This window comes from Nicotiana tabacum, chromosome 6 (genome assembly GCF_000715075.1).
Source record: "Nicotiana tabacum cultivar K326 chromosome 6, ASM71507v2, whole genome shotgun sequence".
In the NCBI taxonomy this organism is placed as follows: domain Eukaryota; kingdom Viridiplantae; phylum Streptophyta; class Magnoliopsida; order Solanales; family Solanaceae; genus Nicotiana; species Nicotiana tabacum.
In genome coordinates, this window is record NC_134085.1 from 182,291,166 (window position 1) to 182,435,344 (window position 144,179).

The following is a 144,179-nucleotide window of genomic DNA, read 5'->3' on the forward strand; positions in this document are numbered from 1 at the left end:
AGAGAAGTTTTTAAATCAGTCCCAAAATTGAGAATCAATCAAAGAAGGGGCCTCATCATATAAATAGAGTGCACAAACGATGGACATGCGAGGCCAAACTATTGGCAAAAGAAACAGCATGCAATAGTAGCACAAAGTTAGTAGACAACAAACATTCGAAGCATGATAGTCACGTAGGTCAAGTTTCATTGAATCAGTAGTAAAAAGAAAAAAAAATAGAGTATCAGAAGCATGCAAAGGGTCAAGTGAGAAAACCCTTCTGAAAAGCATAGTCGAGTTTCAAAGATAGTAAGAATCCAAAATCAAAAGAATCACATAAAGAAAAGAGATGCTGAAATAAAGGAACTTCAAATCAAGTCAGGTATTCCAACGAACAATTTCAAACCCAAAGACATAGATTTTTCCTTAATAACATTCAAGATTAAAAGATGATAAACAAATAAATTGCACAAGCAATGCAATTTAACTTTAAAAGTACTAAATAAATTTGTAAAAATGTACAAAAAATTATTTTAGCTAGATTTTGGCATAAATATGAGAATCTAATAAATGAATTACCAAAATGATAATTTTGGAAATATTATTGGTTTTTTATGAATAAAATAAGGGAATAAATTGGTTTATAAAATCTTTAAAAATTAAGATAAAATAATAAAATAATTGGACATACTTATATATGCATACATATGCTATTTTGAAAGTATTTTTCATATTAAAATATATAGGGAAAAATTGGGTATCAACACTATCTTCTTTGGATCAACCTGAATACCCTCAATGGACACCTCGTGTCCCAACAATGCCATTGAACCGAGCAAAAACTCACACTTGGAGAACTTTGCATAAAGCTTCTCCTCCCTCATCTCTGCAACACAACCCCTTAAATGCTCCGCGTGCTCCTCCTGACTACTCAATAATACCAGAATATCATCAATGAAGACTATGACAAATGAGTCAAGATAAGGCCGGAACACATTGTTCATCAAATGCATGAATACTGTTGGGGCATTAGTAAGCCCAAAAGACATCACCAAGAACTCATAATGACCATATCTGGTCCTGAAAGCTGTCTTGATAATATCCGAGTCCCTGATCTTCAACTGGTGATATCCTGAATGGAGATTAATCTTGAAGAACACTCTCGCTCCCTGAAGTTGGTCGAATAAATCATCAATGCGAGGCAAAGGGTACTTGTTCTTAACTGTTACCTTGTTCAATTGCCTATAATTAATGCACATCCTTATTGTGCCATCCTTCTTCTTCACGAACAGAACCGGCGCACCCCAAGGTGATACACTAGGCCGAATGAACCCCTTATTAAGGAGTTCCTAAAGCTGCTCCTTTAACTCCTTCAACTCCGCTGGTGCCATACGATACGGTGAAATAGAAATGGGCTAAGTGTCTGGCACCAGGTCAATACCAAAATCAATATCCCTATCCGGTGGCATGCCTGGAAAGTCTGCAGAAAATACATCGGGGAAATCCCTCACAACTGGAACAGAATCAATACTGGGAGTCTCAGCTCCAACATCCCTCACAAAGCTAAATACGAAACACAACCCTTCCCAACCATACGCTGGGCCTTCAAGAAAGAGATCACTCTACTAGGAACACAATCAGTCACACCTCGCCACTCGATCCGTGGAACACCCGGTATAGCCAATGTGACTGTCTTAGCATGATAGTCTAGAATAGCACGACACGGAGATAGCTAATCAATGCCCAAAATGACATCGAAATCCACCATACTCAATAATAATAGATCCACTCGGGTCTCCATACCCCCAATAGTCACCACACATGACCGGTACACACGGTCTACAATAATAGTATCGCCCATCGGGGTAGATACATGAATAGGTAAAGCAAAAAACTCACGGGACGTACCTAAATAATGAGCAAAGTATGATGACACATAAGAAAAGGTGGGACCAGGATAAAACAATACAGAGGCATCTCTATGGCAGACTGAAACACTACCTGTGATGACAGCATCTGCCTGGAAGTGCATAGACTCGGGCCTAACTGCCCCATTATCGACCTCCCCCTCTGGGGCGACCCCTAGCTGACTGACCTCCACCCCTAGCTGGTTGGGCGGGTGGTGGTGAAGTAACTGGCATTGACGCCGATGATTGACCCCTCTGCTGAGATGAACTAGCAAAACGACGAGGACACTACCTCCACATGTGACCCATCTCACCACACTCATAACAACTCCTAGGTGTTGGAGAAGGGGATTGAAGGGAACCTCTCACATCGAAGTGACTAGCAGATGCACCTGGCATAGAAGAGCCCTGAACTGATGGAGCACGGGATGAACTCTGAGCTGGAAGGGCACTAAGTGATGACTGGATCTGGTGAGAACTGTGATAACCATGACCCGACGACGCCCCACGATAACCTAGGCGAGCTGGCTGAGCCTGCCTGAATGGACGGCCTCTGCCGTGCTGAAACTGGCCCCTCGATGGAGCACCACTATAACTACCAGACCCTCGATGCCTCTTGGCCTCCCTTTCCTCTCGCTCCTGGCGACGAACAGACTCAATCTCACGGGCGATATCCACAACCTCCTAGAAAGTAGCACCAGTCACCCTCTCCCTGGTCATGAGAATACGGAGCTGATAAGTGAGGCCATCAACAAACCTCCTGATCCTTTCTCTATCTGTCGGAACCAACCAAATGGCATGACGAGCCAACTCAGAGAACCTCAACTCATACTGCGACACAGTCATCTCCCCCTGACGCAACCACTCAAACTGTCTGCGACGCTCCTCTCTACGAGACTACGGTACATACTTTTCCAGAAAGAGAACGGAGAACTGCTGCCAGGTAAGGGGTGCTGCACCAACAGGCTTATGCCTCTCAAATGCCTCCCACCAAGTGAAGGCAGCTCCAGAAAACTGATAAGTAGTGAAAGCGACCCCGCTGGTCTCCAGAATACCTGTTGTACGAATCATCCTCTGACACTTATCTAAGAAACCTTGGGCATCCTCGCCCTCTGCACCACTGAAGGTCGGAGGCTGAAGTTTACCAAACCTCTCTAACCTGCGCTACTCGTCCTCTGGCATAGCAGGAACTACATAATCTTGAGCAGCTGCAACCGGATGGGCTGGATGTTCCTCCGGTGTCTGCACTCCCTGAACCACCAGATCGGGTGTGCGGGCGACGGGAGTCTGAGAGCCTCCCCCTGCCTGAGAAGTGGTTGTGGCAGTAGAAACAGCGGTCGCCTGAGCAAGACTCGTACATACGGTCAATATCTAAGCTGAAGTCTCCTAAAGACACGAAATTACAATGGACACTGCTGGTACCTGAGCGGGTGCTGCTGGAGCGTCTATAGCCGGGACCTGATCCTAAACTGGGGCGGCTGGTGGATCTGCAGGTGCTGCCCCAGCTGCTGTATGGGCTACACCTCTGCCCCTACCACGGCCTCGACCGTATCCTCGGCCTCTAGTGGCTCCAGCTGGTGGTATTGGTGGTCGTCTATCCTGATCGGTAGCGCGTGTCCTCACCATATGTGAGAGAATAGAATAACAAAAGTTTAGTTCTCGGATCAACAAATTCGCACGACAAGAAATTCAAGAATATAAAATTTTTCCTAAAGGTTCTACAGCCTCTCGAGGATAAATACAGACGTCTCCGTACCGATCCGAGAGACTCTACTAAACCTGCTCATGACTCGTGAGACCTATGTAACTTAGGCTCTGATACCAACTTGTCACAACCCTAAACCCAACCCGGTCATGATGGTGCCTCTCGTGAAGACAAAGCCAGCCGACTCACTTCCAATTCTCTTTAAGCAATTAAAATAATAACTACTAAGTCTTTAATCAGAAATAAAATCCCAAAATAAGCATTTAACAGTATAATTTGCGAAAATAAAAGCCAACACAGCCTGACATCAGGATGTCACCAGTCATGAGCATCTAAAACAATACTATCAGTCTGAAAGTCTACTCCACTACTAAATAACTGAATCAGAAAAGAAATAATATAGAGGGAGGTTGCACTGGGTCGCGATTGCATAGAGGTGAGGAAGTTGTTGATCACGAACGCGTAGTGAAGGTTGCGTTCACGTAGAGTTAAGTGGAACAGGGGTCTTGGATGAAAGTTGTTCATCGCAAACGCGGTGGCTAGTACGCGATCGCGTAGGGTCAGACGCTTGAGCATCACGTTCGCATGGGATGGTACGCGTTCGCATAGAGTAAATTTTTGGAACTGAGGATTTGTGCTTCGCGATCGCGAAGGATGTTTCGTGATCACGATGAAAGAAATTAGGCCTGGGCAGAAGGTTTAAAAGGTCGTCTTGTCCGCGAAGGTTGGGTTTATTTCTTCCATTGTTGGTCATTTTTGGAGCTTTTTGAAGGAGATTGAAGAGGGATTCAAGGGGAATCACTTGGAGGTAAGATTCTTGGACTAAAAACTCGATTATTATGTGAATTCCACCTAGTAAATCATGGAAATTAAGCCAAAAATTGAAGAACTAGGGCTTGAAAATTTAGACCTTTGATTGAGGATTTGAAGGACCATTTGAGGTCGGATTTCAGAACTTTTGATATGTATGAACTCGTGGGGAGATATTGATGTAAAAATTATCGAATTCCGAGTCGTGGGCCAGGGGCTCGGGTTTTGACTGATTTCGGGTTTTGTGCTTAAAATCGATATTTTTCAATTAGAATTCATTCGTTTAGCATAATTTGATGATAAAAATCTGAACTTGGTAGATTGTGAGCACTCGGAAGTTGGTTCGAGAAGCAAGTGTGTTGCAGAGTAGCTTTTCGGGTTAGTTCGAGGTGAGTAATGATTTTAAATGTTGTTCTAAGGGTATGAAACCCCGGATTACACAACGTTCGGCTGTGTTGAGGTGACACACACGCTAGATGACGAGCGTGAGGTCGTGCTCCGTTGAAGATTGTGACTTAGTCCATCCCGAATGACTATTTTTCTGTATATTTGGTAGCTAATTGTTTGATATTATTATACTTTGGGCTAAATGTCATATTTGGGCTTCGTGCCAACTGTTTGAACCCTTAGGGGATCATTAATGATATTTTCCTCACTGTTCGATTTCATACTTGTGCTCAGTCATGTTAGATCTTTCAATGTTTTCAAAACTCAGCTATGTTAATCTGTTTTAGAAACATTAAATGATGTTTTAAAGGTATTTTGAGCTGAGCTGCATATTTTTACTCTTGCCTGAAGGGCTTATGAGATTCTAACTGAGTAAGGCCGAGGTCCTGTATTGTGAGGATATTTTTGGGTCGGGCTGCACGCCGCAGCAGTGATACATTAATTATGATAATGAGGCCGAGGGCCTGAGATTGTACGCCACGAGGTGGCTTGATATTGATATGAGGCTGAGAGCCTGTTTATGATTCCACGAGATGGCTTGATATTGCGCTTGGGCCGTAAGGGACCCCTCCAGGAGTCTGCACACCTCCAATGAGCGCCGGTACCCATTGTGACATGAGATATAGCCCGAGGGGCTAGTATTGTTCTGTGATATTGCCCGAGGGGCTGATTTGATGTTATTGTGCCCGAGGGGCAGTTCTTATGTGTTTACCATTCCTAGTTGTTTTTCCTATCTATTGTTGACTGCTTAAAAAGGTATTTTTATGAGATTTCATTGTTAAATTGTGTTACTGATTTTGTCATGCCTCTGATAGCTAAATGTTGTGTTTAACGTGATTTTATATCGTTCAGTCTTCATTTATTCTTATTACTCACTGAGTTGGAAGTACTCGCTTTACTCCATGCACCTCTGTGTGCAGATTCGGGCGCTACAGGTCCTACTACTGAGGGTTGACAGTTCCAGCAGATCTTCAGAGGTTTACTACGCAGCTGCTTGGCGACTCGCAGCCCAGTGCAACCTCCCTCTATCTTATTTCTTTTTTGATTCAGTTATTTAGTAGTGGAGTAGACTTTCAGACTGGTAGTATTATTTTAGATGCTCATGACTTATGACACCTCGATGTCGGACTGTGTTGGCTTTTATTTCCGCAAATTATACTGTTAAATGCTTATTTTGGAATTTTATTTCTGATTAAAGACTTAGTAGTTATTATTTTAATTGCTTAAAGTGAATTGGAAGTGAGTTGGTTGGCCTTGTCTTCATGAGAGGCACCAACACAACTGAGTTAGTTTAGGATCGTGACACATGCAAAAAACATGAAAGAGAAAATGGGGAACGTTGTTTTGGCAGAATAGTACTGAAGAGAAGAAAACAGTATAGTAGAAAGTGGGTTAATATAAGTGGAACAGATAATAGGGTGATTTGTTACTATATTTGTTATCATAAATATAAAAATCAAAAAAGGAAGAGAATAATCTTCTTTGAGTCCCAACGATGGCAACAATAATTGCCAGTTTGCCACCTAATCTGAAAATGTAATTATCATGGTAATACCAACTCTTTTATCTCCTCCTTTAGTGAATTTGAGTCCGCCTTCATATAAATGCCACAAAGCCATTTAACCCAAAAAGAATCCTTCTTCAAAACCGGTTGCCATAATAGTTTTCTGCAACGCTATTCATTGATGGCTAAAACCGCCTAAAAATACTATTAATATAGTGTAATATATCCGTTTTGAGTCAAATTCGCACGGTTTACTTCAAAAAGACCTCACACTATTAAGAGTATCCAACTCCTTATAAGTAATTTATTTTCTTTTCTATTTTTTATGCGAGACTTTATACATATATACCCAACAATATTTCCCTTGAACAAAGTTTCACACGATCCATCACTATTTATGAGCTAATTTAAAGATTAATTGCGTACCACCCACTTGATCTTGAGTATTTACAGTCACCGAAATCCAAAGGCTGGGTATGCATCTTCAAAGCTACGGGTTGGCAAAGGTACTTAGCTGGACCCCACGCCACATGCTGCCATATCTGTGGTTTCGCCAAACCGTTGGGTTTAACTGCAGATATTCTTGTTATTGTGTTCATACTTCCCGGTGAAATACTCACTTAATTCGAGGGCAGTCTAGCTCAAGGATTAAAGCTATACATTTTATTTAGTTTGCTCCATTGATATTTGCAGTTAATTCCATTGTCAATTTACGTTTTCTCTCAATTTATACTAAGTGAATCACGTGTCCTTAAAATCATAATATAAATTCAATTGTTATCCGTTTTTACGATAAACAGAGTGAAACCTTATACATGTATTTGAATGAGGGGTTTAAATATTATCTATTTGGGTCAAGAACCCTAGCTTGACTTTGTAGTGATCGTGAAGATTTGGGTGAAATCATAAGGATTTGATCCATGGATGATATCAGAACTAACCCCAAATTTCAACAAAATGCAACTCTCTTCAAATTGCCAATAAATAGCTGCCAGGGTTTGCCAATAATGTGACATGATCTGCCAATGGTGCCTCCAGCCCTCACTTTCCCAACCCCATTGAAATTGGCCAATTGGCCAGATAGACTGCTCCGCATTCACACAACCATCACTTCAATCGCAGCTCAACTAATGTGGACGGTACTCAGCCGATAAACTACATTGAACTAGCAAGAAATTTCATACCGACAATCATTTTCTGCATATCAACTGCCAAAAGCTACACAAGTTTCATTTAATGTTGCCGAATAACAGATTCGAACAAATATCTAATAAATTGAATTATCGTGGTTGTGTTGTTACTTGCGGGTGTTGGGTATGAAATCTCAAAATATAGAAATGAAAGAATTCTGTATCAAATAAACAATAGAGTTAGTAGAATTTTGTTAACGGGTGTGCCTTTAAGGAATGGAATTCTTAGACTAATTGAACAGTCATGAACAAAAAATATACAGAAAATGGACAGAGCAGATTATGTACATAATGTACAATGTACATATAGCAAAATACTTGGATCCTTTACATCGTTCTATATTTTCCTGATATTATTTTGATGAAGCAGATGAACAGAGCTCCGACCTCGCTCTTTAGCCTTGTCAATCGTAGATAGAAGTACTGCCAAAAAGTCTTCTGCTTGGTCATTTGATGCGAAAACCAAATTGGTCTGGAAAAGCGGAAGCGAAGTTCGAGGATTGTTGTTCCATCTCTTTCCCCTAGTTGCCCAGCTTCTTTTTTGCGAAATGTGATTCTGCATTAGCAATGCATCAGAGCTACTTCCCACAATATGTACTTCATCATCGTCGTTATCAGCATGGATTACACTATCTATCCCGATTTCAGTTTCTACCAACCACTCTGGGTTAGCAGGCACTCCTTAAAACTCGGGCTTCCCATAATTTACTATACTGGAGCAGGAGACAATTAATATAAGCCGCTCAGTGAGGACAACAAACTTCCCATCATGCCTAAGAGCTTTACAAATTACCAACATTTCGTCTTTGAGCATAATATGGTCGTCAGCCTCTCTAAGAATAGATACTCCAATTGCTTCTTCCCAAGAGTAAGGCCGCAAAGGAAGTTCTCTAGTTAAATGCCTTGGCAATCGGACCCTAAAGCGATGAGATCCCCGATTATGGAGTTTGCTCCGATTTCTGATGCTTTGTGCAGTTTTGCCGGTGATATCAAGGATACTGGCTGCTGGTCTTGCCACAAGTCCCGTCACTCCAACAGCTATGCCTGCAAGAAGAAATATGTTTTGAAGGCTTGAAGCTACAATAGTCTAAATTAGCAGACAGAATTCACTTCCCTGGAGGTTCAACTTCGCTGCAATAGAGACCAGAAAAATAGCATGGATAAACTTGATACCTGAGAGGACTCCTGGAAGGCCATGTCTCTCTGCCCCTTTAATAGGTGATTGTAATAGACCTGTCAGACCCTGCAAATCAAAAATTGTCACATGAGAAATAACGAGACTCGAAGAAGCTATTCTAAAGCCATGAAGAGTCAAAATGGAGCTAAAAGAGGAAGTGAAACAGGCTGCTACCATGGGAGCTAAGAAACGAAAATAACATACCTCTAAAAATTCATTTATCACCCCTTTGCTATGGGAGGATATTCCCTTTTGCTGCCTTTCCATACTTCTAACAGCCTGGTCATCAAAAGTAAATGCCACAATACCCTACAAGATCAAATGAATGAACATGTGGTCAGATAATATAATATATAGAGCATGAAAATGATGTTTGATACAAAAGTACCTTGTGTGCAGCTTTGCTGAATTGGGTGGCAGCATCACTTAAGGCATACACGGTGTTACTCAAAAGACTAGAGGTTCCTTCTGCCATGCCTTTAATAAATCCTGCACGAGTCTACAGAAAGAACTGGGCTTTATATCTAGTGGGAAGGCTCTGCAGAAAGAACTAAGCTTTATATCTAGTGGGAAGGATAAAAGATCAGGTAATGCATAAAGTACCTGGAAAACACTTTGAACAGGAGCAGACAAGAAATCTTTAAGGCCAAGACCCATGCTCCTCGCAAACCCCATAGGATTACCAATAACTCCTGCTGAACCAAATACCTGTAGCGAACAACACTATTTCAATGCCCATGACCACTAAGAAGACTGAAGAAATGTACTTTGGACCTAATTCAACCCCAAAAGCTTGCTAATGAGGGTGAGGATTGCCCAGGACCATATAAGAAGACAAAGTCCACCTCCCACAACCGATGTGGGACAAATTAACACTCCCTCACAAGCCCCAGCGTGGACAACATAATATGGGGCCCCAACATCGGGTAAACCAAGAATCATGGGTCTAACTCTAATGCCATGAGAAGAAATACTGGATCATCAGGCGCTGGGATTTCCCAGGACGATACAAGGAACCCAAGTCCACATCCCACAACTGATGTGGGATAACTCACTATTGCAAGAAACAAGTCATTCAGTTTACAAATGAATAACTATCAGATTTGCTAATAATTCATTGTTTGGCTCTTCAAATCATTTACCAATATAAAGCAAATGGACACTTCCATGAGATCAACACCAAGAAACATATAACAGGGAAGGTTATTTCATGAACCATAACAAAAAGTATGACATTACTACACTTTGTTTTTAAAAAAAGCAGCATCGGATTGTTTCCTGGTCTAAGAGCAAGTACAATTTCATCCTCCCTCGGTCCCATTTTAGGTGATGGTGTTTGATTGGGCACGGAATTTAAGAAAGAAAGTAGGAACTTATGGTCTATAACAAACCATAGACATTTGTGAGGTATATATCATCTCAGTAAGGGTAAAACTGAAAGTTTAAAGTTAAAATGCTTCCAAATAAAGAAATATGTCATTCTGATAGGGATAGACTTGAAAGGAAAGTGTGCCACATAAAATGGGACAAAGCGAATACTATATTAAGCAGAGAAATGGATTGAAGCTCAGAAGCATTTTCACAAAGACTTATTACTGTTGAGCTTGAGCTATAGCCAAAGGCATTTTGGATAGTTGATTGTAATAAAATTACTATGATGTGAGGGTCTGGGATGCCGAAATATAGTGAAAAATTTGCTAAAAGCCAGATGCCATCATTGGGTGTTACAACGATGAAGATGAAAAATGGGGACCAACAATGAGGTACTGGTACAATTTTCTTGACTAAAACATCATAGAGTTCTGTAAACAACTGTGCAAAAAGATAATCAGCACACAGAGTATGCAATCTAGGTGGTACCTTGAAATCAGTTATTTTAAAGTTGGATCGCTAATCGATCAGTCTATGCACAACATTCCAAGTTTCTTTTGATCTACCCAATTCAAAATGTTTTTTTCGTTTGATACATAAGATAAGCCCTTCGCCCTTTCTCTTTACCCTCCATTCCACACAGCTAACGGAATCCTAAAGCAGACCGGAAAATCTCTGGAATGCCAGCAAAGACAGAAAGCGTCAGCAACTTTTCCACCTCAAACCAGAAAACCAGTTGAAAATGGGTGGCAATATTTAGAATCTCTACTGAGCAACTTTGACTAATATTGGAACTACCTCTCTTTACTCTCCCCTTCACATTAAACTACAAACTGAATATAATGAGACTTCTTGAAGCTTGTGTAATTTCTTTGAAGCTCACATTGATGCATGATCAGATATATAGTGTAAGCAAAGCCTACATTCAGCTCCTCAACATTGTACTGGGATCTGAAATTCTGGTAGATTTTGATACAGAAGTCAGAACTGGGATGTTCTAGCCTCTGATTATTTGGAGATAAATTCATTCTCCATCTCCCCATCTACTGAAGGAGGACCAGAGTTTTTTAGTGGTTAACTACGGGAAGATAGTCAAGGTGTGTAGACATTTACCTTGTACATCTCATGAAGAAATTGTTGTGTGTAATGCTCGATTAGTATCTCTTGAACAGATTCCCAGCTAGCAAGCTGATGTGAAAGGATTACTTGTTTAAGGTGAATTTGTGCTCCCTCGATATCAGCAAGTGCCATAAGACCCCTCTGCAAAAGTGAGTGTCATATGACTTGAGAAGCACATATATAAATGAAGTTGCTGAGCGAAATTATAAAACAGTATTGTTCTATGATGGTTTCTCAAGCTGACTGTTAGAATTAAAAATACGTTAAACATCTATGAAACCATCAAATGTTCCAGCATCCATCATATAGCCTTACATGTATAAGAGATTCTCCAGATGTAAGCACACCATATCGAAGCAACCAGGGACTGCTTGAGAAACTATAGAAGAAGTTCAACGTTATAAACATACAGTAAAGTCACATGAAAACACAATATGAATTTCAATTACCTTAAAGTCAACTTCAGCGGAGCCACATCAAACAACTCAACATAAATCTTCTTCTGCCTTTTGGCAAGAAGGTGAATCTGTTGCCACGGGGCTCCAATTGGAACTATTATAGGTAGCAGAGAGGTCCTATCACTGCTTCCATGAAACACAGGAATCTTAACTGAGTAGCATTCATTTACATTTGATTTCTTCGGTGCCTGATCTATGGAGTTAGAGATGTTCATAGTAAAAACACCATCAAAAAGAGGATGCTCCGTTGAATTAGAGTGCTGTAACGCTCTGCTCTGCAACCTTGACGATAAAGTTTTAATGAAATCAAACAAACTCAAGATCACATACTGATCAAGTTCAAGATGAAAATCTGCTACTCTGCAAGAAAATAGACTTGTCAGGCAGTGATACAACAGAATAAATGTCGATAGAGTTTGGATTTTACAATACATTTGAAAGGAAGCAGTTACAGACCTTAGACTTATGTACTCGAAGGAGACTAGTGACAGATATCTATTATTCCACTTCGTCACCACCAATGAAAGTACCGGTTCCCGTGAGCTCTCCAGATCTGTCCTTACTCCACTAGTAATCGTCTTACTAACATCAAATGATAAGATAACAGGGTAAGGTGTACACGTTAACTGGTTATCAATTTGCAAAGAGGTGATTTGAAAAGAGAATCTCTGTTGATCTACACTCTGCGTGAAATCAACTGTAATGTCTCTTGCACAAGTGAAAATCAGTTCCTGCAAAAGAAATGTTGTAGTATGACAACTCAAAAGAATTTTGCATTGAAGCTTGCAATTTAATAATCTTTGATTACAACAATTGAAGGTACCTCTGGCATAGAGCTTATTAGAGAGATACCAACATAGGGAATGTCCACCAATATTCTCTCTTTGCAGTCAGAAGAATTTTCATGCTTCAATACATGTTTATTTCTATCTTTGGACTGAGAGATGTGTGGAGTCTTCATACCACTCAATACATGGCAATTGGAATCAATGATGCTTAGAATCTGTATTTGGAAAATATAAACTGTCACTACAAAAGAGAAAGCAAAACAAAGATGGTATCTGACTTTTGAAGCATCATCAATGCACCTTGACTGCTCCTTCAGAATGGACAGAAACAATAAGAGTTCTTTGAGGTTTCTGAAAAAGGTAAGCAGAAGTCATGTGTAAGCAAGGTAACAAGATTATCATATAAATGAGTGGAGAAATGTTACTTACGGTATCATATACAATATAATAAAGAGCAAATTGTGATTAAAATAAAGAGAATGATAAGTTTACTTTCTTTTGGAAAAAAAGGAATGGTTAGGTTATTAAACTTAAGGAAAGCACTAATAGATGAAAGCAACATAAACCCACAAAGCAGTATCTGTTCTAGATCAATACAAGATTGTAGGTCTTTCAAGACAACCTCCTTTCATGTAATTTTAGGTCTAAATCGTCTCCTTGTAACACCTTCACTTACTATGGTTCCAAACCTAAGAACTGTGCATCTGGAGGTCTACGCAGGATGCGACCAAACCATTTCATACGACCTTCTCTTATATTATCTTTAACTAGTGATATTTGCACCATCTGCTGAACTTGGTCCTTTTAATCTTTTCTAATTTTCTAAGATCAATCATCAATCTTAGCATCTATATCTCTAGTTGACACTCATATTGTGGATATGGTGGACTTTGGTGCCTAGATTACCTTTTGCTGCAACGACTTTGATGCAGCTCCCATCATTTTTTGTTTTTAAGAATGTATCCTAATTTATTTTCCAGAATTGAATGGTTTGGACATTCTTTTAGCAGAAGAAATAGTTTACTAAAAGACAACAAGGAGGTTAGAAATAAGGAAGGGATCTGTTTAATAGGCAACACGAATTGCACTCTAGTCCCTTTGCAGTTCAGTGTTAGGGTTTTAAAACAACCTGGAAAATGCAGTTCAATGGCTATAAACAGCTTGAATTTTGAAAAGTAGGTATCAGTAACCAACACTTCTGTGTACTGATCAATATTTCAAAGCAAAGCTTCAAAATTGAAAAAGAACATCAGCTTAGTAATTTGCACAAAAGCTAGATTTTGTCAAGTACAAATTGACTTAAAACCACATATTTATACCTTTATATAAACAGATTATCCAAAATTGATTTTTATTATTTTGTTATATGCGTATAAAATGTGTATTGGACGATATTTAATCTCATTGTCTCTTACTTAAAATTGGGTAGCTCTAGCAAAATGAATTGAGAATTTTCTTTGTATATTCTAGTTATGGATCACAAACTATTTGATTTTCTCGGGATAAGTAAAAAAATGAATTCATCAATCGGTAACAAGATGATGCAAAAAAATTATAATCATGTATAGAGCATTAAGTTTTCAGAGGATTTCCAACAATCTTAAATCATACACCATTTTTAAGGTCAAGAATTCATTCTCCAACTTTTTAAAACTGATAAATGGTCCACATATGTGAAACCAAATACCCCCTAAATCATTTTCTTTTAATAAGACATTTAAATGAATAAAAGTATATGTCCTCTAACATCTCAAGTTTTCAGATGAAGCGTGTACACTCAATTTAACATAGTATCAGAACAAGCAGATATCCAGGGTTCAAGTGCCATCAATTATTAAAAGAGGATTTCACATCCATAGCCAAAGAAAAAGAATGCCCCCTAAATTATTCTTTTCCATTTTCAAAGAGAGTAGAATATACTCCCTCTGTTTCAATTTATGTGAACTCATTTGACTAGGCACGAAGTTTAAGAAAAGATAAGACTTTTGAACTTGTGGTATAAAATGAGGCACATATATTTTGTGTAGGTATAAATCATTGCATAAAGGTAAATTGTTTCCAAATAGGAAAATAGGTCATTCTTTTTGGCACGGACTCCAGGGGAATATATTTGTGCGGCTATAAATCATTGCATAAAGGTAAATTGTTTCCAAATAGGGAAATGGGTCATTATTTTTGGCACGGACTACAAGGAAATAGGTTCACATAAATTGAAACGGAGGGAATAATATATTTTGAAGAGCTCTCTCATCTTTGTACTTTTCCTTTTCAACTAATCGATAAACTGGTTGTAGCTCTATGTCAATGCCTTTAAGGCATCCATAATAATATACATAGCAAAAATTTGATGGCCTTTTGTACAACAACAACAACAACAACAACCAAGTGGAAACCCACAAGTGGATATGAGGAGGGTAGTGTGAACGTAGACCTTACCCCTACTCTGGGAAGATAGAGAGGTTGTTTTCGATAGACCATCAGCTCAATAAATATAAAAAGAAACAGTAAAAACAAGAAATATCAACAAAAATGGCCAGAAAGATAATAACAACAAAAGGCAACAATAGCAACAAGTTGTAACAACAGAATACCAAGAAACCGAGGCGAAAGATAATAGAAAAACAACATGAATTACTAGCAATCTACGGCAGAAACTACCAGAATAATCCTAAAACCATCGGTTCGGAACAGAAATACGCTCGACTAACTACTAACCTTCTACCCTAATTCTCGACCTCCACAACCTCCTATCAAGGGTCATGTCCTCAATAAGCTAAAGTTGCGCCACATCATGCCTAATCACATTCCCGATACTTCTTAGGTCTCCCTCCAACTCTACTCCTACCTATCAAAACCAATCGCTCGCATCTGAAGCATCTGAGCTTCTCATCTTCACATGCCCGAACCATCTCACTCTCGCTTTCCGCATCTTGTCCTCCACGAGGGCCACTCCCACCTCTGGATATTTTCATTCCTGATCTTATCCAACCTGGTATGCCCGCACATTCATCTCAACAACCTCATTTCTGCTACTTTCATCTTCTAGATACAAGAATTCTTTACTGGCCAACACTCTGTCCCATACAACATAGTCGGTCTAACCATCATTGCGTACATTTGAGCTTCGGTGGCACATTTTTATCACACAAGACACCGGAGCTTCCACTTCATCCACCCTGCTCCAATGCGATTTGTGACATCCTTGTCAACCTCCACATTCCCTAGGATTATAGACGCAAGATGCTTAAACTTTCCTGACTTGGGATGACTTGCGAATCAAGCCTCACGTCAATGTCCGTTTCCTCCGTCGGGTCGATGAACCTGCACTCCAAGTATTCTGTCTTAGTCCTACTCAAATTGAAACCTTTAGACTCTCGAGTGGGTAACCAAACCCCCAACTTCTCGTTAACACCACCTCTCGTCTCGTCAATCAGTACAATGTCATCTGCAAATAACATACACCATGGCACCTCTATTTGATAGACTTTCTTGACGAGCAAATATTTCTGACTGAATTAGGTTATTGGTGTATATTCGTCTAACTAGTTCTGAGAGTAGGAAGTGAAATTTAAGGTAACATTATTTTAGAATTATTAACTCCAGTATAAGGGTGGGAAGTGGCCGGGACCGCGAGCTAAGTGTGTTAAATGGGCTGGGACTGTTATGCCCGCTAGAGGTGGGCTCGTGCCGATCTCATGGGCCGGTTCTTAGATAGGAACCGTTAGGACCGGGCCCGTTTGGCCCGCCAAAAGACCGTGACTAGACCGGTCCCTTGGCAGGCCAAACGGGCCCAACGGATATTATTTTTTTTAAAAAGAGTTGTTTGGCTTTTGAAAAAAGGAGCCATTGGGGGTTAAAAAATAGTCATTTAACCCCACCCCAAACTAATTTTTAACCCCAAACTTTTTATTATTACACTTTTTTCCTATTTTCTACTATAAATACCCCTCATTCTTTCATTTTTCTTACAAAATCATTATCAATCTATCAAAATCTCTCTCTAATTTTTTTCAATACTTGCTACAATTGTTTATCAGCATCAGTGGCGTGGAAATGACTCTTTGACTTCCAGTGTACAAAGTGTTAAGAAAGATTGGATGTTGCTTAGTCGCTGCTCGCGCACGGAGCTCGCCCCCTCACTTCCCACTTCCAAGAGAGGACCAAATCGAGGACTCGAAGACTTAGACGGAAACCCCTTTATATCGCTCCTACAACAGAAAGACTCAATCAATAGCCGTATAATCAAGCTAAAAACAAATATAAATATTCGAGGGAGGAAGATGCTCTCCCTTACGGTCGAGTTACCGAAAGTACGGTGGAGGTTGGTTGAAGATGATGTTACGCGGCGTTCAGAACCAGTCTTGAAGTGAATGAATTAGAAAGAAGTAAGGAAATGAGACGACTCTTTCTTGAACTATATCATAAACAGATCTTCCCTGTATACATTATTATGCACATATGCATTCGGGGTCGTTTGGTTGCCGGCTAGAGTTATGTATGTATTAGTTATGTAGGAATAAGTAATGCAGAGATTAGTTATGCATGTATTAGTTATGCAAAGTTGAATTATATTGGGAATACCCCCTCATTCTTTCATTTTCTTACATAATCAATATCAATCTATCAAAATCTCTCTCTAATTTTTTTCTGTACTTGCTACAATTGTTTATTTTATCAAAAAAAAAATGAAAAAATTGTGAGGTTGCTACTATTGCTTACTTTATTCCAAAAAATAGTCAAAAAATATTGAGGTTATTACAATTTGTGAAAAAATTGTGAAGTTGGTGAATTGAAGTCTTCAATGATAATCAATTTTCAACAAGTTGTTCGTCAATTCGGTAAACTCGTTCTAACTCTTAAGTGTTAATATTATAGTTTTGTTTGTTTTATTTATTTGCTATTACTTGATTAATTAAGATGTCTTCCTTAAGAAATATTTTTGGTAAAAATAAGAATAAGGGAAAATCCAAAATTGGCGAATCTAGTGGTATTGTTGTTCCTCCTCCCCTGCCCCCGGCTCCCCGAACCATACCACATACCCGTCCTACAACTTCTATTCTTGATACCGATAATAGTTTATTACAATTTGGCGAGACTGAATCTTGTCATATTATTGCACCCGGTGAACATTTAGACCATGAATTAATGAATTCTGTCTATTCTAATAATTATAATACTATTGATGAAAATGATTATGAGAAAATCAATTTTGATAAAACTCAACCGGACGATGATACACCTACTAGTCCTACTCCTGTTGTTGATCCAACTAGTGATAACGCCGCTAATCCAAATGATGACCCATCTGATACTCCCGTTGTTGCCCCTACTTTTTCTAGAGAACCTACCAAACGGCAGGAAACATCTCTTGTTTGGCCATTTTTTACTCAACTAGTTCCCAAAAATAAGGCTAAGTGCAAAACTTGTGGTATGCAGTTAGCTTTTAAATATATTGGATCGCGGTCGGGGACATGATCTTTGGCTAGACACATAAAAAACACCCTAAAGATAACGTTAGATATCAACGTCTGAAAGCTCTGGCCGAGGGGAAAAGTGTACCTAGTCCTAGTCAGGCTGACCCTAGTACCGGTCCAAATCAATTTCAACCAGAAAATAACATTGTTTGGTATTTTATATTGTGATAAAAAAAATAACGGAAGAATTGGCAAAATTAGTAACTGTTATCTCTAATTTCAATTTAACTTTTTTTAAAAAAAAATTACTGCTTAGCCGTTGGGACCGCGAACCCGGCACGTTTAGCCCGGCAATGAGTTCATGGGCCCGGTCTTGGGCCGGTTCCTACAAAAAGCACATTTAGCCTGTTTATCTAAGTACTGGGACCGCGGCCCCGAGACCGGCCCGTTTAGGGCCCGACCGGCCCAATTGCCACCCCTACCCCAATACGGACATTAGATATTTTCTGTTTTGCATTACAAATCAAAAATATCAACAGCTAGCACCAAGCTATACCAATAACAAGAACATGATTCTTGTCAAGTACGAAAAGAACTATAATGAATACAAGCTATACTTAAACATTACAAACTGAATTAGAGAAAGCGAAGTACCTCGGGAGTCATGGATAGGTATACAGGTGCATAGTCTTTCACGTCATCCAGAGCATATGATCCTATAACACGTTCACCCGGAACCTGCAAAATCCAAAGAGAAACCTTACTAACAAAAAAACGTGAAATAATCATTCGGCTTTAAATATAGCAAAACATACCTCAATAGTGAGACGATGAGGATAGCAGGGTTCATCCCATGCATAAGGGCAAGAAGTGTAGGAATGGACCATAGTTTCAAAAGTTTCGCACCTTTGTTGGTAAACACGTAGCCTCTTGAATAGACAACGAAGGGAAAGGGTGAATTAGCCAAAGATCATAACTAAATTGAAAATCAAAAATTTGTTATGCTAGTCGAAATTCTGTGGAATGAGCAAGGCTCGTAACATTAGTGTTGATTAGCATGATATAAGAGATTTAATTATATTTAGGAGATTGTTGGTTAGCATGATTTCAGGAGATTTGGTTATATTTAGGGAATCTGATTTTTATTTGATTTGATTTGATAGCAGGACTGATTGTATAGATTTATTTTATTTCCTTAATTAGCATTAAGAGCTTTGTATAAATTTTCTTGCTCATGGGATGTAAACACACAGAAATACAAGAAGCCTTTTCTTTTTCTCAAAATCCACATGATATCGGAGTCATTATTGCCTTTTTGAGAAACACTAGGGTTCTGTTTTTTATCAAAGAGGTACACACATAAGGTGACTTTTTCAGATGTGGGAAACCATGTTGAAAACCCAATTAAATAAATAGTGTATTTACTTGTCTCCTCAACAGCTTGAACTTTTAGAATCATTACATAATTAGAATCACATTTCTACTAACTTAATGTGAATATGTATGTTAAAATTTTCTAATTAAGGAAAACATGGACAGTAATGCGGGTTGCAAATTGGAGATGAAAATCACTCAGAAATGAAGTCTATACCTGCATCACAATCAAATTATGTCACATAAATAGGGTGGCAGCGGCGAAAAAATTGGAGATGACTTTAAAGCAAGACTTTTACGGTAACCAAAATCCTAGAGAATATTTTACCCATCTAGTTGTGGCTAATACAAGGTCAAAAACTACTGTGTTGCACAGAAGGAATATACCTCCTGGGAGAAATTGTCAATACGGTATGGCATAAAGCCAGTATCATCTTCTGACACAAGAATCAAGTTTGTCCCCGACTGACCATGAGAGCTCCCAACAATTTTATCATCTTTAATTGAGACATCAGCAGTCTGAACTTCCACACGTATCATGTTCACGGCACCAGAGAGAAAATTTCGCATTTTCACCTGAATATCACCTAGATGTTCTGGCAAGAAGCAACCGGACCATTGCCATCCAGGTTCAGCAAATTTAATAGAGACTAGCAACTCCCTGAAAAATATTGACACATAATAAATAACAAGAATAAGGAGCAGAAGTAAGGAAAAAATAGGCAGAAAATCACAGCTCTGCTTCTCATTCGTTCAACACGTATTGCCTCCCAGACTTATCTAAACACTTGCATCATCAGAATTGTTTATCAGATATGACATCTTACCAATGATCGTTCCTACAACATTTCCTCCCTAAGATCTTAACAATAACTACTCCCACGAAAAGGTGCTCTCTCGTCATCTACCCTTTATAGATTCAAGTGTTTCAACTACTACCTTGTAAATGATGACGGCAATTAAAAAGTTGATGGCATGGATGGGGTGACTACAAAATATTTTGTTACCGTGTCATGCAAGGAGAACATAGAGGATGTAAAAATGTATGGGAGAAATCTATTATTGATCTTCTATTAAGTGTTTTACAATAGCCCTATTTATAACTATACACAATACATGTTCTACTCCTATTCCATGTGGGACTTCGGTTATTTACATAACTATCTAACACTACTCGTCAAGCTGGTGCATACAAATCATATGTACCGAGCTTGTTACCTATGTAACTAATACGAGGACCAGTGAGGGACTTGGTGAAAATATCGGCAAGCTGATCATTCGACTTCACAAACTTTGTAGCAATATATCCAGAGAGTATCTTTTTTCTGACGAAGTGACAGTCAATCTCAATGTGTTTAATTCTCTCGTGGAAAACCGGGATTTGATGCAATATGAAAGGCAGCTTGATTATCTCACACAAGTTCCATCTTGCTGGTTTCACCAAGTTTCAACTCCTTAAGAAAATGTTTGATTCAAACTAGCTCACATGTTGCCACGGCCATTGCTCGATATTCTGCTTCTGCACTAGACCGAGCAACCACATTCTGTTTCTTGCTCTTCCAAGACACCAAATTTCCTCCCTCTAGATCATAATATCCAAACGTAGAACATCTATCAGAAGGTGATCCTGCCTAGTCAGCATCTGAGTATCTGTTGATTAGCATGATTCAAGGAGACTTGATTTAGGAGTGTTGATTAGCATGATTTCAGGAGATTTGATTATATTTAGGAGATCCGTTTGATATGATTTGATAGCTGGATTGATTGTATAGATTTAATTTATTTCTTTAATTAGCATTAGGAGTTTCGTATAAATTCCCTTGCTCATGGGATGTAAACACAGAAATACAAGAAGCATTTTCTTCTTCTCAAAATCTACATGGTATCAGAGCCCTTACTACCTTTTTGAGGCGAGTTATCTCCCTCGCAGCACTAGGATTCTGTTTTTATTGAAGAGGTCGAGTTTTCTCTTTCTTGGTGGCTGTCTGCAACACAAACCCCTTCTCGTTCCGTCAAGACAGATTTGGTTCCAGCGAGGCAAATTACTTTTGAACAATTTTCTTGAGATTTCCTTCTGATTAGGCAGAAAATATGGAGACACTCAAGACGATTTCTAGAAAAATCTTACCTTCGGATGAAATTCAACTACTCCGTCGCCTCCTAGCCAAACTTGACTCCGCTAATGTTGCCACATCCAATCATGTGCAATCAGGTACTGCCTTTGATGCTCACTATAATTCTTGGATTGTTGATTCTAGTGCAAATAGACACATGCAGAATCTTCTAAAGGCATTCGAAACTATTCTCTGTGTCCAAAAGGAGATAATGTTAAAATAGTCAATGGTTCTTTAACACATATCTCTGGAACAGGTTCTATCATTTGTACACCTAATATTAAATTATCATTCGTGCTCCATGTCCCTGAGTTCCCTGTCAATCTTTTATCTGTTAGTGCCATCACTAAAGCTCTAAACTACAAAATCGAGTTCTTTCCCGATCATTGTATTTTTCAGGATCTTCAAATAAGGAAAAGGATTGGCAGTGGTAGATTCCGTGAAGACTTGTATATGTTAGATAGAATTCAAAACTCTAGTCAAGCCTTTTTAAGGAAAGTAAGGATGTCAACCGAGAAATAATACAGCGGCATAGACGGTTAGGACACCCATCATTCTTCGTTTTGAAGAAATTATATCCCGATTTGTTTTCAAGAACTCGATTTGAATCTTTATTCTGTGATGCGTGTGAATATGCCAAGCATACTAGAAACTCTTATCTTGTGAGTGATAATAGAAGCACAACTCCGTTTATGATTATTCATTTTGACGTATAGGGTCCTACCCAAACTGTTTCTTTGTCTGGTAGTCAATGGTTTGTTACATTCATTAATTGTTGCACTAGGATGACTTGGGTATATTTGTTAAAAGCCAAAAGTGAAGTTTTCTCTTATTTTCAGCTATTTCATAAGATGATTTGTACTCAGCTTGATGCCAAAATAAAAATCTTGAGAACTGACAATAGCGGCGAATACATGGATAAAAGACTTGCTGCTTATTTGGAGTCCAATGGGATAGTCCATCAAACAAATTCTCCTTACACTAGAGCACAAAATGGGGTTGCTGAATGAGAAAATAGGCATTCGTTAGAAATAGCAAAATCTCTTATGTTCACCATGCATCTACCAAAACCTTACTAGGGGATGCTATTCTAGCATCTGCCTATCTTATCAACAGAATGCCACTTAAACTCCTCAATTTTCAAAGTCCTCTGGAAACTTTAAAGGGTAAGAATGAATATATTGTTTTTCCAAAGGTGTTTGGGTGTATTTGTCTTGTCCACACTAGAAATTCTGAGAAACTTGATCCTAGAGCTATAAAGTGTGTTTCCATTGGGTACTCTCCAACACATAAAGGTTACAAATGTTATCATCCTCCCTCTAGGAGATCTTTTGATAGCATGGATTAAACCTTTCGAGAATCTGAGCCCTATTTCAATATTACCTCATCACCTCTTAGGGGAAGAGCAATAAGGAGGAAGAGGTGATCCTACCTAATTCCATTATTGGACCTCTTGATGACACTGTCATAGGAGAAAGTGAAATTGGAGAATAAATTCAGGGGGGAGACTATTGGGCATTTGGATAGGCCTAATTTGAAAACTTACTCAAGGAGTAATAGAGCAGAAGAAGCCATCATGCAATCTACCGAAGCTGAACCTTCTTCTACCGGTGAATTATCAACATTTCCTAATGAGTTAGATGTGCCTATTGCTCACTGAAAAGAAGTAAGATCTTGCACCACCAAACACCCTTTATCTAACTATATCAACTATAATTCTTAATCTCCCTCCTAAAAAGCCTTTGCCTTGTCTATTTCCAGAATTGGAGGGAAGCTTTTGCAGATCTTAAATTGAAGCAACCTATGATTGAAGAAATGAAGGCCTTGTCAAAAAAAAGAAACTTGGGAACTTGTCACTTCACCACCAGACAAGAAGTTGGTTGACTGCAAATGGGTCTTCACTGTGAAGCACAAAGCTGATGGTTTAATTGAAAAGATTCAAAGCAAGATTGGTGACTAAGGGATTCACTCAGACTTATAGAGTGGATTATCAAGAGACATTTGCCCATGTTGCAAAGACGAACACCATTAGGATTCTTTTGTCTTGTGCAGCTAATATTGATTGGGACTTGCAACAGTTTGATGTGAAGAATGCATTTCCTCACGAAGACTTAGAAGAAGAGGCGTATGGAGATTCCTCCTGGATTTGATATTGCATAGAGTCAAGGAAAGGTATGCAGATTGAAGAAAGCCTTATACGAACTGAAGCAATCCCCTAAAGCTTGGTTTTACAGATTCAGCAAAGCAATGATCTCCTTCGGTTACCAACAAAGCAATGTTGATCACACCCTCTTCATAAGACATCAAACGGGTAAACACACTCTTCTCATAGTTTATGTTGATGATATAGTAATGACAAGAGATGACAAAGAAGAGATGTCCCAATTGAAGCAGCTGGTAGCACATGAATTTGAGATAAAGGATCTAAGAAAATTGCAGTACTTCTTGGGAATTGAGCTTGCTAGATCCAAAAGAGGAATTTTTATTTCTCAAAGGAAGTATATTCTGGATCTCTTGAAAGAAACCGGTATGACAAGTTGCAGACCCAGAGAATCGCCCATTAAAAGCAATCACATGTTACAAAGCGGAGTTGGAGAATCAGTTGATAAAGAGAGAGATCAGGAAGACTCATTTATCTCTACCACACTAGACCAGACATAGCCTATTCAGTTAGCATGGTGAGTCAATTCATGCATGATCCCCGAGAACCTCATATGCAAGATGTCTTTCACATTTTGCAGTATCTGAAGTCTGCTCCAGGGAAAGGTCTACTTTTCTCCAAACATGATCACCTCCAAATAGAAGCCTTTACAGACGCGGACTGGGCTGGATCTCTAGATGACAGAAGATCAACATCCGGTTATTGTACGCTCGTAGGAGGAAACTTGGTTGCTTGGAGAAGCAAGAAGCAAAGTGTAGTTGTTAAATCAAGTACGGAGGTAGAATATGGAGTTATGGCCCAAGGTATTTGCGAACTGCTTTGGCTACAAAAGCTACTACAGGAATTGAGACTGTCTGAAAAGGGAAAACTTTCCATGTACTGCAGTAATAAGGCTGCCATCAGTATAGCTCATAATCAAGTCTAGCATGACCGAACAAAGCATGTGGAAATTGATCGACACTTCATCAAAGAAAAAGTTACAACTGGTGCCTTGAGTTTGTTTCATGTGCCATTGGGAAAACAGCTAGCTGATGTGTTTACCAAAGGTCTCAACAAGCGAACTTTCCATACTTTGAGTTGCAAGTTGGCATGTGCAACATCTTTGCACCAACTTGAGGGGGAGTGTTGATTAACATGATTCAAGGAGACTTGATTTAGGAGTGTTGATTAGCATGATTTCAGGAGATTTGATTATATTTAGGAGATCTGATTTTATTCTGATTGATACCTGAATTGATTGTATAGATTTATTTTATTTTCTTAATTAGCATTAGAAGCTTTGTATAAATTCCCTTGCTCATGGGATGTAAACACAAAAATACAAGAAGCCGCCTTCTTCTCAAATCTACAGTATCCAATAATTTGTTCATGGCCTCGATCTTCAAACAATAATCCTTTGTTTGGGGCTGATTTTATATATCGAAGAATGTGGACAACTGCATTCCAATGACTATCACATGGAGAATTCATAAACTGACTCACCACACTCACTGGAAAGGAAATGTCAGGTCTAGTCACTGTGAGGTAATTTAATTTACCAACCAGCCGCCTATATACGAAATTTAAAATTCGGAAATCCATAGGAGTGTCAACAGGTCTACAACCTATCATTCCTGTCTCCTCAAGAATGTCTAAGGCATACTTCCGTTGTGAGATCAAAATACATGAGCTAGACTGACGACCTCAATGCCCTCAAAAAAAACTTTAATCTGCCCAGATCCTTAATCTGAAAGTGCTGAAAGAGATGTTTCAACATAGTAATACCATCCTAATCATTGTCGGTAATAACAATATCATCAACATCAACATATTGTAGGCGCGTGTCAGCCTTTGTACCGGAGAAATTTTCTGGGGTTGGTCACCGGAAGGTGATCTACCTCGTGGTGGTGTTGGTTTTTTGCACAACATCGACAGAAAGCAACTTTCACGTAGACAGCCCTTAGGTCACAGGAAAAATTGCACGATGACTAAATTTTTTCTTCCCGGTTACGCTGGAATGACACACAACGATCTTTTCACACTAATGCTCTGATACCATGTGAGAATGCACGAGAGAAAAATCTATCATTGATCTGCTACTAAGTATTTTATAATAGCTCTATTTATAACTATACACAATACATATTCTTCTCATATTCCATGTCGGACTAGGGTTATTTACATAACTATGTAACAGAGGATTAGTTTGAAATGTCCCGAATGGAAATTTCAGACGGGGGGCTTTGCATGCATTGGGGTAGCATACTCCTCCCATGCTTCTAGGAGTATTATAGTCCTCCACTGTTTCAACCAAAACTAAATCACAATAACTAGGTGCCGGAGTTCTATATGTGCAAATGCACGTGCACTTAGTTTAGAAGTATTTAACATTTATGAGGGGAATTCGTAATATGTGCAAACTTAGAAGTAACTTGAGATATCAATGAGCAATGATAATGCCAACCACCGTCACAATATACCTCATTGTATTCGTCCACTGAATATGAGAATGCCTTCCAGATTCCAATGTGAAAACATCATCTGTTCCTTTCTGCTTGTAACACAATTCCTTGTTGCATGCATTACTGATTACGTATCTGTAGAATTATGAGTGCTTAGTTATAGATACATTCCCGGCAGGAAGATGTTAAATAAACCCTTTGAATATGGTAGTAGAATGACATAATTATGATATTGCAGAGTACCTTGGCTGAAAGGTAATAATTCTTGTCCTACCCAAAAATGGTGCTGCAACAGCACTAACAGAAGTTACATAGCCGGATTTCCAGGATGGTTGTGGGACCGTTACACTGGTCGAACCAGTAGGTGGCACAAGAGAAAAAGCGATAGACCAAGAATCGTTAGGAATGTCATCCATCAGACAATTAGGTAGATATCTACACAGTCGGACCATAATTTCACTTGAAGACAAACTTGGGTTAGGTGAATACATCCGGCAATTAACCTTCCAAGCATCACCTTCTGTTAAGCTACAAGATTTTAAGCTGGACTGACTGCTTGTATAAGACCTACTCCAGTGAAGCGATGCTTTTGAAGCATATATATCATGCTTCTGTGAACCCCGGTGAAGAACTGTTGAATTATCAAACTCGATCGATTGTGTCTCAGAGAATTTACGGTCATGTGACTTTGTGACGAGGTAATTGCTCAAGGGAGCTACAGGCAGAATGTTGCTATTCGCAGCTGTATCCATATCTTGATTAGAAGTAAAAATGCCAAGACCATCTTTCTTGCGGAGAATTAGGTCCTGCTCGTCCACATCATAGCAAGAAGTAATAACACTAAAATGGCCTTTTGTCCAGTTGACAGATTCAGATACAACAAGGGGGAAACCAGTGCAATTGTATAGCAAAAATGGAACCGAAATGCATATTTCACGAGCTCCACAAAATGCATCCATCACCTTCTCAATTGCAACACACAGAGGACCTAATAAAGTGGAGATTATAGAATAAAAAATAATAAGAGACAGAACTAATAATGCTGGTATGATGACAAAGAACAGGCATGCAAAATTCAACAGGTACCATCTGATGACTGAGGGTCAAAAGTAATAGTCTCCGACAAAGAGAACCTTGTTCCGCTGAACTTCGCTATTTCACCAAATGTTTCAGCACGTGGAAATTTCACAGCTGAAGGTTTATATCCAGGCATGTCAAAAGTTATTGTGAGGTCATGTGAAGAATCAACATGGAAGAAAGAAGTTTCAACCTGGGAGAAACGGAAAATTATGCTGGTAAAGAAACACAAATTAAAACAAATTTATTCATGAAATATTAGTAACTATAACATAGTGCAAACCTCTGACACATCTGCAGAACGACAAACACCAGCATTTTCTATTGTCACGGACACCATCTCCGGAAGATAGTTCTTCAACACCAATGGACTGCTTAAAGTCAACTGATGTACATTCCTCTTCTCAGACTTAAGCATGTAAGTTACATTGCTATGAGCTTTAAGGGGTTGTGTTAGAATATTGTTGGACAAAGAAAACCCTTTTTCTGGTGACACAGCTGACGCTAAGCACCAATCATGCACAGATATGCAGCAGCGGAAAGGGTCACTGCTTGGATGAGATGGATAGCAGACAAAAGAGCGCAAAAGGCTGATTCTATTTTCATTTGAAAGAATATTTGGAATACTGTGGGCTTCACTCCACAAGTAAGAATTACCAAGAGGACGCCATCTCATTCGTCCTGCTTCAGCCAAATGTAATGGAAGAGGAAACTGTTGACCAGGATATATGGGGTCCAGAATCTGACATGACAAACAAGGGAAATGACAGAAGTTACGAAAAAGTGTAGGGACAGAAATCCAGCCAAAACTAAACAGATACTGGTATTCTTTTTCCTGAACCAATAGAATTACGTCTGCCTATATACCTTTGGAGAAACACCAAATGGAATGTCAAACCGTACTTCAAGAGGCACAGAAGTTCCATTTGATACTACTACCTGAAATCAAACCGAAATATGTAAAGCAGTATAGATAATCAACACTGCACAAAATATGACCAGCATTGCCACTTACAGTTGAGTACAACCGCACCATCTTCGTGTAACTCTGTATGGACACATCAATCACTACAGGAACGATAAAGCCACTTTTTTCTTCTATTCTACCGTTCCTTCCATCATTTATACTACTGTTTGGAACATTCTTAGTTGTATCAATATCAAACTTCCTTGATGATTTGGAAAAATCGACCTCAAAGTATCTAATACCAACAAGATCCATTGAAATAGGAGCAGAAGGAAATGATGTTCCCTCAAGTTGAACAATGATATAATGATGTGATGGCTCCACCGATTTTTTGTCACCAAATTGGTCACAGGATTGGGCGGGCCTATAGCGTAAAATTTGATCCTCAAGACTTTCACTAACATAAACTGGAATAGAAGATCCTGGTTGTAAATACTTTCCACCTTTCACGGAGGGTACTTCTAAGCCATAACCACTCTGCTGCTGTTGATAGACATGAAACTCTAAAGGCAACGAAGTCAGATTTTGCAGTATATAAGGAGGAGAACTCCGGGTGTCCAGATTTTCACTTATCTGAGACTTTAAGAATGATGGGATCTCAGAATTAGCAGTCAACTGTACCACATCCCATGCATTTTTAGTCATCTCAATTGCCCTAGAAACAACCTTCACCAAAGGAAAGCAAAAGGAAAGAGACATATATCAGCTATCTCGTTTGAATTGTATTTAAAAGAGATGACCAATCAGCAAGTCTGTAGTAAAATTTTACATTGTGCAATTTGCTATATTTCTGTCAATATTCTGCAAGCATACTGCAAGAATTCCTCTACGCCGATCGGATGAAAGGAAACTAAGGATGAGAACTTCTTTAAACAAAAAAACTAGATAAGAGTAGTGTACAAAAAACAAATGAACTCATATTTAATCCTAAATCAGGGATAATTTTTTTTAAAAAAGAAAAAATCTGCATATTCATTTCGGACAAGGAACTCCATCAATGTTAGCTTTGTAAAACATATCGAGTCCCAAGATTATGTAAAGGAGAGTTGCTTTAGCTTAACAACTGTGAGAATGCATGGGAGAAAAATCTATTTTTTGATATTCTATTCAATTATAATACAATGGGCCCAATTTATACAATACATATCCTACTCCTATTCTGCGGGAACTCACTAGGTTGTTGTTGTTGTATATCTTACTCCTACTCTATGTGGGACTAGGACTAATTCACGTTATTTCAATAACTATCTAACAACAACCAGCATAAAAATAGTCAAACTATGTTGAATCCTTTGAATATGGATAGAGATGATTCATATTACTAACCTAAATCTGCTTAGGATGACCTATGATGCTTAGTCATATCATTTTCAAGGATGCAGCAAAAAATAATCTAGTATTTTATGACACAAGGTTGATCTCATTAAAGCTCAGAAAGACGAGGATAACAGTGGTGATGTTTTGTTATTAGGCGCCAACTGACGTCCACTTATAATATACTATGATGCCATTCATAGGTGAGACCATTGTCAAGACAATAGAAGTGTGTAAAATTTTATTCGATGATGAATAAAGGCAAATATAAGCAGCAACAACAAAAACAAACTCAGTGTAATCCCACAAAGTGGGGTCTGGGAGGGGTAGAGTGTACACAGACCTTACCCCTACTTTGTGAAGGTAGAGAGGTTGTTTCCATTAGAACCCTGGCTCAAAATAAAAGTAAAAGAAACAGACACAAAACGTAGAAACACCAACAAGATAATGATATAAGAATAAAGGCAAATACAAGCAGTTTTTGAATTTATGGAGAAGACTTCTGTGACTTTTGAGTTGCAATAGGTTTGACTCTCTCAATGATTAAGACTAAATAGACCTTAGTAGTATTTAGTGTCTTGGAAAAGTGAGAAGTAAAATGTAGTTGCAAGATCGAGTGCAGAAGCTGAATAAAGAGCAATGGAAGTGGCGCCTACAAATTCATCTAGATCAAGCAAACTACTAAAAGGATTGAAATTTAGAAAGATTGGCCAAATGAACTTGTGTGTGATAATCAAGTTGCACTTCATATCACATCAAATACGGTGTTTCATGAGAGGACTACACATATAGAAATTGAGTGTCATTTTATCAGAGAAAAGATGATCTCAAGAGATACTTTCACAAAGTTCGTAAACTGGAATGATCAGCTAGAAGATATATTCACCATGTATGCGCCAACAAGCTTGGCGCATACGATTTATATGCACCAGCTTGAGGGGAGTTAAGGATATTGTAAATACACAGCATAACAACTAGGATCACAAACAAATTAGGATGACTAGTTTTCAGTAAAAAAAAAAAAAAATTGATAAGGTGTTTCCTGTAATTATGTACATGTTGATTTGCTTTCCTAGTTTAGAACATGTATGCCTTACTATCTAAATACCCAATAGCTTGAGGGAATAATCGAGTAGAGTTTCTCACAATTCTTTCTTCCTTGTTCTATTTTCTCACAATTTCCACCAGAAAATGCCAAGAGGGATTCCTTTTTCTCAATAAATAATTTTATCAACAAATGCAACAGAGAGTTTTCTTGCAAAACAGTTAAAACTAAATTACCTCAATAAGTGACTCGGTAAGATTCAAGTTAAGTTGAGTTGTCGACTCGATATGAAGATTGCTAGTAACGTCACTACTCAAAAGGGAATGGTCGTCATGCCTTCGTATGCTTAGTTGGACTTTCCATGGCTCTAGGAAAGGCTCCCACAACGCCTATTGTCCCAGATAGAAAATAAAATTAGTGAACCAGAAGTCCAATAGAAGATAAACCATGATTTGTTATCTCTACCTTGTCAATGTTATTGTAGTTCACTTGGACTTCACACTTCACTAAACCCTCCATTTCATTTCCAGCTATATTTGAGCGAAGAAGCAAGTTTGTCATGAGCAACTCCAGCAAAGGTCCACTTGAACTCCACTAGAGAAAAATACACAGGTATTAGCAAAACGTTTGTAGCTGAAGAATTTATGAGATATAATTAGCAGAAATGATCAAAGGACAATAACTCATTGTAGTCAAAAGATAAAAAAGACAATACTGGCATGAAACAAACAAGAATCGCCCCACTCATCAGCAGTAAAAAAGCAAAGACCACACAATTAACCAGATGAAAGACCAGAAAAGTAAAGATTAAATATGACGGAACATCAGGGATAAAATTGCAGCCTAGAACCTCACGCCACCACACCCCACGCCACCCCCATAAACAAAAGTTAGAAAACAACCCAAAAAAGAATAGGAAAAAAGAAAAAGAAAAAAAGAGGTGATGCTTGCCCAGGACAACATAAGGAGACAATAACGAGATAAAGAAAAGGAGAAAAAGAAACTCTTCCCAATTCAGTGCAGAGGGGTTTTGACAGCGATGATAAAAGAAAAAAAAACAACTTTTTCGTGAAAATATGAGCATAATTGTAAAGAAGATGGACATAAGGCTTAACAATCAAAAAACTAGCACATGGGATGAGGATTGCACTGGGCCGCGTAAGGAGGCAATAAGCCCTTCTCTCAACCAATGTGGGACATTCTTAGAACTCCGTGAAGGCTGGACTTTTTCGAGTGTGGATAATATAACATAGGGGTGCAACATGGCAGGGGTAAGGTATGCGTACACTCTACCCTCCCCAAAACCTACTTGTGAGACTACACTGGGTTTGTTGTTGTGTAACATGGGGTTAACCAAGAATAGGAATGTGTGTGGCACTTATACCATGTAAAGACAATGAAAATTGGGCCTAAACTCAATCTCAAACGTTCGAGGTGAGGATTGCCCAAAATCATATTAGGTGACAATAGCCCATTTCCGCAAGTAATGTGGGAGATCTTAACAATAATAATACTGAAGAAGAAGAAATTATAGCACACTCCGAAAACCTAGAGACCAAATCCTAATTACTAACAGCATTCCTATATCTTTGTGAGCTTCCAGGAACTAGACTTCTCTGAAACAAGATATATTTCAAAGTGCTCCTACAACTTCTAACTGACATGATGGACCAAAGGTGAAAATGGATACCAGCAGCATGCATGTTCATAACTTTACCCCCGCACTCAATATCAATGAGAAAATTCATGTAGAGTACACAAGACCTTGCAAGAAAAGTTTCGTGCCAGACAAAAGAATGCCAGGAAACAGATGTCAGTCACCAGTGAGGAATAATTCCTACCCTGAACTGTCAATTTACTGTTCAAACAAAAGGGAGGAACCATTAAAGGAACTACGGTGATGGTCTACAGCTTCCCAATGGTACCCTTAAGAGCATAAATCAATTAAATACTTCTAAAAGATAGTAATGGATTTAAGACAGTTGAATAGTGTTAGTTAGTTAGCTGTTATGTAAATAAGCATAGTCCTACATGGAATAGGAGTAGGGAAGGTATTGCGTATTGTTATAAATTGGGGTACTTATATTATGGTTAATATACATGAAAAATATATTTTCTCGTGCTTTTTCACATGGAATCAGAGCAACTCGTGAGAAATCCCAGATATGCAGTAACCAGCGAGTCCTAGACAGTCACCGTGCCTTTTTCCGGTGAATTTCAGGCTGTTTTTTGAGTGATCCCTTCTCCAGTGGACTTTTTTACGAACAATAACAGCACTAGCAAGTGCGGAATTCTCGGGCGACCAAATACCAGAAAGCCACACCGGTAGAACCCTAACCACGCGCTCTGTTGCGCCTCCAGAACTTAGTTCTGACACCGGCAGCGCGTAGAACCCACACGCCGGCGAGTGACCATTGTTCCGGCCATTTTTTGGAAAAGTTTCTTCAGGACAGTCTTATCGTCTAGTAATTCTGACAGGCCCATACTGTTTTCTTTTTATTCCGAACACTTTAAGATTTCTTCGGCGACTACACTGATTTTCCAGCAGCTACAGTAATTTTTCCGGCAAATACAATGTCTGTTTCAACGAGTTTCAATTGATTCTTTCTGTTATTGGTGATAATTTTATAGACCTCTCTTCAATCCAACGATGTCTTTGGGAGTTGATGTTTTCGAATCTAAAAACACGGGCTCTGCAGTTCCGATGTTATGATTACCTCAGAACCTTTAACGGGAAATTCAAACTACATAGCTTGGGCTTCGTCTGTCGAGTTGTGGTGAAAGGTCTATGTGTTCAAGATCATTTACTCAAAAAGTCTAGCGAAGGAGATGAAACGGACAAAGCACTTTGGGAGAAGATCGATGCTCAGTTATGTAGTATTCTGTGGCGATCTATTTATTCCAAGGTGATGCCCTTGTTTCATCCATTCCAAACATGTTATTTGGTTCGGGAAAAGGCCTATCTTGTTGCCAGAGGATATACTCAGATATTTATCGATTACAGTTAATACTTTCTCTCCTATGGCTAAAATAGCATCAAGCTGCCTTTTTCTATCCATGTTGGACATTAAGAATGCTTTTCTTCACGGTGACCTTGAGGATGAAGATTATATGGAGCAACCACCTGGTTTTGTTGCTCAGCGGGAGTCTCGTGGCCTTGTATGTCACTTGCGCGGTCACTTTATGGTCTAAAGAAGTCTCCTCAAGCCTGGTTTTTTAAGTTCAACACAGTTACCCCATGACTCGGAGTGAAGCCGATCACTCTGTGTTTTATCGGCATTCTACTTCAAGTCTCTGTATTTTTCTGGTGGTCTATGTTGATAATATTGCTATTACTGCAATGATCAGGACTATGCTTATTTACGTAACAGCTAACTAACTAACAAATAGCAAGAGATCAAGTTATCAACATGCACTTTTGAGTCCAATCTAGCAAAAGCACACTGCAGAAATGATGTCAGTAGAGATAGTGCTATAGAGATGAAATCACCTTTCCATCAGCCAAAAGAAGAGAAAACTTTCTAAGCTGGATTTCAAATTTCACTTGACTGACACTAAACTGAGAAGGCCCAGCTGCTGGACATTCAAAATCCACAAACTGCCAGAAATAAAGAATGTGATCTGATAACCATACATCCAGACAGTGACATTGAAGATCCACCTTCGCATGGATACGCTCAATGCAACTAGTGCAAATTTCAGCTTCCAGGTTCACTTGAAATAGTTCAAACAGGGGCCATGTGCGTGTGGTATCATCCTTTACTAGCTCCACTGTACCCCAGGTTTTATCTAGATCAATTTTCAATCTCATAGTAGTCCCGAAGTTAAAAAGTTTAGTATTCCTTGCTTGAAAGCCAACAGTAAAAAGGCCGTGTCTATTTCCATAAATCATGTTTCGTAAATAATTCATGCTCTTTTCGCCCTGCTTCAACTCTGATGTGTTCAAAGCATCTTTTCTAACCCAAGCAGGAACATGAATTTGGACACTAAAACTTTCCAACTCAACATAGTGAATTCCAGAAACATGCCCCGCATTTACTTCAGACGTCAAAATATTTGGACATGGATAGGAATTTTGTGGGCCATCATTTTCATCATCCTTGAGTTGGTCAAAAGGGACATGTGCAATATTCTTTGATAATGAGTTTGTCATTAAGATCTTGGGTTGTTTTGTAGAGGAAGAATGGAGTACATTGATGATCGCAACCCAGTCAGACAAATGTATCCAAACATCTAGCAAAGACATGGAAACAGAAAGCATATTTGCACCATGATCAGACAATGAAAATGTTGTTACAATAACAGGTAAGCCAGAGTTAGAACAGCATTCTGCAAGCAAAACAGAGTTCAGTGATGAGAATAGCTGTAGATAAGAGAAGGAGATCCTCAGCCTTGAGAGTTCATCATTTTTTAAAGAGGCAGAACACAGCAACTGCATGTTAACCTCCCCAATGAGATCAGAAGCAACTGATTCTCCTTTCTGTTCTCGCAATTTTATGGACATTGACCTCACAGAAGCTTGGATTATCATGAAATTTTCAGGAGAGGCTTGAGGCAGAGATGCATCTTTTTCCTTTTTCCCCTCCTTGCGTAGAAAAAACTGTAAGATATCAGATTTGAATGCTTCGGCTTGTTTATTTACAGAGGAAAACTGATCTATCATATCCATCATTGCTTCACACCCAATCATGAGTGATGCACCTGTGCACAAAGAGCAAATACTGAGATGCAAAAGGTTTGCTTGAATACTCAAGAAAACCTATGACAGAATCTGATTCTTACCTTCAGCGTTGAGTTGACAAACCTTGACTATTGTCATAATGCAACTTGGATAACAGGATACGACATCGCAACATTCACATTGGGATGGTAATCTCACCCATACATCAGCACTAAATGGCGCAATCAAGATGATATTTGCCCAAGTGGGGCCATAAAAAGAACCTGAACAATTAGATGCTTCTTCTTCCAATTGCATCAAAGATAGAGATAAGTCATATCCAAATAAGTCCAGACAATCATTTCTGTGAGCAATTTCATCTTCTGTAACCAAGCACTCCGCAGGAATATCCTTCAGCACAAACTTTGCTTCACCATTTTGCGTGAAACCAGAATATAACCGTCGTATATCAAGCTTCAGAAATTGAGATCCACTAGTCCCCGTCGGTATAAATAAGTTGGAGTCCAGTATCTCAAACATAAATTCAGTGCATACATTGTCTTTTGAAGTGTTAGAGTTAGAGCTTTCTGTAATAGGCAATCCGGGACTGCTCAAATCAGATAAGGAAAAATAACCAATGATAACTGCAAGGAACTCAGGCGGTAAAACACAAGACACATTCTGGATACTGAAACTCATTTTCAACGGTGACTTTTCACTTTCTTTCCTGATACGTAGGTTCAAAGTTGGAGAGGAACTGGATGTCAAGGGACCCCAAAGGAAATCCTGCATCATATGAGTCCACTGTAAAGAAGAAAGAGCCAAACCCTCAGCAGAGCAAAGTATATCCAGATAGTCGGCGCAAATACACAATGCAGACTTGACATTTGGAAACAGAAGAGTTCCAATCACGTAAGGGGGTTCATGAAAATGAACTCTGCAGTTGCTGAGCTCCAAATCAATGAAATACGCCTTTTTAGCATCATAAATTTGAGAAGACGACTTAACAGAAGATGGAAGCTGACTGTTAGTTTTATTCTCTATGTCGGCCTTAGGATTTATGCCCTTGCTGTCCCTTAAATTGAGAACCTTCCACCACTCAACGAAATTTTCGTTTGAGAAACCTCCAAGATTAAGTGAACCAGTATCTGTTAGGGTGATGAAAGGGAAATGATCCAATGAAATGCTTGCCCATTCAGACACAGAAGTTTTTAAAAAGTTGAAGAAACCAGAATTTTGAAGCGAGGAACGAAAACTAGGAATGCAATTGTTGCTATTCACTAAAGGGTTGCCCGCAACTCGAAGAGAAGTTCTGATTTTAGATAGCTTATCAACAAATCCTACCAAAACTCCAATTATAAAACGGTAGCAGTGAATATCAAGATCACTTAAACTCAATTTACATTCATGACCAATGAATCCTGAATTCTCATAGTATTTGTAATGGAACAGAATGCACGGATCATTGGTACTACTTTTGTTATCGGAATCCCCAGTTTGACGGTCAATTCTGACACCATTATCATCCTGATACATAGATCCTGACGAGCTTCGAGATGAGCAAAAGGTAAGGCTTTTCCCTTCACTTCTACCACAATAATCATGGATCTTTATATCCTTCACTGAGGCCCTTCCCTCTAAGGACTCTTTTCCATCAAACCTGCAACTTCATAAAGTGAACACTTAGTACAGAAATGATTTGAAAAGTATCTCTCCTGGAACACAAGAAAATAAATGATTGAAGGATAGATACCAGACAACATGATGTTTTTTTTATTTTCTTTTATTTGATAATTATGGTGTTCAGGCAAGCTTGCACGTACCTCGACTTATTCCACGGGTACCTGCTACCTCTCACCAGCACAAAGAGAGAATGTTTTCTAATATTTTCTTTACAGTGAATACTTGAATTTTAAAGGTTAAGTCGAAATACAACTATTTCAGCCACAACTTCAAATGCACCTTTAGTCCTCTATTTGTTTTCTCGCCAGATAAGTAGTCAAGCTCACTTGCTGCCAGCCAAAAACAAAATAAAAACTTAAAACAAATTCAGCACCCTAGTGTGTAGCCTAGCAGCCAATGAAGGTTCCATGAAAATATTGGATTCCAGCAGAGACAAAAAAGTAAGATCATGCTTCATCTGCTCAAGTCTTCGTGGGGAGATTCACACAAAATCTGTACTAGTGGGAGGACAGAGATGCCCGTGGAATAGTCTAGGTCCACACAAGCTAGCTCGAACACCACAGTTAAAAGGAAGCACTTCAAAATGTCTATCTGATTTCGAAGAACATATTAATAGAATTTAAGACAATGGTCCGATCAATGCTACAGTTTAGACTCCATCATGGTGGATGGCATGACTGATTTACCTGAAATTGGCATTGTATCACGGATGACTTGAGGTAAACAAACAAAAACAGTCCAATTTTATCGGAGCAGAAAATAACTCCTCTATCGGACGTGCCACTTATTGTCAACTGTCAAGTATTTTGGAAATAAACAGCTAAGCAAGAGACGCATGTCAAGAGACCATTCAGGAGAGCCACCAATGATTTTTGAAATCACACTGGTATGATGATTATGCACTAGAGAAATTCTTGTAGCATTCTAGCGGTGAAAACCCAGGATGGTTAATAGACGGGCTCGTTATTTATGATATGTCTAGGAGTATAAAGCTGCAACACGATTTCACTTACCAACTTTGTATAACATCTCATCTTTTGTGTATTTTCGCTATTACTAATGGTATATCCTTGTCTGGTTGATAAAAAGTAAAACAAGATGCAAACCCACATACCGAATATTTAATGTCTGAAGCAAAAACATGAGACTGCAAGCATTTTCTACATCACTTTCAAAATCAATCAAGAAACCAATAGATTTCACATTTGCAGCAATGGAGAACCAAAAACCGGCAGATACCCCACTTCCATTAACTGTAGTTAGCGCCAAGGAGTCTGATGATAGACGCAAAATATTAAAATCAACAATTAGTTCCATAATTGCCCCGTATAGTAATGGTGAAAAGTGAGCAAGAACCGATGAAACCTCAATATCAACCTGAAAGCAAAAAAGCAACCTACAATATAAGCATCTGATCAAACATAAAGACATACTTTGCGAATTAGAAAACCTAGCAAGTGGAGTAGCATCATAACAGTCTAACAGAACTTGCTCCATACAACCACTCAAATCGGCAGATGTTTCAGTTTGTTAGTGTGACAATCACAACTTGAACATCTTCTTCATGCGTAACATCAGCTATTATACCTTTAAGATTGTCCACATGACCCAAATTCTGCAACTTAATACAGTGATTAAAACCAAAATACTTGCCATGTTTCACCAGATATGAAACATTACTTAAAACAATATACCCACCAATAATCACCAAAAAATGGACATCACCAAGATTGAATTTCTAACCTAACCTTTATAGGAACAAGTGCAGGTGTTGATGCCATTGGTAGATTGCTCATTTCATAACCTATTCACAGGTTTTGAGGCGTGGATTTTGGTGACAGCGTAAAGGGATAGTCGTGTTCGCTATATGCCACTCTCTCCGTCACTACAGAACCCTAAAATTAAAAAGGTATCGAAGACTTTGTACTATGTGATAAGCTAGAGTTTTTAAAATTTGAACGAAACAACAAAGATAAACCACCCTAAAGTATTATTAAAAAAAAAAAAAAAAAAGTAAATTAGACACCTGCAATAATTAAATAAATAGACAGTCTTGGAGTAATAACAAGCAAGATTGATAAACTTTGATACTATATATTCTTCAAACTAAAAGCAAATGGATATTTCCCTCTAAATTTTTTTTACTGACCTTTGCCTGGAAGAGTAAAAGTAGTTCAGCATAAAGGTAACATGGGATTTAGTAGGACTTCTACCAATTATATTAGTCAAAAAGCAATAGTCATGCTTTCCCATTTAAAATTTAACGGTATGGGTCATGTCCCACACGAAACTGTGCCACCCAATTAATGAGAAGAAAAAGAAGCATCTTTAGTATCTTGAAGGCAATAAAAACAATGAGCTTAAATGTGGGAAAAAAATTATTTGTAAATTCAGCAGTTAAACTTTTCTCTTTTTACCCATAGACGCAAACAAACAGTAATTTGTAAGCAAAATTAGATCCATGCACATTCAAGGCTTGAAAATGTAAGACCCTATGATTTCAAGAGAAAAGAAAGACCATTGCAAACCCAAAATTGAACTGGTAATTCTAGGTATAGAAAACATAATCATGAAAATGGTTCCCTTACCTCACAATTTTTCAACTCTGATTCGTCAGGAATAATGCACAATCTCAAATTGATATTGGTACTAAATTTCTCCAGAAGGTTGACATTTCCAGAGGAATATGAAGTCAAAATTTTTACCTGCAGCAAGAAGTCACGCTTAACTGACATCATACGATTAGGAATTGAGTAAAAAGGAGCAAAATGACTGACCTCAAGATCACTAATGTTAATCTCAAAGTGATCATAGAGATCTTGAAGCTGACAACCCAAGACAACATCACTAGTGCAACAAGACGATGCTAATAAAGTATCTCTGTCACCTTTTGATGCAAAGGTTAATTCCCCTGCTTCAAGAACCTGCCCAAACTAGAAATTTCAGGCCACTAAAAATGCAATACTACAACAACAACAACGAGCCCAGTGTATTCCCATAAATGGGGTAGGAGATGGTAGTGTGTACGCAGACCTTACCCCTACCTTATAAAGATAGAGAGGTTGTTTCCGATAGACCCTCAGCTCAAGGAACAGTGGAGACAAGGCAACAAGTAGCACACTTAACAACAATATATTAAGGTAACGGGCACGAATGACAAAGCATGTAATAGTAAAGAATCATGAATAAGATAACACAAAAATAGTCCTAGTACCAGTGGTAAGCCTAGGAGGAACACACTACTAACTGTCAACCTACAACCCTAATCCTCGACCTCCACGTCTTTCTATCGTGGGTCATACAAACTAGCCACGTAAGAATCCCGGTATATTTTGCAGAATGAACATAAACTACAACCTCATTTAGGGAACTGAACAAAATATACATGCACCTTTCATGTGAGGTCATTAGATACCAAGTCCGAGGCAAAATTACTTGACAACCAGGAAAAAATTAAAAAAGGTAAACAAACATCATTAACAAACTATCCAGCTAAGAATCCAGCATATTTTGCACGGTGAAGATAAACAACAACCTCATTTAGGGAATTGAACAAAATATACATGTGATTTGGAATTGCAAATCCAAATATATCTCCCATGATAGAATATACTACCCAGGTTGAATGGCGCATATTTAGTTGTTACAGACCTAGAAGGAATATCAAGGTAGGAGGAAAGTCTGGAAAGTGAAGAGCTAAAAGACAAGGGGGAGACTATAATAATGGGAAATGGAGATAACGCACCAAAAATGGCATGGAATAACTCACCATCTTCTGCATGTCGGAATTTGCATCTCCAGCAGGAACAAGGACGGTAATACCCAATATATGGACATTCCATGTAACAATCTTGCGATTTGATAAGACATGCCTGTGGAGAAATATAAAACGTAGGAATAACAGCAGGAGCAGGAGGATTAACATAGATATCCAATTGATTCGCATCAGTATGACCCTATTAAATGGACATGTAATATCCATGTGTTTGACTAGGAGGCAAGAAGATATATTTAATAGATGAGCTTGCTAGATGTACTTACCCAATTTTAGTCTGAAGTCGTGCATTAATATTTTGAATTTTGTTGATGGACGACAGAATCTGAAACACGGTACAATATCAAGTCACGACATCATCTAACTTGCCAAAACCTTGCTTTATTAGTTAAAGCAACTATTAGTTTAGGTATAAGAATGCTATGTTTTAATGTTACAATTATACAAGGAGAATTAAAACTTCAAGTTGAATGTCTTCCCCCCATTGGAAAATTATCATGGGTGTTGTGTTTGACATCTGTAACTGGGTTATCCATACATCAAACGATCAATGTCTCTCTTCTCTTTTCTCTTTTCTCTTTTCTCTTTTCTCTTTTCTGATTTTCCTGACATGTTATTTGAGCATTTACAATTTCTCGGTAGAGATTTATGGCATTCGTCAGATATCAAGTAATCTAAAGTTTCTCCCTTCTCATAATTTAGGAATTCTACTTTCTGGTGACTGTTCTGGCATTATGTCTTTTTGAGTAACCACTCCAATGACACTCTCTCGCACTAGTGACTAGTCCAGCCAGCACATGTTTCATTTCCACTGATAATTCCAAAGGAACAGTGCCTCTTTCTAGTGATCATCTGATGCCAATCTGCACTTCCTTAAGGTGAATGTTCCAAAAGTACTGGGGCTCTTTCCTGTATGGTGGCCTTGCCTTATTCTGGTCATGTTTTGCAACTTTTTTTGGGGTGATTTTGAAAACTATCCTTTTTCAGCAACATTCTATGAACTTCTGATAAGTTGCTCCAACCGCTCCATCAGTACTGTTCTGACAACTATTTACTCTGATTTCAAAGTAATCAAATTTGTTACCTTAACTTGCATTTGGCGATATGCTGATATGTAACTTATAATGTTAGTTTTATAAGAAATTAAGATTTAAAATTATTAATCACCAAACTTTTAATGAAGTGTTCTGGCTGCACTACTTTTCGTTTTTAAAATAAGAACTGATCAGTTACGCCGCCTTTGACATTTGGCAGACCTGCCCAGTGTTGAGAGTTGTAGTCGAGAAGTTAAGTCTATTAGTTAGATATTGTCTGCTTCGACAAATATGATATATGGTACGTGTTTGACTCCTATTAATAGGAGTATCTATTCATCAAGTTATTAATGTATCTTTTCTCTGCTACTATTCTTGTTGCATTAATAACTTGATGCTCTCTGGCACTATTAGGACATCCATTGCATGATTCATTATATAAGAAATATTCATGCAAAAAATATTAAAGGCAATCAGAAATCAATTATTAAATGAATGCAACGCACTGATACCGAACACCACCAAACAGAATGTCATGTTTTCAGTATTACCTTTTGTACGTAATACAATAAAATGTAACTATGTTTATCAGTGGATTAACCTGGAGGCTAAAGTGGAAATAAGACAGATTCTGGATTAAGCGATCTCAAAAAGTATCAAATTTTATGGATCTCTAAGTACAATAATCATAATAACTCGAATACTTACCGTGTCCTGCAGAGAACAGGAGTGTTCCAAAAGGGAAGAAAGACTCATAATATTCTTGACACATTCTAAATCACAGGTTATGTGAAGTGGCTGGATAGATGCCTGTTTTTACACGAACGTAGAGGATGTAAGTCTTTGAAAAAACCTCCCATTCAAAATTAAATAACTCATGATAGCTGCAAAATGTTGTGCCAATAGTTAAAAGCTTGTAACTGACCTAAATATTGTAAAAAAGCAAGGAAAATTATAGTACCTTCACAGATAAAGTAGCAGCCTGCTTAAGATGTGACATGTCAAGTTGGAAACTTAGAGAAGGTTGATGAATATTTGGCTTGCCTCCATCAGAATTTACCTAAATGAATTAATGGTTAACTAGAGAATTTTAAGCAATAACAGTTTACAAACATATGCAAGCTCAATTGGTTGCAAGAGGTGTTGGTATTCCATCACAAAGAACATCATTTCTTGCTGGTGAGACAAGGAAAGCACCATGATACCTATATCTGTTTAAAAACTAAACGAAAAAAAATACATGTTCTATTATTTAAAACGTCCCCCAAAAAGAAGGGTGTCTGGAAATAATTTTTTTTTCCAAAACAATGCACCAGCAAAAAGATGCAACCCGGACATAACATTGAACTGGTGAACACGTACCAATTGTAAGGAAAGACTGACAATTCAACATAATATCGTGGCCTTATTCTCCCAAAGACATACATCCAATGGTCAGACTGTAACATAGCCAATAAAATCGAAGGTCAATCCTCCAAAGATAATCTTTATGTTTTTATAATTGTGGTGTTTAGGTCAGCTCGCACGCACCTCGACTAATTCCACAGGATACCTGCTACCTCTCACCACTACAGTTACCAGGTAGCTCTGTCCACCAAGACTTAGGTAGATGTGAATGCAGTTGTTGATATTCGGAAATGCTACCGCTTGCTAGGACCTCTCCCTCACTCCCACGGCTGCTTTTGGTGAGCCTCGCTTTGCCCGTGGAAGCTAGTCAGTTTTATTCTTTGGGTGTCTGGGTTGTCCGAAACTTTTCTTTCATTCGTCATGTCCTAGACACTCCATACATGTTGTGGGATATAGTTTATGTTTTGTTATGTAAGTTAAAGTCTCGCATGATATTTCAAAGATTATGTTGTTTTATGATATTCAAATGTTTAGGCCAATGGGCCATGCTTTATGATTGAAAGTTATTCTTCAAATGTTTATGAATTGTATCCATGCATGGGCTATGTTAAGTATTTCATGTTAAGTTTGTTTGCTTGATAGTAAGCATAAGGCATTGGTTGCTGGTCACGTCCCTCGAGTTTTGGGGTGCGACAGAATTACATATGTACCAAACTTAGTAAATTTGCCCACTTGAGGAGAAGTGTTAGCTTAGAATTAGCAATATTTAACTCGGCAAACATTGAATACATCGTATCTTATAAAAGATTAAATAGTATGTATAATGTATCTATAGAAGCACTTATGCGCAAGACACATTCTCTTGATTTTATATCTTGTATTTCACAACTTTATCAATGTGTCTGCTCCCCAATAATGCTAGGATACACTACCTACCAACTACCCAAGCATACACTATGCTCACATATCCAGATACAAAGTATCTCGAGATAACTAGTTCAATAACTTAAGAATTGAAATTAATGCACAAGACTTTGAGGTTAGGATTTTGAAAGGAATCGATTGTTCTCAGCTTCTTCAATGCTTTAGTAGTTTATTGTTACCAGCCACATCGTGAAATATTTCATTAGGTCAAAATAATATGCAAGTCAAATAGAAAAAAAGATGTGCGCGCACAAATACAATCCAACTATGATGCGTATGACGGAGGGCAGGCTGATGAGGGAGGATCAAGCAGGACCGACAAACTTCTAGGCTAGCAAGCTTCTGAAGAAGGGGCGCACATGTCACCTTAAGTGATCTCACATCGGAATGAGAAAGGAAAGTGAAGAGCTTTATAAGGCACAACATAAGTTCACATGGTACGCGCATTTTTAGGACTCGATGATGGTGTACGCCTAGGGACAAATCTATGAGGTCTATTGGACCAAAGCGGACAATACGTGTCATGGACCTATGTCGTGACAAATATGGTATCAAGTTGAATCTCTCACAATACGATGGTAGGGCAAACCTCAACGAGGATGCTGAGTCCCAAGGGGGGTGAATGTGACACCTATGATGCAAGGCGGGCTGACGAGGGCAGGACAAGCAGGACGCGCAAGCTTCTAGGCTTGCAAGCAAGCTTCTGAAGAAGGGGTGCACATGTCACTTTAGGCGAATCCAACATCAGAATGAACCAAAAAAGTGAAGAGCTTTATAAGGCACAATACAACTTCACATGGTACGGGCACTTTTGGGGCTCGAGAATGGCATAACCCAGGGACAAATCTGTGAGGTTTATTGGGCCAAAGCGGACAGTACGTGCCCCGGATTTGGGTCATGACACCAACATTGCTGCAACTAACTAACCATCTAGTTGATAAGTAGTTCTAAATTCACGAGTCAAAGCCAAAAAAGGAGCACTAAAAAAGTATCACAAAGAAAAAATTTAAATTGTTATCAAGATAGTAATCTTCTTGATGTGAATTTGGACACACCACTTAGAATACTAAATTCCTTAATAGAGACTAACCCTTGTTCGTAAAACGACTTGTTTGTTGAATGGATTGAGCATCTCAGCCGAGTTTATTTCAGCAATGATAACAGCACCCTCTTCCCAAGTCTCACACCCAACAAAAATCCCCTTAAGTACCATGTTGGCAATGGCATAACCCAGCTTCCTAGAAGATAAAGCAGAATAGCAACTTGTAAGTTCACCTTAATATAAAACAATAAACATAAAGTAGGTATCAGCCCAGGGATCATGAAAGACATAAACACGCATACAGAATATGCATGAAGTCTTTGACACTGTTCAATAAAACCAAAGACATCACATGCATATCTACGATCTGTGCAGCTCAAACTGATATATTCTCCCAAGAAATTTTTTTTAAAAAAAATAAAAGAAAAAAAAAGTTCATGCTCATCAATCATAAAAAGCAAAAAATATAAAGTGATGCTGCATATGAGCTAAGAGTAAAGGAGACTCTCCTGCGGCAAATGAAAAGTAAAACGAGACAAAAACAATAAGAAAGAAATTAAACAGGACAAGCTGAGGTGGAAATAGGCAAGCTGATAGAGGAATTGGGGGTACTTGATAACAAAGTAGAAATTGAGGTTCTAAATGAAGAAAAATCTTTTAAACACGAGAAATAAAAAAAACAAAAAATAAAAAGAAACTTATGCTCATCGAGCATAAAAAGGAAAAAAAAAACACATGGGATGCTCCATATGAGCTAAGAAGAGCAAAGGAGATTCTGCTGGGGCAAACAAAAGTAAAATAAGACAAAAACAATAGCAAAGCAATTAAACAGGAAACTTAAATTAAGAGATCAGAAAAAGAAGCAGAGGTTATGGGAGGTCAGGGTGAAAGCTGATAGAGGAATTGGGGGGACTTGATAACAAGGTATAAATTGAGGTGCTAAATGAAGAAAATTCTTTGAAACACGAGAATCCAAAGACAGATACTTGCAGTTACAGCAATTTCGCAAAAAATTAGATGGAGAAGAATCTGGAGAAATCTGTCTTAAAGGAAATACCAATACAAACTTCTTGTTCCACCAAATACAGAAGTGATAACTTCTCTAAAAGATCACCATCAGTGGAATAGAAGCTCATGGAAAGGACCAAACTGAGGAAACAATTTTGGGCTTCTACAGAATTCTTTCTGATAAAAATAATAACTGGAGCCAAAGATAATAAATTGCAGAATCCAATTTCATTGAAGAATATCAAGAGCGCTGATTAGAAATGGATGATGTGTAGCTCTGGTGGTGTCAAAGCACTATTTCACATGGTTTCAGCATGGACTTTTCTCGGAAGGAGGTGGCACGTGGTTAAAAAACACCTGCGTCAAGCTATTACCTACTAATCTCACCATTCTTAAAAAGAGCTTCAATACCTCTTTGTTGCTTTGAGATGGCAAAAAAAAAAAAAAGAGGTGGCAAAGTAAGATTTCAGAAATCAGCTTCATATGAAAGTTTGCTATTGATCAGAAGGAAGAGGTGGCAAATGAAGCAAGGAACTTCAGCCCAATTAGCCTCTTACGTGAAGTATCTGTGAGATTATGGCAAGTTGGCAACACTTCAAGCACAAAGCTATAGGTGTCTAGAACAAGCTGGTATCTAAAACGAAAGCAGATTGATAAACTTTATGCATTGCTTGTCTATTCCAATTTAAAGTAGGCCACCACGTTCAGCTTTTGAGTGAAGCTGAATCTTTAAAAAAATATAGGAAAAAGGAATCGGTTAGGAGAAAGGATATAGAAAACTTGAGTATAGATTCAAAATCAAAAGCAACTTAAAATTTGAACCCTAATGACCAGAAAAGGAAAAAATTTGAATTAGGCGTCACATAAGTTCATCCTAAAGACAGGGACATGCCACCATACATGCTCCGTATAGTAGCAGAAATTTGTTTAATGCTGAACTTCAATGAAGAGAAATAGATTTTATTGTCTGCAGGAGCATCATCATTTGGTGGCAGCACAGGCTGGAATTTTGTCGCTTCATATATATCCTGTTAGTACAAAATGTCAACAATGTTAATAATAAATAAAAATGCATTATAAACTATAGCATAACTAACATAAATGCCAACAGATGTTATCCAAGTTTTTCTATTTGAAACATCCATTTGTGTTCTACTTAGAAATGCGGCTCTTAAGTTGGATGGACGATCATGCAGATTGGACAGTTCTAGAAATATTTTGTATTCAGAATATCCATTAGTATTTTACTTAGAAATGTGGATGTTAATTTGCATGCTCGATCATATAAAATTGGACAAAAGAAGATGCATTGACCTACGGTTGTAAGAGAGTCGGGTGAGAAACTGTAAAAATCTGGAAATTGTTCTTTGAGGAGTGATTGCCCCAATCTTCATTCATGCTCAGAGGAGGATTTGTTGCAATCACCAACATTCATCTTGATTTTTATATCTAAAATTTCCAAAGTTTATCTGCCTGATAAGTTGTTCCCCTGAATTCCAAAACTAGAGTTTGTGCACCACCTATTTCCAATTTCATTTTTGTAGTAACAATTGTTTTCAGAGGGCTATTGCATGTAAATCAAATCTCCAAAGTCACTTGAGAAATAAACTTCTGTTGTGTGCTCTCAAGTCCCTGACTACCATCTCCCCAGGCACCATGTTTCTTGTAACAATGTTCCATGTATACAGATGAAATTGTCTCTCTCCTCTGTTACCTCTCTAAAGGAGTGTTTGTCCATTTTCTTTGGAATTGGAATTATTGACATGGTGTAAATTGGAAGTCAGTCCAAAATGATACTGATCAACACCAATTTGCCACCAAAGATAGGTACTGTCTTTTCCAGTTGGGTAACCTCTTTTCACAGTTGTCCAGGATGATTTGCCAGATTCCATTTGACTTTTACCTTACTCCCAGTTAGCAACCGAGATAGTTTGCTAGCAAAATATCGATCCTACAGCCTGACGTCTCAGCCAACCTTTGCATCATTGTACCTTAATTGTACCTTATTGACTGCAAAGATGTTGCTCTTTGCAAAGTTTATATTGAGTCTAGAAAGAGCCCCAAGAACTACCAAAATCAATTTTAAATGCATGAGTTGGTTCTCGTCAGCCTGACATAGAATCAGTGTGTCATCCGCATACGTAAAATGTGAGATTGATGAAACATACAAGTTACCATTGACTGCTTTAAAACACATTAACCACTTTCCATATGTTACATATTTCAGTACGTCGCCCGGTCTATCTGGTAGGAGATAAAGGATCTCCCTATCTCAATCCTTTATATGCTAGAAGCAAACCTTCTCTTGAGCCATCTATGATTAAAAAGAATTCAACTGTCAATATGCAGAAATATATCCAGTTTGTCTATTTTTCCTTGGTAAAAGGCCACGGAGAAGCTATCCACTCCAGGTGCCTTACACCTGCACATGATTTAAGCATCTCAGCTGCCTCTTCTTCAATAAAAGGTCTTTAGACACAAAAAATTTCCTCTTCTGATATCCGTGGAAGATCTGATCTTCCACGTTCAAAGTTGGTCTCCATGTCTCGGGCTCCTTATACAGATTCATAAAAAAAATGCAGGATACGCTCTTTGACTACAAGGGGGTCTTCCATGTTTATTTATGTTTGTCAATGGGGTTGTGTATTTTCTCTGAATAATGGGCATCTTCTAAACCGTGTCTTAGCCGCAAACACCTTAATTTTTGCCTCCAAGAAATTTCTTTACATTTTTGCCACCTTGCATAACCCATGGCTTAGCTATATTCTTTAAGATAATGCTTCTTTTCTTAATTCTCTACTTTCTTCCATTCTATTAAATTCCAATCTTGTAAGTTCTTTTTCAACATTCTCAACTTTCTACCTAAAATGACATTAGGCATGCCATTGAGGTGGTAAGAGTCCTATCACTGCTTCACTAGATCATGTTCTCGAAGTTGAGATAAGAGCTGCCTCTTTCCTGTTGTCCGCATTATAGTAATACTGGACAACGATCATATAAGATCTTGGGCAATATTGATAGTACGATGAATTTGATGTTATTATCCCACTTTGACGAGTACAAGAATCTGTCGTTCCTTGATGCAATATTTGAACTGTTATCCTTCGCCCAAGTGAATCTCCGCCAATGGAGGGGGATCCACCATTCCTTCTCTTGTATAAAATCAATGAACACCCTCATGTAATTAACGGATCCGGCACTAAGAATCATTTCATTAATGTGTTTGGTAATACTAAAATCCGGACAAACTACTCATAGTCCAACCAATAGTCTCCATATAGCATCTAGCTTATGTCATAGGTCATCCCCTTTTCTCCATTTTAGGCCATAAACTCTGGATAAAGCCCACCAAACTCCTCTTTGTGAACCTCCTCACATTTACAATCTCTTTTCTCTCTAAGTGTGATTGTACCTCCACTCCTACACTCTACCACCACTTCTTCGAATCCCACACATTCGTCAACCCAAAAAATGAAAAACAAAAATTGCTTCTTCCATTTTCTGTTTCTTGAATGCGATAAACATATTTCTGTTTCTTCAACTTGTGAAACAAATATAATTTACCTTTCATTACTAATCAATTTAATAAAAATAAATTTTATTATATGCAATGCAGATACATGGAAGTAAAGGAAAGGGGAACCGTTAAGGCACACCTTGACCACATCATCTGAAATAACACCAGAAAATTGGCTAGAATCATCAGTTCCTCCAGCCCCAAGCATGCCGCGTGATAGCCAGTTCAACCATCCACGGGGCTTGTTGGGTAGATGCTCATCTTCCAGAGGTTTAACAGTATTGACACTGTTGCTTACATCACTAGAAGATGAATTCAGCAACATATCCTGTAAACCCAGAAACAAAAAGTTTTTATATTTATGTGTGAGCATATGTATATAAGGGAGATTCTGTTCAGGAAAAAAAGTAGAATAGCAATGCCAAGAGAGTTATTTTAAAATAAAAAATAAAAAATTTGCTGAAACCACCCCCTCGCCCACCCAAAAAAAGATTGTACTAAATAGCAATGCAAAGAAAGTTAAAAAGCCAAGCTGCCCCCCCTTCCCCCCAAAAAAAAAGAAAAGAAAAGGAAAAGTAGGATATCAAAGTGACTCGGTTAATTCTATTGCCATATAAAGAAAACAGTGTAGCCCAGCAACAAAACTTTTTATATATTTATGTGTGTATGCGCATGTGTGTATATACGGGAGTTATTATTTCACGAAAAAGAAGAATAGGAAGGCAAAAAAATTGATAAAAAAAAGCTGCAGACCTCCCCCCCCCCCCCACCCAAAACCCCAGAAGAAAGAAGTGTACTACTAATAGATAGATTATGTCAGGACATCAAAGAAAAGAGGGGGGGGGGGGGATGCCGAAGCAAAAAGAATGATGAACCTATGTATTTCAGACCTCCCGCCCTCCCAAAAAAAACAAAAGAAATAGAAAAAGAACATTAAAGTGTGAAGGTTGATTCTGTCACCATATCAACAAAAAAAAAAAAATTGTGACTTGGTTGTTTTCTGTTCATACCATGCATACATTCAATGATCAACATCTCCAGTGAAGCATTTATGCACCAATTAACTATAATCATATCAGCTAATTTATTCTTTTAATTGTGGAAGGAATTGCAATGCAACACAGTTTTGGCAATAATGACTAGTTCTTTCAACTGCATACATACCTGTAACTCACGTTCAGCAACAGACCTGTAATTTAGGATGTCATCTACTTCAGATTTTTTCTCTATTTCCTCAAGCATATGAAGAACATCCACATCAATCACCTGAGATACAAAGTAAAGACGAACAGTGATCAAATTCAAATTCAATGAAACTGTGCAATGTGTTCAGCATTTCCAAAACAGTCTATAACCATGAACTGGCACCAGAAGAGACAACTGCGGGAAAAAGAAAAGATTAGTCTCAGGTTTACTTTGTCTGCCCCTAAAACTTTGTGCCAAAATTGAAAAATCATTAGGTATTCAGCCTAGTCCGGTTGTCTTCACACCTGCTGTAATAGATTTCTTCAAGAGGTTTATAAAAGTAGGTTCAAATGATCTTACTCTCTTGCCTTGTTTTCAAAGGAAAAGAGTGTAAACTCAAAATCCATGGTTTCGCCGTAGAAGCGTAATTCTCCAAGTTCATTCAGAACCAAAAAAGAAGCGATTTTTCGCAAAACTTGCTCACCGTGCAAGTTCCAATTGTACATCACATTAACATTCATTTTAGTAAAGACGGTGTAAAAGATGAAAAATTAAAAGAAATGAGGCAATGTAGAAACAGCATTTATATGGAAATTTTTGGAAAGGCAAATTATGATTAGCTCAAGTATGCGAAGTAATACCATCTAATCAAGTTAAAAAACCATTATATTGATTTAGATGTAAATATGCAATTTTAAATTTCTAATTCATGGACAAGATAGCAATGGCTAGATTCTAGATAGAGATGCTTCCCCACTTCTCTAGCTTCTATCAACTAAGAGCTAGTAATAAAAAGGATCTAACGACAGACCACCATTTCCAACATGATCCGTTTACCGGAAATGACAGCTTATATTCAAATTGAAACATGTCCAATCAAAATATCGTATTTTTATTGTATGGATTCAACAAGATCATATAGGGAGGACAACAAGACCGTACAGGGAGGTAGCTGCTTGGTCTTTATCTCTCAAGACGAGTGCCACCAGACGTGTTGGCAAAGAAGTGCTCTTTTTTATTTGAAAGGAGGGGACTGAAAGAAGAATTCATTTTCCAGTTACATGCCTTTGATTGTTGGATGAGCTCGATGGAAGCTATGTTGTCTGCATAAAGGTTGACCTGATCAGAAGAAACTCTATTGATCATCGGATTTTCATTAATGTGAAAGTTGATCGAATATTGACTAAGGTGAATAAATGGAAGGGAGATCTTTCCCTAATACTCGGTCACTAGTCCTACGGTACTTGACTACTTGCATATCAGTCTAAAGAGGATTTAGTGTTCGGTGGTGAATTTAATCAGGATACTCGTATACTTATGGATTTATGAGCCTCTTTTTAGCCAAAGAACTTTTGAGGATTACAGATGTTGGCCTAAGTTTAGAAAAACACAGCAAAGATGAAGTTGTTAATCAATCACAACGCCCATTTTTTTAGTGTTATCATTTTCAGAGATGGTAACTTCTGAGAAAGTACTTTTCGTTCACAAATAAAAGGATATGAGGTTACCCTAGGGTTCTGGTTCAATGGCGCGAAATGTGTGGTATACGCACATCACGAGTTCGAATCTTGCTCTCAACTAAGTCTTGTATTTAAGTGGAGAAAGGAAGAAGGATGGACCCAGTATAAGTTTCAAAATTGAAAACAGTGAATTCTTGGTTATAAAGAAGCAGGAAAAAGATCCTAAACCTAAACGCTCTCTCCTCTCTTGGCAATGCCAATAACTATTTTAAGGAGAATGGCGCCCATGGTTGATCACCAGCCTCCAATAGGAGAAAAATCACTAAAATAACAACCTACATATGCTTCTTTACTCAAGCTAACATAATCTACTGCTGCTTGCGCACCGTTGAACTTAATAACCTGTGGCTTTCGTTCATGGAGAACCAACTATCATGCTTGAATACGTAGATTGGATGCCTACATTCAGGAAGAAAATTTGCAGCATACTCTTGTTGTTAAGTTTTCTTAAAGGAGGCCAAAGATGCATGATCTAAGAAGAGTTTTTCCTCCACAATTTCAGATCAAAAGGGATGGTGACAAAGGAGTGGCTTTATAGAGGAGTAGTGAATGGTGGGATGAGCTCTATAAAACGCAAAACTAAAAGTAGGCAATTGAGCAATAGTCGACTTCTAAAGAAATTTTCATACGACTTGGTTTAAGTACTCAGAGCACCAAACAAAGTGCCATTCTTTAACTGCCGAAAATCCGAGAAAAACAGGAATAATATGCATAAGTTGGTGCTTTATGTGCAAAAGAGCAAGACAGATTGTCAATCACTACTGCATATTGCAAAATGTTTGGGATTAAATGGGTGATGCCGCTAGTTGTTACCAAATGTTTTTCGAATAATATTTTAGGAGGAGAAGAAGAGTATGGTAGGTAATTGAAAAATGCTACCAAAATGATTTCAGGCAATATTTTAGGATGAAAAGAAGACTATGGAAGGCAGTTTCACTTGCGCTCATGTGATCTATGTGGAAAGAAAGAAAGAAAGAAAGAAATGGAAGAGCATACGAAAGAGCGAAAATTAGTGAATATTCCTATTCTTGTTACATTCTTGGACACTTTTGATGTACCAATCAGTGTGGATTATTGAGCATTCGTTGTAAATAATCATGCTTTCATGTTTGTTAGAATAGGTATGTGAATATATATAATTAGTTCTAGTGTCTTATGTGATAGGAGTACGTTATGTGTTATGTATAAATATAAATATGGCTCATTGTAACATAAAATAATAATAATAGATTTTTCTCCCGTGCATTCTCACATGGTATCAGAGTATGGGTGAGAAAAGATCGATGTGCGTCATTCCAGCGATATCCGGGAAGAAAGATCACAGTCACCACGCCACTGTTTTTGAGAGAGCGAAGCGCAAAAAAGCGACAGGAGCTAGCTTCGCTTCAAAAGCGAAGCGCACGCTTCATTGAAGTGAAGCGCAGTTCTTAAAAAACATAATGTAAACCTTGCAAAGACACAATATAAATAATCAAAAAATTCAATTTAAAAACTTAAAATTAGATACCACATAATGTAAACTTAAAAGTTCAATGTAAACCTTGCAAAGACACAATATATATATATATATATATATATATATATATATATATATATATATATATATATATATACATAAAATTAACTTTATAAACTGAAATACACACACAAATTAATAAATAAAGAGCTAAAATACTAAATAAGAAGAAAAAAGGGAAGAAAAAAAAATTCGCGCCTGCCCTAGCTATGAGCAGGTGCCTGGACGGGAACAAGATGATGATGAAAGAAGAAAGAAAAAAAAGAGAAGAAGAAGAAAGAAGAAAAATTACCTACAGCTAGAGGATTGGAGGAGACGAGGTCTCTGTTGAAGTATTGAACCCTAGTTTTGAGAGAAATGGTCTTTACTTAGGTTAGGGTTTGTTTTGTATAATAAAAAAACAGACCCCCACTTTTTTTTTTAAAACTGACCCAATCTTTTTTTCCTTAAAATTGACCCCCTCCACCACAAAAGCGAGCTCTTTGTCGCTTCTCGCTTCGCGCTTCTTCTACTGAAGCGAGCGCTTCGTGTGGTCGCTTCGCCTCAGGCATGGAAAAGTGACAAGGCATCGCTTCACGTCGCTTCTCGTTTAATGCGATCGCTTCGTCTCTTTTTAAAACACTACACCATGCAATTGTCCGGTGATTGCATCAAAGTCACTATTTATCAATGTTGTGCAAAATCCAACACCACCACAAGGTTCCCAAGAGTGATCCGACAAAACCCTAGATTCCCCGGAAAATACTCATCCACACACCCCAACGCACATGTCGGAGATCTGCTTCCGGCGGCGCGTCTGTCACACGCGCCGGTGAATGTGCCCTGTTCTGGTCAGATTTTGAAAAACTTTCTTTTGAACAGTCTGCTCGCCTAGTAATTCCGAGCCTACCTATACCTTTTTCTTTTTATTCCGATCACTTTGAGATTTTCCGACAACTACACTGACTTTTCGGCAGCTACAGTGATTTTTTCAACGAAGCTTCCTTTGGACAAATTACTTAGGAGGTTATTCCGAGTCTTTTCACTCAAGTTTCATCAGATTCCGACAACCTTTTTTTTATTTTCCGGCGAGTGAACAGTGTTCACTCAAAAAAAGGTGGTGTTGTGATTTGGCATTCCAAGGTTAACGATACAACTTTTTATCAAGAATTTGAGAAATTGGTTGTAGAAAAATAGGATCCAATACTATGAATAGTTGGATTGTTTCTCTACCGGATTATATTGAGTTCCTTCAGTACAAAGCATGTAAACAGACTCTTCTGGGATAGCTTCCGTTGTTCAAACAGATAGTAGTGTTATTTGTGTCTCCCGATCTTCAACCTCTGAGTTTTGGGTCATTGATTCAAGTGCATCTGATCATATTTCTGGTAACAAATCTCTTTTCACTAATGTTTCATGTTCTCAATCTCTCCCAACAGTCACAATGGCCAATGAGTCTCAAACCATGGCAACTGGAATAGGTCAAGCAAGTCCACTTCCTTCCTTACTTTAAGATTCAGTTCTTTATGTTCCTGATAGTCCTTTTAATCTCATAGCCATTAGTCGCTTAGCCAAATCTATACAGGAACGCAATACAGGACGGATCATTGGTACCGAGCGTGAATTAGATGAACTTTATTACCTTATCCTTGCAAGATCATATGGACTCACATCTTGTCTTCCTTCAACTACTTGTCCGATTACTGATTCACCAGATTTATTACATAAACGGTTGGGACATCCAGTTTGACAAAACTACAGAAAATGGTACATGCGTATTTCACTTATCCACTCTAGAGTGTGAGTCATGTCAGCTCGGTAAGCATACCCGCTCCCATTACCCTCAGCGTCTTGATAATCGAGCAGAGTCGCCTTTTACTTTACTCCATTCAGATGTTTGGGGTCCTAGTCGGGTCAGTTCTACCTTGGGATTCCCCTACTTTGTCAGTTTCACTGATGATTATTCCAAGTGCACTTAGATATTTTTGATGAAAAATCAATCTAAGTTGTTTTCTATTTTCCAGACCTTCTAAGCTGAAATTCAAAATCAATTTAGGGTTTCTATCCGCACATTTCGTAGTGATAATTCCTTAGAGTATTTGTCTTCTCCATTTCTACAGTTTATGAACTCTCATGGGATTATTCATCAAACATCTTGTCCGTACACATCCCAACAAAATGGGGTAGCTAAAAGAAAGAATAGACATCTTATTAAAATTGCTCCGACCCTACTCACACAATCTCATATTCCGTTGCGTTTTTGGGGAATGCAGTTCTTACATCTTGCTATCTTATTAATCGTTTGCCATCTTCAGCTATCCAAATCAAGTTCCATTCTCTATCCTGTTTCCCCACTTACCTTTGTTCTCTTCCACCCCGTGTCTGTGGGAGCACGTGTTTTGTTCATAACCTTACTCTAGGAAAAGATAAGTTAGTTGCTCATGCTCTTAAGTTTGTATTTCTTGATTACTCGAGAACACAAAAGGGATATCGATACTATTCTCCTAACCTCCAACGATACTTTATATATGCTGATGTTACCTTCTTTGAAACCCAATTATACTTAACAGGTCTAAGTAATCACGTAGATATTTCTGAGGCGCTACCGGTTCCAACTTTTGGACATTTAATCACCATCTTCCATTCATTTTCCTTTGTAGCTCCCGTTGCAGCTCCACCACCCACAACTCCCGTTGCAGCTCCACCACCTATAGCTCCAGTTCCACAACCTATAGCTCCAGTGCCACCACCTAGTCTAGTTCAACCTTCTACAGCTCCACCACTCATGACTTATCATCGTCGTCCGCACCCAGCATCAAGCCCAGTTGTTTCTACCTTTCATGTGCCTTGCTAATTCCAAGAGTCATTTCAGGTGACTCGGGAACTATTTCCCCCAATGTAGCCTGCTCTTCCCTAGTGTTCATTGAGTTCTCTGCCACCTGATCTTCTTTCCCCATCCTATCTTTTCCATTTTATTGCCCAGTATGTCTGTCTAGAAATATTTGTATTTGCCTCTACTTCCTCATTTTGTACATTCGACATTTGTGGTTCTTGTCGTTTTCTCTGGTTATTTGGATTCTTTGTGGATATCTTCTAAAAATTTCCCTCAAGGTCCCTACCCCTGAATGTCTCATGCACCTCCTCTGGAATTTTATCAACTCCTTTACCCTTGCCTGGAACTTCTACTATACTCTTTTCTGAATGTGTGATGCTTGGTTCCTAGAAAACTACCCCGTTAGTCTTCCTGCTATTGTGTTTATTAGTTTGTGTGACATGTGATTTGCTAATGGTTCCTTCATGTGATTGTTCTGGTTTTGCTTTTATTGTATTATCTCTTGTTTTCCTTCTTCTGCTTACACTCTGAAAATCATTCTCCATCTCTGTGGCATTGGCACTGACCTGCTTTTCTTCTACTTGAGCTTTGTTCCTCTCATCCCTTATTTTATTTCTACACTGACTTTCCAAATGGCCCTGCATGAAACAATATTGACAATAGCTAGGGGCACCCTCATATTCAATCTTCAGCCATACCCCACCTTCCTTGCCATCTAAAGTGTTGAACCCAAGCCATAACTCATCTAACTTTGGTTTTAGCAAGTCAATTTCAACTTTGATCTTAGCCACATTTCCTCTAGACTTGGAATATGTGGCCATATCAGGAGCTACAGCAGTCCCAATTGCACTGCCCATTTTAGAAACAACGTCCCATCTGAACAGATGCCATGGCAGCTGAAGTATTAAGATCCAAACTGGAACAATAGAGGTTTCCACTTCTAGCCTAAAATCTGGGGTCCATTTCATGATTTTCATTGGAGCTATTCCAATATTCACAAATGATTGAGTTCCCACACGATTAAAATCAACTTCATTATCAAAATCCAGATACACATGTTGATGATCAAAGTGTGCAATTTTAACAGTTCGCCTAAGCTGAAATTGACTAACAAACTCTCTCCTTATGTCATCCATCGTTGGTTTCCCCCTATAGAGCTTCCCAATAATGGTAAATTTACAATCTTGAGCAAGATTCACAAAATAATCCTCAGCAGTGAAAAAGACAGCCGCTTTTCCAAGATGCATACCATGTTTGATTGAAACTGGGATTTTACCTGAATTCCCAATTGCCAACTTTGCCTAAACAGCAACCACAAAAGATGGTTTGGAAGAACCCGGATTGTTTTGTCTATTCATAGTTGTGGTAGGTATTCTAATCCTAGCACCATGTGGATTCATAAGTATTGCACTCTGTCGTTGATTTGAAGTTGGCTTCGTCGAATTAGTACCCACCTGTTCATTCCCATTTGCAGCCTCTGACGCATTTGCCTTCTTATTGCGATTAATCGTATCCAAGTTTGATGATACCTTTGGGAAATTCTGAACTGAACTCTTCTTTGCTGCTTGAGAATCTGAAACTTCATCTTCCATCTTCGATTGCTCAGAAGGCTCTTGTTCAGGTGTTCCAGAATCATCGTTGTTGTTATTGTTATCCAGATGTTCCTCTACCTGAGAATCAATGGATTTATTCACTTCCTTCGCGGATTTGGGGTTGCTAGATTTGGTGGTCGGAAGAAATTTGGTGGTGGTGGTAGGTGGGTTTAGGCTACATGTCGATGTGGGAAATGATTTTACGTTAGTGGTTGCTTTTTCTCTAGGTGTGGGCTTTGGTAAATTTGGTGGGGCCTGAGGTGGTGGGTCATTGGGGTGGGTCATAGTGAGAGAAAATCTAGAGAGAAGGAAGAGAAGATATTTGGGAAAAATCTACTTTTGTATCAGCGACTATGGTGGATCAACCTGCTGTTGTTGTCTAATTATATGGTATTGGACAGTTCTCACCTTCTGAACTAATTTTTGGAGTTGACTTAGGCACAATTTGCATTTATCTAATGTGATATTAGAGCAGACATATTCATATTCTTGGTTTACCCAATATTAGACCCCTATGTTACATTGTACGCCTCAAGATGTCTAACCCTGGGTGCGCGGAGGTGTGTTCAAGTATCTCAAATTAGTTAAGGAATGGATTATTATCTCCTTATATGCTTTTGGACAATCCTTACCTCATTAACTAACTTTTCAGGTTGAATTAGATCCACGGTCAAACTTCTTAACAATACTGACATGTTATTCTCGAGAAGACATGATTGAAACACTAGTTTAGTGGGACAAGAAATGAAACCCAGTCACAATCATTTGGATATCAAGGTGAGTAACAACAGTTCTATCAAATGGTTGTGGAAACATAACCGAAGAATAAGAAATTCTAGTTGACTTTTTTCTGGCATTCCAAATTCAACTACAGGCTAATTTACTTAGGACCCTTTTGGACATAGATTCCCAAATATTTTATGAAAAAACTGATGTGGGTGAAGTTTGATTTGAAATTGAAAATGTGTTTGGACATGAATTTTGGGAAAAGTTTTGACATATTAAAAAGTCCCTTTTTTGTTTGTTCAGCTAAAAAGTCCCAAATTATCATGATTTGGCCCAAAAAAATGTCTTAAGCTGTATTTGGGATTTGAAGTTTTGGTTTTCAAAATCTCTGAAACACTGGATTAATTCTATAAACAAACACATATTTGAAAAAGAAATTAAAAAAAAAAAAAACTTCCAAAACTTATGGCCAAATGCCTACTCAGTATGGAGGATCCAGGAGAGCTTTCTGGGTCCATGCTAACCGTTTCCTCGTCGCCGTGAGAGAGTTAAGATACATTTCCCATCTTGAAAAATTGCTCCAGTATCCTTTTCCCAGACATTCTTAAGTATTGTTGTATTATTCTTTTCATTACGGGACACAAGGTTCACAGCTAAGCTCATGTTAATCCTGAATAGTAGAAGAATGAGATTCTTATGTCATGTGTTGGTCTATAATTGCAGGGAAACAATGCCAGTTTTTATCGTGATGAAGAAGAGCAAATGCATTCAGAAAAGGCTGAAAAAGCAGAACATGGAATATGTGGGATACAAACACCACAAGCAATCAGCACACAATTCTTTGGGCACATTTCCATGGGAGTATATGAGATATTCCTTTTTCTTTAACTCTTTTCACTCATAGAATTCTTTTGATTTCTTAATCTCTCTCGTAATGAATTTCCCCTTTAATGGGAGAAGTTTAAACATTAAAGGAATTAGCATAACGGGTATATCAAAAGAGAAAAAACAAAAAAGAAACTGATAGGCAACTAGATTGGAAGTCACTAACCTGATCTTGTCGAAGGCATTTCAGTTTTATCTTGTACAAGTTCACATACTTCCGGCGGCGATTTCTAGCATGACAAATTAAGTACAATTACTTCCAAAATTGCATCAAATTTTAACATATGGTTAAAAGGGAAAAGCCAAATGTCTCATCATTTATGAATAATTGGTGTCGATTATCCCACGTTAGTAAGGGAATGAGTTGTTCTCTTCTTGTATGATTTAAGACAATTCTCATTTCATGATCTAACTTTTGGGTTGAGTTAAGGCCAATCCATTTTCTTTATAGTCGGCACACTACATTAGTAAATCGGACTGCTATACCGATGAAGCAAAGGCGTGGCAGGAAGCAGTTTTACTCCAAATCACTTCAAAGCAACTAGCTCTTTAAAGGGAAATCATGGAAAATCCTTTTAAGCTAACCTAATGCTTATTGAGGAAAAAACATGAAAGCCTAAAAGCAAAATATCTTCAATAATAAAGGTTGCATGCTCCTTAATTGTATCCATAAGAGAAGAATCTAGAGCTATAGCCCTAAACAAGGTATGATCCCCAATTTTCTCAATCAAAAGCTTATTAAAACAAAATAAGGGAAGTCAAAACAACTAAGAAACATACCCTAAGAACTAAGAAACTAATCAGATAACAGCAATAAGACTCTAAAGTTACCAAGTAAAAGAAAGTAGTTAAAGATCAGAGTGCAGTATAAACAGTAACACATTCAACAGTAACTTTTTCCTCCCTCTGCACTACATCACTTCCCGGACTGGAAAAAAGAAGTGCCCTCTTTTCTTATGCTTTCACAAGATAAAGCGCACCAAGAGAATACTGAGTATGTACATGATAAAGAAATGGGCCGAACTCAACCCTAAAAGCTTGCTCATGGATGAGAATAAAGAAATGGACCTTGAGCCTAACTCAACCGTAAAAGCCCGCTCATGGATGAGAATTTCCCACATAAAGAGACCTTCATATCCCTTAATGGCCGATGTTGTTAAGGAGTGAAATTACTACCAAAGATTGGCAGCAATTTTGCAGTAAATCGCAATGGGTTGTTAGTCTACCAAACCATAATCCACTTCTAAAGGGCGAGGAAAAGGGAAAAGGATTAAACGTGCCTTCTTAATCCCAGTACCCTCCCCACCCCCTCCTCTCGTTGGCCATGCTCCACACTCATATGTACAGAAAGAAATCAAACATCTTGCTATAACCTCCCCCCCCCCCCTAAAAAAGTCATAGTAGTCATAGTATATGCACTTAGGGATCAGACAACAATAATTCCAAAAACATACTAGTAGCGGTATATGCATCCTCAGGAATCACATAGCAAAACTTCCGAAAAAACGAACCTATAACGTATTGATGAATAGACATTGGACCTAACTCAACCCCAAAAACTAACCCATGAGGTGATGATTGTCCAAGACCATATAAGGAGTTCAGTTACCCATCTTGAGCCGATGTGGGACTTAATACCCCCCCCCCCTCCTGCATGCCTAGGACTGGACATTTGGAGCGTGGATAATATAAGATGGGAGCCCAACATCAGGTAAATAATAAGATGGGTCTGCCTCTAATACCATATAAATGTACATTGGGCTTAAGTCAACCCCAAAAGTTAACTCATGAGTTGAGGATTGCCCAAAATCATATAAGGAATCCAAGTTACCCATCTTGAGCCGATTTGGGACTCAACAGTAGATTTGGGACTCAACAGTATCAAGAATTTCTAAAACATATCCTTTTGTCCATAGAAAGCATTGATGAATATTACACAAACAAAATAGTGGATAACACATAACAACAACAAGGAGAATAGGGGTAAAAAGGGCTCAAGTACTAGATATGGGTAAAGACACGATATACTATGATTCTATCTCATTTCCCTCCAACCATATAACCACAAATAGAAAGGAAAAATGGAACAGAGATGAATATCAAAGTTTAGGGAATTGCCTAAAGGATTAACCACTAGGTAGAATCGTTACTGCTAAATAACAAGAGAACTCTTAGAATGCTACATCATTCTCACATACGAGGGTGTATCATTGGATGTGGCTTTTCTATCATACATTAGCATATTTCATTTCTGGATAGTGTATGTCATTTTTGGAAAATAGATGATATACCCTAGTCCATCCAACACGGGTAGCACATGGTATGCCAAGACGAAAAGACGGGTCAAGGTATCAAATATCTTCAAAATTCCATCAGCTGGTAAATAAGTTTTCTTTTTTAATAATCAGTAGTGTGAGAATTTGAATTTCAACATTGACGAAGTGCAAATGAACATGAAACTTATACGAGTATGAAGAATTGAAATGCCAAATAGTTAACTGTACTAGACTGATATCCAATGAACAAAACAAGAAAGAAAGACCTCCTAATGATTTTCCCATATTGGTTTTCCCATATTGGTTGGGGGGGAAGTTACAGCCTCTCTCCAAGGTACTTCCAAGAAGTTCTCATCAACCTCTGTTGAACGTCCAGTAAAACAGATTGCTGTGCATACTGCCACCATGCTATTTGCCAGCCTTTAAGCTTTTTACCTAAAGGACTCCACCAAGGACGAAACCGTCCGTACCTACAATGCAAGGACAACAAAACCGAACATCAAAAAATTTAGAAAGGGTAAACGATTTTCTGATGGATGTTTACTCAAATAGTAAAAAGATTAGGTGGAAAGGCAATTCTATATAATATTTTTTTTTGCGGGGGGGGTGTTGTCCTGGTTAATAGTGGTCTGAATGCTCTTCCTACATATATAACGTCTCTTTGTGGCATGCCGATGAGAATTGATGCACTGAGGAGGAATTTCATTTGGCAAGGTAATAAGGAGTAGAGATGCTACCGTAGATAGTCAAGTGACTCTCACATGCAGTAAGAAGGAAGGAGGCTAGGGAATTAGAAACCTGAGAAAGCACAACAGGACTCTATTGATGTAATGGTTATGGAGATTCCCTTTGAAGACCAAGCTTTGTGGAGAAAGGTGATAAATGACAAAAAAGGTACAGAAGGGCAGTGGTGCACAAGATCTGTTACCAAATCTTATGGAATGAGTGTATGGAAATCAATAAGAACCCTTTGTCAAGATTTTGCAAGTAACTTCAGCATTAAAGTTGGAAACGGCTTGAAGACTTCCTTTTGGAATGATGACTGGATTGGGAATGGCCCTCTCAAAGAAATCTTTCCAGATAGTTGAAATTTGAAATATCTGAGTGACTGGTAAGTTTCAGCTTAGTACAACAACCTGATGCAACTTTAGTTGAAATTTGGAGCAAACAGGGCTGTGATCTCACCTTTAGAGATATCTGAGTGACTGGTAAGTGTGCAGGTGACTGAATTCTTCAGATTTTAAGGGGAACTGCTGAACAAGAGGACAAGCTAGTGTGGGTCAGAACAAGAAAGGAACTTTTTCAGAGAAATCAGCATATGGGACTCTAATCAGCTGTAATCAACACTATGGACCCCGGCATTGGAAAGACATATGGAAGAAGAAAATACCTTTCAACGTGACAGTATTTTGCTGGCTAGTGGTGAAACAGGCTATCCTGACCCATGACAATCTGATAAAGAGAGGGATGCAACTGTGTTCAAAATGTTTATTGTGTGGCAATGACAATGAAGCAATTAGTCATCTATTCATACATTGTTAGGTTACTAGTAGATTATGGCAGTTGTTCATGAGCATGAAAGGCCTAAGCTGGAGAATGGCCGGGAGAACTGATGAGATAATGGCATGTTGGAATGGCTCAGGTGCAGGTATGGAGCATAAGGTGGTGGCACATTGTCCCGGCATGTATTTGGTGGACAATTTTGGGGGAAAGAAACTCAAACGTGAAGATTTGGCAAACCCTGAACGAAGGATCAAGATGAATTTTATATGTTTTAAGTGTGTGATCATCTCATCTAAAAGCTTAAGCTGTTAGAGAGAGCACATTTCTATTTGCTTACTTAATTGTGTCTTCAACACGCCCTCTCGCGTGCGGGCTTGATTCTTTTTTATGAGCCAAGCACGTGAAAATTACTTTTGATAGTGGGTGACGGTGAGACACGAACCCAGGACCTCTGCTTGCTCTGATACCATGTTTGTGATCATCTCACCTAAAAGCTTAAGCTGTTAGAGAGAACACACTTCTATTTTCTTACTTAATTGTGTCTTCAACAGTATATTTTTGTTTCACTTTTGGTTTAAAGCTAAGTTGCTCCGACACAGCAGTTTAGGTGCCGCACCCATGTCGACACGACACTAATATGGGTGTGGGTATGGGATCTGTACCGGATCTTGTCAGACAATTTTGGGTACTTTGACCATGACAGACGGAAAAATTTGAGACGAGATACAATTTGATTCCCAAAATCAGAACCAAAACTAGGGTAAATTTGAAAAAAAATAGCATACTATATAGGAAATCAATCTTTTACTTATCTACAACTTCAGAATAAAAAAGAAATTCACAACTCGACGACAAAACCAAGTTCTAACGTTCCTAGTCCATTACTTTATACTGCATATTCGTTCTTTGATATTAGTTGATATTAGTAGTGTGTATCCTGTTTGTGCGTATCGTGTTCATTGTCTATTCTTCTTTGTTAGACGCGTGTACCTTGCTCCCTGTTGTGTTCTCCAAGATCTGTTATATATCTCTTGTGTTCTATTTGCCTGCGCCGGCAACCTTTGATTGTGTTACCTGTAGTTGGATTGATCGCTCTAGGTAGACTTGTGTGTTTTTCGGTACTTGCTACTTGAATTATTTGAGTTTTTAAGCCTTCGGCCTCTTAGCTTATATTCCTTTGTTGTCGCTCTTTGCTTTTCGTAGTAGTGCTTACTTAATACCCCTTTAGACTATAGTGGTTGTGGCGAACGATGTGAGAGCAAGGTCATATCCTCAGGAGGGGCGGGCGGCGGGGGGGAATGGGGTTAAGGGAGCCTCTAGGCTGAGAGTCGGGTCCTAGAACCTAGGGACGTTGACGGGGAAGTCTATTGAGTTAGGTAAGATTCTTCAGAAAAGGAAGACAGAAGATCAACATAGCATGTATCCAAGAGACTAGATGGATAGGTACTAGGGCATGTGATGTAGACAGGTATAAATTGTGGTACTCAGGACGCGTTGGGGCAAGAAGGGGGTAGGTATTTTAGCTGACAGGGGACTCAGGGAGTTAGTGGTCGAGGTCAGGAGGGTAAATAATAGGTTGATGAGTATTAAGCTTGTAGATGGAGGGTTTACTGTAAACGTGGTTAGCGCATGCGCCCCACGTAGGATCAGACCAGGAGGTCAAGAGGCGATTCCGGGAGGATTTGGGAGCAGATATTTGAAACTTTTTTGGAAAAAAGTAATGTATCCATTGTGACAGTGGAGGAAAACCACTGTATACAAGTGGCTTTTGGATTCATTGATGATTGGATGTGATTAGGGGAGAATCACGTGTTGATATTCCAATACTAAGCCATGCAATACAAGGAACATTAAGGAGCGCGACAAGCTAAGAAGCACCTCTTATGAGAAGCATCACTCCCTATATCTTGCACATATATAAGAGGAAGTAAAGCTTAGTGGAGATATTTGCACATCAATAAGAGGAAGTAAACCTTAGTGGAGATATTTGTCTCTGTACGAAATTCAAAAAATAGAGGGGGGAAAACATGTGGTAATGTCGTCAAAAGCCGAAACAAACAAACTACATATACGCAGCTGCATGCTTTACCCAATAGTTGCACTTAACTTTCAAATGATAGCACGTCACTTTTCCTTTTTCCAGTCCATGTTAGCACTGCTCAATACTAATAGAGAGGGGATACTGCGCCAAGCATCATGCTGCTTTTCTTTGTTGTGGAGCACAAATTCTATACCGAGTATTATTGAGCTTTCTGGAGAATTATATTTTTGTATAGCTCAGTTCTAGCGAGTGCTCACATGTCTTGGGGATTTTATCCCTTTTTTGTTATTGCAATATCATTTGTAATTATGGAGATGAGAATATCAATAAACCAGACATGCTTTCCCTATAAGCTGTTTGCAAATGTAATACAACAGCTTAGCACACCATTCTATTCGCATAAAGATTCTTTCATGCACCATAAACAAGATTTAAACAGCTCAGGTAATCATGAAAATACATCGAGTGCTTTGGCTTAAACAATCTCAGATTCCGCTTTGAGTTGTTGCAATCAAAACTTCCGTTGAGAAAGATGAAGCTCGAGGGAAGGAATATTGTAGAAATCTAAGATATTAGTTAGAAAAGTGAAAGATAGACAAATAGCAAATCAATGTTACTATTGTAAACTTTTTCTAGGCTGACATCTAGTTCTCAATCCTTCTTTCATCAATGAAATATTCTTCATCACAAAAAATGGAAAGGGGAAACATAACAAAAACGAAGTAAATGTCTCAATTCAAAGAGTGAAAATGAAATAGTTCAAGATAAAATTATTGAGCTCCTCAACGAACAGATATTAACTAAAAGATACACGAGGCGAATGGTGACATCTTACTTCTCTCTCAATTGACATGTCAGCAAATAGTCACAAATGCTCAAGATTTGTTGTATTTGAATCTCATCCAGAGAAACAACCTAATGTGCAATGAAAAAGGAGATCAACAACTATGTTACTGTGATACTGAATTGCAAATGAAATTCTTTAAAATGATAGGAAATATCTTGTACAAACCACATTATTCAACTCTATACTTAAGAAGTATTGCGGAACATCTTTCTCAAGCCTTCCTGAACGGTTCACCTATATCAGAATTGGTGACAGCTCATTAGAAAACATAAATAAAAGAAGCATAAAGTATAAAAACAGAACGACACATTGATTTGACCTTGTAATATAAATAAGTGTGTATGAGCCCATTAAAAGGGCCGGCTAACTCTTCCAAAATCTAATACAGATCTAAGTCAAAGGCAAATTTCCCCAGTGGAAAAGAAAACTATAACTAGAAAGAAATTTTTAAATAACTATATAGAGCACACAATCATGTTGAACCATTGGTTCTACTTTTTAGTAGGAAAGGGGGGGGGGGTGGGGTGGGGGGTCATCTGTACAGGTTTTTCATTTTCTTTAATTGGAATTGAATCCAGTTTTGCCGCAAATAAGTAGCCGGTTGATAAAACATATATCATCTGCACATCACATAAAGCATATCAAATAAAAGTATGGCTCAACTTCAGTTGGAAAATAAGTTAAGACTTGAGAATGCTGTTGATGCTTCAGTCAAATTTTTATTGAACGATTTAGACTTAGCACAGTAATAAGAAAAGCTTCAAAGGATTTCTACTGCTCACATTTAACAGTTCAAATACAAGAGGAGAAGTTGATGAAAAGATATCCATCAAAACAGAAGCATCCTTACATCATAGTTACATTTTGGAGATGAAAAACTGCCATTTAGGGATGCGGTTAACAAATAAAATGCACCTTAAATCCTTACATTTAGGGATGCGGTTAACAAATAAAATGCACCTTAAATAGATATAGCGATTCATATAGCTAATCCCGAGTAATTGGAATTGAGGTATAGTTGATGGTTAAGTGATGTTGGAGAAAAAGCTGCTACCTATTGCCTGGAAAGAAAGGCATGGAACCACTTATTAGATGTCAATTATTGGGAAGCTCACAAGTGGTCCGTTTAATTTTAACCTATATAACAAAGAAAGCAATAAAGTAACTCATTTTAGAAAGTGCTGATTATAGGTGAACCCAAGTATGACCTCTCTTTTTTTGTTTTAATTCAAAACACAAAAGGAATAGACAACTAACAACAGAACAAAAGGTTGAGTATCAGATTCACATACCGAAAGAGACAAAGATACATCTAGTGGGACCAACATATATTTGTCATCATTTGCTTCCGATTCTCTGCCCTTACTGTTAGAATCCACTGCATAGTCTCTCATCACCTCATCAGTACTTTGGAAGGTACTACAGTAGAGTTCCAATCCTTTTACTTCAACAAGTTTGTTGACACGCCCATCTCTCATTTTCCCACTAAATGGACAAAGGACAAGTAAGGTAAACGACACAAATGGTGCAGGTGTTGATTCTTAAAAACCAAAGAATGCTTTGCAGCCAATATTTGCGGAAATAACTCTTGCACAAATGAAGCACATATTGTAAAAGGGCAGCCCGGTGCACAAAGCATCCCACGTTCACACAGAGTCTGGGAAAGGGCTGCACCCTTAGGGGTGTGATGTAAGCCAATTAGGGTAGACAACATGTTGTGATTTTTATTGATTAAGAAACACCTGTAACTGCCATTTGTTAAACAGACAGAAATTGTTTTTGGAAAAGAAAAAAATAATTATCTCCGCGACTTCAAAGTATACCATCATAAAACAATTTGTTTAGTTTCTAATGAGATTGACTAGTACTTAGATAATGACAAATTAGTACATGTCAAATACAGAACCGTACAGAATAGCTTCCCAACCCATTGCAATCTGGAAGCAAATTTATAAAACTACTCTAGCACGCTGAAGCCTGACTCTAGATATGCACAGACTGATAGAAACATTGACCAAATAATTGCTGGCATTGTAAGAAGGGCCTAATACTCCTCTAATATCATACCCGCCTTTTAAGCATTAAGGAATTCCAGTTCCAAGGAGGAACACAAAATTCTTCCTGCATTGAATAGACTATCTCATGCATGAGAAATATGAGTTTACACTGTTAAGAAAGAACAATATATTTTTCAAACATAGCAAATACATCAATGTAAGTGACTGCATGAAGAGAACATGGAAAAGATACAACACCAATAAGAGTCATACCTAACTAGCTGCCTCATAATTGTTAAACTTGACAGCTTCATACCAAACACAGTTACTGCCTGACAAAAAAGGAAACAAGTAATTGCTTGGAACATCACATGAAGGTTAATATACATAACAACGACAACAACTGTGCCTTAATCCCAAACAAGTTGGAATCGGCTATATGAATCCTCACTAACTATGTTACTCCATATAAACTCATCTCAGGGCAATATAATACAGAAAAAAAAAATATTCATAGAAAAAAAAGTGTACTAGAAATTCATTATATTGTCTACTGACACATAAAGGCTAATATACATTTTCTTAAGGATCTCAGGAGGTTAATTTTGCTAATATTTTCAACTTCTGACTGATCTGGTTGTTTTGATTGCCATAGTATCCCCCCCTCCCCTTTCCTGACATCCAGTTTCCTTTGACTTGTATGGGTTCTTATGCAATAACGAATCGGCTTTACTCTTGTACATGTCGGTTAGACTAACCTAAAAAGCATGCTTTTTAGGTTACTTGATTTGAATCTTCATTTGTATTTTCCACACATCATTAGACATGATCCAAGATTTAGATGAAACGAGCACTTCTTGTTTCGTTTCTTTCTTCTATGAATCATTAAGCATTCAAATGTTCCAACATATAGAAAAGATTTCAGTATATATAAATGGAGAAGAAAGGAATTCATATATTGAATGCATAAATACCGTAAAGGATATATATATATATATATATATATGAATGAGCCATCGCTATTATGAGAATAGTAGTGCAACAACAACAACCACCCAGTAGAATCCCACAAGTGGGCTCTAGGGAGGGTAGTGTGTACGTAGACCTTACCCCTACCCCGAAGGGGTGGAGAGGCTGTTTCCGAAAGACCCTCGGCTCAAGATAATAAAAAGACAAAAGGAGAGAATATTAGATTCATCACGGAGATCATAGGAAAAATAGGAACATAAAATGTAGAAGAAAAATGCAAAGCAAAAACAATGGCTAGTAAGTGGAACCTGCGTCGAAAATAGAAAATAGTAAGAAACGACATTACCCCTAGCTATCTTAGACAAAACCCTACCGGACTAGGCTCACAAAGACACAAAGTAACGCAAGACTCAACTACCTCCTAGCCTACAACCGTAATACTCGACCTCCACAACTTCCTATCAGGTATAATGTCCTCGGAAACCTGAAGCCTCGTCATATCCTGCTTGATCACCTCTCCCCAATACTTCTTAGGCCGTCCTCTACCTCTTCTTGTGCCTTCCACAACCAGCCGCTCACACCTCCTTACTGGAGCATTTGGGCTTCTCCTCTGTACATGCCCAAACCATCTGAGCCTCGCTTCCCGCATCTTCCCATATGAGAAGAGCAATAACAGATACAAAATACAAAGAGGTCCTATAATCGTGTGTTTATACGAGAGATCGGTTTTGAGCCCTACTTGTTTATCCAATTTATAGATGAGCTAACTGAAGATCTCAAGAAGAAAAAAAGGCTTCTTGTTTTTCTGTGTTTATATTTACATCCCAAGAACATGCTACTTATACAAGGTTCTTATGACTAATTAAGGAAAGAGAATAAAGGCTAATCAAATCAAATAAAAATGGTTACGTTAGAATCAAGCCTAAAAATCCTCCTACAATCAATATTCTCCCTCAAGTTTGTGCAAAGATGTCACATATCCCCAACTTGCAAACCAGTGTGTGAAAGGATCGTTTGTTGAAACCTGTAGTAAGCACATCAACTAGTTGTTTCTCTTATGACACATGAAGCAAAGTCAAGAAACTGTTGTAATCTTTTCTTTGATGAAGTGTCGATCAATTTCAATATGTTTCATTCTGTCATGCTCAAAATTTTAAAAGGCTTTCTTGGTACTCAAGATTAGAAAAACACCCTAAGGCTCACGTGTGGAGCTTATTTTTTGTGATGATTACGCCTCAATCGCCCGATTGTGCGCCTTAAACATGTCAAACGCCCAATGCCTAAGGATCGCCTAATAGTTCCTATACAAATCATGTGTCGAATTCTGTAATTAGTACTGTTGACCATCAAAATTCTTTAACTAATAAGTGATAAATGTTCTATTTTCATCGATAGAAGCATGAAGATTGAGAGTAACTCAAATAACGAGCCATGGTATTGCAGATTTACTAATTGAGAGTATCGTCATGGTGAATACCAGTGAACCTCTTCTAAGAATAGATAGTTGAAGTTTATATTTTCACTTGCTATTAATTTTCATGTCTTAGTCTTATATCTCTCAAGATTATCATTCTTTTAATGTTTGCTATTTGAAAGCAATTTTGTATTTATTCATGAAGGAGTGATGTTTTAAATTATAATATTGATACAGCTTATTGATTATTTACTTTTAAGGAGGTATAATGTATAGTTTGATAACATTTTTTACGAAATTGTAGTTTTCTAATTGTTCAACAATACAGACATTATAGTTGATTTGTATCTCATAATAACTTAAACACTATTGCATTGTTTATACTTGCAAAAACATGCTAGATATTTTATTTTTTATGAGTTTCTTTAATTCTTTTTAATTTTCTTAAAAATTTAATGTGCTTTCTATGTTTTCGTGTTATTAAGTTATTGATTTATAAATTAAAAAATTTAAAGATCCATGGGGCTTATGCCCCACGTCCCGGGGCTTACGCCCCATGTCTCGGAGCTTATGCCTGGCCTCGTACTAAGTAAGAAATTGTGCCTCGCGCCTCCACATTTTAGAACACTGGCCATGCTGAACAGGATTATGAACTATATTGATTGCAGCCTTGCTATCACAATACAATGAAAGTTTTCCTTTTTCAGACAATCTCAATTCCTCCCGTAGGTTTAGTAGCCACAGAAGTTTACAAACACGCCGGGACATAGCTTTATATTCTACCTTGGAACTTAATCTAGCAAGTACACTTTGTGTTTTTATTTCTCCAAATAACTAAGGTTTCCCTCTTATGAGTGTACAGTAACCAGACGTAAATCTTCTATCATTTGTACATCCAGCCCAATCAGCATCTGTATAGGTAGAGCCCAATCCGCATCCGTATAGGCTTCTACCTGGAAGTGACCAAGTTTGGTGAAAAGGAGAATTTTTCCTAGCGAAGACTTCAGATATGCAAAATGTGAAAAACAACTTGCTTATGAGAATTTCGGGATCATAGACTTACCAAACTGATTGAACAAGTTATATCTGGTCTAGTGTGGGAGAGATAAATGAAAAAGAAAGCGAAAAAGTCTAGTAGGAAGTGGCAGGAGCTAAGGGGTTTTTTCCTATGCCATTGGCGGTATGTGGATATTTCAATACAATTAGATTCCCATTGAAAAAGAAAAATTGCAACAGAACTAACAAACCAATGACTGAGTTCTCAGAGTTTGTTGAGGACATGGAATTGGTGGATCATCATCTTTCAGGAGGAACATTCACTTGGAGGAAAGGTGATAGGCATGGTATTGCAGCTAGATAGACAGGTTTTTGGTTTCAGTGGATTGGAATGAAGCTTCAGAAACATCAAACAATCAACACTCCACAGACTCACAATCTGATCATACTCCTCTGATGCTCTAATGTGGAAATAGGGAACCTGTTAAGTCTTATTTTAAATTTAAAAACTCATGGCTAATAGACTAGCGGTTTCAGAGATAGAATAAGAGGGTGATGGGATTCTTTTGTCGGTGAAGGAAGGCCTGACTTTATTCTAGCCTTTAAACTAAAAGCTTTGAAGGAGAAGCTTAACGAATGGATTAAATCTGCTCAAGGAAACTTGAAATTAGAGAAAGCGAGTATCATTAATCCACTTGTAGAATTGGAGGAAATACAAGATCAAAGAAGCCTGAATGAAGAAGAAATATGTACAAGAATTGTCTTGTCTATGGAATTTTAGGAGATTGCAAAACATGAGAAGGTGGTTTGGAGACAAAGCCCTAGGGTTCTTTGGTTATAACAAGGTGACAGGAAAACAAAATTCTTTCATAGAATTGTCAATGCTCACAGAAGAGACAACAACTTTGACCAGCTAATAGTTAAAGGACCAATTTCCGTCAACACTATAGAATTACTAGAGAAATACTCACTTTCTACCGATAACTATATACCGAAGTAGAGGGGTGGTGGCTACATGTTAATGTTAGGACCTATCCTATTATTACTCCAAAGGAAAATCAAATATTGCAAAGTCCATTTGAAGAATAGAGATATGGAGTAGTGTTAAGGCACATGCAAGGGATAAAGCTCCTGGACCTGATGGATATTCTATGGCTTTCTTTAGCCATTGCTGGGATGTGGTACGCACTGATGTAGTAGCTGTTGTGCAGAATTTTCATGCACAAGGAGTCTTTGAAAAGAAGTTGCAATGCTACCTTCGTGGCATTGATACCTAAGAAGGTGGGAGCAAAGGAGTTTGAGAGATTTTAGGCCTATCAGTCTAATTGGTAGTGTCTACAAAATTTTCTCAAAACTTTTAACAAAGACTCAAGAAAGTGGTGAATAAACTAGTGGATTCATAGTAGATGGCCATCATAAGAGGTAGATGCCTTTGGGGGTCAAGAATAAATCAAAGGGGATATGAAATGAGGTGCTAGAAAAATAAGAGAAGAAGCTATCTAACTGGTAAAATCAGTATCTATCCATGGGGATAGATTAATTCGGTTCTAGATGTTATGCCTACTTTATGATGTCTTTATTTTCCATTCCTATTAATGTAATGAAAAGGATGGATGCTTTAAGAGTAAACTTTTTTGGCTAGGTAATAGTGATATAAAGAAAATTCATCTGGTTAAATGAGAATCTAACTTAGCTTGCAAGAAGGAAGGGGGTCTTGAAATCAAGAATTTTAAAGCTCAGAATCAGAGCTTGATAATGAAATGGTTATGGACATTTGTAGCAAAAGTCCAGTCACTATGGAGAGATGTTACTAAGGAAAAATATGGGATTGAAGGAGAACGGACAACCAAAGCAGTTAACAATTCTTATAGGGTCAGCTTACGGAAATCTATCAGGAATTTGTAGCCCAAACTAGTGCACAAGTCCAAATTTAGAGTTGGAAATGGAATGAAGATATCTTTCTAGGAACACAATTGGCTAGGTCAAGGATCTTTGGAATAACTTTGTTTAGACATACATTCTCTAAATCAGTCGCAAGTAGCAAAAATTGGGAGGCTTGGGCAAATCAAAGTTGGAATATAACCTTCAGAAGACTAATTAATGACTTACAGATTGACAGAGTAATAGAATTCTATAATGCTCTGGAATAGTTCAAAGGGACCTCAACTAGTAAAGACTGTATAATGTGGCAATGGCATAGGCAAGGAAGAGTTTTCAGTTAAATCATCATTGTTGCCTACAAGGAGTTCAACCTTTTAAACAACCAAATTGGGTGTTGGCGATGGAAACTGATATGGAGTCTAAAAATTCCATACAAAGTTGCTTGCTTTACTTGGTTGTTGGCAAAAAAAACAGTTCTAACTCGGGACAACCTTATCAGGAAAGGTTACCAACTTTTCTCCGGATATTACTTAGGTGGTCAAGAGGCAGAGACAATCACTCATCTCTTTTACATTGCAACTGGACTACTCAATGATGAAGGATATTCATCAACTTGAGGGGTATCGGGTGGGCTATGTTGAGGAGAATACTTGAGGTTCTAGCTTGTTGGAATAGAGGGAGCATCTCTTCTAGTTATAAAGATAGATGAAGGATTGTCTCTGCTTGCATTTGGTGGACAATCTGGGATGCAAGAAATCAACATGCTTTGAATATAAGTCCACTAACATCCAGAAACTGAAAATGAATGTTTGGTCTTGTTTTATTTTTGGTGTAAGCAAGAATATGGAGAATATCCTGAATCTATCTTTGATGTACAAGAATCCTTGTGAGAAGATAAAGGATAAAGAGTTGTTTTTCCTCTCTTCTTCCTTGTAAACATGGAGAACTACACACCCTTTGTGTTGTTATTATTAATACACAACTACGTTACCTTCTCAAAAAAACAAAAAACAAAAATCTAACCTCTTATATCTCTCCTTTTCAATAGACTCTTCAACTCATGTTTGTAACTTATGATTGCTTTTAATAGTTGATTCTACTGGTTTGCAACCTGTCATATCAATTTCTTTCAAGAGATCTACAATATACATTCTTTGAGAAATAAAGATTCATTTTTTTATCCGACAACCTCAATTCCCAAGAAGTACTGCAATTTCCAAAGATATTTGATCTTAACTTCTGTGCGTACAACTTCTTCAAGCAAATAATCTCATCTTTATCATCTCCCATAATTACAATGTCATCAACATAAACTATGAGAAGAGTGACTTTACCGCTTTGATTGTCTTATGAAGAGAGTATGATTAGCATTGTTTTGTGGGTGTCCAAAGTAGATCATTTCTTTGCAAAATCCGTCAAGCCAAGTTTTAGGGTTTTGCTTCAATTCGTATAAGGCTTTCTTCGGTCTATATACTTTCCATGATTATGTTCCGTATCAAATCCAGAAAGAATTTCCATACACACCTCTTCTTCTAAGTCTGTATGAAGAAATGCATTCTTCACATCAAACTATTGTAAGTCCTAATCAATATTAGCTGCACAAGACAAACGAATTCTAATTGAGTTCATTTTAGCAACAAGGAAATGTTTATTGATAGTCCACTTTATAATTCTGAATGGATCCTCAGCCACAAATCTTGCTTTAATCTAGCCACCAGCTTTGTGTTTCATAGTGAAAACCCATTTGCAGCAAACCAACTTCTCATCCGGTGGTGAAGTGACAAGTTCCCAAACCAACTTCCGTTTAGGATCGACAAAAGCTTCACTCCAATTTTGGGTCATAGACAGAGAAGAAATAGACAAGGTAAAAGCTCTATAGCAAGGAGAGAAGGAACTATAGGATCGGACTCTTTTTTATTGAGCAGTAATCAAACTTAACTCATCAAGAAATGACTTATTTAAAAGCCTCAAAACACCACATTTGTTCAGGGCAAGAGTTGTAGAGATAAGAGAACTAGTAGGCAGAATGACATGCAAAGAAAGATCTATAACTCTGGACTTGAATTTCGCAATGTTAAAAACAGACAAAAAGGGATAAATAAACATTATAACATGCAAAAAGAATTCCCTAAGCAAATATAAGGTTGGAATTCACATCACACATCTGCCTATAAAATCTGGCTAGTTCTTTGACACAAGCTGTAAATCATCTCCCTTAATTAAAGTCGACCTCACATTGAAAGCACATAAAAGGCTTCTTTCCTTGAGAAACTCATAGATGTGTCTTCCCAACTCTTTTATTTCTAGTAACTCTTTTTATGGCCAAATTTATGTGCTTCATCCTAGATATTAGGTGCATTTGACGAACAAGGGACATGAAGGACAATAAGGTAAGGGAGGAGCCCGGAGAAAAAAGAAAAACTAGCATTGAAGGATTGCAAAATTCTGAAAGTTAAGGACCAAAAGAATAGCCCAACAAGCTCACGAATTCGAACGGAAAGCAAAATGAGTACACAAGGAAAATAAACAATCTCAAATACAATTAGGTAGAACTATACCGAAGAGGTCAACATGTCACGATAAAGAATATGAACATTTCTGATGGACAACTGGATGTTGTCAAGGACCTGAAGAAGGAAATCAAGAAAAAGTATTAGAGGAAGAATAAAAGCCAATGGGTACACGACTAAATAGCACAACGAAGCCAAAGAAATTTGCAAAAAAGAAAGAGCCCAGCGGGTCCAGTCAACGCCTTCAACAAATATATAATACAACCTTTGCAGTAATGTATGACGTAAATGAGTTTCCAGCCCGACTATCTGCAAAAACCAAAAGATTTTTTAAGAAGTCCACAAAAGAATATAGAAATTAAACGTACAGACAATCAAAGTGTTAACCTTTACTATGAGAAAACAGACTAAGGTTAATGTAGGGAATACAAGCTTAACATAAAACATTAAACCAAAAACAGCTACACTAAATATGAACATAATAGACATTCTGTAGTGAGACAAAATTAGGAAAAAGGAAGTAGCCTAAGTTTTGTCCTCAATCATCTAACCGTATAGTTAAAAAAAATCGAAGTGGCCCTAGTCCTGAGAGGACTTACCAAGCTTGTGGTTATTTTGCTGCAGCAAATTGAATACTACACTCAGATGCCACCATCTTTCCTTCTGATCAGTAAATTAAGCTTTTAATAACAGAAATAGCCACGTACTAAACTAGTGCTGGACATTACAAAATGAGAGGTCATGTTGTACAAAAACAAAAAGGAAGGGATCCCCTATACAAAGTTACTCCTGTAATGAGCTAATAAAGACATTCATACCGTTTTCATCAAAAAGATCTCGTAAATTGCAAAAAGAAGCCAGTAATCCTAGACATCTAACCCAAGGGTATGGCCTATTGGGTAATGAAGTAGGATGACAACCATGAGGTCTCAAGTTCAAATCCCAGCGAAAACAAAAAAAAAACAAGTGATTTCTTCCATTTGCCAAAACATTAGTGGGTAGAGTTATCCGGTATGTGTGCTAGAGGTAGCAGGTACCTGATGGAATAGTCAAGGAGCACGAGCGGGCCCCTACACCACCACCATCAAAAAAATCCTAAACACATACACTTGAGGTTCAACATTGAGTTGTTTCTGCCTGCAAAACATCTTGAGTTTCTCTCATTCCAAAGTACCTAACAAACTCATACTGTGCTTTCCAGTATGTTCTTAGTGGTTTAGAGACACTGCAACTCCTGTAGCAAACCAATACGCTTGTATTGTCTAAGGCATAACCTAGTGCTATCTTAAAATTGATGGAAAGAAAGCACCCATAATTGTCTTGCTGCACTCCAATGTAGGAACGGGTGGTTATTGATCTCCTTTTCTCCAAAACACAAGAAATACCTATTGGACATGGCCATTTCCTTTATCGATTAGTTGTTTTAGGCGAGACATGCTTCATAGGCTGCTACCGACAAAAAACATGATGCTCTATATGGAGCAATTGATTTCCAAATCGCCTTTTATGGTAATTGACGAAAGCTATTTGCCCCATTATTTCACCACTTACAGCATGACACAACTGAGAAAACCCCACTGCATTGTCCTTGTCATGTGAGTGAGTCTGCCTTTTCTCTACCCAAATGTACATGTTCTTTTTTTTAAAACTGGTAACTTTTCTATATTTCATATGTAGCAAAACAGTACTTAGATAGTACTAAAACCATATACACAAGAGTCTCTAACTATCACTGACACTCTCTATATTGAATCAATAATGGTGTCAGTATCATTGTGTAGATCTGATTACACCAAAAATGCAATAGCAAAATAAAGTTTAACTTGATCTTCTGCTCCCCATTCTCCACATTCTCAAAACATCTGAGTTTCTCTCTTTCCAAATTGTCCACCAAATGCAAGCAAGTATAATTCTCCATCTGGTCCTGTCCTTTGCTTGTAGTCGTGTTTCCTCCCAGCTTTTAAGAGTATCTATAACCTTCCCAGACATGGTCCAGGAAATACCTTTGAGGTTAAGAATAATTCTCCATAGATGAGATGTTATCTTACAGTGAAGGAAAAGATGGTTAACTGTCTCTACTGTTTCCCCATACAAAAAGCATCAAAAACATAAAATGAAACCCTTTTTCGTCAAATTATCTTGTGTAAGGACTGCTTCCTTAGCCAGTAGCCACACAAAACAAGCAACTTTGTGAGGAATTTTTGTTTTCCAGATGCGTTTCCAAGGCCAATTGGCTATCTGCTAGATGTGTTTCCAAGGCCAATTAGCTATCTGTTGGTTGGAGTAATTCATCCTCTTGTAAGCTGCATTAACTTTGAATAAACCCTTACTGCTACACTGCCACCATAGTAAATCTTCACCTGCTTGTAATCCACTAAATTGCTCTAGTGCACAGAAGAATTCAACCACTCTTTGTGCTTCCCAATCGTTGATTTGTCTTCTAAAAATGATGTTCCATCCTTGAGGTGTCCACATCTCTGCTAGTCCTTTGCTGATGTAGAGCTAAATGTCATGGAGTAATTGGGCTAGCCTATTCACCTCAGCATTGTCTTCTAAAGTTTAGGTTCCACACCCTCTATTCTATACTGATTGTTTGTGACCTCTGTATCCACAACCAAACTAAAAAAATCCAGGGATATGATCTTGAGAGAAGTGTGACCCTCCAAGCATCTTGCCAAAAGTTAGTACTTCTTTCTTCCCCCAACCGAATTACAGTGTTTGATTCAAATCTGACCAAAGGCTGCTAATATGTTTCCATAATGTAAAATATGAGGAGCGTTCACAGGATTAGTATTTCAAACTTCATTTTCCCGGTCTTACAAGCTCTAACCTTTTTCCACAACTCACCCTCTTCCTTATCATACCTCCATAGCCATTTTAGTTATTTCACTAATAAGTTATTAAGGAAAGGGTGGAGGTCGAGAATTAAGGTAGAAGACTAGTAGGTAGTCGAGAGTGTTTATTCCCACTTCAGTAATATTAATGTTAGTCTTGTATTCCATTATTGTTAGATTTCTACGACTACATATCGTTCCTTTCGCTTAGCTTTCTTATTCTCTTGTTGTTATTACTGCTTGTTACTACTCTTTCTTTCATCTTTTCTTGAGTCGAGGTTCTATCGGAAACAGCCTCACTACTTTCTACGTAGGGATAAGGTCCACTTATGGGATTATACTGGGTTTGTAGTTGTTGTTCACTAATAAGTTATTATTGTGATTCTTTTAAGATTCCTGATGCCAAGCCCACCTTTTCTTTTTCCAGTCACAATGTCCCATTTTATTAGATGGAATGACCTTTTTTCTTTCATTCCTTCCCATAAAAAGGTCCTTGTCAGCCTATCAAGGGACTGTAGCACAGCACCTGGAATAGGAATAGAGACTTCAAGTAGGTGGGAGTGAATCAAGTACACTACTGATCAATGTCACTCTCCTCCAAATGATGGATACTGTCTCTTCTAGCCTACAAGATCTCAAATCATTCAATGATGCTTTGCCAAAAAGAAACAACCTTGTATTTGCCCCTAAAGGCATTCCGAGATAATCAGCTAGTCTTTACATATCCAGGAGGATGTTGACAATCAGGAGTCTGTAAATCATTTGTTTCCTCATTGCCGGCAGACTAGACAGATCTGGGATCGATTCCTTAATATCTATGGTGTGAAATGGGTCATGTCAAATCGTGTTAGTGATAGAAGTCTGCTGGAAAGTTGGTAGGGCCAATCGGTAGGCAAAAGGAAGAAAACGACATGGATGACCATTCCCTTATGAGTCAGGGAACAAAAGATGCCTTGAAGATCAGAGGACCCAGATTCCTACGCTAAAAATAGTTGCTTGCAGAATCTCTATATTTTGTGTGTAAGGGAAGGGTAGTAGAAGACTTGGTGCAGTTATTAGATTTTATGGAAATGTAGAAGCTTTATTAGTAATTGCTATCCTATGACGTTTTGCTTGTACTTTGAAGGCACCCCCTTGGCACTTTTTTGAAGTTTCTTAAAAAAAGTTAACTTACCTTAAAAAAAAAAGGGAAAGGTGACAAGAGTACCCTAGTCTCAACCTTCTCTACGAAGGGAAAATCATCTAAGGCACCATTTATTATCATTGAGAACCTCAATACGGAAATACAAAATCTCATCCATTTCACCCATTTTTCCCAAAAAGTCATCTCTTGTTAATCAGTTAAACTCAACAAGAAGGACCAACTGACATGATCGCTAGGTTTTCTATATGTCCAGCTTACACATGATGCCAACTTCTCCCGGCTTTCTCTACTGTTCGGGCATTTATTTGCGATGAGCACAGTGTCCATGATTTATTGTTCTTTGACAAAAGCCATCTGCATATCAGCCACTAACCTACAAATTATCTTTTCCAATGTCTCTGTTAGAAGTTTCAAAATGACTTGTAGAAATTTCCACCTAGCTTAAAGGACTAAAACCTTCGGCTCCTAACTTTTTGACATCAACGCAAGAAGCGTAGAAACTCTTTACAAACTTCCCTAGCTGGTGAAAAAAAAATTAACATCCTCGATCACATCATCTCTGATCATCAGCAATGCTTATAGAAAACCATATGGAATCTATCTGGCCTTATCTCCTTCAAAATCTAACCTACTCCATTTTCTCAATCGAGGAGGGCCTCTTTACTCATTACCTCTCTAGATATGAAAATCTAAGGCGGTCTATTTTAAATGGTCGTCTCCATGTTTTCGTCTCCAGCAAATTCTTGTAAATATGACAATTTTCATTTTAATAGCTTACTCGTGTCTTCACATAAAATTCCGGTAATCCTCAACTTGTCAATATATCATATCTCATATTGGTTCACAATTTTGTGGAAAATTGTGTTCCGTCCACTAATTTTAACCACTAACTTCTCGACATCTTCCATTACCCCCATCATTAAACTATTTAATTGAAATCAAAGTATGGAAATACTTATGAAAGACACTTAACAATTGCATGTCGAGTTCAAATAATCTAATTTTAGATGAGATGAAGGCATTAACATTACAACTTTATCATTTACTATCTTTCTATCAAGTATGTATGCTATTTAGTCCCAAAAAAAAAGGACAATCAGATAACTTCTGTAATTGAAAGAAAAAGTAGAAATCTCCGGGAAGTGAATTCCCCTACTATCGACCTTCTGCCACACTCTAATTTTCCTGCTTAAGCAAAGACTTAAAGAGAGGCAAAATGAAGATTAATCAAGCTTTCAATCAAATTGACTTCCTAATCAGTGAATAAGTAAGATTTTCGACATTATTGTAAGTAATCATTCAAAATTCATTTCGCATGAAAAGTCCTAACCTGTCTATATCACACCCTTTGTTTTTTTTTATTTATAATGAAAAACCAAGATCAATGTAGGGCCCAAAAACCATGAATTTCATTTATATTTGTTGGTCGTTGAAATATGGTGGTGGTAAACCTAGTTTTTAAATGGAAGTAATCAAAATCAAAGTTTGGGTTGAAGAATATTGCAGAAAATATTTCGAGGAAAAGGTTTTTCTGCAAATTTTACATTAAAGGATTTTATCCTAAGTCCTCAAATTTCAAAAGTCCACTTGGGGTATGAATGCATCACTAATAAATGCAAATGCATTTTTCTTTTACCCTGCAACAGCAAGTTGATTTTGCTTGTGTTTTTGAGTTAAAATTAGTTTTGGATTGTTTCTGGATGTTATACCTTTTTGAATCTAATCAACAGATTTTCCCTAATCAATTCCAAATAATGGATCTTATACTTCTTGCTAGATAAGGTAAGTATTCGTTCATACTTATTTAAGTCTATTCCTTGTGTGCCTTTTACCTTCTCTTTTCATTGACTAATTGTATGTTACCTACCTACCCAGATTGCACGCTCCGTCCAAATTTATGTGGCGGTGTTTGAATGGGCAAGGGTTTAAAAAAGAAAGACTTTTGAAATTTGTGGCCTAAAAAAGGCAGACATTTGAATGGCTATAATTCTTATCATCAAGGGCAAAATGAAAAGTTTAAAGTTAATTTATTTCTAAAAAAAAGGAAGCATGACATCTATTTTGGGACAATATCAGAAGGAAAGTAAAGGGCAGCCCGGTGCACAAAGCTCCCGCTATACGCGGGGTCCTGGGAAGGGCCTGACCACAGGGTCTATTGTGTACAACCTTACCCTACATTTCTGCAAGAGGCTATTTCCACGGCTTGAACCCCTGACCTCCTGGTCACATGGTAGCAACTTTACCAGCTACGCCAAGGTTCCGCTTCACATGGCAGAAGGAAAGTATGCCACTGAAATTGCGACGGAGGCAATAGTTTTATTGTCCTTTTTGTTTTTTTCAACCTAAACTCCATTCTGGACCTAATACTTTGAACGTGCTTTGAGCATTTGAGGAGTTGGTTCCTGGAAAAGACTAAGGAGCATCCCTTGAGTCGTAGAAAGCATGTGTGTGTGACATGTAAAAAGCCTTGATATAAAGTATACACGAGGGTTGAGTACTACAATTTGAGTGATACAAGTAAAGAGAGTGCTTGTGAGGTCCTTTTATCCACTCTTTTATCCACTTATCTACTTCTTTTGTTCCAAATTGCTTTTTGCAGGTTCAAGAAAAGTAATGAGTGGAATTGTAAAATATGTCATACATAGTAGTAGAGAAAAGAATTTCAACTTATGACTTTAGAGTGTTTGCTGATCCTAATGAATCATACTTGAGGAGGAAATATAGTAGAAAGTTGAGAAGTGGATCACAACATGGAAAGGTGCAAGAAAGTAATACTCCACAATCTCATTCATACTGCTCTTAGTGATGCCTACAATGACCGATGAAATTGGTGATTGCGATAATCTTGATGGCTACTATGATAATTATGAAGTTGTCGAGCCTAAGAGAGGACATGAGATTAATGATCATAGAGATAAAATGGCCAGTAGCTCCTGCTGGTGCTACGGACAAAATGGCTAGTAGCTCATGCTGGTGCTACGAACCCGAGAAGCAAGGACTTGATCACTTGAATGTGGAGTCAAGGAGAGCTCAACTCTTTCGAATTGTTCTCCTCTCACTCTCTTACGTTAAAAAAAAAAATTATTTCAACTAGTTGTTTGGAGATAATGAAAAGAAAATCAATTCTTTCAGATCCTTCATTTAAAAAAGTGAAAAGAAATAGATTCAAATGCCTTTCTCGTCAATGTAGAGAATTTCAATTCTTAAATCTAGATAATAAGTCGTCATGCTGACCATTTTCATCACTTTGTACATATCACACCATGAGCAATGTGGTCAAACGGTTTTAGTTATTGCATGATTGTGGAGTTTTTCCTTGTGAACTTACCAACAGTTAATCGAGACCTCTTCTCTTTTATGTTTATACATTCCAGTAGAATGGCACTGTCGGAATATTCTAGTCTCAAAAGTCACTTAAGTCTCTTTGCTTCAATATACATTTCAATTAAAGTAATCAGTTAAAGTCTTTCAAATATAAGATGCTAAAGCACTCACCACATACTCGTCTTGATAATTTTGCAAGTTCTGCAGCAGCAAGTTTGGCCTTTTTCCCAGCGAATTCTCTTCTCTCTACTTCATCCATCCTCCACTGTCATAAGCATGAGAAGAAAATTGCACCAAAACTTTCAGAAAGCAAAAAGATAAGAGAGATAGGGAACTAAAGTTGTAACTTTTCACGTACATGCATGTATATGTCAGGTTATTTTAGCAAAGGATGACTAACCAGCAATTTGCACTTTGAACTTGCTGCTATGAAGGAGAATGTAGTTCTCTTTGTATTTGTAAAAAAAGTGAATATTCATTGCTTTTGGGAGATATTAGCAGACTAGCGGACAAGATAAAGAATTAGGAAAGACCATGAATTTTGGCTTCAATCAATAAAAAAGGTCTTAACTTTTAAATTTAATGCATTTCAGTCCTTTTTAAAACTTTCGAGTAATTACCAAGCTGAATTTTTAGAATTTGGGTATTATATGAAGGATTTATTCAACAAATTTTGTTTTAATTTGAAAAAATCTTTGGGGCTTACGCCTCACTAGAAAAATGCGCCCCGAACGCAAGGGAGTACGCCCCGAATTGCTGGGCTTACGCCTCTTGAGACTTTCGCCCCACACCATCGCCCCGGGGCGTTTTGGTGCGCCTCGCCCTAGGGCTCGCCCCGAAAATGCCTTTTAAAACACTGGCCGTGACAGCTAGCTTCGCCTCTTTCTTAGCCTTCTTATAAAATTATATTGATCATTACTCTACTTTCATATTAGACCAAGCCTTTAGGTTGTTTATGTAGACTTGGTCTAAGTTCGTCGCACTCCTACAACCTCATAACAAAGTATGTCAATGAGCAAGCCCCATCCTGTTAGAATGGTATAAACATTTTGTGTTGGATAAAATTGTAAATAGATATTAAGTGTTTGTTTCTTATTAAAAAGATCAAAATTTCCGTTACATTTAAAAAGAAAATTGAAGAGGAGAATTAATATATATATATATATATTAAAAGCACGAAGCCCCTATCGAAATGTCGTTCACCTTTTTTACCCTTCGTATAAACATTTTGTGTTGGATAAAATTGTAAATAGACATTAAGTGTTTGTTTCTTATTAAAAAGATCAAAATTTCCGTAAGATTTAAAAAGGAAATGGAAGAGGAGAATGAGTTGGTTCCAAATTCATTTAGATCGGTGCATATTCCAGCAATGTCACTTTAAGAGTTTTGTTTTTCCTTAAATGCATAGGTTAAAAAGGAATAAAGAATCACAATTAATACTTTTATTTTTTTACTTAACTAATATTTAGGTTTTTGAGATCTACTATGAATTTTCTAATGTGACTTTTTGTTACTCCTATTTCTTTTCAATGCAATTGGAGATTCCGATCTCCTACGTAAGGCAGGCACTAAAACAAACTCGTAATAGAGTTCAAATTACAGAAAAGATTCATATACATATGAAGCTATATGAATGGCTAATAAAAAAAAAAATTGGAACAGGTTTTCCATCGAAAATAACCAAGAGAAACTACTTCATATAACACTGTATGCAGTTGTATCAAGATAAACTAAGCATTCCATCTTGCTTTAATTGTATGAGTTAGCCGCTTTATCAATATTTCATCAAGCACGAATATTAGTGTTTCCTGAGACCAATGATTTTGATACTTTTCCTGATGTGCCAAAAAATCATAAAATAATGTCAAATCTCTACCATCACAATCATTGTATGTGGTTGTATTTAAGTAGTGTTAATTTTGAATGATCTGGGTATGTTGTATTTTCGATCCTGACCTTTCTTCTTTTATGTATATATTCTTCTATTGTTTCTCTTCCTCTAAAGTATCTATGTTATGAGTTTTCATTCACAAGTTCTTTTCGAATAAATTTGAGTTGGAAATTTTTATTGCATTATACTGCCAATATGTATGGTGAGTATGGATTAAATTAGCTCTTATTTCTTTTATTTTATTCTCTTTTGTTGATTAAGGAGCGTCGTTGATCAAATTTGAGATGAAAATTTTTTGTTCTTTTACTTTTCAATGGTAACAATAGGACCAAGCACCTATATGTTAGTATATTTTTGTCAATTGTCATACAATTCTTATAGTATGAGAGTATTTGAATTATAAAGCTCAATGCGGTGTCTATAGGTGAAATCAAATTTAGGAAGCTCCAACTGTTTTTTTGAAATTCCAATTTTATTTTAAATGAGGATCAATTTGTTCTGGCACAACATTTAATATGTAGTTCATATCTTTACTATGCCTTTGCTTTTTTGATTAAATTCTACCTCAATTATTGCTTTAATTCTATTAATAGTTATTTATATGGTGAAGAATATAAGGTTTTAATAATTTTTATTGACGCAATATTCACGTGCAACGCACGTACTAGAAAACTAGTATATATAAAATAGATAGTATTGTCATGTCGGTTTGGTTTGTTCTATAATTCATACTAAACCAAATCGTACCAACTACATGTCGATCTTCCGAGCCAGTTTGATTCATCTTCCAAGGTTCAGTTTGAGTTTTTTGATATTTATTGAACACTCATCATTACTAATGTTTCCCGCGCATAGCGGGAGCTTAGCGCACCGGGCTGCCCTTTTTTTCTTTTTTTACTCATCATTATTAATGTTGAATTTACTTAAGATAAACAAAAAGATTAGCAACAGTGAATAATGGCATAATACCTCTTTCTCGTCCCGCTGAGATGCACACACTAATACATCCTCTAAACTGATTATGACAGGATCCCAGCCAAGCTTTTTCCACGGAATTTTAATACTCAACTTACCAACATGACCTACAAAAGCAAACAAATAGGATCTCATCAAGAAAAGAAAACTTGGATACACAATGTCTAAGAAAACAGCTTATAGATTTTTTATAAGTACAAAATGGCCTAAATGTTACAAAGTCATCAAGAAGCATCAAACTCAAAGGAAGCAAACGGGAAAAGTAGAAAGAAACCAAAGTCAAAGGAACAATAAACTTCGAATTCTATGAGCAATAAACTTCGAATTCTATTAAAATCTAGTTGACATCCCATTAATTCAACAAAAGCTATTTGGCATGCATTTAGTGGAATCAGAAAGATGACAAAAATTCCTGATTCTGATTCTTTTGGTGTTAGGGCCTTCTCGCGTGCACCTCAACGAATTCCACCGGTTACCTGCTACTCCCACCAGCACAAGCATCAGGTAATTCTTCCTACCAAGGCTTAAGTTGATGGGAAGAAACCACCTAGTATTTTTTGTCTCAATTGGGTTTTGAACCTGAGACCTCATGGTTATTCCCTGTTTTATTGACCACTTGGTCACACCCTCGGGTGCCCTGAATTAAGATTACCAGAAATTAAGATTATATGTAGCACACTAACCATATCAGCCAAAGTTAAGCTTCCCTAATGTTTGCTATATTACTTCACAATACTTAAATATAACTAAGTAATACCAACTAATGTCAAAAATTGGTGAGGGCGGACAAGTGAACACCTTACGGAGAGCTACATTGAATAACTGTGAAATGTTACTAAGAAGAAGCGGATAGTGCTTGACGGGGGAATATATCAGATGAGCAAGCTACAACAGTGAACAAAGTTTAAACATTTGGCATTAATAAAAAGTCAAAAATGAAGGTGATAGGATGAATATAGGACAAGGTGTTCAGGAAAAGCACAAGTAACATTAATTTGCTGCCTTTGTGTGAAGAGATAGAAGGATGTCAATCACTTTATTCAACACAAAGTGGAAATAAATGTTTGGAATCTCATGTTGAATGTACGAACATAGACATAAAGCTACAAATAGATGAATTAAGCCGGTCTTTTTATCATTTATTATCATAACCCCAATAGAGGGAAAATATGTTGGACCCTTTGAAGTAGCAGGACTATAAGGTTCAGAACTTTTACCTTTCTTCAAAGCAAATGGCAACTGGAGATAATCGAAAGCCTCGAGAATAAGTTCCACATCTTCTAATAATACTTCTTCTGCATTGCACAGATTAAACTCACTTTCTACCACTTATAACCAAATCTACTAGAGACATGATAATGGCAAAAATAAAAGAGAAGAAAAAAAGAAATTAGTAAAAGATGCATATACTGGACTAATGACAGTCCTTCAACAAAATTTTACTACCTGACGCATTACCACTACTATATTGGTTTTTTCACTAGATTCCATTATCATCTACATAATAATCTCTTTGAATTTTCTCAATTTTTTTCTCCAAGCAGATTAGCACTTTGGATTAGTATAAACAATATAAAAGAAAAAAAATTGCGGTGAATAACAATAAGCAGACGGTAGAATTGGGGGTTTAGTTGAGTACTTACCATTCCATAAGGTGATTTTCAGCTGCTCCTTTTGGATGTCCTTAATATATTGGCCTAGATAACCCAATATCAGTTGCCTAACGAGCCCTTCAAACATCCTACAAACTCACAAATCAAAAACCGTATACTATAAAAAGAATGATCTTTTAAGCTGTGGGAGCATAAAATAATTGCACGTGCACTGCAACCCAATTCACTATAACTGAATAGGATTCTATGGCATGAGAAAGAAAAGCTATTTTTGCACAGTAACGGAGAAAGGAATCAAAGATACTTTCGCCGGAGAAAGAATTCTAATGCCGAGACGGTATTTTGTTTGGGACTTAGAATTGGAAACGTTTCCATCAAATATAAAAAATAAAAAAAATTATGGGAGAAAAACACAAATGCCCATGCAAAGCAAAATAATAACGGCGATGCCCCTTCTTTCCCTATTTACCAGCGACGCCTTTACATTTCACTCATTCCTATCATCTTAGCAAAATTGCAAACATGCGCGATAATCAACGCAAAAGGGCCAAATATATTCATGTACTATGAAAAAAAATTAAATATACCTTTCGTTTTTTTTTTGTCCAAATATATCTGTTTACATCGAAAAATGTGAGTAACAATTAAAGATAATTTATGAATTTAAAGATATGTGATATATTGTGATACTAGTGGTTATACAAGTAATATTAAGCTTAAGTAAGAAGAATTGATGAACCAAATCAGTGTTTGTTAGAGCAATAGGGGCCTCGAGCTTGATTATCCCAGGGACCTCGACGTCAGTTAAAAACAATAAAGTATGAACAATAAAATAAAGACAATAAAGCTGAAGAATAATTGTTGAGCACGTTAAATAAAAGTAGAGTGGCATGTTCTATTGCAGTGAATGAGATAATCCTTACAAATGATTGGGGTCCCCTTTATACTAATATGGTAAATTTCTAATTATGATAAAAATTCTATTGGTACAGCTGTATAACGACCTAGTACGGACTTGTACTATTTCGTACAAATCTTATCCTATAATTTATTCCATGATCCACGTGTCTTTGAGAAATTCCCGATATTTCTTGAGAGTCTTTGAGATTGTGCTGCCCTCGATGTAGGTCGTGCAAGGCCTTCGATCTGCTTCCTCGAGGTGTGTGTCATTCAGCCGGGTCCAACCTCCACTTTGAGTCGCCCGGACTCGGGCTTATAGCCCAATTTAAGACCTCGAAATTCGGCTCCTTGATTTTGACCGTATACAGATAGTCCCCGCGTTTCTTAGAATGAAATGATATGAAACGATTTGGATTCCCGAAGTCCTTAGTGATGACATCATCCCCGTGATGCAAGCGTTCGAAGTGACCGAAACGTCCCGTAGGTCCGCTTCCCCAAAAACATTGAATACATGCCAGTATTGGTCGGACACTAATGCCGCCGAACCGTCATTGCCCGTCTATAAATATGAGGTGATTCCTCCAAGTAAAGAACTTTACTATTTCTTCTTCCCTTTGCCATCTTCATCTCTTTTTCCAATCACCCATTTCCTCTGCCTCTTTAAGCGCTGGAAATCGCCAAGCTCTTTCCTGAAACACCACATCCTTGTGCTCCCGTATTACTTAGCTTATAACCATGGCCAAAACCTCCAAGACAGTCCCTAAAAAGGATAGAGCATCATCTTCCTCTGCCACCCGGCCGGCCAAACCGGTGGTGCCGCCAACGCTAGAGGAAATCACCCCCGATAATTGCATCATCAAGAAAGACTTTGGTATCGAGAATCCTCCCGATGTCGAAGGCCGATGCGAGCACGTATCCCGATACATTAGAGCCAAATATACCCCTGTACTATGTGAAAAGAGCCAATTGATTTTTACCACCTCACGCATTACCACTAGTATATTGGTCTTTTCACTAGATTCCATTATCATCTACATAATAATCTCTTTGAATTTTCTCAATTTTTTTTCTCCAAGCAGGTTAGCACTTTGTATTACTATTAAACAATATAAAAGAAAAAAATTGCGGTGAATAACAATAAGCAGACGATAGAATTGTGGGTTTAGTTGAGTACTTACTATTCTATAAGGTGATTTTCAGTTGCTCCTTTTGGATGTCCTTAATATATTGGCCTAGATAACCCAATATCAGTTGCCTAACGAGCCCTTCAAACATTCTACAAACTCACAAATCAAAAACCGTATACTGTAAAAAGAATGATCTTTTAAGTTGTGGGAGCATAAAACAATTGCACGTGCACTGCAACGCAATTCACTATAACTGAATAGGATTCAATGGCATGAGAAAGAAAAGTTATTATTGCACAGTAGACGGAAAAAGGAATCAAAGATACTTTCGCCGGAGAAAGAATTTCGATGTCGAGACAGTATTCTGTTTGGGACTTAGAATTGGAAACATTTCCGTCAAATATAAAAAATAAAAAAAAATATGGGAGAAAGACACAAATGCCCATGCAGAGCAAAATAAAAACGGTCGATGCCCCTTCTTCCCCTATTTACCAGCGAGGCCTTTACATATTCACTCATTCCTATCATCTTAGCAAAATCGCAAACATGCGCGATAATTAACGAAAAAGGGCCAAATATATTCATGTACTATGAAAAAAAATTAAATATACCTTCCGTTATATTTTTGGTCCAAATATATCTGTTACCTCGAAAAATGTGAGTAACAATTAAAGATAATTTGTGATTTTAAAGATATGTGATATATTCTAATACTAGTGATTATACAAGTAATAATACGAGTGATTATACAAATAATATTACTAGTGATTATAGAAGTAATAATACTAGTGATTAAACTAGGTACATTTACATTTTACTTAAGCTATGTCAATATTAAACTAGGTATATTTATACATTATACATGTTTCCTCGTCTATTAGAACAACTAGGTATATTTACTTAAAATCACTAGGTCAATATTAAACTAGGTATATTTACTTAAAATCACTAGGTCAATATTAAACTATATATTAAACTAAGTATATTTACTTAAAATCACTAGGTCAATATTAAACTAGTTTATATACCTAGTTTAATATTGACCTGGTGATAATAATATTAGTGATTAAACTAGGTATATTTACTTAAGCTATGTCAATATTAAACTAGGTATATTTACTTAAAATCACTAGGTCAATATTAAACTAGGTATATTTACTAGTTTAATATTGACCTAGGTATATAATCACTAGGTCAATATTAAACTAGGTATATAAACTAGTTTAATATTGACCTAGTGATTTGAATATTAAACTAGTTTATATACCTAGTTTAATATTGACAAACTGATTTTAAGTAAATATACCTAGTTGTTCTAATAGTCGAGGAAACATGTATAATGTATAAATATACCTAGTTTAATATTGACCTAGTTTAAGTAAATATACCTAGTTTAATATTGACTTACTGATTTTAAGTAAATATACCTAGTTGTTCTAATAGACGAGGAAACATGTATAATGTATAAATATACCTAGTTTAATATTGACCTAGTTTAAGTAAATATACCTAGTTTAATCACTAGTATTATTACTCGTATAATCACTAGTAATATTACTTGTATAATCACTAGTAATATTACTTGTATAATCACTAATATTAGAATATATCACATATCTTTAAAATCACAAATTATCTTTAATTGTTACTCACATTTTTCGAGATAAATAGATAGATATATTTGGACCAAAAATATAACGAAAGGTATATTTAATTTTTTTCATAGTACATGAATATATTTGGCCCTTTTTCGTTGATTATCGCGCATGTTTGCGATTTTGCTAAGATGATAGGAATGGGTGAATATGTAAAGGCATCGCTGATAAATAGGGGAAAAAGGGGCATCGACCGTTATTATTTTGCCCTGCATGGGCATTTGTGTCTTTCTCCCATAATTTTTTTTATTTTTTATATTTGACGGAAACGTTTCCAATTCTAAGTCCCAAACAAAATACCGTCTCGGCATCGGAATTCTTCCTCCTGCGAAAGTATCTTTGATTCCTTTCTCCGTCTACTGTGCAATAATAGCTTTTATTTCTCATCCCATAGAATCCTATTCAGTTATAGTGAATTGGGTTGCAGTGCGCGGGCAGTTGTTTTATGCTCCCACAACTTAAAAGATCATTCATTTTATAATATACGGTTTTTGATTTGTGAGTTTTTAGGATGTTTGAAGGGCTCGTTAGGCAAGTGATATTGGGTTATCTAGGCCAATATATTAAGGACATCCAAAAGGAGCAGCTGAAAATCACCTTATGGAATGGTAAGTACTCAACTAAACCCCATATTCTACCGCATGCTTATTGTTATTCACCACAATTTTTTTTCTTTTATATTGTTTATATACTAATACAAAGTGCTAACCTGCTTGGAGAAAAAAAATTGAGAAAATTCAAAGAGATTATTATGTAGATGATAATGGAATCTAGTGAAAAGACCAATATAGTAGTGGTAATGCGTCAGGTGGTAAAATTTTGTTGAAGGACTGTCATTCGTCCAGTATATGCATCTTTTACTAATTTCTTTTTTTCTTCTCTTTTATTTTTGCCATTATCATGTCTCCAATAGATTTGGTTATAAGTGGTAGAAAGTGAGTTTAATCTATGCAATGCAGAAGAAGTATTATTAGAAGATGTGGAATTTATTCTCGAGGCTTTCGATTATCTCCAATTGCCATTTACTTTGAAGAAAGGTAAAAAATCTGAATCTCGTAGTCCTGCTACTTCAAAGGGTCCAACATATTTTCCCTCTATTGGGGTTCTGATAATAAATGATAAAAAGACCGGCTTAATTCATCTATTTGTAGCTTTATGTCTATGTTCGTACATTCAGCATGAGATTCCAAACTTTTATTCCCATGTTGCGTTAAATAAGGTGATTGTCATCCTTTCATTTCTTCACACAAAGGCAGCAAATTAATGTTACTTGTGCTTTTCCTGAACACCTTGTCCTATATTCATCCTATCACCTTCATTTTTGACTTTTTATTAATGCCAAATGTTTAAACTTTGTTCACTGTTGTAGCCTGCTCATCTGATATATTCCCCCATCAAGCACTATCCGCTTCTTCTTAGTAACATTTCACAGTTATTCAATGTAGCTCTCCGTAAGGTGTTCACTTGTCCGCCCTCACCAATTTTTGACATTAGTTGGTATTACTTAGTTATATTTAAGTATTGTGAAGTAATATAACAAACATTAGGGAAGCTTAACTTTGGCTGATATGGTTAGTGTGCTACATATAATCTTAATTTCTGGTAATAAAAAGACACCAGATTGAGTTAAATTTCGGATTCAAGGCACCCGAGGGTCTGACCAAGTGGTCAATAAAACATGGAATAACCATCAGGTCTCAGGTTCAAAACCCAATGGAGACAAAAAATACTAGGTGGTTTCTTCCCATCTACTTAAGCCTTGGTAGGAAGAATTACCTGATGCTTGTGCTGGTGGGAGGTAGCAGGTAACAGGTGGAATTAGTTGAGGTGCACGCGAGAAGGCCCTAACACCAAAAAGAATCGGAATTAGGAATTCTTGTCATCATTCTGATTCCACCAAAATGCATGCCAAATAGCTTTTGTTGAATTAATCGGATGTCAACTAGATTTTAACAGAATTCGAAGTTTATTACTCATAGAATTCGAAGTTTATTGTTCCTTTGACTTTGGTTTCTTTCTACTTTTCCCGTTTGCTTCCTTTGAGTTTGATGCTTCTTGAGTTTGATGCTTCTTGATGACTTTGTAACATTTAGGCCATTTTGTACTTATAAAAAATCTATAAGTTGTTTTCTTAGACATTGTATATCCAAGTTTTCTTTTCTTGATGAGATCCTATTTGTGTGCTTTTGTAGGTCATATTGGTAAGTTGAGTATTAAAATTCCGTGGAAAAAGCTTGGCTGGGCTCCTGTCATAATCAGTTTAGAGGATGTATTAGTGTGTGCATCTCAGCGGGACGAGAAAGAGGTATTATGCCATAATTCACTGTTGCTAAATCTTTTTGTTTATCTTAAGAAAATTCAACATCAGTAATGATGAGTAAAAAAAGAAAAAAGGGCAGCTCGGTGCGCTAAGCTCCCGTTATGCGCGGGGAACATCAATAATGATGAGTGTTCAAAAAATTATCAAAAAACTCAAACTGAACCGGAAGATGAATCAAACTGGCTCGAAAGATCGACATGTAGTTGGTACAATTTGGTTTAGTATGAATTATAAAACAAACCAAACCGACATGACAATACTATCTATTTTATATATACTAGTTTTCTAGTACGTGCGTTGCACGTGAATATTGCGTCAATAATAAAAAATTATTAAAACCTTATATTCTTCGCCATATAAATAACTATTAATAGAATTAAAGCAGTAATTGAGGTAGAATTTAATAAAAAAAGCAAAGGCATAGTAAAATTATGAACTACATATTAAATGTTGTGCCAAAACAAATTGATCCTCATTTAGAATAAAATTGGAATTTCAAAAAAAACAGTTGGAACTTCCTAAATTTCATTTCACCTATAGACACCGCATTGAGCTTTATAATTCAAATACTCTCATACTATAAGAATTGTCTGACAATTGACAAAAATATACTAACATATAGATGCTTGGTCCTGTCGTTACCCTTGAGAAGTAAAAGAATAAAAAAAATTCATCTCAAATTTGATCAATTGCGCTCCTTAATCAACAAAAAAGAATAAAATAAAAGAAATAAGAGCTAATCTAATCCATACTCATCATACATATTGGCAGTATAATGCAATAAAAATTTCCAACTCAAATTTATTCGAAAAGAACTTATGAATGAAAACTCATAACATAGATAATTTAGAGGAAGAGAAACAATAAAAGAATATATACATAAAAGAAGAAAGGTCAGGATCGAAAACACAAGATACCAGATCATTCAAAATTAACACTACTTAAATACAACCACATACAATGATAGTGATGATAGAGATTTTACATTATTTTTTGGCACATCAGGAAAAGTATCAAAATCATTGGTCTCAGGAAGCACTAATATTCGTGCTTGATGAAATATTGATAAAGCGGCTAACTCATACAATTAAAGTTGTCGCACCTTTTTACACCCGAGGGGGGTATAAGGGAGATTTTCCAATTTAAGTGACATAATTCGAAATGGGATTATTTTATTTATTCCAGAGTCGCCACTTGGGATATTTATGGTATCCCAAATCACCGGTTTATTTTAAATCCCAAATCGAGGAAAGTAGACTTCATTTAAAAGTATGCGAAACCAGAAAAACTAGGTAAGGAATTCTGTTAACCCGAGAGAAGGTGTTAGGCATTCCCGGATTCCGTGGTTTTAGCACGGTCGCTCAACTATTAATAATTGGCCTAATTATCTGATTTATTATATGTTTTAAACCTATTGTGCATTTTAACTTTATAAACCACTTTTAGTATTTATGGAATTATTTTTGGAACAAGTCACGATGTCGTACACTTGCCATTTTGGTGCACGTTGCAAACCGCGCTACATGAAATGCACCCGCGATTTACGACATGTTTATTTTATTATTATTCGAAGTTACGGTCGGGTCACATGAAATGCACACGAATGTGATTTACGTATCATGACTATGCCACGGGAACCGTACCCATGGCCACTATGATTTATTATTAATCGCGCCTAAAGCATGCTACGAATGTTCATAACTATTTTCCTAAAGCTAATTTGAGATTATTTGTTACGAGCATACCAAATATGAGCTTAAAAACTAGTAGTTGATTAGTAAAAGGCTTATCAAGATGAACAAGCAAAATGGTCAAGAGCTAATCTCGATTAAACAAATAACGACAAATTCTCATTTAGAGGCATAGAAAGGGCAGTCAAGTAGCTCATTGGAAATAACAAAACACGGCCATTACTCCAAATTACAATAAAAACAAGAGGCGTTGCAGTACTTCCCCATTCTCGAACTACACAATAACTCCTCTTTTTAAACTAATAAACTCGCTAACTTAGAATTTTCACGTGAGTACTTTAAGCACAAGCGCAAACGTCAGAAATTGTTTAATGATTTTCCATTCAGACATTGACTAGTTACACCATACACGACTATTAGGAGTGCAAATGACCAGCAAGGTGAAAGATTTTGTTTATGGCTAGTTCTAATTTGCTATTCCTGGTTGAGAGGCAAGGATCCAACGACATATTAAAGTGATACTAAATAAACAGAACACATTGGTTCACTTTATCTTATCAAACAGAGGGGCAGAGGTACCAATTTTATGGACTAGGATGATGGAAACTTAAATTGGTTATCATCAGTAAATTACCTTATCCAGTATTATCTCAATTAATTGCTTTACACCCCTTATGTTTTTGTTGTCACAAATCCGAAATCTTCATCCATCCTCCAACCTCAGCATTTATAAAAAATATGAACCCAAATATGAAAACAACTGATACCAAGGTGGAAGAACTGAAGCTACTTATCAACATGATTCCTATTTGGCTAACCACTTTACCGTTTGGAATATGTGCAGCACAAGGTGCAACTTTTCCTTTATAAAACAATGTGTGACAATGAATTGGAAAATCTTATTCATTTTCATAAGGGGCTACTGAGATCTACCACATACTCCAAAGACCAACTTCACCAAGCATTTAACATCAATGTGCAGATTACATGGTTAACCAACCGAGAGGTTGTGAGTTCGAGTCTCCCAAGAGCATGGTGGGAAATTCTTGGAGGGAGGGATGCCTAGGGTCTATTTGAAAACAGCCTCCCTACCCATGGTAGGATAGGGGTAAGGTCTGCGTACACACTACCCTCCCCAGACCTCACTAATTGGGATTATACTGGGTTGTTGTTGTTGTTCACAAAATATTGAAATGAAGAATATATAAGCAGGTTTTATAGCAGTTAGAACATCCGGCAGTACAATTACATGACTGAAATTAAGGTCATACCTCAAAAGCCAAATGAAGACCTCAAAATAACCAAATGATGGCAGAACTCGTGAATCAACAGAGCTGGGACAAAAGAACAGCAACAGACCAGCGACAAACGAGCCGAAACTTGACAACGACGGAACTCCTTAGCAAGCCCAGAGAATCGACGTCAAAACTAGAAGGAGTTGAAGCTACTCTCTCAAATTACAACTTCCCTTCTTTTTTTTGTCTAAAACTCTTTTTCTTTAGAATTTTAGATCTGAAATCTAATCTTCAATTGCAGGATTTTGCTTCAATTATTTTTGAACTTTGAGAATAACTTCGAATTTTCGAATCCGAAATCCAGAATTTCCAGCCTGCTTTAGCGTGTTTTTCGCGTGTGTGTGGTCATTTATACAAGTAAGAGGTGAGTGAGTGTGTCTTAGAATAAGAGTGAAAATGAAGAAGAAGAAGAAGAAGAACTAGAAGAAGAAGAGAGGGGAAAGCTGCTACAAGGTTCGGAAAAAATTAGGGTCTTTTTTTTATTTATTTAGGAGGATACAGTAATTTATTTTAAATAAATATCATTTAAAAAAATTATATTTTATAGATATTTTTTAAGATTTATAGCAAAATATTTAATTTTGGTTACATACTAGCCCTAAATCACTAAATACGCTAATCAGTTATACTATTTTCTTTCTCTCTACTTTGATACATCACATCTCTTCCACATTCCCAATCTCCTCCTCTTTCAACCGGATTTGTGCAAAGCCCACTTCAGAAATTGCTCCGGCTCCTGCATCCGACGACTGCGGATATAGTGGATTAGAATGTTTAGTGAAAAAGAGTACCATTTTGAAACAGGAATGAGTACCGCAGATTAAGCAATTGAATATACAACCAAAGAAGAAAGCTTTCTGAGAAAATTAATACATGAGAACTCTGCATGACAAAATTGATGAAAATGTTTATTCAATTTAGGATACTCCCTAATCCCCAGGACGTTGTTATGATTCTCCATTGAATGTATAAAACTGCTTTGATTGCTCCAGGGGAAGGTCTCCCCAACAAGCTTTAATGTAGACATTGCCCCTGAAGTGAACATACAACTATATTCTCTTGGTCATGCATTGAAGAAATTAAGAACCTGAACATAGTTGTGATGCAATGGTAAATTGACTACTGATATCAGATGATATCAGAAATTGACTACTGATATCAGATGCGTTACAGATGCTAGCAATTTCTTCTTCACTGATCTTTCTCGTTTTCTTCTTCTTTCTCTCATCGCTGTTTATGGAATCATGGTCAGAATCCGATGGGTCGTCGGAAAATTGTCGACTAAAATAGGTCGTCTGAAGTTTGTGGTTGAGCAATTTGAAGATTTTGTTACCTTTTTTAAGAGCATTTCAATGTATCTCGCTGTATTTCTATGTATTCATTGTATTCACTATCTTTTTTTCCATTGTAATTCAATGTATCTCATTGTATTCCATGTATTTCATTGTATTCAGTGTCTTTTTTTCGCATTGTATTTCAATGTATCCCTCTGTATTCTATCTATTTCATTGTATTCATTGCCTTGCTATATGCCATGAATGTATTCATATATTTTTTTTAATTAATATAATTTATGTATTCAGATGTATTATATAATTTCTCTGAAGATTGCTATGTTTTTGGGTATTTTGCGGTTGAGAATCTTTTTTATAACTGAAAATACTAAATTTGTGTGTTATAATTGAGTTTGTTGAGTTATATTAAGAGTCTATTATGTTAATTGATTCACTTTTCGTTTTAAAAACAGTGTAATCCCCTATTTCACGCAGTGAATACAGTCGAATACAATAATTTATCCAGCTGTAATCCCATGTTTCACTCCATGAATACAGTTGAATACATTCGAATACAACAACTAATTAGATGGACTTCCCTAATTCACGCCTATTTTTGCTACTGTATTCATGAATACAATAGCTTAAATACATCATCTTATAACCACGGAAAAGGTATCTATATTCCGTAATATAGCAAATGGTATCTATAGATGACTAATTACTACTAAAAGATAGCGCTTTATGAAAATTTTTCTAGGGGAGGGGGGTCCATTTTGGTTAAAGATGGGTTGGACCGGATTTAAGGTGGGTGGGTCTTTTAAGACATTGGGCCACCGATTTTTGGGTCCAAATTAGTGTGCAATGGAGGCAAGCCCAACTATTGTCTTTCTTTTCAATATCAGATTTTTGCAAACTCTAGCCATTTAAAACTCAAACTTTAATTGAATCTAATTTGTATATGGCTAGCCTATTTATTTATTTTGCCTAATTAATTAACTAATTTAAGAATGCATTTTTTTTATTTTTAGTTATTTAAATGATGTACTTAACAATGTAATTAATTCCTAAATGCAAATTGAACCTAAGATAGCATGAGATTAAAATGTGATAATTTTTATGATTTTTCTTATGATTTTAAAATATTAAACATGCATGAAATGCAACTAAATAAAGAAAAATTTCTAAAATCCATTAAAATTATTTTTGGTCTATTTTTAGGAGTTATTTCCATACAGGGCAAAAATTAGGTGCCCACAGCTGCCCTTCTTTGCTCGAGAACATGAAGAGTTTTCGGGCAAAGATAAAGTGAGCAATTACGAGCAATTTTTGCCCGTTTGGTACTCCATTTGGAAGCATTTTTTGAAAAAGTCTGACTGAACTTTGCTTCGGAGGTTGCCTACATATCCTTGGCTATAAAGGAATCAAGTCTGTGTAGTTCTAGAAATTTTGGTAGCTGGAACTACCGAGAAGCTGTGATTTCACTGCTAGTGCTGTTATTACTGCTTGTTGAGCTCCTTATTACACCAAAATCAAAAATAAAAAAGACTAACTAAGCCTATCGACTACGAGGATATAAAGTGTTTGTATAGCAGAAAAAGGGCCTCCCAGCCTCGAGAATGCCAAATATATTATCTTTTCGTGATCATAGCCTTGATGAAAAGAAAGATCAATTCTTTCAGATCCTTCATTTAAAAAAGTGAAAGGAAATAGATTCAAATGCCTTTCTCGTCAATGTAGAGAATTTCAATTCTTAAATCTAGATAATAAGTCGTCATACTGACCATTTTCATCACTTCGTACATATCATACCATGAGCAATGTGGTCGAACGGTTTAAGTTATTGCATGATTGTGGAGTTTTTCCTTGTGAATAACTTACCAACAGTTAATCGAGACCTCTTCTCTTTTATGTTTATACATTCCTGTCGAACGATTTTAGTTATTGCATAATTGTGGAGTTTTTCCTTGTGAACTTACCAACAGTTAATCGAGACCTCTTCTCTTTTATGTTTATACATTCCAGTAGAATGACACTGTCGGAATATTCTAGTCTCAAAAGTCACTTAAGTCTCTTTGCTTCAATATACATTTCAACTAAAGTAATCAGTCAAAGTCTTTCACATATAAGATGCTAAAGCACTCACCACATACTCGTCTTGATAATTTTGCAAGTTCTGCAGCAGCAAGTTTGACCTTTTTCCCAACGAATTCTCTTCTCTCTACTTCATCCATCCTCCATTGTCATAATCATGAGAAGAAAATTGCACCAAAACTTTCAGAAAGCAAAAAGAGAAGAGAGATAGGGAACTAAAGTTGTAACTTTTCACGTACATGCATGTATATGTCAGGTTATTTTAGCAAGATGGTTAAACAAAAGAAAGTTCACCTCCAAGAAATTATCTCAACTACTTTAGTGTTGGCTGATTAAGATAGAGTGAATAATTATCAATTTATTCAAGCAATCAAAAGTAATAAAATACTCCCTCCATTTTCACTTACGTGACACACTTTCCTTATTAATCCATTTCAAAAAAAATGACACCTTTCTATATTTGGAAATAATTTAACTTTAATTTTTCCCTTTACACATTTTACCCTTGATGAGAAACATTTATAAACACACAAATTGAAAGCCATACAAAAGCTTTTACCCTTTAAGGTTTTACTACTACAAGCTTCAAAAGTCTTCCTTTTTTCATAAACTCCATACCGAGCCAAACTAGTTCACATAAATTGAAACGGAGGGAGTATCAAGTTTATCAGCCTTCCATAAAGCATGTTCTCAGTTAAATGAGAAAACATAACGGATTTGTAAAGCGTGTAAATCTAACAACAATATATGAATATTAGCACACTAATGCACATATCATCTCACTTATAAAGCTAGCCTTGTCAGAATTTTCCGAAATCTCGAGACAATTCCATGGAAATAGTTTAATGTATGCCGACTTAGGGATAAAGAGGCCTAAGATGAAAGCACGCCATCTTTCATTCATAGCTAACAAAAATCGTATCAAGAGGCTCCAACATCTTATAATGATATCTTCTCCTGATCTGATCAAGATTTCTACCCCACCAGAACAAAGCATGCAAAATATGACTGCAAATGAGAGTTAAATTCCTTTAAAGGGCTGTGAGATTCATTTCCATCAAAAGCACCAAAACAAGCAGGTGGAAATCAGATGCCATTGTTCTTTAAGCAATTCTTGCACAAATGTGAGCTGAACTATGTATGATATTAACCAATTGGTGCCAGTCAATGCAACAAATCCCCTAGCCAATCACAATGCAATGAGGTGATTCCTCAACAATCAGCCTTCAAGCACAACAAAAACTCCCAAAAACATTAGCTGAAAATATATATTTTATCGATATAGCTAATGAGTAACTAAATACGGTCAATGTCACAACTACAACAAATCCTGTGTTAGATCACAACGCAATAAGAGGTTATTCTCAGCAATCAACCTCCAATCACGACAAATTGATTGACATAGACTTCTTTTCTGTATTAAAATTATCCCCCATCAGAATAGCGCCAAAAGGAGCCTCCTGAACAAATAGCCTCTGATAAATGGACATTAGGCCTAACTCAACCCCAAAAGCTAGCTTATGAGATGAGGATTTCCCAAGACCATATAAGGAGACCAAGGATCGATGTGGGACAACTCAACACCCCCCTCATACCCAAGCCTGCAAATTGCAAATTGGAGCGTGGACAATATAAATGGGGGCCCAACATCGGTAACAATGATTGGGATGGACCTGGCTTTGATACCATGATAAGTGGACCTTAGGCCTAACTCAACCGCAAAAGCTAGCTTATGAGGTAAGGATTGCACAAGACCATATAAGAAGATCAATAACCTCAAATCACTTCGATGTGGGACAACTCAACACCCCCCTCACGCCCAAGCCTGCAAACTAGAGCGTAAATAACATAAATAGGGGCCCAATGGGCCCAATATTGGTAACAATAATTGGGATGTGCCCAACCCTGATACCATGTGAGAATCTGACGGCACGTGGAGGCGCACGACTTTCTACCACACCGATTCACTGGGTTTTGTCGTCTTACTTTTTTGAACAAGATGGTAGTGTTGGTTTTCACACACCACTTACCAATGAAGATATCACGCAAATCAATCTTTAGTCGTCAACCGGAAAGACGTACGGTGACCGACTTTTTTGTTCCAATAGGGCTGGAATTTCTAGGGTTTGGTCGCACATGGGTTTCAGATCTGATGGTGGTACTGGTATATGCACAGTACCATTATAGCAGTGATGAACCCTAGGAACAAGACGAAGTTGCCGGAAAATTGCACGGCAATGAGATATTTCTTCCCGAATGTCGCTGGAATAATGCACAACGATAATTTTCTCACTGAAGCTCCGATACCATGATAAATAGACCTTGAGCCTAACTCAACCCCAAAAGCTAGCTTATGAGGTGAGGAATATCCAAGATCATATAAGGAGACCAAGGACCGATTGGGGACAACTCAACAGCCTCCATAGGAGCTTACCAATACAATAAGTGATATGCTCTCGGATCTCCAAGATTTCACTTTCACAAATTCTCGACAATAATCAACACTATCAAAACACTACAACAAGATTTTATACAGAAGGTATTGTTACAGTTTCTTTCTTTACCAACTTATCTCTTCCATTGGTTATTAACGTTGAGATACAAAAGTTGGTACAGTCTATTAACTAATTCAGCTCCCAATTTTATGGACATTCTCTATAAATTGATTTGTGGATCCTAATTCAAGCAGATTTGAAGAGATTGATTGATAATTGTAGGTCATCTTCGACGTCATTGTTGGAGTGATGGGCACATGCTTCTCGGTATGGAATTAGCATGACCTAGAGATAAAATGTTAGATGCCCCGAACCAAGTTACTATTATTTCTTTTTTCGGCTTTCGCGTCAAGCTTATCAATTTATTTTAATAAATGATTGGCTACATGAATCCTGCCTTTTTTATGCATCGGAGGGAAAGATGCAGATTTAGGGGCTTCAAAAGCTTTCAAGGTGAGAACGAAGTACTAAAGCTTTCAAGGGTTATGTTAAGGTTTGTAGTAAGTGGGATGGGCATAAAAGCTAACTAAGGTGAAAGCTATAATAAATTGGTCAACCCCTGGGTTTAGCAAGTTTTGATAGGAGGTTTGTGAAGGGATTTAACACAACCGCTGATCATCTGATCGAGGTGATTAAGAAAGATAAGGATTTTATATGGGAGCAAGAACAAGAAGGAGCCTTTAAGACTTTGAACAATCCAGTAAGCCACTCCAAGCCTACCCATCCCACGACCTTCCAAAATTCTACCGGGATCTCGTCTGGCCCAGTCGCCCTGCCTTTACTCATCTTTCGCATTAACTCCTCAACCTTAATACACCCACAAAACCTAAAATCACGTCGGTTCTTTGATTTCTCCAACTCGCCAAGCAAAATGTTCCTGTCCCCATCCTTATTCAAGAGTTTGTGGAAGTATGACTGCCACCTACGCCTAATACACGCCTCTTCCACCAGTACCTTGTCATCCTCGTCTTTGATGCACCTCATTTGGTCTAGGTCCCGAGCCTTCCTCTCTTGAACCTTGGCTAACCTGAACAATCTTTTGTCATCGCCTTTGCCCCCAAGTTCCGCATACAAGCGTTCAAATGTTGTGGTCTTAGACACCGTGACCAATGTTTTAAAAGGCGTGGATGTAAGGCGAGGCGTTTTACATATGCCTCAGTGACATATGCCTTATCGGGGTGTAAGTCCCATAGGTATTTAATTTTTAATATTTTATAAAATAATATAATTACAGTAAATATCTATAAACTGGTAAAATTGCATAAAAAATAAAGCAAATTATAAATATGTGATATATATATATATATATGATTCATCCTCACAAAAAACTAGTCAAAACAATCTATTATACGCTACTTAGAAGCTTAAGTAACTTGAGTCGAAAAGAATAAAGTTTTCTACATGAAGGAACAAAAAGGATGACTAACCTCCAATTTGAACTTTGAACTTGCTGCTATGAAGGAGAATATAGTTCTCTTTGCATTTGTAAAAAAAATGAATATTTATTGATTTTGGGAGATATTAGCAGACTAGCGGATAAGATAAAGAATTGGAAAAGACCATAAATTTTGGCTTCAATCAATAAAAAAGGTCTTAACTTTTAAATTTAATGCATTTCAGTCCTTTTTAAAACTTTTGAGTAATTACCAAGCTAAATTTTTAGAATTTGGGTATTATATGAAGGACTTATTCAACAAATTTTGTTTTAATTTGAAACAATCTTTGGGGCTTACGCCTCACTAAAAAAAATGCCCCGAACGCCCGGGAGTACGCCCTGAATTGCTGGGCTTACGCCTCTTGAGACTTTCGCCCCACACCATCGCCCCGAGGCATTTTTGGTGCGCCTCGCCCCAGGGCTCGCCCCGAAAATGCCTTTTAAAACACTGGCCATGATAGCTAGCTTTGCCTCTTTCTTAGCCTTCTTATAAAATTATATTAATCATTACTCTACTTTCATTTTAGACCAAGCCTTTAGGTTGTTTATGTAGACTTGGTCTAAGTTCGTCGCACTCCTACAACCTCATAACAAAGTATGTCAATGAGCAAGCCCCATCCTGTTAGAATGGTATAAACATTTTGTGTTGGATAAAATTGTAAATAGATATTAAGTGTTTGTTTCTTATTAAAAAGATCAAAATTTCCGTTACATTTAAAAAGAAAATTGAAGAGGAGAATGAGTTGGTTCCAAACCCATTTAGATCGGTGCATATTCCAGCAATGTCACTTTAAGAGTTTTGTTTTTCCTTAAATGCATCGGTGCATATGTTATGAGTTCTTATTTACAAGTTCTTTTCGAATAAATTTGTGACGAACCGGCCATTCATCTCATGAGTTACCGCTCTGTTTCCCCTATTTCTGTTTTTTTATGATTTGGTTATTCGTGTTTTGTGGTATCGGGTTGGTCGGATCTAATCCGGAATGATTTTGGTAAGGTTTGAGACACTTAGTCTCTTTTAAGGAAGCTTAAGTTGGAAAAGTCAACTGGATGTTGACTTATGTGTTAGAAGACTCGGATGCGAGTTCCGATGGTTCATTTAGCTTCGGGAGGTAATTTGTGACTTAGGAGTGTGATCGGAGTGAGTTTTGGAGGTTCATAGTAGATTTAGGCCTGAATTGACGAAGTTGATATTTTGGCGATTTCCGGTTGGTAGGAGAGATTTTGATATAGGTGTCGGAATGGAATTCCAAGAGTTGCAGTAGTTTTGTTGTGTCATGTGGGATGTGTGTGCAAAATTTCAGGTCATTCGGACATGGTTTGGTTGGGTTTTTGATCAAAAGCGAAATTTGGAAGATTTTAGAAAATTTAGCTTGAATCCGATGTGTTTTGGTGGATTTGATGTTGTTTGAGGTGTTTTGAAGATTAGTACAAGTTTGAATAAGGTATTAGGATATATTTTTGTTTTTGGTTGAGGTCCCTGGGGCCTCGGGGTGATTTCGGATGGTTGACGGGGAGTTTGAGAGATTGTTGCAGCTCCAAATTTTGCTGCTTCTGGTATTTCCGCACCTGCGGATTGGGGATCACAGGTGCGACACCGCATATGTAGGAAAAGTGGTCGCAGAAGCGATATTTGGGGAGATGGCAGGAAACCGCAGAAGCAGCTAGGAAGATCGCATCTGCGATGTCGCAGATGTGGGTATGGAACCGCAGATGCGGATAATGTGGAGCTTAAGTGATTTCTGTAGAAATGGATAAAGAACCGCAAATGCGGTAACGCAGAAGTGGTGAAGGGGCCGCAGATGCGGTAATGCCTGGGCAGAAGGTATAAATTGTGTCCTTCGCGATTTTGAGCTATTTTCATCATTTCTATTTTGGGTTTGGAGCTTTTTGGACGATTTTGAAGAGGGATTTCAAGGGAACTTCATTGAGGTAAGGAATTTGGACCTAAAACTCGTCCCTATGATGTTATTTCACGGATTAGAGCTTTAATTAATGGAATTAAAGGGTTAAAATTGGGAGAGCTAGGGCTTGGAAACTTAGACCTTTGCTTGAGGATTTGAAAGACCATTTGAGGTCGGATTTCAGAAATTTTGATATGTATGAACTCGTGGGGAGATAAGGAATCTATTGATGTAAAAATTATCGAATTCCGAGACGTGGTCCCGTGGGTCGAGTTTTGGTAATTTTGTGATTTGTGTCATATATTGATTGTTTTCGCTTGGGCTTCATTTCCTTAGCCTATTTTGACATCGTGATTCTGATTTTGGATAGATTCGATGCGAGTGGAGGCCGATTCGAGGGCAAAGGTGTCGCGAGCTAGAGATTTGACCGGTTTGAGGTGAGTAATGATTGTAAATGATGTTCTGAGGGTTTGAAACCCCGGATTTGTGCATCGTTATGCTATATTGAGGTGACGCACACGCTTGATGGCGAGCATGGAGTCGTGCACAGTTGGGGATTGTGACTTAGTCCTTCCCAATTGACTATTTTACCGTGTATTTGACTGAAATCTATTTGCTATCATCGTTATTTGGGTTGAATGCCATATTTGGGCCTCGTGCCAGCTATTTGAACCCTTTGAGGATTTTTATTGATATTTCTCACTGTCTTGACTTTATACTGGAACTTAGTCATTATATATTTCACTGTTTTCATACTCAGCCATGTTTACTATGTTTTAAAACTTATATGATCTTTTAAATGATAATTGGGGCTGAGAAATCCTGTTTTACTACTGTCGAGTAGCTTGTGAGGACTTTTGACTGAGTAAGGCCGATGGCCTATGTTATGAGGGAACACTGATCATGATTTGAGGTCGAGGGCCTGAGATATGTACGCTACAAGGTGGCTTGATTGATTTGATGCCGAGAGCCTAGTGATGATGCCACAAGATGGCTTGATATTGCGCTTGGGCCGTAAGGGGCCCCTCCAGGAGTCTGCACACCCCCAGTGAGCGCGGGTACCCATTGTGATGTGAGATTGAGCCCGAGGGGCTGGTATTGTTCTGAGATGTTGCTCGAGGGGCGGATTTGTTGATATTGTGCCGAGGGGCGAACCTCTATGTGTTTATTTTTCCCTAATTGCCTGTCAATTACCTGCTTAATTGTTGAAAAAGGCCTTTTCATGAAATTTAATTTGAGTTAACGGATTTTTACCTATCTTTCACTAATTTACTGTTTTTAATGGTTTTACTGCTTCATTATAGAATGTTTTGTGCCTTACATGATTTCTTGCTTTCAGTCTTTATTTATGATTGTTACTCACTGAGTTGGAGTACTCACTTTACTCCCTACACCCTATGTGCAGATTCAGGCACATCTGGTCCCGCTCCCGAGTGCTGATCATTCGTAGCTCAGGTGGATCCAAAGAGTCTCTAGTTAGTTGTTGGCGTTCGCAGCCCGAAGCTCTTCCCTATCTAATTTCTTCATGTTCTTAATTTTTCTGTATTAAAATTTGTAGTTTTCCTGACTATTCCGGATTGTTTAGATGCTCATGACTAGTGACACCCCGGCATCGGGCTGTGTTGGGTTGTATTCCGCAAATTATGCTATTATCTGTTTAAACTTTGGTTTATTTAATTCTAGACTGTTTCTTATTGTTTAACTATTTAATAATGAATTAGGAATAGTTGGCTATGCTTGTCTTCACGAGAGGTGCCATCATGACGGGGTCCGGGTTTAGGGTCATGACAAGTTGGTGTCGGAGCCTAGGTTACATAGGTCTCACGAGTCATGAGTAGGTTTAGTAGAGTCTCGCGTATCGGTACGGAGACGTCTGTATTTATCCTCGAGAGGCTACAGAACCTTTAGGAAAAACTTCATATTCTTGAAATTCTTATCGTGCGAATTTGTTTATCTGAGTACTAAACTTCTGATATTCTATTCTCTCACAGATGGTGAGGACACGCGCTACCAGTTAGGATGGACGACCACCAGTTGTGGCCACCAGAGGCTGAGGGCACGGTCGTGGTCGCGGTAGGGGCAGAGGTGTGGCCCGCATAGTAGCTAGGGCAGCACCTACAGATCCACCAGCCGCCCCATTTCAGGATCAGGTCCCCGTTATGGACGCTCTAGCAGCACCAGCTCAGGCACCAGCTATGCCCATTATGATTCCGGGTCTTCAGGAGGCCTTGGCTTAGATCTTATCAGTTTGCACTGGCCTAACTCAGGCGGTTTCAGCCACTATAGCCGCAGCTACTTCTCAAGCCGGGGGAGGCAACCAGACTCCCGCCGCTTGCACACCTGAGTAGGTCGTGCAGGGACTTCAGATACAGGGGCACATCCAACCTAGCGGATTACAGCTGCTTAGGACTATGTAGTTCCTGCCATGTCAGAGGATGAGCAACGTAGGTTGGAGAGGTTTGGTAGACTTCAACCTCTGTCTTTCAGCGGTACAGAGGGCGAGGATACCCAGGGATTCTGGAGACCAACGGGGTCTCTTTCCTATTTATTAGTTTTCTGGAGCTGCCTTCACTTGGTGGAAGGATTTTGAGAGGCGTAGGACTATTGGTGCAGAACCCCTTACCTAGCAACAGTTCTCCGTTCTCTTTTTGGAGAAGTATGTGCTGCAGTCTCGCAGAAAGGAGCTGCGCAGGTAGTTTGAGTGGTTGCATAAGGGATAGATGATTGTGTCGCATTATGAGTTGAGGTTCTCCGAGTTAGCTCGTCATGCCATTTGGTTGGTTCCGACAGATAGAAAGAGGATTAGGAGGTTTGTTGATGGCCTTACTTATCAGCTTCATATTCTCATGACCAGGGAGAGGGTGACTAGTGCTACCTTCGAGGAGGTTGTGGATATTGCCCGAGAGTTGTTATGAGTGTGGAGGGATGAGTCATATGTGGTGCCCTCGTCGTTTTGCGAGTTCATCTCAGTAGAGGGGTCAGTCATCGACTTCAGTGCCAGTTGCTTCATCACCACTCGCCCAGTCAGCTAGGGGTGGAGGTCAGTCAGCTAGAGGTCACCCCAGAGGGGGGGTCGATCAGGTGGCAATCAGGCTCGTTTCTATGCACTTCCAGCTAGACCCGATGCTATTGCTTTAGATGCTGTCATCACATGTATTGTTTCAGTCTGCCACAGAGATGTCTCTGTACTATTTGATCCCGGTTCCACCTTTTCTTATGTGTCATCATACTTTGCTCATTATTTGGGTACGCCCCCGTGAGTCTCTTTTTCACCTGTTCATGTATCTACCCCGATGGGCGATACTGTTATTGTAGACCGTGTGTACCGGTTGTGTGTGGTGACTATTGGGGGTCTGGAGACCTGACTGGATCTTTTATTATTGTGTATGGTGGATTTCGATGTCATTTTGGGCATGGATTAGCTATCTCCGTGTCTTGCAATTCTGGACTGTCATGCTAAGACAACCACTTTGGCTATACTGGGTGTGCCATGGATTGAGTGGCGAGGTGTGACTGATTATGTTCCTAGTAGAGTGATCTCATTCTTGAAGGCCCAGCGTATGGTTGGGAAGGGTTGTCTTTCGTATCTAGCCTTTGTGAGAGAGGTCGGGGCTGAGACTCCTAGTATTGATTCTGTTCCAGTTGTGAGAGATTTTCCAGATGTGTTTCCTGCAGACCTGCCGGGCATGCCACCGGACAGGGATATTGATTTTGGTATTGACCTGGTGTCAGGCACTCAGCCCATTTCTACTTTGCCGTATCGTATGGCACCAGCGGAGTTGAAGGAGTTAAATGAGAAACTTCAGGAACTCCTTGAAAAGGGGTTCATTCGGCCTAGTATGTCACCCTGGGGTGTGTTGGTTCTATTTGTGGAGAAGAAGGATGGCACTATGAGGATGTGCATTGATTATAGGAAGTTGAACATGGTAACAGTTAAGAACAAGTATCCTTTGCCTCGCATTGATGATTTATTCGACCAGCTTCAGGGAGCGAGCGTATTCTCCAAGATTGATCTCCGTTCAGGTTATCACCAGTTGAAGATCAGGGACTCGAATATTCTTAAGACGGCTTTTCGGACTGATATGGTCATTATGAGTTCTTGGTGATGTCTTTTGGGCTGACTAATGCTCCAACAACGTTCATGCATATGTGGAACAATGTGTTCCGGCCTTATCTCGATTCGTTTGTCATAGTCTTCTTTGATGATATTCTGTTGTATTCGCGTAGTTAGGAGGAACACACGAAGCATTTGAGAGTTGTGTTGCAGAGATTGAGGGAGGAGAAGCTTTATGCAAATTTCTCCAAGTGTGAGTTTTAGCTCAGCTCAGTGGCTTTCTTGGGGCACGTAGTGTCCAACGAGGGTACTTAGGTTGATCCGAAGAAGATAGAGGCGGTTAAGAGTTGGCCCAGACCATCCTCAGCCATAGAAATTCGCAGCTTTCTTAGTCTGGCAGGCTATTATCACCGGTTTGTTCAGGGATTCTCATCTATCGCATCGCCCTTGACCAAGTTGACTTAGAAGGGTGCTCCATTTGTGTGGTTAGACGAGTGTGAGGAGAGTTTTCAGAAGCTCAAGACGGCCTTGACCACAACTCTAGTGTTGGTTTTGCCATCAGCTTTAGGTTCATATACTGTGTATTGTGATGCTTACAGAGTTGGTATTGGTTGTGTGTTGATGTAGGATGGTAGAGTTATTGCTTATGCTTCTTGTCAGTTGAAGCCCCACGAGAAGAACTACCCCGTTCATGATTTGGAGTTGGCTGTCATAGTTCACGCGTTGAAGATTTGGAGGCATTACTTATATGGTGTGTCTTGTGAGGTGTTTACTGATCATCGCAGTCTCCAACACTTGTTCAAGCAAAAGGATCTTAATTTGAGGCAGCGCAGATGGTTGGAGTTGCTTAAGGATTATGATATCACTATATTGTACCATCCAAGAAAGGCCAATGTGGTGGCCGATGCTTTGAGCCGAAAGGCAGTGAGTATGAGGAGTTTGGAATATATTCTAGTTGGGGAGAGACTTCTTGTGGTCGATGTTTAGTCTTTGGCCAATCGGTTTGTGAGGTTAGATATATCAGAGCCCAGTCGGGTATTGGCTTGTGTGGATTCTCGGTCTTCTTTATATGATCGCATCAGAGAGTGCCAGTATGATGATCCGCATTTGTTTGTCCTTAAGGACAGAGTTCAGCATGATGATGCCAGAGATGTGACCATTGGTGATGATGGGGTGTTGCGAATACAGGCCAGATATGTGTTCCCAATATAGATGGGCTTCGAGAGTTGATTCTGGAGGAGGCCCATAGCTCGCGGTATTGATGATGCCAGAGATGTGACCATTGGTGATGATGGGGTGTTGCGAATACAGGCCAGATATGTGTTCCCAATATAGATGGGCTTCGAGAGTTGATTCTGGAGGAGGCCCATAGCTCGCGGTATTCCATTAATCTGGGTGCCGCGAAGATGTATCAGGATTTGAGACAATACTGTTGTTGGAGAAGAATGAAGAAAGACATTGTGGGATTTGTAGCTCGGTGTCTTAATTGTCAGCAGGTGAAATGTGAGCATAAGAGACTGGGTGGCTTGCTTCAGCAGATGGATATTCCAGAGTGGAAGTGGGAGAGGATCACTATGGACTTTGTAGTTGGGCTTCCACGGACTTTGAAGAAGTTCGATGCCATTTGGGTGATTGTGGATCGGCTGACCAAGTCCGCGCACTTCATTCCTGTGTGTACTACCTATTCTTCAGAGCGGCTGGCATGGATCTATATCCGGGAGATTGTTCGTCTGTATGGTGTCCTAGTTTCCATCATTTCAAATAGGGGTACTCAGTTTACATCGTAGTTTTGGAGGTCTGTGCAGCGAGAGTTGGGTACTTAGGTTGAGTTGAGCACAGCTTTTCACCCTTAGACGGATGAGCAGTCCTAGCGCACCATTCAGATATTGGAGGACATGTTGCGTGCTTATGTCATTTATTTCGGAGGGTCATGGGATCAGTTTCTACAGCTTGCAGAGTTTGCTTATAACAACAGCTACCAGTTGAGTATTCAGATGGCTCCATATGAGGTTTTGTATGGGAGGCGGTGTAGATCTCCAGTTGGATGGTTCGAGCCCGGTGAGGCTAGGCTATTGGGGACAGACTTGGTGCAGGATGCATTAGAGAAGGTAAAGGTAATTTAGGAGAGGCTCCGTACAATGCAGTCGAGGTAGAAGAGTTATACTAACAGGAAGGTTCGAGATGTGTCTTACATGGTTGGCGAGAAGGTTCTGTTGAAGGTTTCGCCCATGAAAGGTGTTATGAGATTTGGGAAGAAAGGGAAATTGAGTCCTCGGTTCATTGGACCTTTTGAGGTGCTTCGGAGGATTGGGGAGGTGGCTTATAGCTTGCTTTGCCACCCAGCTTGTCGAGTGTGCATCTGGTATTTCATGTTTCTATGCTCCAGAAGTATATTGGGGATCCGTCTTATCTTTTAGATTTCAGCACGGTTTAGTTGGATGATTATTTGACCTATGATGTGGAACCAGTAGCTATTTTGGGCCATCAGGTTCGAAAGTTGAGGTCAAATGATATAGCTTCAGTGAAAGTGCAGTGGAGGGGTCGACCCGTAGATGAGGCTATCTGGGAGACCGAGCGGGAGATGCAGAGCATATATCCTCACATGTTTAAGGCTCCAGGTATATTTCTTGACTCGTTCGAGGACGAACGCTTGTTTAAGTTGGGGAGGATGTGATGACCCGGCCAGTCGTCTCATGAGTTACCACTCTGTTTCCCCCATTTTTGCTTCTTTATGCTTTGGTTATCTGTGTTTTGTGGTATCGGGTTGGTCAGATCGAATCCGGAATGATTTTGGTAAGGTTTGAGACACTTAGTCTCTTTTAAGGAAGCTTAAGTTGGAAAAGTCAACCGGATGTTGACTTATGTGTTATAGGGCTCGGATGCGAGTTCCGATGGTTTGGTTAGCTTCGGGAGGTGATTTGTGACTTAGGAGTGTGATCGGAGTGAGTTTTGGAGGTTCATAGTAGATTTAGGCTTGAATTGACGAAGTTGATATTTTGACGATTTCCAGTTGGTAGGTGAGATTTTGATATAGGAGTCGGAATAGAATTCCGAGAGTTGCAGTAGTTTTGTTGTGTCATTTGAGATGTGTGTGCAAAATTTCAGGTCATTCGGACATGGTTTGGTTGGGTTTTTTATCAAAAGTAGAATTTGGAAGATTTTGGGAACTTAGGCTTGAATCCGATGTATTTTGGTTGATTTGATGTTATTTGAGGTGTTTTGAAGATTGGTACAAGTTTGAAGAAGGTTATGGGATAGGTTGGTGCTTTTGGTTGAGGTCCCGGGGGCCTCGGGGTGATATTGGATGGTTGACGGGGCGTTTGAGAGATTGTTGCAGCTGCAGATTTTGCTACTTCTGGTATTTCCGCACCTGTGGATTGGGGACCGCAGGTGCGACGCCGCATATGCGGGAAAAGTGGTCGCAGAAGCGGTATTTGGGGAGATGGCAGGAAATCGCAGAAGCAGCTAGGAAGACTGAATCTGCGATGTTGCAGATGCGAGTATGGAACCGCAAAGGCGGATAATGGGGAGCTTAAGTGATTTCTGCAGAAGCAGATAAATAACCGCAAATGCGGTACCGCAGAAGCGGTGAAGGGGCCGCAGATGCGATAATGCCTGGGCAGAAGGTAAATTGTGTCTTTCGCGATTTTGAGCTATTTTCATTATTTCTATTTCGGCTTTAGAGCTTTTTGGACGATTTTTGAAGAGGGATTTCAGGGGAACTTCATTGAGGTAAGGAATTTGGACCTAAAACTCGTCCCTATGCTGTTATTTCACGGATTAGAGCTTTAATTAATGGAATTAAAGGGTTAAAATTAGGAGAACTAGGGCTTGGAAACTTAGACCTTTGCTTGAGGATTTGAAGGATCATTTGAGGTCGGATTTCAGAACTTTTGATATGTATGAACTCGTGGGGAGATAAGGAATCTATTGATGTAAAAATTATCGAATTCCGAGACGTGGGCCCGTGGGTCGAGTTTTGGTAATTTCGTGATTTGTGTCATATATTGATTGTTTTCGCTTGGGCTTCATTCCCTTAGCCTATTTTGACGTCGTGATTCTGATTTTGGATAGATTTGACGTGAGTGGAGGGAGATTCGAGGGTTTGAGGTGAGTAATGATTGTAAATGATGTTCTGAGGATTTGAAACCCCGGATTTGTACATCATTGTGCTGTATTGAGTTGTCGCACACGCTTGATGACGAGCGTGAGGTCGTGCACATTTGGGGATTGTGACTTAGTCCATCCCAATTGACTATTTTACCGCGTACTTGACTGAAATCTATTTGCTATCATCATTATTTGGGCTGAATGCCATATTTGGGCCTGTGCCAGCTATTTGAATCCTTCGGAGATTTTTATTGATATTTCTCACTGTCTTGACTTTATACTGGAACTCAGTCATGATATATTTCATTGTTTTCATACTCAGCCATGTTTACTATGTTTTAAAACTTATATGATCTTTTGAATGATAATTGGGGTTGAGAAATCCTATTTTACTACTACCGAGTGGCTCGTGAGGACTTTTGACTGAGCAAGGCCGAGTGGCTATGTTATGAGGGAACATTGATCATGATTTGAGGCCGAGGGCCTGAGATATGTATGCCACGAGGTGGCTTGATTGATTTGAGGTCGAGAGCCTAGTGATGATGCCAGAAGATGACTTGATATTGTGCATGGGCCGTAAGGGGCCCCTCCAAGAGTCTGCACACCCCTAGTGAGCGCGAGTACCCATTGTGATGTGAGATTGAGCCCGAGGGGCTGGTATTGTTCTGATATATTGCCCTAGGGGGATTTGTTGATACTGTGTCGAGGGAGGAACCTCTATGTGTTTATTTTCCCTAATTTCCTGTCAATTACCTGCTTAATTGTTGAAAAAGGCCTTTTCATGAAATTTAATTTTAGTGAAAGGATTTTTACCTATCTTTCACTGATTTACTATTTTTAATGGTTTTACTACTTCATTATAGAATGCTTTGTGCCTTATGTGATTTTTTGCTTTCAGTCTTTATTTATGATTGTTACTCACTGAGCTGGAGTACTCACTTTACTCCCTGCACCCTGTGTGCAGATTCAGGCGCATCTGGTCCCGCTCCCGAGTGCTGATCATTCGCAGCTCAGGCGGATCCGAGGAGTCTCTAGGTAGCTGTTGACGTTCGCAGCCCGGAGCTCTTCCCTATCTTATTTCTTCATGTTCTTAATTTTCTATATTAAACTTTGTAGTTTTCCCAAGTATTCCGGATTGTTTAGATGCTCATGACTAGTGACACCCTGTTATCGGGTTGTGTTGAGTTGTATTCCGCAAATTATGCTATTGTCTGTTTAAAACTTGGTTTATTTAATCACGCTCTAGACTGTTTCTTACTATTTAACTGTTTAACATTGAATTGGGAATAGTTGGTTGGCCTTGTCTTCACGAGAGGCGCCATCATGATCAGGTCCGGGTTTAGGGTCGTGACAAAATTTGAGTTGGAAATTTTTATTGCATTATACTGCCAATAAGTATGATGAGTATGGATTAAATTAGCTCTTATTTCGTTTATTTTATTCTTTTTTGTTGATTAAGGAGCACAGTTGTCACAACCCCAAATACCTCAGTCGTGATGGTATCTATCACAATACTAGGCAAGTCAACCCAAACAAGTAACCACAGTAAAATTCCTTTTAATAAACCATTTTCCTAACACTGATTAAGTTTCAAATTTTCATAAGAAATATCTAAATCACTGAAATGTGCGAAAAGACAGTACAACAACAAACCAACACAGCCCAACAATCCGGTGTCACAAGTCTAGAGCCTCTAAATATAACCAGTCCGACTGACTAACATATAATAAGCCCTAAAATGTAGAAAACAAAGATAGGAAGGAGGAAAGCAGGGCTGCGAACGCCGTGCAGCTACCTTGCAGTCTCCGATAAGCTCTAAAGATGCTGGGTACCCTCACTTTGCCGCTCGGGCACCTGGATCTGCACACAAGGTGCATGAAGTAACGTAAGTGCGCCAACTCAGTAAGTAACTAAAGTTCAATTGAAATACTTTGAAATCATTTACTTAGCAGTTTTCAACAGAGGCTCATTATAAAAGAAGAGTGAAATCAGCAAAAATATCATAAATGGGCCCCTCGGGCAAGGTATCACTCATAAATATAGCCACTCGGGCAACTCGTGACTCAACTTTTATCACTCAGTACTCACACTCAGCACTCAAGCTCAATAATATCTCATAATAGTAATAATCATAATAACCGTTGTGGCATGCAGCCCGATCCATAGTTTATAGTCGACTACGCTCACTAGGGGTATACAGACTTCGGAGGGGCTCCTACAGCCCAAGTGTCATATCGCTGTGGCACGTAGCCCGATCCAATATATATATCACTGCGGCGTGCAACCCTATCCATATAAGTATCGATGCGGCGTGCGGCCCGATCAATAATATATATATATATATATATATAATCCTCACCATTAGGTCCTCAACCTCTCTCGGTCATTAACCTCACAGCCACTCGGGCATAACAGTGGAAATCAGAGAAACTCAACCCAGACAGTTTTCACATTTTTAAGAAGTAGAGCGATAAAAACCAGGTTTAAATAATAAACAGGTAAAACATGACTGAGGATATACTTTCAAACAAATGGAGTGAGGAAAACAGTAAAAATGCCCTTAAGGGTCTCAATAGGTCGACACAAGGCCACAAACATGTCATACAACCTATAATATAGTATCAATCTCTAAAATACGTGATATCATAAGATTTCAAATCAAATACGCGGCTTAATAGTCGCTACAGGACGAACCAAGTCACAATCCCTACCGGTGATCGCCCACACGCTCGTCACCTAGTATGTGTGTCACCTCATTTGTCAAAACAATATGAAATACCGGGGTTTTATGCCCTCATTTCTAGATTTACAATGGTTACTTACCTCAAACCGAATGGATTACTACTCCGTGACACCTTTGCCTCTCGCCTCGGCCTCAACTCATGCCGAATCTACCAAAAATCAGAATCATAACATTAGAATATGCTAAGGGAACGAAGCCCATGCGAAAATAATCAAATTATACCAAAAATCCTAAAATTGATCCAAACCTGACCCCCTGGCCCACGTCTCGAAATTCCATAAAAATCACATCAATAAAATCCTTATCCTCCCACGAGTCTATTCATACTAAAAACATCGAAATCAGAACTCAAATGGCCCCTCAAATCCCCACTCAAAGCTCTCCAATATCAAGTCCTAATCCCTCAATTTTCTTCCTTAATTTCCACTAATACCATGATTAAACAATGGGAAATGGTCATAAACTCAAGTAACGAAGCTTAGGTAACTTACCCAACTGGTACTCTTCGATTTCCCCTTGAAATTTACTACCCTAGCTCACTTCCCGCTTAAAAAATGGAGAACTTAGCAAAAATTCGCGAAGGAAACCTTATATACCTTCTGACCAAGGGATTTCGCACCTGCGGTCCCTTTTTCCGCTTCTGCGCTACCGCTTTTGCGGTCAATCTACCACTTCTGCCATTTTCACTTAAATCCCTGGAACCACACTTGCGACCTTTCTTCCGCATCTACGGCACACAGATGCGCCCAGATGCCCGCTTCTGCGGCTCCGCCTGACTCACCTCTTGGACGCTTGTGCGACTTACTTCCGCATCTGCGGGAGTCGCACTTGCGGCTTCCCAACCGCATCTGCGGGAGTCGCACTTGCGGCTTCCCAACCGCAGATGCGGTTATGACAACAACCATAAAACTTCAGCTGCGAAACTCAACTCCAAAACCTCCCGTCAACTATCCGAAATCACCCCGAGGCCCCCGGGACCTCAACCAAGAGCACGAACTAGTCATATATCAATATCCAAACTTATACAAATTTTCAAAACACCTCAAACACCATCGAATCAACCAAATCACATCGAATTCAAGCCTAAGATTCCAAAATCTTCTGAATTACGCTTTTGATAAAAAAGTCTAACAAACCACGTCCGAATGACCTGAAATTTTGCACACACATCATAAATAATACAACGGACCTTGTTGATACCCAATTTTTCCCTATGTATTTTTATATACAAAATACTTTCAAAAGAGCATGTACATACATGTATAAGCATGCCCAAGAGTTTTGGTATTGTTTTTCTAATTTTTAAGATTTTAAAATTAATTTATTGTCTATTTTTAGCAGTACAAAATCCAATAATTACTTCCAAAATCATCAATTTTGGTGAATAATTTATTGTATTTCCATATTTATACTAAAATATAGTTAAGGTGATTTTTGTATATTTTTTACAAATCTATTTGGTATTTTTAAGCTAAATTGCATGTAATTGCAATTATAGCCTATTTCACGATTAGTAGCATTTTATAATTGTAAAATTATTTCCAGTATTTTTAAATTAATATTAATATAGTATTTGTTGGCTCAATATTTTAATTTACATTTAAAATTATTATTACTATTTTTATAAAATAAAAATGGAAAATAGGCTATTTAACACTTAGCCCATTTCTATTTCAATTACAGCCCTTTTACCTTTCAATTTTGGCCCTCAATTTGACCCAATTTTGCCCCAAATTAAACCAGCCCAATCCCCCAAATTACCCGACCCCTGACCCGATTTAAAAACCCACCCGGCTCCCCTTTCATCCAGGCCATTGATCATTTTGATCAACGGCCATAAACTCCCCTTTCCTTTTTTAATTCCCAAACCACCCTTAACCTAATTTATTTCACCAAGACGCTACCTTTGAACCCTTTTCGCCTCTCAAACTCTATCAAAACTCTCCGAAACCCTAATCGTTTCCCACCTTATCTCACCATGTTTCCACTGGATTCCATGGCGTCTCCGGCCGTGGACGGTCTGTACTCATCCTTTCTCACCATTAGACCTAAGCTATTTAAGGTTTGAAGCCCGACTTCAATGGCCTTCTTCAGATCCTTCTCAGATTTGTAGATATATGGCTTCTCCGGTCATTATTCCGGCATGTTCAAGCAATATGAGTCTTTTCGACTCAGGATCTGAATTTCCTCAAGACCTTTCTCATTGATAGGGTTTTCTCTGCAACTCTAAGCCGTCTGAGGTTCTGTACCCACCTATTTTCTTAGATCTGTGATATGTCTGGGCTTTATTTGACATTTTAAAGGTTTTCCCCAAATTTCCTTTTTAAAATTGTTCAATTTCGATTTTAAGGTTTCTGAAAAAGTTTCTTCAAATATCTTTCTGATTCTTTCCGTTCTTTCTTTATGTGTGTTTATCTATGTTAGGCTCGTATGTTTTCTTTTCTACTACGCATGAGTTTGCTCTCTTGTTTCTTTTCTATTATGCGAGACTCTTCTATTTTGCTGTCACTCTTATGCTCTCATTTTAATCTGTGTTTTGCTATATGTATTTATGGCTGAGTTCTTTGATTTTATTCATTATACTGAGTTCTGTTTGTGTTCCTGCTAAGCATATTTCATCTACTTTTGTTTAAAGCTTGTATCATCTCTTTCTTCTAAACTTGTTTAAACTCCAAATTTTCTCGAGCATGTTCTCATGATTTTGAATCAGTGTTCTTTCTATCGTGTGTGTTTGTCTCTCATAAGTCTTTGGAAAAGACTTCTGAGCCCCTCTCAAGTGGCCTGCCTTCTCATCTCTATTGTCTGACTCAATTTGAAACCCTAGGATTTGGGGGTTTCTTTGGCAAGTGGTATTAGGGACCCTAGGCTTTCAGACTCACTATGAGTCTGTAACTGAACTCGAATACCTTTTGCTTGTGGCTCTAAGACTTTCAATGTTAGACTCTTTTTCTAAGAAACCTGACGATTCTTTTTGCTTGATCTCTTTCAAAAGTTTTCACCAATTAAGTGATTGATTCTGAAATTCCTTTAATACGACCGAAGAATTATCACTAATTTTTCTTCGATTGAACCTCTTTTACCTTTCTTGACTTGGTTCATTCGAATTGAACTTGTAATTTTGGTTTCATGGCTGTTTGATTGATTCCCTTGCCATATTTGGCACAAACCGTATGCCATTGATTGTTTTCCTTAAATAACTTCTATGTACTTACCCCTTTTGTGCTACTTTGAAAAGGTTTTAATTAAAACTTCTTTCCTTAACTAATTTTTACCCGTTGAAATCAGAATCCCTTAACCAAAGGGAGGTTGATTTCAATGATATTTCCTTGCCTTTCTTACTTGCTTTCTGCACTATAAAAGGGACTGCCCTTCTGCACTTTTAAGACACCTTACACCTTCAGTTCACACGACCTACACACTACCAGTCCTTAACTCCAATTCAATACTTGCACACTTGCAATATTGCTTTGAATTCAATACTCTTTCAACACTCTGCTTTTGCTTGAGATCTTTTGGAATTGCTTGGCTTTCAACTTGACTTTTTCTAAGGCTACTATTTTTACTTGTTTTCCCCTGAAACTGGTATGTTCTGATTTAACGTTTCTGCTTCACTCCTATGTGCTTATTTACAGTTTTCTGCAAACCTGTTACTTTACTGCTCATGTTCAATGATTTATGCTAAGCATATTCTTTCCCTGCACATGTTTCTTTTGTGAATCCCTACCCTCTATTCCCTTCTATGCGTTTGAGTTAAGGCTCATGGCCTGTTAGTATTCAAATTGCTGCTCAGGTCATATCCTGATCCACAATGGATCCTAACTCTTAAGATTTGGCTAATTGGTCGGGGGTGTGCCAGCATTCCCAATTGCTGAGCATGACCACCAGCCTGCCATCGCTTTCCCCCTAATTCCCCTATGTACTTACACTTATTCTTAGACTCTTAAGTTCTGCCCCCTCTTATGAGCCTTGCTTTGGGACCTTGAGTTCCCTCTGAACTTGGACATCTGAGGGTTGGCCCTTTCACACTGCACTATGATCTCAATTCTACAATGTGTTTGGGGTGTAAGCACTGCCTGGGGCCCTTTGAGACTCTTGGGAACTTTGACACATCCCAAACATAAGAAAGGCTTTTGGAAATCTGATCCTGGAAGTTGGTTTATCTCATATTGTTGGACTTTGAGTCTGAATTAGGCTGTTTGGTTGTAGCTGGAATTTCTGATGTAATTTTACTTTTTTCCTGATTCATTCGCGTCTGTAATAATTTGTAATAACTATTAGGGTTGGCTAGTGAAAAGGGATGGGGGGTGAATGTATGCAAAGGGTAGAAAACTTGCCTATAAGATTTTTTTTTTGATTTTTGCATTCTCATCTTAGAACCCATGCCTATAAGGTTTTTCTGCACTTCTGCATTCTCATCTTAGATACCATGCCTATAGGACTCTTGCATCTACGTAATCATTTAAAACCAATAACACTTAGATAACTTACCTATAGGAGTAATCAATTGAATCAGCTTCGTCTATTTCGTCTATGAGTCTAAAATCAGTCATAAGGTTGTTTAAAATCTACAGATCTTTTGTTTATAGAACCAGTAATCCTCTGTTTAAAATCAGTACGCTCCGTTAGATATCATACCTATAGGTCTCACTTAGGCAAACCATTAGGTCATTAATTAACTGTGTCAGTTTTGATAACTACAACCAGACAAGGCTAATTCGGACTCCTCATCTGAGAAATATGTGATAAATCAGCCCGTCCTAACGCTTTTAAATTTAATTCAGACTATGACCAGTATTTGAAGTCATGCTAAATAATTTGTTTTTTTAAATGAGGAGGCCTGTTTGAGCCCTTTAAACTGTTATGTGTTCTCCCATGACTGCATTATATATTTTGATTGTCGCCCTAGAATTTTATCCTTTTAAAACTCTGAAAAGCCAAATCTCCCTTCCCTTTAGGAATGGTAGTCCTAAATGCCTCCGGGACTGATAGGATTGGGACGGGTACTAGCATGCAATAAGTAACGATACTATTTCGCGCTTAATACCTTAACGGGGTGGGAAAGGGTAGATATGGATATGATGACCGGTGCGCTAATACCACGTGTAACCCCTCTTCTGAGGAGTGATTATCGGGTATTGCATTGATGTGATCCATATTGTTTGTAAACCTAGGACCCCTTCCCCTTTACTTGTTATCCCTTTTTTCAACTGTCCAGACTATTTGCTTAAGATTTCTGTTTTCTTTATCTTTCTTCAAGCTTTTAATTCACTTGCAACATTATGTGTAAATCCCCTTCCATTTGAGACTTCTATTTGCTTACTTGTTATTCAAAGTCACAATTGTAACATGGCTGGGAACCACACTAGTGGATCTTGGGGGGTTCCTAACACCTTCCCCTCGAGATAATTTCTAGCCCTTACCCGAACTCTGGTTTTCCAACTCGAACTCTTCTTTAGTGTCCTAATGCACTTTAATCATTAGGTGGCGACTCTTTAACCCAAAAAAACCCAATTCCCAAGAGGGAACGAGTTATCCTACCAAATGTCATGAACCCGATTTCGCCTTTAGAAAAAGGGGGCGCGACAACATGGTGACTCTGCTGGGGACTTCTTTAGGCTTTTACCATCTCATGTTACTTGTGACTTCACTGCTTCTTTATTACCTTTATTTAATGTCTTTACCCTTTTTCTACTATGAAACTGACTTGGCTCTTTGTTTCTTTTCTTTAATGCTTTCTTTTACTGCTTTCCTTCAATGCCGTTGTAATTATGAGCAACTATTGTAATCATTACTTTATGAACGTGCAAATACGTGACAATTTGTTTCATTCTTGTAATTGCATGTTCAACATCATATTCCACTCGTGCCAAAAAAAATACCATAGCAACGCTTATAATGAGTGGTTGCGCCCTTCCAATATTATCACCCCTAATTTGGCAAAGGCATATTTGCGGTAAAACCAGTCGATCAGCGGTGAAGTCGACGATTCTGTGCCTTTCCCTCTTGAGTTGTTCGCTCAAGGGTACTGGTCTAATACCCATAGAAACCTTACTCTGTTCAATTGTGCATGCATCACTGTCAAACCTAGCCGAGTCAGTTATGCTGTCCGCATAATGACTCTTTAAGATAGCCTTGTCCAAAGTCCACTGGGTTCCCTTGGAACCCAAACGGACATTACCACGTCTGTGCATTTATTTGGAGAACTAAATGCTGCTTATGCCAATTATTGATATTTAAATAGTCGAGTCTGGTGGGGGTAAGGGTCTAACACTTTATTTTGCAGAAAATAAGGCACGAAGTCCCTAGATTCGGCATGGTAACCAACATTCACCCAAGGTTGCTAAGTTGGTGGGAAGACCTTCACTCCAGTTATCAGACCCTCGTCCGCAAATATTTGGGAAATTTGCCTTCTCTTTTGGAGATCCAACCTGACAACAAAATCATAGAGGCTGCAACTCTATTCTAGGATGGCGATAGATCGGTGTTTCGCTTCGGGGACCTTGAAATGACACCTCTACTCGAGGAAATAGGAGGATTAGCTGGTATTCCATGGGAGACTCCGGGTTTACTTATGCCGGAAAATCGCAAGGGTAGGGGCTTTCTCAAAATGATGGGACTAAAGAAGAACACAGACTTGACCTGCTTGAAGGATTCCTACATTTCTTTCGACTATCTGTACGAGAGGTACGGCCATAGCAAGTCCTACCGCACTTACCCAGATGAATTCGCCCTCACATCATTAGGGCATATCCACAGAAGAGTCTTCGTCTTTATGTTCTACTTTTTGGGGATGATAGTATTTCCTATGAAGAAGGCTAGGATCCATACTAGACTGGCCATGGTCACCAAGACTTTGATGGAAGGAATTGGCGGGCAGCCTTTTAGCATAGTACCTATGATCGTTGCGCAGATATACCAAGCCCTGGAAAACTGTCAACGAGGGGCCAAACACTTTGAGGGTTGTAACTTACTGCTCCAACTCTAGCTCATGGAGCACCTCCAAAAGGGTGAATATCGGCAAGAGATCCTGCGTAGAGGCTGGGATGATCATATCGCCTTCCATCAGCCAAGGCGAATGAACTATATGCCTGACATGTTTGCCCAACCAGAAGATGCTAAAGGGTGGGTAGAGTTGTTCGGAAATCTGAAAGAGGACCAAGTGCAATGGATGTTCGAATGGTTCCCTACTGAAGAGTTCATCACCCGATCCAGGGATGCTCCATTTTTGATACTGATCGGTTTGAGAGGAACCTACCCTTATGTCCCTCTCCGAGTTTTGAGACAGGCTGGTAGGAAGTAGGTTATACCAAGGATCGATAAGATGAGTCACTTCCGGGCTGACTTCCAAGCTGATGATAGTCCTTATAAGTGCCAAGCTCAGCATATGTGGTATTGCAAGATCATCATGGGAAGAGATTTTATCGAACCAGACAGATACCATGCTGGTTGCACCCCATACTATTCAAGCTGGCTGGAGGATAATCACAATGGTCTGGGCCAACCCTGGTTTGTTCGAGGTCAAAGAATTATCGATGAAAGGGCTTAAGCATAGGTCAAATACACCAACTGCGCAAGAGGATTCGGGAATATGAAAGCGAGCGCTGTGAGATTCAAGAAGCCCACCAAAAACTAATTGAATAGTGGAAAGACATGGTTGTCAGTGCCAACAAGCGATTAGAATACCTGGAACGAGGTTTAGTGGAGCTAGAAAGGAAGTTCATCCAGAGGATCGAAAACTGCCAAAATGCTGAGGGAAACGAAGGAGGACACCTAGCTAGAGCCTACTTGCTGCTGGGACTGCGTGAGCTGGTGAAGCTATTCAATGGAGCGAAAGAGGCCGAGTCTGGGGAAGGTCCTTCTGGGACCAAGTAGTTAGGATCTTTTCATTTAAATGTAATAAGGCCAATGGCCATTAGTGACATTTTATTTTCTGCTATTTTTAGTGTCTTTTTGGGATTCGTCTTATTTTTATCAATAAAATAAGGCATTTAGCATTATAAGTTCTCCAAATCAACTTGTCGCTAGGCCTACCTCGGGCACAACGAGGCTCCCAAATTAGGACATGCATTATATTCTCGCACTATGTGTTTAAATATCGCAAGTTCTTTTTCTTACAACCTGTACTAACTTGCTACCTTTGTTTTTATTGTTTATTTTATTCCCCTCCCCAAAGGTTAGTTCATGCACTCTGGCATTGTCATCATACTCCACAAGATCTAAGGGCCCTCCGCCTCCTCCTCCTTCGAGTCCTATCAGAAACAAGAACAAGGGAAAAATGGAAGATTTGAGCAACATCAGAAAGGAGAACTCAGTTGAAAGGGTAGAGGTTACTCAGGGTATTCAGGTTTCCAAGGAAAGTGCCTCCCAGCTCGAGCAAAAGTTGTTGAAATTTCAGGAAGAACTGGACCAAGTTCGGAACTTGGCAAGCTTGTCGTTTTCCCTCACCACCCCAGTTGTCAACTTTCCCAACACTCAAAACCACACACCTCCACAAAACATCCCGAAACCATAAAATCAACCCACTCCCCATCACCACTGCAACACATGCCACACTTCAAACAACACCCCACTGCTCATCCCTGAACCACTCAACTCCACAAATGATCATCTCCACAACACCCCTATCTATGTGGAAACCATACCACACTATACTCAACCTATTTCAAGTACACCTGAGTCTGATGACAAAGACTCTCTTATCAGGAATCTGGTTACAGAACTCAAGAAGCTGACTAGCAGAGTTCAGGGTGTTGAAGGAAACAAGGGGATCGAGGGATTGAATTACGAAGACCTTTGCATTCAACCAGATGTTGAACTGCCCAAGGGGTACAAATCTCCCATGTTCGAGATGTTTGATGACACAGGGGATCCTAGAGGGCATTTGAGGACCTACTGCGACAAGCTGGTCGGAGTAGGAAAGGATGAAAAGATTCGCATAAAGCTCTTTATGAGAAGCCTGAAAGGGGATGCTCTATCTTGGTACATTAGCCAAGACCCGAAGAAGTGGTCGAATTGGGTAAGTATGGCATCTGATTTCATGGACAAATTCAGATTCAACATGGAGAATGCTCCAGATGTGTTCTACATCCAGAACTTGAAGAAGAAACCTACGGAGACGTTCCGCGAGTATGCTACTTATTGGAGATCAGAAACTACTAAGGTCAGATCAGCTTTAGAAGAAGAACAAATGAATAGGTTTTTCATCCGGGCTCAAGACCCACAATATTATGAGAGGTTGATGTTGATTGAATGCCAAAAATTTTCCGACATCATTAAGCTAGGGGAAAGGATCGAGGAAGGTATTAAAAGTGGTATGGTCACAAACTTTGAAGCATTACAGGCCAAAAACAAGGCTCTACAGTCTGGTGGCACGTCCAAGAAAAGGGATGTGAGTGTCGTGATGGTTGCACAGAGAACAAAGTCCCCAATCAAATACCAAACCTACCCATTACCTCCACTCACATATCAGCCTACCCCAAATTACCAAGCACCCATTGCCCTCTTACCAAGCTCCACCGCCTACTTACCAATCATCTCCACCTCCCACATATCAGCCCACTTCACCCAGATACTCTCAACCCGCACCTGTCTACCAAGCCTACAACACCCAACAAGCCCACTATCAATCACCTCCCCCTCGCCAAAATTTCCTTAGACCCCGATCAAAATTCGACTACAGACCCCCCAAACAGTATACCGTCATTGCTGAACATATCGACCAGCTGTATGAAAGGCTCAAAGCTGCTGGTTACGTCACCCTTATCCCTGCCATAAACCCCAAAATCCCCTCCCAATGGGTCAACCCAAACAAAACCTGTGCATACCATTCCGGCATAAAGGGGCATACCATTGATGAGTGCCGCTCTCTGAAGGATAAGATCCAAGCTTTAATTGACAACAAGATCATTGTGGCAAAGGAGACTACTCCAAATGTCCGTAACAACCCTCTACCAGAACACAAGGGTAGATATGTTCACATGATTGAGATAGAAGACGATTGGGACCCCAAAGGGTCGATTGGATTGATCGCTGAAGGTGACGAGCCAAAGAAACCAACAGTCACCCTTAACCCGATTGTGGTCCAGATGCAACCTTCTGGAGATGCCGAAGTGAACATGTCCATACCACTTGAGTTCGAAGCACCTTCTTCTACAAAGATGCCAGGGCCTATTAAGGTCGAGTTTGGGTCCCCAAAGGCACCTATACCATTTGAGGTTGCTGTATTACCTCCCAAAGCAAGGGTGCCCATTCCGGTGGCCATGACAACCGTAACACCGTTCCACCCAAAGGCCATACCGTGGGATTACGCCGCCGAGGCAAAAAGGAAAGGGAAAACCAAATCTGGAGAAACAATTGCAGCACAGGGTATGACAAGAACCGGTAGGGTTTATACTCCAGAACATCTAGTTGAGTCTAGTAAGCAGGCCTCTGGACAACCAACCGTCACTGAAACCGGGCCTGATGATCTCTGGAGGAAGATACAAGCCAAAGAGTATTCGGTCATTGATCAGTTGAACAAAATGCCAACCTAGATCTCTATCTTGACTCTGCTACAAAGCTTTGACGCGCATAAGAATGCCTTATTGAAGGTTCTGAGCGAAGCATATGTGCCCAACAACATAACTGGAGGAGAAATGGCAAACATAGTAGGGCAAGTATTGGAGAGTCACAAAATCACTTTCTATAAAGATGAGCTGCCACCAGAAGGATTGAGCCACAACAAGGCGTTGCACATCACTGTGCAGGGCGAAGATTATTTCATCACCAGAATCCTGATTGACGGAGGGTCCAGCCTCAATATTTGTCCATTGGTGACTCTCAGAACATTAGGAAAGAGCCTGTATGAGATCAAGGATGGAGCCATTAATGTCAAAGCTTTCGATGGATCCCAAAGGTCCACTGTTGGGGAAATCAGTTTGTGTTTGCAAATGGGACTGACTTGGTTCGATGTTGATTTTCAAGTGATAGACGTCCCAACATCCTACAACTTGCTATTGGGACGGCCCTGGATCCATGTCGCTGGGGCTGTAACATCAACCTTACATCAAGCAGTGAAATTCGAGCGGAATCACCAAGAGGTAATTATTCATGGCGACGGTAGCAATCCCATATACAGTTGCCAGACCATCCCAGCAATCAGAGGAAGAAGGAAGATAGGTGGAGAAACCTACCATCACATTGAGCGAGTCAACGCCGTGGACAAGGATAAATGGTGGGATAACAAAATTGAAAGTATACTGAATTGGTGTGGATATGAACCTGGCAAGGGACTTGGCAAGAATCTCCAAGGAATCGCTAAGCCTATCAAGTTGAAGAAACACGGTACCACTTTCGGTTTGGGATATGAATACACTTGGGAGGAGTTCAACCACTATTCGCCACCATGGCGCAGTCCCTACTACCCACTGGAGCATTCGATACCTCGCTTAGAGCAGACCTTCAGGCCAGCCGATGTCATATATGGGTCGGGAGAAGAGGAAGCACTAGCGGCGATGAGGAATTTGTTTTTGGAAGATGACAATATGGACTGTTGTGTCATTTTCGAGGAGGAGGGGGAGGAAGGCCCTTCTATACAAGCTATGAGCCGAGGAGCACGCCTCAACAATTGGCCCATCAGAACCACCAGGGCCCGGAAAGCTTTGGGGTAGCAAGGCTGAACAAAGCACCATGCATTATCTTTATTTTTTGCTAGTTGACTTTCTTTCCGCATTTTTAATATTGAAATAAGAGCTCCAATGTTCAAAACAATTATGAAATTTATCAAAGCGTTTCAGTTTCTTATAAATATTGCTCTTATTACTTTTTATCGTTTACTTTATTTACACAGCATTACTATTACTTATCTTGATGAACCGACGATTGTGACATGCAATGAGACAACACAACAAACGGATATAGACTCAGAAGAAGATGATATACCAGAAGAGGTTGTTAAAGAGGTTGAGGATTTTGAGAACAGACCTAAGTCTAACCTGGATGAAACCGAGGTTGTCAACCTGGGAGATGCAGAAAATGTCAAAGAAACGCGCATCAGTGTTCATCTGTCACCATCAGAAAAGAAAGAGTACACGGGATTTCTAAGGGAATATGAGGACATATTCGCCTGGTCTTATGATGACATGATTGGTCTCAGTACATCTATTGTAGCTCACAAACTGCCAACCGATCCGACATGTCCACTAGTAAAATAGAAGCTCAAGAAGTTCAAACCCGACATGAGTTTGAAAATCAAGGAAGAATTCACCAAGCAAGTCAAAGCCAAGGTTCTCAGGGTAGTAGAGTATCCAACATGGTTAGCCAATATTGTGCCAGTGCCGAAGAAGGACGGGAAGGTTAGAGTCTGTGTCGACTACCGGGATCTCAACCAGGCCAGTCCAAAAGATGACTTCCCCTTGCCGAACATACACATTCTAATTGACAATTGCGCCAAGCATGAACTGTAGTCATTCGTTGATTGTTTTGCTGGGTATCATCAGATATGGATGTATGAGGAAGACGCGGAGAAAACGGCTTTCATTACACCGTGGGGGATGTATTGTTACAAGATGATTCCGTTTGGGTTAAAGAATGATGGGGCCACCTACATAAGGGCCATGACTACCATTTTCCATGACATGATACACAAATCGATCGAGGTGTATGTAGACAACGTCATCATCAAATCCAAGAGAGCCACTAACCACATGGAAGATTTGAGGAAGTTCTTCAATAGACTAAGAAGGTACAACTTGAAGCTGAATCCCACCAAGTGTGCATTCGGGGTTCTGGCCAGAAAACTACTTGGGTTCATTGTGAGTCGCCGAGGAATAGAACTGGATCCGTCAAAGGTCAAAGCCATCTAAGAATTGCCACCACCGAAGAACAAGAAAGAGGTTATGAGTTTCTTGGGAAGACTCAACTACATCAGCCAGTTCATGGCTCAATCTACTGTCATTTGTGAGCCAATCTTTAAGATGTTGAAGAAGGACGTCGCTACCAAATGGACTGATGATTTTCAAAAAGCCTTTGACAAAATCAAGGAATACTTGTCAATGCCGCCAGTTTTGGTCCCGCCCGAGCCGGGTAGACCTCTATTACTCTACCTTGCAGTATTGGATGGAGCTTTCGGTTGTGTTCTGGGGCAGCATGATGAAACGAGAAGAAAGGAACAGGCCATCTATTATCTTAGCAAGAAGTTCACCCCGTACGAGGCCCGATATTCTCTATTGGAACGCACCTGTTGTGCTCTGACTTGGGTAACTCAGAAGTTGAGGCACTATTTCTTTGCATATACTACTTATCTCATATCAAGAATGGATCCTTTGAAGTACATCTTTCAGAAGCCCATGCCCACTGGCAAGCTAGCCAAGTGGCAAACCCTGCTGAGTGAATTCAGCATTGTTTTCGTGACTCAGAAGGAAATCAAAGGACAAGTACTGGCAGATCATCTTGCTGAAAATCCCGTGGATGGAGAATACGATCCTCTAAAGACGTATTTTCCTGATGAAGAGGTATCTTACATAGGGGAAGATATTGCAGAATCCTATGATGGTTGGAGAATGTTTTTCGACGGAGCAACAAATTTCAAAGGAGTTGGCATAGGAGCAGTCCTAGTATCAGAAATCGGTCAGCATTATCCGGTATCTACAAGCTCAGGTTCCCGTGCACCAACAACATGGCCGAGTACGAAGCCTGCATCTTAGGGCTCAAGCTGGCCATTGACATGAACATTCAGGAATTACCTAGTGATCGGAGATTCAGACCTGCTTATACATCAGGTCCGAGAAGAATGGGCAACCAAGAACTCCAAGATACTCCCTTATCTGCATCATGTACAGGAGTTGAGGAAGAGGTTCACAAAGACAGAGTTCCAACATGTTCCCAGAGTTCAGAATGAGTTGGCCGATGCATTGGCTACCCTATCGTCCACGATACAACACCCAGACAAGAACTTCATTGATCCTATTCCGGTAAAGATCTATGATCAGCCAGCTTACTGTGCTCATGTAGAAGAAGAAGCAGACGAAAAACCTTGGTTTCATGATATCAAGGAATATTTGACGAAGGAAGAATATCCAGAACTCGCAAATCCTACTCAAAAGCGCACACTTCGGAGATTATCTAACAACTTCTTTCATAGCGGAGGAATCCTGTATAGGAGGACTCCTGATTTGGGATTACTAAGGTATGTCGACGCATAGGAAGCATCCAGATTATTGGAGGAAATTCATGCGGGGACCTGCGAACCACATATGAACGGCTTTGTCTTAGCCAAGAAAATACTCCGAGCTGGTTATTTTTGGATGACTATGGAAACAGACTGCATCCAGTATGTTCGAAAATGCCATCGTTGTCAGATACATGCTGACATGATAAAGGTGCCTCCAAACGAGCTTACAACAACAAGCTCGCCATAGCCGTTCACCGCTTGGGGAATGGATGTTATCGGACCTGTCGAGCCTGCCGCATCAGACAGGCATAGGTTCATTCTAGTGGCAATTGATTATTTCACCAAATGGGTTGAAGCAACATCGTACAAAGCAATGTCTAAGAAAGTGGTAGCAGATTTTGTCCGCGACCGTATTGTTTGTCGGTTTGGAATTCCGTAGTCAATCATCACTGATAATGGTTCCAATCTCAACAGCGACCTGATGAAATCCATGTGTGAAACCTTCAAGATCAAACACAAGAATTCTACGGCTTACAGACCTCAGATGAACGGAGCCGTAGAAGCCGCTAATAAAAATATCAAGAAGATACTAAGGAAGATGATAGAGAAACATAAGCAGTGGCCTGAGAAGTTATCATTTGCTTTATTGGGATACCGCACCACAGTTCGCACATCAACCGGGGTAACTCCCTATATGTTGGTTTATGGTACAAAAGTAGTCATTCCCGTCGAGGTAGAAATTCCCTCCTTGAGAATCATATAGGAAGCAGAACTTGACGATGCAGAATGGGTAAGGAGTCGCTACGAGTAGTTAGATCTTATAGATGGGAAAAGAATGAATGCAGTTTGCCATGGTCAACTTTATCAGAATAGAATGTCCAGGGCCATCAACAAAAGAGTCAAGCCAAGACAATTTACACCGGGGCAACTGGTGTTAAAGAAGATTTCCCCCCATCAAGATGAAGCCAAAGGGAAGTTCTCTCCCAACTGGTAGGGTCCATACATAGTTCACTAGGTTCTAACCGGAGGAGCCCTCATACTTGCAGAAATGGACGGTGAAGTTTGGCCGAAGCCGATCAATTCAGATGCAGTGAAGCAATACTATGTGTAACTCTTACGATTTCCTGTATAATGTATTTGAACTACGCCTGACCTGATTCCTGTTTAAGAGGGGATATGTAGGAAGCCCTATGGGTTTGGTCATAATTCAATAAAATTTTCATTTCCCCCCCACTATTGGAAACTGGGGCGGAATTTTGAGGAGGACCCTCAAAATTCTGAAGATGATTTCAGCCATTTATCGTATGCAGCCGTCAAAAGCACCAACCTAGTAAACTGGGGTAGAATTTTAAGGAGTACCCTCAAAATTCCGGAGCGAGAGAGGCTGCAATGTCTTGAACCGCATTGCATTTGTCGGTTCATCTAAAGAAAATTATTCTTAATTATGCACTTATATTATGCTTTTACTAAATCATGCATGTTCATTACTAAAACTGGCTTGTTTAGCAACGCTACCCCAATGATACGTACAATATCACCAGATCAAAGCCGAGCAGGTCAAGCAAAGCCAGCAGGGATACAAACTAACTTTCCCCCCTTTACAAACTCATGATTTTTCTTTAGATGCAGGCACTTGAGTTGCAAAATCATCAAATGTACTATATGCTCACTCACAAAGTTCAGGAATACAACTCTCCACTTGCTCGCAACTACTATCCGCACAACAGTGTCCCCAGCAGGCACAATATCCCCAGCAATCACGATACCACAATCCGCTATCAGCTAGGAAAACTCTATTTCCATTTGCCATTTTTACTTCCTACATAAGGCTACCATTCTGCCTTCCGAGGTTAAGCTCTACCTCCATCTGCATTCTTTTCATTGCACAGGGCTACCTTTCTGCCCTTCCAAGACTAAGCTCTGTCTCCATCTGCATTTTCTACATTGCATAAAGCTACTTTTCTGCCTTCCGAGGTTAAGCTCTACTTCCATATGTATCTTCTGCATTGCATAAAGCTACCTTTTTGCCTTCCGAGACTAAGCTCTGTCTCCATCTGCATTTTCTGCATTGCATAAGGCTACCTTTCTGCCTTCCGAGGTTAAGCTCTACCTCCATCTGCATCTCCTGCATTGCATAAGGCTACCTTTCTGCCTTCTGAGGTTAAGCTATACCTTCATCTGCATGGCTGAAATACTGCCACCTTATTTCTCTTGCATGGCTGAAATATCGCCACTCTATTTCTCTTGCATGACTGAAATACCGCCATCTTATTTCTCTTACATGGCTGAAATACCGCCACCCTTTATTTACGTCTTACATCGGCTGAAAGATCGCCACCTTCTGCATTTTCATGGGCTGAAAGATCGCCAAATTGTCCAAAGGCATCATTGTTCGGAGGCACCATTTTCATAGCCCGAGAACGCCATGCCATGGCCTGAGGACCCCATTTTATCTTTTGCATATCATTATTCAAAGGCAGCATGGTTCGGAGGCATCATCCTCATAGCCAAAGAACATCATTTCGTAGCCTACGAATCCTTTATCATATGCTTCATGGCCCAGGACATCATGGTCCGAGGACGTCATCCTAACCGTCCAAAGATAGCATTCACGGTCCAACGGGAACTTGCATCACGTTTAAATTTATGCACAATATATATATGCTGGTATTGTTCATTCACAGGTACAGGCTAGCAACGGCCGTCTCAGCAGGAGCGATCCCGCTCCAGTTCTCGCAGCCTATTAGACTTTGACCATCCTTTCTCAACCTAAACATCGCGTCAGCTTTTCGAAAATCTCCATCGGCATACTCCGCCGATGGATCCCGAACTACATATGGCCTGATTCCTGTAATGCCAGGGATATGTAAGCAGCTCAGAAACTAGAGCTCGATCAAAACTCTTCAAAATCGTTTCATTCGGTCAAAATTGGCCATCATATCTTTACCTGACAACTCTTTCATCCTTCCCGGGAAAGAGGGGCAGCTATTGATACCTAATTTTTCCCTATGTATTTTTATATACAAAATACTTTCAAAATAGTATGTACATACATATATAAGCATGCCCAAGAGTTTTGGTATTTTTTTCTTCTGATTTTTAAGATTTTAAAATCAATTTATTGTCTATTTTTAGTAGTACAAAATCCAATAATTACTTCCAAAATTATCAATTTTGGTGAATAATTTATTTTATTCCCATATTTATACTAAAATATAGTTAAAGTGATTTTTGTATATTTTTTACAAATCTATTTGGTATTTTTAAGCTAAATTGCATGTAATTGCTCTCTTACATGCAATAAACTCCCCTTTCCTTTTTTTAATTCCCAAACCAACCTTAACCTAATTCATTTCACCGAGATGCCGCCTTTGAACCCTCTTCATCTCTCAAACACTCTCGAACCTCTCCGAAACCCTAATCGTTTCCCACCTTATCTCACCATGTTTCCACCGGAATCCATCGGACCTAATCTATTCAAGGTTTGAAGCCCGACTTCAATGGCCTTCTTCAGATCCTTCTCAGATCTGTAGATCTATGGCTTCTCCGGCCATTATTCCGGCATGTTCAAGCAACATGAGTCTTTTCGACTCAAGATCTGACTTTCCTCAAGACCTTTCTCATTGCTAGGGTTTTCTCTGCAACTCTAAGCCGTCTGAGGTTCTGTACCCGCCTATTTTCTTAGATCTGTGATATGTCTGGGCTTCATTTGATATTTTAAAGGTTTTCCCCAAATTTCCTTTTTAAAATCATTCAATTTCGATTTTAAGGTTTCTGAAAAAGTTTCTTCAAATATCTTTCTGATTCTTTCCATTCTTTCTTTATGCATGTTTATCTATATTAGGCTTGTATATTTTCTTTTCTACTACGCATGAGTTTGCTCTCTTGTTTCTTTTATATTATGCGAGACTCTTCTATTTTGCTGTCACTCTTATGCTCTCATATTAATCCGTGTTGTTAATCCTTATTCTTTGCTATATGTGTTTATGATTGAGTTCTTTGATTTTGTTCACTTTACTGAGTTTTGTTTGTGTTCCTGCTAAGCATATTTTATCTACTTTTGTTTAAAGCTCGTATCATCTCTTTCTTTTGAACTTGTTTAAACTCCAAATTTTCTCGAGCATGTTCTCATGTTTGAATCAATGTTCTTTCTATCGTGTGTGTTTGTCTCTCATAAGTCTTTGGAAAAGGCTTCTGAGCCCCTCTCAAGTGGTCTGCCTTCTCATCTCCATTGTCTGACTCAATTTGAAACCCTAGGATTTGGGGGGTTTCTTTGGCAAGTGGTATTAGGGACCCTAGGCTTTCAGACTCACTATGAGTCTGTAACTGAACTCGAATACCTTTTGCTTGTGGCTCTAAGGCTTTCAATGTTAGACTCTTTTTCTAAGAAACCTGACGATTCTTTTTGCTTGATCTGTGTGCTTTATATATATGAGAAATTCCTCTTTCAAAAGTTTTCACCAATTAAGTGATTGATTCTGAAATCCCTTTAATAAGGCTGATGAATTGTCAATGATTTTTCTTCGATTGAACCTCTTTTACCTTTCTTGACTTGGTTCATTCGAATTGAACTTGTAATTTTGGTTTTGTGGCTGTTTGATTGATTCCCTTGCCATATTTGGCACAAACCGTATGCCATTGATTGTTTTCCTTAAATAACTTCTATGTACTTACCCCTTCTGTGCTACTTTAAAAAGGTTTTAATTAAAACTTGTTTCCTTAACTAATTTTTACCCGTTGAAATCAGAATCCCTTAACCAAAGGGAGGTTGATTTCAATGATATTTCCTTACCTTTCTTACTTGCTTTCTGCACTATAAAAGGGATTGCCCTTCTACACTTTTAAGACACCTTACACCTTCAGTTCACACGACCTACACACTACCAGTCCTTAACTCCAATTCAATACTTGCACACTTGCAATATTGCTTTGAATTCAATACTCTTTCAACACTCTGCTTTTGCTTGAGATCTTTTGGAATTGCTTGGCTTGCAACTTGGCCTTTTCTAAGGCTACTGCTTTTACTTGTTTTCCCCTGAAACTGGTATGTTCTGATTTAACATTTCTGCCTCACCCCTATGTGCTTATTTACAGTTTTTTGCAATCCTGTTTACTTTACTGCTCATGTTCAATGATTTATGCTAAGTATGTTCTTTCCGTGCACCTGTTTCTATTGTGAATCCTTACCCCTATTCCCTTCTATGTGTTTGAGTTAAGGCTCATGGCTTGTCAGTATTCAAATTGTTGCTCAGGTCATAACCTGATCCACAATGGATCCTAACTCTTAAGATTTGGTTAACAGGCTGGTCGGGGGTGTGCCTGCATTCCCAATTGCTGAGCATGACCACCAGCCTGCCATGGCTTTCCCCCTAATTCCCCTATGCACTTACACTTATTCTTAGACTCTTAAGTTCTGCCCCCTCTTATGAGCCTTGCTTTGGGACCTTGAGTTCCCTCTGAACTTGGACATCTGAGGGTTGGCCCTTCCACACTGCACTATGATCTCAATTCTACAATGTGTTTGGGGTGTAAGCACTGCCCGGGGCCCTTTGCGACTCTTGGGAACTTTGACACATCCCAAACATGAGAAAGGCTTTTGGAAATGTGATCCTGGAAGTTGGTTTATCTCATATTGTTGGACTTTGAGTCTGAATTAGGCTGTTTGGTTGTAGCTGGAATTTCTGATGTAATTTTACTTTTTTTCTGATTCATTCGGGTCTGTATAATTTGTAATAACTATTGGGGTTGGCTAGTGAAAAGGATGGAGGTGAATGTATGCAAAAGGTAGAAAACTTGCCTATAAGATTTTTTTTGATTTCTGCATTCTCATCTTAGAACCCATGCCTATAAGTTTTTTCTGCACTTCTGCATTCTCATCTTAAATACCATGTCTATAGGAATCTTGCATATACATAATCATTTAAACTAATAACGCTTAGATAACTTGCCTATAGGAGTAATCAATTGAATCAGCTTCGTCTATTTCGTCTATGAGTCTAAAATCAGTCATAAGGTCGTTTAAAATCTGCAGATCTTTTGTTTATAAAACCAGTAATCCTCTCTTTAAAATCAGTACGCTCCATAGATATCATGCCTATAGGTCTCACTTAGGCAAACCATTAGGTCATTAATTAACTGTGTCAGTTTTGATAACTACAACCAGACAAGGCTAATTCGGACTCCTCATTTGAGAAATATGTATTAAATCAGCATGTCCTAATGCTTTTAAATTTAATTCAGACTATAACCAGTATTTGAAGTCATGCTAAATAATTTGTTTCTTTAAATGAGGAGGCCCGTTTGAGCCCTTTAAACTATTATGTGTTCTTCCATGACTGCCTTATATGTTTTGATTGTCGCCCTAGAATTTTATCCTTTTAAAACTCTGAAAAGCCAAATTACCCTTCCCTTTAGGACTAGTAGTCCCAAATGCCTCCGGGACTGATAGGATTGGGGCAGGTACTAGCATGCAATAAGTAACGATACTATTCCGCGCTTAATACCTTAACGGGGTGGGAAAGGGTAGATATGAATATGATGACCAGTGCGCTAATACCACGTGTAACACCTATTCTGAGGAGTGATTGCCGCGTATTGCATTGATGTGATCCATATTGTTTGTAAACCTCGAACCCCTTCCCCTTTACTTGTTATCCCTTTTTTTAACTGTCCAGACTATTTGCTTAAGATTTCTGTTTTCTTTATCTTTCTTCAAACTTTTAATTCACTTGCAACATTATGTGTAAATCCCCTTCCATTTGAGACTTCTATTTGTTTACTTGTTATTCAAAGTCACAATTATAACATGGCCGGGAACCACACTAGTAGATATTGGGGGGTGCCTAACACCTTCCCCTCGAGATAATTTCTAGCCCCTACTCGAACTCTGGTTTTCCAACTCGAACTCTTCTTTAGTGTCCTAATGCACTTTAATCATTAGGTGGCGACTCTTCAACCCAAAAAAAACCCAATTCCCAAGAGGGAATGAGTTGTCCTACCAAATGTCATGAACCTAATTTCGCCTTTAGAAAAAGGGGGCATGACAGACCTGCTGTGACTCCCGAAATTCCATTCCGACCCCTATATAAAAATCTCATCTAATCAATCGGAAGACACCAAAATTCCATTTTCGCCAATTCAAGTCTAAATCTACTACAGACCTCCAAAATACGTTCTGATCACATTGCTAAGCCCCAAATAATCTCTTGAAGCTATCCGAACCATCAGAATTCACATCCGAGCCCTTTTTCATGTAAGTCAACATCGATTGACTTTTCCAACTTAATCTTACTCAAAAGAGACTAAGTGTCTCAAATCTTACCAAAACCATTCCGGATTCGAACCGACTAACCCGATACCACATAACACGGATAAACTAAGCATACAGAGGCATAAATGGGGGAAAAGAGCAGTAACAAATGAAACGACTGGCTGAGTCGTTACTGCAGCTGATCAAATTTGTGATGAAATTTTGTTTATTCTTTTACTTTTCAAGGGTACCGACAAGACCAAGCACCTATATGTTAGTATATCTCTGTCAATTGTAAGACAAATCTTATATTATGAGAGTATTTGAATTATAAAGCTCAATGCGGTGTCTATACGTGAAATGAAATTTAGGAAGCTCCAACTGTTTTTTTGAAATTCCAATTTTATTTTAAATGAGGATCAATTTGTTCAGGCACAAAATTTAATATGTCGTTCATAATTTTACTATGTCTTTGATTTTTTGATTAAATTCTACCTCAATTATTGCTTTAATTCTATTAATAGTTATTTATCTAGTGAAGAATATAAGTTTTTAATAATTTTTTATTATTGACGCAATATTCACGTGCAACGCACGTACTAGAAAAACAGTATATATAAAATAGATAATATTGGCATGTCAGTTTGGTTTGTTCTATAATTCATACTAAACCAAATCGTACCAACTACATGTCGATCTTCCGAGCCAGTTTGATTCATCTTCTGGTTCAGTTTGAGTTTTTTGATATTTATTGAACACTCATCATTATTGATGTTCCCTGCACACAGCGGGAGCTTGGCGCATCGGGCTGCCCTTTTTTTCTTTTTTTTACTCATCATTACTGATGTTGAATTTTCTTAAGATAAACAAAAAGATTTAGCAACAGTGAATTATGGCATAATACCTCTTTCTCGTCCCGCTGAGATGCACACACTAATACATCCTCTAAACTGATTATGACAGGAGCCCAGCCAAGCTTTTTCCACGGAATTTTAATACTCAACTTACCAACATGACCCACAAAAGCAAACAAATAGGATCTCATCAAGAAAAGAAAACTTAGATATACAATATCTAAGAAAACAATTTATAGATTTTTTATAAGTACAAAATTGCCTAAATGTTACAAAGTCATCAAGAAGCATCAAAACAAAGGAAGCAAACGGGAAAAGTAGAAAGAAACCAAAGTCAAAGGAACAATAAATTTCAAATTCTGTTAAAATCTAGTTGACAACCCATTAATTCAACAAAAGCTATTTGGCATGCATTTAGTGAAATCAAAATGATGACAAGAATTCCTGATTCTGATTCTTTTTGGTGTCAGGGCCTTTTCGCGTGCACCTCAACTAATTCCACCAGTTACCTACTACCTCCCACCAGCACAAGCATCGAGTTATTCTTCCTACCAAGGCTTAAGTAGAGGGGAAGAAACCACCTAGTATTTTTTGTCTCCATTGGGTTTTGAACCTGAGACCTCATGGTTATTCCCTGTTTTATTGACCACTTGGTCACACCCTCGGGTGCCCTGAATCCGAAATTTAACTCAATCTAGTGTCTTTTCATTACCAGAAAAAATTAAGATTATATGTAGCACACTAACCATATCAGCCAAAGTTAAGCTTTCCTAATATTTGCTATATTACTTCACAATACTTAAATATAACTAAGTAATACCAACTAATGTCAAAAATTGGTGAGGGCGGACAAGTGAACAGCTTACAGAGAAGTACATTGAATAATTGTAAAATGTTACTAAGAAGAAGCGGATAGTGCTTGATGGGGGAATATATCAGATGAGTAGGCTACAACAGTGAACAAAGTTAAAACATTTGGCATTAATAAAAAGTCAAAAATGAAGGTGATAGGATGAATATAGGACAAGGTGTTCAGGAAAAGCACAAGTAACATTAATTTGCTACCTTTGTGTGAAGAGATGGAAAGATGTCAATCACTTTATTCAACGCAAAGTGGGAATAAAAGTTTGGAATCTCATGCTGAATGTATGAACATAGACATAAAACTACAAATAGATGAATTAAGTTGGTCTTTTTATATTTGATTATCATAACCCCAATAAGACCCTTTGAAGTAGCAGGACTACAAGGTTTAGAACTTTTACCTTTCTTCACAGCAAATGGCAACTGGAGATAATCGAAAGCCTCGAGAATAAGTTCCACATCTTCTTATAATACTTCTTCTGCATTGCACAGATTAAACTCACTTTCTACCACTTATAACCAAATCTACTAGAGACATGATAATGGCAAAAATAAAAGAGAAGAAAAAAAGAAATTAGTAAAAGATGCATATACTGGACGAATGACAGTCCTTCAACAAAATTTTACCACCTAACCCATTACCACTAGTATATTGGTATTTTCACTAGATTCCATTATCATCTACATAATAATCTCTTTGAATTTTCTCAATATTTTTTCTCCAAGTAGGTTAGCACTTTGTATTAGTATAAACAATATAAAAGAAAAAAAATTGCGGTGAATAACAATAAGCAGACGGTAGAATGGGGGGTTTAGTTGAGTACTTACCATTCAATAAGGTGATTTTCAGCTGCTCCTTTTAGATGTCCTTAATATATATATTCCTAGATAACCCAATATCAGTTGCCTAACGAGCACTTCAAATATCCTATAAACTCACAAATCAAAAACCGTATACTATAAAAAGAATAATTTTTTAAGCTGTGGGAGCATAAAATAATTGCCCGCGCACTGCAACCCAATTCACTATAACTGAATAGGATTTTATGGCATGAGAAAGAAAAACTATTATTGCATAGTAGACGGAGAAAGGAATGAAAGATACTTTCGCCGGAGAAAGAATTCCGATGCCGAGACAGTATAATTGTTTGGGATTTAGAATTGGAAACGTTTCCGTCAAATATAAAAAATAAAAAATATTATGGGAGAAAGACACAAATGCCCATGCAGAGCAAAATAATAACGGTCGATGCCCCTTCTTCCCCTATTTACCAGCAATGCCTTTACATATTCACCCATTCCTATCATCTTAGCAAAATTGCAAACATGCGCGATAATCAACGCAAAAGGGCCAAATATATTCATGTACTATGAAAAAAAATTAAATATACCTTTCGTTATATTTGTGGTCCAAATATATATGTTTACCTCGAAAAATGTGAGTAACAATTAAAGATAATTTGTGATTTTAAAGATATGTGATATATTCTAATACTAGTGATTATACAAGTAATATTAAGCTTAAGTAAGAAGAATTGATGAACCAAATCAGTATTTGTTGGAGCAATAGGGGCCTCGAGTTTGATTATCCCAGGGACCTCGAGGTCAGCTAAGAACAATAAAGTATGAACAATAAAGTAAAGACAATAAAGCTGAAGAATAATTGTTGAGCACGTTAAATAAAAGCATAGTGGAATGTTCTATTGCTCTGGCGACTCTGCTGGGGATATAGAACCCAGAACTTCTGGTTTAGGGTTCAAGAATTCGAGCTTAGAATAACTATTATAATTGACTTTATTTATTATCTGATTTTTATATGTTTGAGCCTAATGTGCTAAATGCCACTTTTTACCGCTTTGATATTGTTTGAACTACATATAAATTGGTACGAAACCCTCTTCTCTCTGAGTCTTATAAATCATCTGGGAAGTGTGCACATCGTCTGACTTCTTTTCTGTTAGAGTCATATCCCAATTTTAGAACGAGGTTCGGATAAGTTGCAAAGCCGGTGAAGCTTCTGTATTCTCGGTACGCTGCCCCCCTCGTCTCGAGCTGGCCACTCGGGTAAGCCAGGTCTAGAACAATACACCCGGATTTTAAACTTAGAATAACATAGCCTCATACCGGATCCCTAGTAGGAACGATTGTTTTCATCACGTGCATTTGACTTTGGGGATTCAACACCGGGGTTGGGTACGTCTAGGACAGGTGTACCCGAAATGAAAAGACCATCCTGATGCATCTTACGTGCTACTTGTACATTTACTTGCTTCGGCTTGCATGTTGACCGGCTTCTAGCACAAAAAAAAGTAAGAGTGAGGTAGGTATTTGAAAATCCTGAAACTCTGCCAAAATTCTAAAAAAAAACAAACAAAAAGAAAAATCATTTCAAAATGAGCCAAAATTTTTAAGTGGCATGTTCCCCTGTTCCGTCAAAACTGACCGAACTACACTGGTCTGATTCTCACCGGATATGAGATACGTAGGCAAACCTCATCGGTTCCGACCCCCAATTTTTAAAAATCCAAAAATATTTTCCTTTACTTCCTTTTTTAGAAAAGTCTTTCTTTGAGACCCCAATTTTCAAAAATTCAAAAAATATTTTCTTTTACTTCCTTTTTAGAAAATCTTTCTTTAAGACCCCAATTTTCAAGAATCCAAAAATATTTTCTATTACTTCCTTCTTCAAAAAGTCTTTCTTTTAGGCCCCAATTTTTTAAAATACAAAAATATTTTCTTCTCAAAATCCAAAAATATTTTCATTTTTCTTTCAAAAATTAAAAAGAAAATTCAAGATTCAAAAATATTTTTTTTCTTTAGAAGTATTTCTTTCATAAATTCAACATAAAAGTCCAAAATTCAAAAAATATTTTCTTTCTTCTTTATAAGTCTTTCCTTTAGAAATTAAAAAAAAAAAATCAAAATCCCAAAAAAAAAAAAGATTTAGTTTATTTCCTTTATTCCTAATCTTTCCAAACTACGCAAAGATCTGATTCATGCGGCGTCATGATACGTAGGCGACCCATTTCAAGTTCGATCGACCATTTTAAAAATAAAAATCAAAATCAAAAAAAGAAGTAAAAATGAATAAAAAATGATGGTGATAATAATAAGGATCGACTAAGACCAATCTAACGTGTCTCTTGTTTTAAATTGTAAAGAAAGTTTGAGGTGGTCGGTTTGTGGTAAGCGGACAACACAAGATCCAAAGAAAAATGATAACTGACATTGAAGCTGTTGCGAGTGCTCAATAGACTCAGGGTCATAGGTTTCAACAAAAGTTTACCGTGGTTGAGGAAAATAGAATACTGAAACAGTAAATGGCTGAACTATGTCAAGCATGGTCCAATGGCCAAGGACCGCCCTTTTCTTCTCATGGTTTCCCAGAGTTCACATCCACCTTGACTACTGTCACACCTCCTTTTTACACGCACCCCGTAAAGGGCTATAGTATAAGGGAGTTTTTTCAATTAAAAGACAATCGAAATGGGATTTATTATAAAGATTCAGAGTCGTCACTTGGGAGATTTATGGTATCCCAAATTACCGATTGAATCCCGAATCGAGGAAAATACTTACTCTGTTTAATAGTCCGCGAACCAGAAATCCAAGTAAGGAATTCTGTTAACCCGGGAGAACGTGTTAGGCATTCCCGAGTTCCGTGGTTCTAGCACGGTCGGTCAACTGTTATATTCGGCTTAATTATCTGGTTTTAAAACACCTTTAAGACCTATGTGCATTTTACTTTTAACCGCTTTTAATTGATTTTTAAAGAAGATTGAACGTCGTTTAAAACGTGCCTTTGGATCGCGCCACATGAAATACACCCGCAATCCGGAACACATTTTATTCAACGTTTTAGGATTTGGATTTGGGTCACATAAAATGCGCACCCAAGTTTAGGAAGATAATATTATTATAATACGCGCCTAAAGCAACTACGCGTTTGGTAATTGCGAGGGCCATAGAAATTTCACTAAATGGCACGCCTCGAATTCTAAGGATTAAATTAAAATTAATTAGACAAGGGTCGTGCACTTGTCATTTTTGTTCGTCATGGCATACTTCGAATTATTCTAGCCAAACGGTTTTTCAAACTAATCCATGAGGGTCATATACTACTTGTGTTATAAGGGATGACTCGCCCCAATTATTGATAAGAG

General features: G+C 38.4%; 1 protein-coding gene across 4 annotated transcripts; it reads right to left on the minus strand.

The window, feature by feature from the left end:
- Positions 1-7,693: 7,693 nt before the first annotated feature.
- On the minus strand, positions 7,694-97,248 carry LOC107781582 (intermembrane lipid transfer protein VPS13). Of its 4 annotated transcripts, none has more exons than XM_075256080.1 (48): positions 96,768-97,248; positions 87,834-87,938; positions 87,408-87,485; positions 86,185-86,297; positions 83,496-83,589; positions 76,288-76,331; positions 76,071-76,139; positions 68,526-68,584; positions 67,548-67,740; positions 66,421-66,489; positions 66,244-66,323; positions 62,185-62,334; positions 59,755-59,818; positions 50,517-50,618; positions 49,492-49,680; positions 46,736-46,863; positions 44,876-45,023; positions 42,476-42,574; positions 42,223-42,324; positions 40,747-40,805; positions 40,475-40,577; positions 39,483-39,629; positions 39,294-39,410; positions 37,820-38,082; positions 35,145-36,682; positions 33,853-35,063; positions 30,828-30,956; positions 30,599-30,751; positions 28,052-28,669; positions 27,904-27,975; positions 27,320-27,778; positions 27,046-27,229; positions 26,203-26,947; positions 25,978-26,094; positions 19,631-19,904; positions 18,685-18,798; positions 18,524-18,607; positions 12,756-12,806; positions 12,491-12,670; positions 12,124-12,398; positions 11,659-12,027; positions 11,525-11,588; positions 11,204-11,350; positions 9,323-9,427; positions 9,108-9,218; positions 8,924-9,028; positions 8,716-8,785; positions 7,694-8,586 (listed from the first exon to the last, which is right to left on the minus strand). In XM_075256080.1, the coding sequence occupies exons 2-48, from the start codon at positions 87,928-87,930 to the stop codon at positions 8,225-8,227; spliced, it is 10,104 nt and encodes a 3,367-aa protein (XP_075112181.1). In that variant the 5' UTR covers positions 87,931-87,938; positions 96,768-97,248; the 3' UTR covers positions 7,694-8,224. The 4 variants fall into 4 exon arrangements, 3 of the variants coding, with proteins under 3 accessions (XP_075112181.1, XP_075112180.1, XP_075112179.1); XM_075256079.1 differs by having other exon boundaries at positions 87,834-87,931; positions 96,768-97,241; XM_075256078.1 differs by having other exon boundaries at positions 35,145-36,688; positions 87,834-87,931; positions 96,768-97,241.
- Positions 97,249-144,179: the final 46,931 nt, after the last annotated feature.

Coding starts and splice junctions, on each gene's coding strand:
- LOC107781582 (XM_075256078.1), bottom strand. CDS start 87,930: ATGTTTGAAGGGCTCGTTAGGCAACTGATATTGGGTTATCTAGGCCAA. Junction 66,324..66,420: donor GTATAGAGTTGAATAATGTG/GTTTGTACAAGA, acceptor ATTGCACATTAG/GTTGTTTCTCTGGATGAGAT. Junction 9,219..9,322: donor CTGTTCAAAGTGTTTTCCAG/GTACTTTATGCA, acceptor TTCTTTCTGTAG/ACTCGTGCAGGATTTATTAA.